The sequence below is a fragment of the Pinus tabuliformis genome, chromosome 8 (assembly GCF_031772625.1).
Source record: "Pinus tabuliformis cultivar Carrire ecotype Pingquan chromosome 8, CPIR1, whole genome shotgun sequence".
NCBI classification, from domain to species: domain Eukaryota; kingdom Viridiplantae; phylum Streptophyta; class Pinopsida; order Pinales; family Pinaceae; genus Pinus; species Pinus tabuliformis.
In genome coordinates, this window is record NC_142294.1 from 819674681 (window position 1) to 819818859 (window position 144179).

Below are 144179 nucleotides of genomic sequence, written 5' to 3' on the forward strand. Positions count from 1 at the left end.
GTGATCAAACATACAAGTGGTAAGTTGAACGAAGTTGCTAATGCTTTAAGTATGGTAAATTTCATAGTGCAAGAATTAAGAGTTGGTGTTGTAGGATTTGAAGAAATGGTTGATATGTATAAAGATGATGCAAAATTTAAAGATATTTATATAGTTGTGAAAAATCCGACAGTTCATAATACAAGCCAGTGGTTAGATTGTCTTATCCAAGGAGGTTTATTGTTTAAAGGTAACAAACTGTGCATTCCAAAATGTTCAATGAGGGAAAACATAATTAAGGAGAAACACAATGGAGGGTGATCTGGACACTTTGGACAAGACAAAACCTTTGCTCAATTAAATGATTTTTACTACTGGCCAAAGATGCAAACTGATGTTAAGAGATTTGTTGAAAAGTGCAGGATATGTCAGCATGCTAAGGGGAGAAGCCAAAATACAGGATCGTACCAGCCATTACCAATACCAGACCGACCATGGGATGCAGTTAGTATGGATTTTGCTTTGGGATTACCTAGAACCCAAAGAGGAAATGATTCCATTGATGTTGTCATAGATAGATTTTCTGAAATGGCACATTTCATTGCATGTAAAAAGACTAGTGATGCAACAAATATCGCTAATTTGTTTTTTTCAAAAGTTGTAAGGTTGCATGGATTGCCTATGAGTATTGTGTATGATAGGGATACAAAGTTTGTTGGGCATTTCTGGAGAACTCTTTGGAAGAAACTAGGTACCAACCTTAGTTTCAGTTCAACATATCACCCTCAAACAGATGGACAAACCGAAGTGGTAAACAGAAGCTTGGGAAACATATTGAGAAGTTTGGTGTATCAAAATCCTAAGTAGTGGGATTTAGCACTTGCTCAAGCTGAGTTTTCTTATAATGACACTCCTAACCGGAGTACTGGGATGAGTCCCTTTCAGATTATTTTTGGGATGAATCCAAGAGGTGTGTATGAGCTAATAAATTTGAGCAAACAGGAGACAAGAAGTGCAAATGCTGAAGAGTTTGCAAAGCATATGCTAAGACTACAAGAATATGTCAAAGACAGATTGCAAGAAAGCAATGGAAAATACGAATAGAGAGCTGATATGAAGCAAAAGGAAAAATAATTCCAAGTGGGTGATATAGTGATGGTACACTTGAGGAAAGAAAGGTTTCCTGTTGGGACTTATAATAAACTAAATATGAAAAAGATAGGGCCATGTAGAATTGTGAGAAAATTTTCAACCAATCCTTATGAAATAAAGTTGCTAGAAGGGATTGGAATCTCGCCTATCTTTAATGTGGTACATTTGTACCCATACAAGGAGATAGAGACGGAGTTACAGAAGGAGCCTACGGAATATGAAGAACAGATTGTACATTGGGAAGAACAAATGCCTAAAACAGTCCAGAAAGAGGTGGAAGATGTTCTGGAGAAAAGAGTAACTAAAAGAACCATAGGACAAGTTTATTTTACGTATTTAGTGAAATGGAAGGACAACCAATAGATGACAATAGTTGGTTGACAGCAACAGAGTTGCAGAAGTATGGAGTAAACCCTGAAAATATGATGGATGATTCTTTTATTCCCCAGGAGTCTGATGCATGAGCATCCGGACTTAGCCAGCAATGTGATTGTATGTTCATAGGTTGTGGCTAACATGAGATGAATTTCATTGACCTGAGTGGTCAAAATCAGTTTAGTAGAGAGGGTTGGATCTCTCGAATTGATCTTTATCTCAATTATTTTAATAATTAAATCATTGTATTATTTTTAGAATAGGAGATAAGTGTTAGGATAGGTGTGTATCAGAGCTTGAGAATAGGGATTTAATAGTTGAGCTGATAAAAATAGAGATTGAGTGTCAATGTTGTTAGGATAGGATTCAATCCATAAAATAAAAGGAAAAATTGTAATGAGAGATTGGAATGGAATAGAAGAGGGAGTAAGAGAAATATTGAGGGAGAGATAGGGTTTGCAAGGAAACACAGGTCATAAAAATTGCTGTAATCGAGCCGAGAGGGCCAAGACTTTGTAATTTCTATATTATTGAATAATTGATTAAGTGTGGTGTTGTGTGTTATTCTTGGTGCAAAGTTTCTCTTGAATCTGCGTATCGGCGGTTTGTACCCTAATCGGGTATGATTTCCATTTATGTGTTTATTGTTAATTACAGTCAATTAACGTTAAGGGTTAATACCAAGATTAGGTGCTAAATATTATTAAGCACATTTATTAAAGGTTCTATATTAAACACGTGAGTAGTATTGGAAAGAATTAAGTGGTATATCACGTGGAAAATAAACGGGAAATGGTATTTCTACAAATTGCGTGATTAACCTAAGATGGTGACACATCACACGGGAAAACCACTTTTCTCATGCACTCTCAACCTGATATCAGTCGTGCAAGAATTCATGTGAGATGGTGCGATAACCATTGGATCAAACAGGACAGATCGACAGTGGAGATCATTCGGCTAGTTGGTGCGTGATACGGCGCGATATTCGTCGGATCTGAGAAATCCAGATCAACAGTGGAGATTGAAGTGCTCAGGGAGTAAGAAGTCAACGTAGGATTGACAGTGACTGGTCAGCTTAGCAGGACCCTCGAGAGGAAATACACGTACATAATCTTATTAACACGCATCTGATTGGTTTTTAAGTGAACCATTAGTCTAAATTCTGGACGACCACATCAATTTTGGTAACCGTCCACATCAATGAGGTGTATGCACACCATCACGGACGACCAAGCTTGGCATCAGATCACCATCTTCACCATCACAAGCATGTCAAAGATTTGGTCTCATCACAGCGGATCGAGTGTCAATGATGTCATGCATGTCTTTCTCAAGCCATGTTGTCTCACACGAGTACATGTGCATTGTAATGTTGAGTCATGTCAAGTGTAAGTCAAGGGTCAAGAGTTGGAAGTAATAGTCATAGAATAGGTGAAGAGTCATGAGGGTAGTTGAACTATCACAAAGGTGAATGTCAAGGGTCACCCTACCCTTTGTTATAAATAGTCCCTCATAAATCATTGTAAAGGCTTTTGGTTAGCCAAGCTTCTATTAAGACTATCTTGAAGAAAGCTTGGACAATATTGTAACGCGCCTTGGCTTCTCCACTGCACAAAGCTAGTTCATATCTTTGGAGGAGCAAGGGGATGTCGCTGTAACATTCCACTGGTAGGGCTAGCGGGTTTACATGGATGTATTGTATGATTGGAACTTACACTTCTTGATATAATAAGAGCCAACATGTTTTCATGCATGTATTGTATTTGTTGTAAGACTGATCTTTAACACTTGTAATGCATGTTGCTTTAACTTGTGTTCTACATATGAACTAATTCATTTGTTGTAATGCATAATATATTAATGGAAATGTGTTGTATATGCCATTAATGTTGTTCCATCTGTGTCAACTTCTCTGCGGACATTAGACATACCTTTCACATGAACTTTGCTGTAAAATCTGTTGCACTTGTTCGGACTGATCGTGAGTGATGTATGTGTTATCTTACCTTGTATGTTGTGACTATCACATCCGAGTGGACTGCTCTACTGAGAGCTGTGTATGTCCTGTGTGTTGTGTGTTCCTAGCCGAGTTGGGACTGATCCCTTTCAACCTGGAACTCACCTTCACCCTCATCTCAACCCACCTATGTTAGAACCTCTTATACACCTTCCTTGAATCAATGCAACAGTCACACCCTTTCTACTGACAGAGTTATCTTACTTGCCTCTGTACGACATCGCGGTTAAGGCATTACCTTACGATCCACTGTTGGTACTCCTACACCAAACGTCTAAGGTCTATTTGGGACTTCTTACCGGGGAGAGCCCCTTACATGTTGGCGGGTCCAACACCATCAACATGACCTTAATGCCACTCTCCAACTTATTAAAATTAACTTTTCTTACATTTCTTTACATAATTTATTATATTTTTCCTAGTGATAAGGGTAAAGGTGAGATGTTATGTCATGTGGCCTAATGTGCATTAATTGCAGGATTTAGAGTAGTTTTTGGCTAATTTAAGTGCAGGAACTCGAAGTAGAAAAGCAAGAGATATTTTAGGAGATTGGATCTCCCTCCTTAACTCCTCAATCACTCGAAGATTCCTCCACGAGATCTCATCAACTCAGAGTTACAAGTAGCCAAGCCCATTGAGGTCATTGGCAACCAAGCCAGTGATAGTTGAAGACAAGCTAATCTTGAGTTTGGGAGCCAAAACTCTCTAATTTTAAGGAATATGTTGGTAGCTTCAGTTGTATATATAAAAAGGCCTAGGGTCTCATTAGGATTCGACTTCTTATTATAACCAAGAGGCAATTTTGAGCATAAGACATTGTGACTATTATTCTCATTTCTCATGCTATTTTCGACATTTTGGTGATAATGGAAAGGGTTTATTTGATACAACACTGAGTTGGCTCAAAGGGCTAAAACTCTTGGGTTAGGGCCCAACCCTAGCAGTAGAGGTTCTCTTTATTTTTGTATATGTATTCTTAGATTACATTCATAGTTAGCTGTTGAAGTTATTTATGTTTTATCCCATTTGCAAGTACTTGAATAATTGTTTAGTTTTTCTCCCATTAGTTGAAAAGGTATATCAGTGGTACAATAGTGAAAGTGAATACTTTAGAAAATCTTGTGATAGTGGCCTCTTCCTCATCTCCCTCATGGGATCATGGTTTGAGGGCCCCACTCTCACAACCCCAAAAACAAATTTGTCTCTTTAGATCATTGCATGGCTAGGGTTCTTGATTGAGTAGATTATTGTTTATAATTCCTTAGAGGCACCTGCAATTTTCATTTTGGTTTTTGAAGTTGTTGTAGTTTAGAGAGAATTTCATTTCATAGATTTCGCCATTAGCCATCAATAATTCTGTTTTTCCTAAATTCAACTCATATTTTCCATATGTAAATGAAGTTATGCATAAATGAAGGAAAGAATGTATGTTGTTGCAGGAGTTTCTGATCTGCAGGGAGAACTCATTTCACCAACCTCATCCAAGTTGCCTTCACCCATACAACCTAAGTCTGCCAACCCCTAATCTGAATTTCTGTTTTGTAGCAAAGTGAACATCTCCCTTGAGCAAATCCAACCATATTGAAGGGTTGGCCCGAGCCTTGGATAATATACACCTCCTCTATGCATTATCCCACCATCAGACACCTTTCTCATATTTTATTCCACCTCTCCTACCATCCTATAGCTTTCACCTAGTTTCTTGTAGTAAACTAGGACATCCTGTAGTAAAAACCAAGACATCTTGTAGTACTATAGGTAACCCTGTAGCAACCTGTTTTAAGCCTGAATTAAGCAGAAATGGTCATATGAGCTTAGGTTAGGCCTCCACTTAGCTTCAATACCCTCATCACCATTCCAGACCTGTTTTACCATGCCTTTCTCCCCTGCAAAAGATCAGATTGGTTCACTTAGAATTTACATTTATAAATTTGAAAATAAAAAAAGACTCTTTTCTGCAATTTCTAGTTAGTACTTGCATACAATAGTTAGAGTAGTTTGAGGTTAATTTCCATGCTTACTTAGTCTAAATAACTAGATGTTAGAATGCATGGTTAAATTAGGTCTCTTTTGAAAGTAATGTGTAATAGCTCAGCTAGATAATTTCATCTCACTTCATAACACTTTCCCATTCAAAATTTTCATTTCCTGAGATAGGAAACATTTCATTTCTACATTATAGATAGTTTTCCATTTGCTGTTAGTAGTCAGACTCCTTCTAGTCAATAGAAGGTTGGTTTGAAAAACCCAAGTGGTCTATCACCCCATTTGAAAAGTGACAAGATTAGACCATTGCATCTACTATGTATACAACACTGTCACCTCCAAGTTTGTACGAACCCCGGGTTAACGAAGTAAAGTTGATAGCCCTAGGAGTTGCAACATCCTTGCTACAATACTGGAGCTCATCGGTAGCCATGATGATAGGCATAGTGAAGGAAGTAAATCGATTTATGTTTTAGCCAAGGCATGTGGATCAACATGTGTTGAAGTACTGGTATGGTACAACTGATCATGTCACAATCAATTATGGTTTGAGATATTCTTCAAATAGTTAAGTACAACTGTAGGGATTCATAGATTTAAATTGGGAAGAGTATGCGGAAGACATAAAGATCTCATCTAGGTATTGCTTCTGTTTGGGCTCCATGATGATTTCTTGGATAAACATGAAGCATACATCTGTTGCACATAGTACTACTGATCCGAGTTGACTCAACTCCCGGATTTAACCAAGATCTTTTTCTTTTGTGATGTGATTAGAATTGCAATTAAAATAGCATAATAGAACATAAATGCATGATGTAAAGAAGAAGGAACATGATAATCATCAACAACATAAAATAACATGACGTTGATAACAAATTTCGTCCAGGAGGGACTACGTCTCTGAGCCCCGGTGTCAAGATGGTGTAGGCCACTTCATTAAGTGCTATTAATAGTGATGATGTACATAAGTGGTGATGTCGCTATCATACAAGGAAAATGACCTCATGCAAGAGTGGCTCCAAGAGATGTTCCTACAGGAACTTTGAGTGAAAAGGACTCCCATCACTATGACATAAACTCATGCATGATGATAATGAACATCTCGCCAACATGGCATAAAAGGGATCTCAAGGCAATCATACATGGTGACACATGAGTATCCCATCAATATAATGACAAAGGGATCTCAAACAAAACATGACGAATCATGACAACAAGTACATCCCACAAATGATTCCCCATCACATCAAGCAGGAATCATGAGACAAGTAAGAAACAATATCCCACATCAAAAATCAAACAGGGATCTGTGCAACACAATGCATCTCATAGCAAAAAGAAGCACATGAACACACTGCATATACCTCACATCCTGGGACCATTTGAAGAAAGGGATGTCAAACTGCTGAAGCTGGTCGTACCATCAATCTTGCTGCAACGAATCTCATGGAATGAATGCTCACACATTGAATGTTGACACCTACACTCCACTTTAGAAAGTGGACGAAAATTGAAATGGTCAAATGGAAAATCTGAATGCACCATCAGATATGTGGTGTCGAATAGTGCAAAATCGATTGTCAATTTTTTTGAATTCTGAGAAAGTGAAAATCTGGGGCTTAAGGAATCTTTTAGATTCCCCCTAGATTCCCCAAATATTCCCTCCTCTGGGTCATCTGAAGATTTTATGCTCAGATCAGGAACCTGACTACGCCACCAGGTTCGTGTCACTGCGAGGTGTAAGATCGACATAAAATTTGTCCAATTTGGACACTGCAAAAATTTCACCCTCCTGAGAATTTCACCCAATCATGGTTCTGCCTACCTCTTCTCTGGGCTCATGGTTCCACTTGCAATAAATTAATTAAAAAAATTGTCTCAATTTCCGTGCGCATTCTTGGCTCCTCCATCTTGCTGGGCGCACTGACAAATGAGTTTATATAAAAATTTGTGGGCGGATATTACAATGAATTGGCCTTTGGCCCAATGGTAAAAATCCCCAATTATGAGGAGGAGGTTGGGTGGTCAAACCCAAACCCCTCCATATTAACACACCATTCGTTTTAAAAAAAAACTACATTAATTTGTTTTAGGGGGTTGGGTCCGCATTGGGTGGCCCGCCTCGTAACCTCCGCAACATATTTGGATTGGGTCGTTGGCACTATTTAAAAGGGGCGTATTGTTTTAAAGATGGTTGGTGTAATATTTATGGTTGTGTCGGCGCCCGAGTGGTGGGCCGACCATTCCAGCTGGGCGGGTTCAAACCCCATCACCCATGGCTTGAGTACATAGTAAATAGGATTTGGGTGGTTGGGGTGTGGGTTGGGTACACCAGAGGTGGCCCGCCCACCCCACACATAAAATTTGTTATAAGGTTAGAGTTTGGGAGGGTCGACGGGGGTCATGGCCCGTTGATCCACTTTTAATATTGATTTTTCATTATGACGGTTGGGGCTGGCAGGGTTCATGGCCCGTCAGCCATTTTTAAAATTTTGTTACGTTGGTTGTTGGGGGGGTGGCTCGCCACCCCATAATATATATTTTTTTTGATTTTTATTAAAATAGAACACATTTTTCGAATTTGTCTAATATAGGGGATATTGGACAAATTAACGATCCAACAAATTTTCCCTCTTTCGGGAGCTAGGTTTCATGCCCCGGGGTCGGTTAAATTGTAGGACACTTAAACCTGACCCACAACCCAACTTTGACCAAAAATTTGAGTGGCTCGTTCTCCTTCATACAAGCTCGGATTGACGAACCATTCACACCATTGTGATTAGGATGACAAGATCTACGCTTTGGTCTTGGTTCGAAAGAATTCTAATCACTTTGATTTTTGAGCTTCCATAAGCCCTCTTTGTCTTGTGTGTGTCTCTGGAGCCACCTGGATCAATCCTGCCCACTGAGGAGATTTTGGTCCTCCAAAAGCATGAAAAATATTCTGCAACTTCTCTGTAACTTGTCTGCATCACAAGTGTCCTGAAAAAGGTCCTGCTTCCATCTCCTTCACCTTTGTTCTTCGGAGCCTTAAGTGATGAATCGACACCTGCAACCTCTAGTACATTGTTTTTCAAATTACATGGTTGACTTTCATGACCAACTAATGAACCAAGCATCTCATACTTGCCACGAGTTTATAACACATACTCAGTGGTCAAGTTTACATCGAAATAGACACAATACCCCAGCTACGAAAACAAGGCCAACATATCATTGTTGCTCCAACAAGTGATGGAAAACACATCATCTCTGCAACATATGATTTACAAAAATAAGGCCAAACACTATTGTTTCTTCGACAAGTGATGGAAACATGACATCACTTCCACAGTTTAAAATGCATCACAAAATGAAACCATACATCATTGTTGCTTAACAAGTGATGGAAAACACATCGTCACTTTTACATTTTAAAATGAAACACATGATTTACAAAAGCACGACCATGACAAGATAACATATCTAGAAACCATTTTTCACTTATCATTGTGAATGGGTCATCTCCTTGTGGCACATTCACTGGTTGAACAATCGTTTCATCTAGTGCATGCATCAACACTTTGTCTTTAAGGCGCTACTCTGGATGGAGCCTCCAACAAGTGGCTCTTTGATGGCCACTTCCATTGCAATGACTGCAATACATCTTCCACCTCCACATCTGCTTAACATGTTTCTTTGCCTGCTGTTGAGAGGGTCTTTCACGCCTCATCTTTGTTTGTGCTGCTATTCTTTTCCAAAACTTAGAAAATGTATGGTTATGTAATCCACAAAAGGTACATGTTTTTTGGTTCCATGCTTTACGTTCATCTTTAACAACATGATTATAATTGAAATGAACATTCGAATGTTGAGACTGGTTATACCTTTCCTTGTTGTCTCTGGTGTAAGTATGGCGATGAGAGCTTGCCTCAACTCCTTCCCTGCAATGGGCACTTCCATGGGATGATGGGGATGTGTTCCCATCATTATCTTTCCTCGACGATTTCGACGATGTCTCGGACGAATCTGACACCTTCGAGCATTCTCCCTCGGTGTATCTCAAGCATGAAAATTAAGGTCTCTGCACAACCTCCAATGGTTGAGTTTCCTTGGTTATTATCACCAAGTTCTTTTTCCTCATGCCTCATCCTGTTAAGGAGCTTGATGTTTGTCCCTGTAATTGGGATCTCCAAATCTCAAACAAAAATCATACTATGTGAAGACAAAACTGAAAGGAAATCAACATCTTTTACCTCCTCTGTCGATTTGGAAAGAACTGATGAGAGCCTCTCATCATCTATTGTTGGTGGTTCGCTAGCTGTCTCGGCGCATTCCATGAATTCCTTTATGACATACTCAAGTCCTGCCTGACGAGGTAATTCCTCTACTTTGATGGGGTTGACAATGCCTTGGCCATTAATGCTTAAACCTTTTACTTCATACCCCATTTTCCTCAACAATTTGGAGCCAATGCATGTGGTATGATTTTCAAAAACAGCGAATCATCATCAGGAAACATACATGAATTCAGAGAATTACTTTTTAACTCACATGGGTCACACTGCAACTTTTCCAAAGGCCTCGTCCTTAGCTTGCAACTGTTGTAGCAAACTTTGTTTTTCCTCTTTCTCTTCATGTTGTTGTGCTTCAATTCTTCTAGGGCCTCTTCTGTGGCTTGCAATTGAAGCTGCAATCACTCCTTTTCCTCTGTCTCTTTTTGTAGAGATTCATACATTATTTCCACCCTTCTGGAAATTTTGAGCATGGTCTCGTACATTTCTTTTTCGTCCTCTGTCACTGCACGTTCCATTGTTCATGCTTGTAATTCACATCCATGCAAAGATTGCTCTGATACCAAACTTGATCTGAGTTGACTCATCTCCTGGATTTAGCCATGATCTTTTGCTTTCGTGATGTGATTAAAATTGCAATTAAAATAGAATAATAGAACATAAATGCATGATGTAAAGAAGAAGGAACATGACAATCATTAGCAACATAAAATAACAAGACGTTGATAACAAAGTTCGTCTAGGAGGGAATACGTCTCCAAGCCCCTGTTTCAAGATGGTGTAGGCCGCTGCATTAAGTGTTGTCAATAGTGATGATGTACATAAGTGGTGACGTCGCTATCATACAAGGAAAATTCCCTCACGCAGGAGTGGCTCCAAGAGATGTTCCTACAGGAACTCTCAGTCAAAAGGACTCCCATCAGTATGACATAAACTCATGCATGATGATAATGAACATCCTGCCAACATGGCATAAAAGGGATCTCAAGGAAATCATACATGGTGACACATGAGTATCTAATAAACATAATGACAAAGGGATCTCAAACAAAACATGACAAATCATGACAACAAGTACATCCCACAAATGGTTCCCCATCACATAAAGCAGGAACCATGAGACAAGTAAGAAACAAGATCCCACATCAAACATCAAACAGGGATCTGTGCAGCACAATGCATCTCATAGAAAAAGAAGTACATGAACATAATGCATATACCTCACATCCTGGGACCATCTGAAGAAAAATATGTCAAACTGCTGAAGCTGGCCGTACCATCAATCTCGTTGCATCAAATCTCATGGAATGACTACTCACATGTTGAACGCTGACAGCTACACTCCACTTTGGAAAGTGGCCGAAAATTGAAATGATCAAATAGAAAATCTAAATGCACCATCAGATTTGTGGCACTGAATAGTGCAAAATCAACTGTAAAATTTCTGAATTCTGACAAAGTGAAAATTTGGGGCTTAAGGAATCTTTTAGATTCCCCCTAGATTCCTCAAAGATTCCCTCCTCCGGGTCATCTGAAGATCTACTGCTCAGATCAAGAAACTGACTACGCATCAGGTTTGTGTCATTGAGAGGTGTAAGATTGACATAAAATTTATCCACTTTGGACACTGCAAAAATTTCAACCTCCTAAGAATTTCCTCCAATCATGGTTCCGCCTGTCTCTTCTCTGGGCTCATGGTTCCACCTGCAATAAATTAAATAATTTTTTTTCTCGATTTCCGTGCACGCTTTTGGCTCCTCCATCCTACTGGGTGCACTGAAAAATGAGTTTATATAAAAATTTGTGGGTAGATATTACAATGAATTGGCCGTTGGTCCAATGGTAAAAATCTTGAATTATGAGGAGGAGGTCGGGTGGTCAAACCCTGACCCCTCCATATTAACACACCGTTCATTTAAAAAAAAAACTGCATTAATTTGTTTTAGGGGGTTGGGTACACATTGGGCGGCCCACCTTGTAACCTCTTCAACATATTTGGATTGGGTTGTTGGCGCTATTTAAAAGGGGTGTATTGTTTTAATGATGGTTGGTGTAATATTTATGGTTGTGTGGGTGCCCGAGTGGTGCGCTGGCCATTCCAGCCGGGCGGGTTCGAGCCTCGCCGCTCACAGCTTGAGTACATAGTAAATAGGATTTGGGTGGTTGGGGTGTGGGCTAGGTCCATTGGACGTGGCCTGCCCACCCCATACATAAACTTTGTTATAAGGTTGGAGTTTGGGAGGATCGGCGGGGGTCGTGGCCCATCGACCCACTTTTAATATTAATTTTTCATTATGACGGTTGGGGCCAGCAGGGTTCATGGCCCGTCAACCATTTTTAAAATTTTGTTACGTTGGTCGTTGGTGGGGTTGGTGGCCCGCCACCCCATAATATGTATTTTTTTGGTTTTTATTAAAATAGAACACATTTTTCGAATTTGTCTAATATAGGGGATATTGGACAAATTAATGATCCAACAAATTCACCCGCTTTCAGGAGCTAGGTTTCATGTCCCGGGGTCGGTCAAATTGTAGGACACTTAAACCTGGCCCACAACCCAACTTTGACTGGCTCGTTCTCCCTCATACGAGCTTAGATTGACAAACCATTCACACCGTTGTGATCAGGACGACAAGATCTATGCTCTGGTCTTGGTTTGAAAACATTCTAATCACTTTGATTTTTGAGCTTCCATAAGCCCTCATTGTCCTGTGTGTGTCTCTAGAGCCACCTGGATCAACTACAGAATATGGCTATATTGCAACTTAGTTGGTGATTTATGAAGCAATATGGCTTCAGAAGGTACTTGTAGGATTGTCTTAATTAGGTGCAGGTCACGACCACGATGACAAGTTGAAGCACAATGAGATCTAGTACTAAGACACATCACATGGTTCAATCAAGTAGATTGGTGACAAAGTCTGTTTTCTTGGATGAAGTTTGAATACTTCGAGGAAAATCTTGGAGTGATTGAGCATGTATCTCTCCGTAAGAGAGAGTGATGAAATTGTAACATCTAGGACAATCATTCTCCCTAGGTCAGGTTGACTAGGATCAAGGAAAGTGGTACAGAGTGATAGCATCAGGGACAAAAATTATCCCAGTGACAAGTATGATTTAAATTAGGGAGAATGGTACAATAGAGGATAATCTTTCTCCTTGTGTGAAGTATGTTGATAGAAATTAGGAAGAATTGTCCTAGAAGCCTAGGATCACTTAGTTGAGTGGGTACTTGTTAGCATCAAGATCAGAACTATCTAGATAGGTTGGGTGAGGTAATTTAGCATCAAGTTTGGACTTAGATAGAGTGTGGCCTTTGGATATTCATCATGTGTTAAAGATAGTGATTAGAATGATGGTGAACCAAGATTATTCAATATACCATGTGTTAGATGGATCATAATTATGGTGACTAGTTGATGCTAATCATGTACCATGTGGCATGAGTATTGAATAGGATTATGGTGAGGATACACCTTAGGTTAGAGGTACCAACTAGAATTATGGTAACTTGTTGATGCTGTTGATTTACCATGTGCCAAAATTATTGACTGGGATTATGGTAATTGTATAATGTTGATGCTGATAGTGATTTTTTATAACCTTTTCTTAATGAAATTTGTCAACAAGGGAACATCTAGATAAGGATTATGAATATCTCCATAGCTAAGAGGGGGTGTTGAATTTTTTAAGCTATGTTCGGTCTTCATAATTTTTTTTAAGCCCTTGAAAATATATGTAAGACATGTTCTTCATGTTGACTTCGAAATAAAGGAAGTTTTGAATTTTTAATATCGAATTTTTGGCTCCAAAACATAAAGTCAACCCTCCAAGAAGTCAGGTTGACTTTCCCTTATGGTCACACCCATTTGGCCTTAGAGAAGTTAAAATCATTTGGTCCTTCTCCTAAAGCATGGATTTAGATCACTTTTGAGGCAAAGTTAGGATCATCACAAGGAAAATTCTTAGGTCAAATTTGAGACAAGAAGAAAATGGAATCTGAGGCTTATACAAGGAAGAATCTGAGGATGAGTTTGTGGCATGGTGTAAGACCGAATCTACGAGGAAAGTGCAACACCGAATATATGAGGAAGGTAGTAGGCAAAAATTCCGAGGTAGAAGAGAAGGCTAAATTTTGTCCTTATATCTCAGGTTTGACTTAATTCCTTATGGGTTAGCTTGGATCGTCTAACGGGCAGTTTGACTAGGTATGACCAATGATTATGTTACTATTCAACCTGACTTAAACTTGATGTATCTCCGCTGAACTTAATGATTTCTCTAAGAAAAGGGTTGCTGGGGTTTTCCCCCATGTGGGCTTTCCAAGGGTAAAATACTTGTGTTCTTGTTTGGCTATCTCTTTATCATCTTACTATCTATTGTTGAATATATTCTATGTAATTACTTAATGATTAATGTGAATATGAAAGAATTTAAAGTGAATATCATTAAAAGTAATTATAAGCTAGAATATCTTTGAAAAATTAACGTGGTATTAGAGCTTGGGTAAAAGAGCATCCAACTTATTTCAAGTTAATTTTTAGGGTTTGTTATTTCTTGAGTCCAACTCTGGTTGTAAAGAGGACACAAAATACCCCTAAAGGAAACCAAGATATATTTGTGCCCTAGAAGATCCATTCGCGTTAAAATACTAAGCTTGTGAAAGAACCAAAAGATCTCTGTGATGGTTAAGTAGAAGGGCTGAAGTTTATAGATTGCAGTGAAAATTACAAGAAGGTTGAGAATCTTAAGTTTTCCTCAGAGAGATTGATCAAATATTGTGATCCATTCTTAAGGATGAAGTATACTTAGAAAGGGCCGAAGTCTTAATCTATGTTAAATATAGGTTGAAAGGTCTCAATCCATTTTGGTAGATCGAAAAAGACTTAGAATCTATTACAAAGGTTCAAAAAGGCCTCAAGGTCTATTGCAATAGGATGAGAAATCTTAGAAGAGTCACATAAAGTAAATTTGAAATATCTTTGATTGAAGAAAAACCAAATTGTCTCTTGTGAATACTAAAATCCCTAGTTTGTAGAAGACACTGTAGATAGGAAAAAGGGCTGATGCTTTCATATTAATGGCAAGGTTGAAGTATGCCATGCAACTCTTCAAAGATTTGTTCTAGGACTGACATCAAGGCATGTTATTTAATCCATAGTTTGAAAGAATCTATTTCATAAGTACATTAGAATAATGTGATGTTCAAATAAGTATTTAAATCTATAAAAAGGACCAGTAAGCTAAGAATGATTGAGAGAAAGGACCAAAATCTAGTGAAATCATCCTTCTATGTGAAGGCTGATAAATCGTCCTTCTATGTGAAGATTGCTGACAAAGACTCTGTTCTACGATGAAGTTTGAGTACTTCAAGAAAAATCTTAGAGTGATTGAGCATGTCACTCTCAACACGAGGGAGTGATGAAATTGGATCATCTAGGACAATCATTCACCCTAGGCCAGGTTGACAAGGATCGGGGAAAATGGTCCAGAGTGATAGAATCAGGAATATACATTCTCCTAGTGTCAAGTATGATTAGAATTTGGAAGAGTGGTCCAACAAAGGACAATCATTCTTCTTGTGTGAAGTATTTTGACTAGAATTAGGAAGAATGGTCCTAGAGGCCTAGGATCACTTAGTTGAGTGGGCGACTTTCAACATCAAGCTCAAAACTCTTTAGATAGGTAGAGTGAGCTCATTTAGCATCAATTAAATAATTACTTAGATATAGTGTGGCAGATATTGACTAGAATGATGGTGAACCAAGACTAATAAGTATACCATGTGTCATATGGACCAGAATTATGGTGACTAGTTGACGCTGATGATGTACCATGTGTCAAGAGTACTGACCATGACTATGGTGAGGATTCACCATAGGTCAGAGTTACTAATTGAAATTATGGTAACTTTTTGATGTTAATGATGATTTTTTATAAACTTTTCTTAGAGAAAATTTTCAATAAGAGAACATTTAGATAGTCATTATGAATACCTCCATAATTTTTTTTATGCCCTTGAAAAAATATGTAAGACATGTTCTTCATGCCGAGTTCAAAATAAAGAAAATTTTGAATTTTTAACATTGAAATTTTGGCTCCCAAACATAAATTCAACTCTCCAAGAAGTTAGGTCATCTTGCCCCTATGGTCACACAAGTTCGGCCTCATAGAAATTAAATTCATTTGGTCCTCCTCCTCAAGCATGAATTTAGATCACTTTTGAGGTAGAGTTAAGATCGTCACAAGGAAGAGTATAAGGTCAAATATAAGACAAGAAGAGAATAAAATTTGAGGCTTATACATGGAAAAAATTGAGGATAAATACATGGCATAGTGCAAGACTGAATTTCTAAGGAAAGTGTAGGATCGAATCTCTGAGGATGGTAGTAGGCCGAAATTTTGAGGCAAAATAGAAGACTAAATTTTTTCCTTATATCTTAATGTTGACTAAATATTTTGTTGGGGAGTTTGACTTGTCTAAATCGTAGTTTGGCCATGTGTGACCAAATACTATATTACTAGTTAGCTTGACTTTGACTTGATGTATCGTTATTGAATTTAATGATTTCTCTAAGAAAAGGTTTGTTGGGTTTTCTGAGGGTAAAATACTTATGTTATATTTTGGCCATCTCTTTATGATCTTATTGTTTATTGTTGGAGATATTATATGTACTCACTAAATGATTAATGTGAATATGAATTAATTTAAAGTGAATATCATTAGAGGTAATTATTAGCTAGAGTACCTTTGAAAAAGCAACAATCTATGTGAAATTAAAAGCTACAGAGTTAAGACTGGTCAACATTGCTTTACCTTGTCATTAGAAACTTGTTTTAAGTTAGTGATTCATAAACTATTATGGATATTCCATTAGACAATTTGTTACAAGAGATTTAATAAAATTATATTTAAAATATGAAATCTAAACTACAAGGGTTATATTCCTTCAACTCCTAGATTTATTAAGTTACTATTTTCATGCATGCAATATATAAACTATGGAAAATAAAGAACAAACAAAAATACAATCACTCACAACCATAATAACAAAATATATGATTTAGGAGTAAAACCAATTGGAAGGCGAGGTTTCTTTGCTCTGTTCTTTGAATGGAAATGGATGCAAGTACAAAGGAGTGAAACATGTGGCCCATGGGATACTACAATGTAAAAACCCTTCTATTTTCTCTCTCTATCCACTCTTAGCTAATATTCTCATATCTAATTCAAAATGCACTTGAATAGAATGGAACCCCTTTTCCTCTTAGTGGCTCAATTATAACACAACTTGATAGCCTACTAGTGGTTAAGTTGCTTCCTTCCACTTTTAACCAAAGTTATAATATTGACTATATTAGAGTTTTATTCATCATGATCACATGTCTACCCATTTTCCATTAATAATAGGGGTTTATGTGGCATCCTCTCAAATAATGGTGGTAAAAAAAGGAAGTTCAACTTCCAAGTGGAATAACTTTTGCATACAAACTCTATTTGAAGTGTTTTTTACGCCAATGGATAGGTATCTGAGTGTAAAATAGTGCTAGAAGTTGTGATGCTTTAGAGACAAAGTTTTACCCTAAAAAGTCACTGTTTAATGCCTCAAATTGCTTCTAGAATGTTTTAGACCCCAATTCGTCAAACTAGGATCCATCGATAAAAATGGTCATGTAAGATAATTCCTCCAATTTTTCCACTCTGATAATATCAAGATGGATGGAAATAATATAATAATCCAATGAGGATTTTGGTCCCAAAAACCTTTTATAAATGAGGGGAGGATAATTTTCTTCCACCTTCTCTCAGGTGTACTATTTATCTTTGTCTGGAAGTTGTCCTTTCAACCCAATTCGCCAAAGTTCATGCTATCCTTGTCTTATAGTCCTTGACCTCTTTTGCAAACTATATCCTTTACCAACTTTTCCTGAGCATCTGGTGCTAAATCCTCTATAAAAAGTAATATCATTCCTCTTTCTGATCCAACATGGAAGGCTTATAGAGTTTCAAATTCTCATTGGGGGAATTTTGAGGTTTAAAGTGGACCTCCTAAATAAAATAATAAATAGTAGTTAAATGAATAAAATAAGAGTTATGAATTTTTAAAGAAAAATAAAGGAAACTATACTTTTATTTTTATTTTTATTTTTTCTTATATCCTTGTAGGCTTACTCAAATGCCAACTGTAGACACCCATTGGATGCGTAATTAAATTCCACATCCAATGAGCACCCACTATGCATAGTTTTGAGTAGACCAACATCGGAAAAAAATTGAAAATATATGAAAAAGTGTTTCATGTATTTTCGATATATATATATATATATATATATATATATATATATATATATATATTTCGATGTGGGTCTACTAAAAATTATGTAGAGTGGATGCTAATTTGATGTGGAATTTAATTACGCCTCTAATGTGTGTCTACACTTGACATTTGAGTAAACCTACAAGGAGATAAACTAAAAATATAGTTAAAAAAATAGTTTTCTTCTTCCGCCCCCCCCCAAAATATTTTCCATTGGGGATGAGATCATCCTCTTGAATCCTATTGGTTATTTTAAGATTAATTTTGTTTGTACATTATTTGTTTTGAATCCCATTTTTTACCTAAAAATTCAACTAATGTTAAATTCACCACTGAATAAATGTGCATATATCCCACCATTTCTAGTAGATCAAAGTGACAATATCGCAGGGCCTTGATTTTCTTTCTAGGACCCTGTAGCCTCTCCTTATTCAACTATAACCATACTCTATCTCTCACCTTGAATTACTTCTTTGTTCTATGTTAATCATGCTTAGCCTTGTACTTTTCTTGTGGCTTTTTCAATGTCTCTTTTACCTATAGATGGATTTGCATAATCTTCTCAATATTTTTTTTCCACCCTTAAGTCATCCTCTATAAGATCCTCCCTCACTCCTTGCTTTCCATAGTAAATATCCAAAGGTGAAGGCACAAAATATCCAAAACAAGTTTCAAATAGGGACTTACCAGTAGAAGTGTGGAATACTATGTTATAAGAGTGTTGTATATATACCATATTTTCATGCCATGTCTTTAGATGTTTGTGTTTATAACCCCTCAAAAGTTGCACTAAAGTCTTGCTGACTAGTTCTAATTTCCAATTTGTCTATGGACGAATTTATGTAGACCTCTTCAACTTCGTGCCCATATTCTCCCATAATATAGTAAAAAATGCATTGAGAAATCTTGTGTCCTTGTTTGAAACAATGCTCCTTGTTATCTCAAAGTGCATTCAGACCTACCCAAATAATAATTTTGTTGCTTCTTAATTGTTGATGATATTTTTATAAGGCGTGAAAACAAATCTTGTTGAACCTATCAATTACCATGAATAAGAAGTCATGTCTCTTCTTGGTTGTTTGTAAACCACCCATAAAGTCTATGGAAATTCTTTCCCAAGGATAAGTGGGTATAGGATAGAGATGGTATAGACCCTGTTTCCTATTACTAGGCTTTCTGTTACAAGAAGGTATGCATCATATTATGAACCTAACTACCTCTTCTTACATCTTGAGCTAGTAAACTTACTTGTATAAGTTGGCCACTATTTTCCCTACACCAAAATTCCCTGCAACCTTGGAGGTGTAGACCTCTTTGATCAACTGCAACTGCTCACCTTTTGGAACACATAACCCAACTTTTAGAGTAACCCATTTTAGAGATGGTAGTCAATTGATTTGTCACCATCGCGCACATGAATCTGGATTTGCAACTGCTGAAACACCTCTTTGAAGTCCTCATCCTTTGTATATGATTCTTTGTATGCATCATGGGTGAAAGGATCCATGTTCTTCATAGTCCCTAAAGTTGTGATATTTAATGTGGGTGGCCTTAAAAGGATGTTAGCCAAATTGTTTGTGTTGCCCTTCTTGTACTTGACCACTAAATGAAATTTCTATAAAATCCCCATCCACTTGTAATGCATGGTTTGTTGTAGCTTACTTTGGACTTGTAGGTACTACAATGGTTGGTGATCAATGGGGATTGCTATCTCCTTTTCCATCAGATAATTTTCCACATCTTAACAGTTTATACCAGGGAATAGAACTCCTTGTTATAGCTAGGGTAGTTAAGAACCAACCTAAGAAATACTTCATAATGGTAGCATATGAGTATTTCTTCATGCATCAAGAATGTTCCTATAACATACCCACACACATTCCTCTCCACTTTGAAGGGTTGATGAAAATTCGATAACGCAAAAAACAATGCTTGACTTATCTTCTTCTTTAGCTCCTTAGAGGCCCTTTGCTGATTGGAAACTCTTACCACTCACCATTATGACATGGAGTGGTTTTGTTATTGTTGAAATAAGGTTATGAATTTCCTTAGGTATTGTGATACCCTAATGAAACTCCTGATCTCAAAAACATTATTAGGCACCGACCACTTAATGATGACCTCCATCTTGGTAAGATCTATCTTCAACTTTCTTCCACCTGTCATATGTTATAGATACATCAAATATTGTTGTAAAAATTAACTCTTCTTGAGATTTTCTAGCAGCTAATGCTTCTTCATTGTCTTTAGCACTTGCATCAAATGTGAGATGTGCTCCTCCTAGGTAGCACTTGTTTTGTTTTGAAGGTGGTATTCTAGGTATTTTGTTCTTTGACTCAAAATTGGTGATGCCTTGACTTTAAGTTTAGCTTGGTGAAGTATTTAGCTTGTTGCAACTAATCAAACAAATCATCTATCCTAGGTAGGGGTCATCTTTTCTTGACTGTAATTTTGTTTAACACCCTGTAATGCACATATTCAAACTCCCATCCTTCTTAGGCACAATTGTAATGGGTGACCCACACGATGAGATACTTGGTTGAATAAAATATTATTCTAGTGGCTACTGCAATTGTTTCTTTACCTCATTTTCATCTATAACAAATTTCCTATACAACCCAATGTTTGGAAATAGAAAGTCTGGCAACAACTAGATCTCATGCTCCACATGATTTTTGCATGGTATCCCTTTAGGCTATAAATTTTTTTAGGCACTGTGATGCCCCAATGAAACTCTTGACCTTAGAAACATTAGTAGGTATCAACCGCTTCATGATGGCCTCCATCTTGGAAGGATCTATCTTCAAAATTCATCCACCTATCACATATTTTAGATACGCCAAATACTGTTGTGCAAACTCACACTTCTTGGGACTTTCCAACAACTAATGCTTCTTCAATGTCTCTAACACTTGCATCAAATGTGATATGTGTTCCTCCCAGGTAGCACTTATTTGGTTTTGAAGGAATCCTTTTAGGTATTCTCTTCTTTTACTTGAACTTGGTGATACCATGATTTTAAGTTCAACTTGGTGATGTATTTGGCTTGTTGTAACTAATCAAATAGTTCATCTATCATGCTAAAGGGGTACCTATTATTCATAATAATTTAGTTTAACAACTTGTAATCAATGCACATCTACAAAATTCCTATCCTTCTTGGGCAAAATTATAATGGGTGACCCCCATAGTGAGATACTTCGTTGAATAACACCCTATTGTAGTAGCTACTACAATTGTTTCTTCTCCTTGTCTGCCTCTATAAAAAATTTCTTGCACAACCCAATTTTTGACAACAAAAAGTATGACAACAACTTGATCTCGTGCTCCACTTTTGTTTTTGGTGGTAGTACTTTAGGTTATGAATTTCCTTAGGTACCATTATGCCCCATCAAAGCTTCTGACCTCAAAAACATTAGTAGACATAAACCACTTCACAATGGCCTCCATCTTGGAAAGATCTATCTTCAACTTTCCTAAAAATATCACATATTTTAGCTACACCAAACACTATTATGCAAACTCACTCTTCTTGAAATTTTATGGCAAATAAAACTTCTTCAATGTCTTTAACACTTGTATGAAATGCAGGATGTGATCCTCCCATGTAGCACTTTTTTGGTTTTGAAGGTGTTCTTCTAGATATTTTCTTCTTTGACTTGAACCTACTGATATCTTGAATTTAGGTTTAGCTTGGTGAAGTATTTGGCTTGTTGTAACTGATCTAATAGATCATCTATCCTAAGTAGGGGGTACTTATTCTTTAGCATAATTTTGTTTAATTCCTATAATCAATGCACATTTTTCAAGTTCCATCCTTCTTGGGTACAATTATAATGGGTCACCCACACAGGGAGTTACTTGGTTGAATATTAACATGTTCTATTAGTTTCTACAATTGTTTCTTCACCTCGTTTGCTTCTTTAAAATATTTCCTATACAACCCCATGTTTGGCAATGAAAATTCCAACAACTATTGGATCCTGTGCTCCACTTGCCTTTTGGGTGGTAGCCTTTTAGGCTATGAATTTCCTTAGGTATTGTGCTTCCCCAACGAAAACCCTTGACTTTATAAACATTAGTAGTCATAAGTCACTTCATAATGGTCTCCATCTTGGCAGGATCTATGTTCAACTTTCCTCTTCCTATCACATAGTCTAGATATACTAAAGATTGTTGTACAAAATCAAACTTTTGATATTTTCTAGTAGCTAGTGCTTCGATATATCTAATAGTTGCATTGAATGTGAGATGTACCCCTCAAAAGTAGCACTTGGTTGGTTTTGAAGGTGATATTCTCTTGTTTGACTCGAACCTAGTGATACTATGATTTTAAGTTCAACTTGGTGAAATATTTGGCTTGTTGTAACTGATCCAACAAATAATTTATCCTAGGCAAGGGTACTTATTCTTGAGTGCAATTTTTTGTAATGCACTATAATCAATCCACATTTTCCAAGTCCCATCCTTCCTAGGAACAACTATAATGGGTGACCCACATGGTGAGGTACTTGGTTGAATAACACCCTGTTCCAAAAATTATTGCAATTTCTTACTCACCTTGTTTGCATCTATAACATATTGCATATACATCCCAATGTTTTGCAATGGAAAATCTGGGAACAACTGGATCTTGTATCCACTTTCCCTTTGGGTGGTATCCTTTTAGGCTCTTGGAACACACCTATATGTTCACGTAACAACTCTTCCCATTGTTGTTTTTTTAGTTAGTGCATCATTGTAGGGATGAATTAGATCTCATGGAATCTTCTACAAACTAATTTTCTCTTAAAAATAACAACACATACTTCTTGCTAGAGTTAATCAACCTTTTAGCCTTGTTCGCACTTACCAACAATATCTTTGATTTTCTCTTACACATGTTGATGATGAAAAATTTTCATCCTTGATGAGGCAATACTAGTTGGATATCAACATGACGATCACATCCTTGCACATATAAATATTCCCAAATACAACTCTACATACATCAAGTGGAACTACTTCCAACTCTAGTTCATCAATAAAATAACCACTAATTGAAAATTTGATTTTGCATTGTTTGTTTACCATTATCTTTGGCTCCTTGTTAAACCATCCCCACTGATATGGGTTAGGATGGTCATGCGTCTCAGGTCTTAGTTTCTTGACCAGGTTTGTTGCTATGATATTTTCCTATGATCTAGAGTTAAAGAGGGCATCGACTTTTGTCTTCTTGACCTATATCTTTATATGGAAGAGTTTGGTCATTTCCTTGTCTTCCTGTTGCTGAAGGCTACTCAGATTAAACCCATTTTTAATTGATTTACATATAATGCTCTTATCCAAATATGAGTTGCTTTTGACTTGATTATTCAAATATTTGTCCATGGGATTTTATGCTCAACATCTTTCTTGCAGTTCTTCGATTTGATATCTGGATACAACTTCTAACTCTTCTTCTCTATATGACCATCAATGTTACAGTGGTTTTTAGGATATTTAAATTGATGTGTTGTGGGTAATGTATTTTTTCCTTTTCCTCCTTTCCACTTCTTCTTCCCCTCCTTGGAAGCTTCCTGGTGCTATTTTTGCTTTGACCCACTTGATTTACCTTTCTTTTGGCTTATTTTCTTTGAGTAATATGCCTACATACTAGCCTCATCCATCATTCTGGGTTTCAATAACATCACTTGATTATGTGTATGGATTTTTAGACCCCCTAGATACTTGAGGAGCATGTTTGAGTTCTTTGAAGAGATACCCAACATTGTTTTGATCTTCCTAAATTCCATGGTGTACTCTTGTACACTCTTCCCCCCGTCTCTTCCTGAAGTAATGTCACTGGATCGACTAGTATTCTACATAATCAATAGGGTATGACTATGACTTTGTGAGAGTTTTGAAATCCTCCCACTTAATCACTAGAGGATCTCCCTCTAGTCTTAGGGTTTCCTTTTGGCCTTCCCACCAGTTCAGGGTGTGGCCCTCTAATTTTAGATGAGTAAATGAATTTTCTATTTTTCCTCTATGTAGCAAACAATAAATATACCTATGACTGCTACAACTAATGATTTAACTTCAAAGCATCAATATCATCTTGATATGAATCGATGTCAACCTTTTATTCCATCTTGAATAGGCATCATGAATGGTTCATAGCTCGAACTGGGTTGTTCCTTTTTGGGTTCTTTCTTAGACACCATCTCTGGTTCTTCTTGGCCCCTTGATTTATCCTTTTATCTGACCTCTAAGTTGGAACCTCCATATTCTATGATTCCTAACTTGTTCACTAGAGCTGCCATAAAGAGATTCATCTTATGATTGATATCTGTGATGCATTCTTTCATCCTAGAAATCTCACCTCCATCGCATCTCGAGGGTTATTAATATATTCATCGATCATGGTTAGGGTTTTACGACTTTCTTCTTAATTTGATTTGGATCCTTTACGAATTCCCACAAAATAACCAAAGACACCTACTTTGATGCCAATATGATCCATAAACTATCGTGGATATTCTACTCGATAATTTATCACCATAGATTTTATACAATTATATTTAAAATATGAAATCTATATTATGAGAGTTATTTTCCTTAGACTTCTGGATTTATTAAGTTAACCTATCCATGCATACAATATATAAAATGTGGAAGATATAAAATAAAAAAAAAACAATCACTCACAACTATAATAACATAAAATATGATCTAGTAAACCCTTATAGGAGAAAAGCTCGTTGGAAGGTGAGGCTGCTCTACTCTCTCTTTCTCTGAACATAAATGGGGGCTAGTACAGAGTGAGACCTATGGCTTGTGGGCTACTACAATGCACAAATCCTATTTGTTTTCTCTCTCTTTATCCACTTTCAGTTACTTTGTTCATCTATGGAACAAAGTGCACTTGAATAGAATGGAACCTCTTTTCCTCCTAATGGCTTAATTATAATGCAACTTAATAGCCTACTAGTGGTTATGTTGACTCCTTCAACTCTTAAATAGATTTACAATATTGGCTCTTCTAGAGTATCCTTCATCATGATCACGTGTCTAGAACATTTTTTGTAAATAATGGTGGCTAATGGGGCATTATCTCGAATCATGGTGGTTAAAACAAGAAGGTCAACTTCTGGGTGGCATAACTTTCGCACATGGACTCCATTTGAGGTTTTTCTTGTTTCGTTGGAATAGTATCTAAGTGTAGAATAACACTATGGGGTGTGGTACTTAAATGAAAAGGTTATACGCCCGCCTGCCACCCCGCCCCCCCCCCCCCCCCCCCCCCCCCCCCCTCCACCTCCTCCCTACAAGTTTCCATTTAATTCCTCAAATTGCTCCAAGAAGGTTTCAATCCCCAATTCACCAAACTAGGAACTACCAGTAAAAATGGTCTAGTGAGTTGATTCCTCCAAATTTTCCACTTTGAAAGCATCAATATGAATAGAAAATAATACAATGATCAAATCTGGATTAAATAGGCACAAAAAATCTTGCTTGTACTTATGATTATGTAAAGGAACATTAAATCTTATCATACATTGTTTCATTTAATTTGTATTCTTATGGATAGGGCCATCTAAGTATAATGCATATGAGTGTGGCATGTGTTCTGGTCATTCAACAACTACAATTTTAATAATGTCAACTTTATTTATCTCATGTTTATAAACTTGTATGAAGGTACAAATAAAAACTCTTGCTTGTAATTTTGATTATGGAATGGAATATTAAATCATATTATGTATTGTCTCATCCAACTTGTATCATATGTAAACAAAAAAATTATTTGACATTGAGATTTCTTGTGTTTATCCCATATGAATATGGTGAGAATGAATATGCTATGTGTAATGGGACCTCCAAGTTACCTGCGTTAGCAGTATATGAGTATGTTAACTATGCCCAAGAGATTTGTGACACTTTCAAATCTAGCATTTGATAAAACACATTTCTAGGCAGCCATAATGAACAAAAAGGAAATCTAGGCTAAAAGGCTATACATTATCATCTATGCCCATGATCATAATTCTACCATAATTTTTACCTAGGCATACATGGAGGCCATACACCCATCCAATTGTAATGTTGGCCACTAGGAATGTAAGAATAGAAACCATATTGAATTTCCATCAAGTCACATAAGGGAAAAAATCAGAAATAATAATAATAATAAAATTAACTTTTGAAATAAGGTTGGTATTCATTCAGTAAGCCATATTTTTTTCTTTGTAGTTTCCCAACCACCTTTAGATGAATTAGGGTAAGGAATTGTTGGTATCCAACCATCATAAGCCTAATTTACTTCTTTTAGTTTCCATTTGTTGAAATGACTAGGGAACTTTTCATTCTGGCGCCTTGATGTAGGTCTTATAGGATAATTTTTACATTTCCTTTAAATCTCTTCAGCAACACATTCATTCTATGTGTTGGTATTCCCTTAAAGAGTATTGAGATTCCATGGAGTAACTTGAAAGTGTAAGATATGCAATTGGAGGCTCCCCACACATAATTTAGGGACCCCACCCTAGTATTTTAGTAGTTGCTACAAGTTCACCACATCAAGCTCTACCATTGAACTTACACAATATTGTGCATATAGAGGCTAACATAGACCAACAAACTATCTATTGCGAAAAATATTTAACTAGTTGGTCTTGGTGAAAAACAGTTTTATTGCATTTTTCCTATATGATAAATTACACTTGATTTGAATAAGTTGTTACATTGCATGAAACTTCAATGACCCATGTTAATATATCACATAAGGAAGAAACTTTCTAAGTAATTGAAGTAAGAAATATTTTGGCATAACATTGAGTGACTTGTTGAAATTCCAATGCAAGAGAGAATTTCTAGACATGATAATTACTTGTGAATGTTATCTATGTTTCTTATTATCACTTACTTCATTTATTTATGTCGTTAAGAAAATTATACATTCAAAGATATATAGAAAATGTAGAAGACATAAGATTATGCCAGAGGCCAGGGAAAAACCCAGAAGGGGAAAACCCATCAATCCTTTCCTTATATACTCTTCGTCATCAAGAGAAATCCAAGTCAAACTAACCAATGATCTGATTACCAAGTCAACCCTCCAAACTCTACCATGTTTTTTCCATAAGATAGTTAATGAATCTACCATATGCTTATCCTTAGATGCCTCTGAAACTCATATCATCATAGAATGATGTGCCTCTCTAAAAACATGCATCATCATAGAAGAGTGTAATCACATCATCTTAATATATTGTACTTCTAAAACTCGCATTAAACAAAGATAATAATCCTCAAATAACTCACATTATCATAGAGATAATACTCCTCAAATAGCTCACATTATCACAAAATTATAGTGCCATAAATAACTCGCATTTTCAGAAGTATAATATCACAAGAAGCTCAATTTCATATAAATTATAGTTCCACATGAATATCACATTTATTCTTAATACTTTCTTCATATATTATCCTCAGAAAACTACCTTAGAACTTTCGTATTTCTGCCTCAGATCAACCATCCAAATTTTTCTTTTTCATAGAGGAGACTTGAATTTTCTTGCCAAGTGGTGAAGGATATGTGCCAATATATACTTTTTCATTCATGTGAAGAGACACATCCTTTGGGAAGATTGACTTGTCTTTCTAAAGGGCTGACTTGGAAGTTTGGAAGGACATTTGATACTTACAAAAATCAATTTTTCTTCTTTTCACAAGGGTCACGAATAACATGCCCTTTTACATTTTCTTTTGACCCAAACAAAGAACGAAGAAAATGCTTGAAAATAATAATAATAAAAATAAATTTTATTCTTTTTGTTTTTACATAAACTACATATTGATACAAGTACAATGACAATTATGAAGACTGACCTGGTTACAATTTCAACATGACCTAGTGCGGCTTATGCATAAAACCAAAATATATGCTTGATATTCTTTTGGGTGACCACACATAGGACATTTGGTTGAGGGAATATAGAGATGCAGTAGATTATGGTTGGAAAAACTAGAGCCTTGAGTGATCCATGACTCTCCCAATTTCCACCATTTTAAAAATGGTCTTAAATATTTCCCTCATTCATAAAAAGGCTTATGAGGATCAGTTGGTAACCTTTTGTTAGTTCAGTGATGGTGCTCTCTTATTAGTCTCTCTCTCTCTCTCTCTCTCTCTCTCATACTCTTGGATACTTAGAGTTTTCTTGGAGCACTCTTGGAGGGTGTGGCATACTTGGATTTTTGAAGCAAGAAGGCAAAGAAAGAACAGGAAAGCACAAGAGGACATCAGGATCATCAACTAAAAAAAAATTTGCTTGCAGGTACTGAGTTGCATGTATTTTTTTCTCACTAGTTTTGGCATGCATGACATATGCATGTGTTTTGTTAATTGTGATCTGTCATGGGCATGGAGGATGGCTGGGATTGACAGTGGATTGCCTAGCCTTTCCATTTCTTGGATAGCCATGGTGATTGTGGATTTGTTTTCATTGTTTTGTTTTGGTTGGTTCTCATGTTTCCTTAGCTTGGGTTGGGTTATTAGTCCTATAATGCCTAGTTGGACAAACGCTCTGGAATCCCTGTAACAACTTGTGTTGAGTTACTAGTCTTGGAAGCCTTGGTTGGAAAAATGCTCTGGAAGCCCTTGGTGGGTTGAGTTATTAGTCCTGGAAGCCATGGTTGGACAAACATTTTGGAAGTCCAATAAAAGCTATTGGTTGAGTTACTAGTCCTGGGAGCCTTGGTTGGACAAACGCTCTCGAAGCCTTGGAAGGCTTGGATAGAGACCAATCCGATGATAGTTTTGTGATGTTTGACCATGAGGTGGAATCACTAATTGATGGGTTGAGGTGGACGGTCTCTGGAAGCCTTGGATGGTTTTGAATTGATGTGTTCTCTGAGATCCCACATTCATGCTTGGAATATGGCACGAGGGTGAATGACTGAAGAGAGATTTGACTCAACCATTTTGCGGTCGAGTGGAAAATGAAAGTCCCATCCCAGGTTTGGATTTTGCATCATCAATATGAGGTTATTTCCCCTTGTATTTATATGAGTATTATACTGGATTATATGTGGTTTATAGGGCTATGATTTCATTGGTATTTCTGCTACTATTATGTTGGTTATATATATGTTTTATGACAATAACTATGTATGGTTCTCATCATGTTTTTACTTGTAAATGAATGAACAATGTATCTATGACCTAATGTATGAAATGGAAGTTTATGTGTTGAGGCATCAATGTTTCTTAGTGATTCTCAGCTAAGTATGAGACCCATATGCTCAAAATATGATATTTACACATGTAGATTACATATTGTGATATGTTTGACAAAATTCCTATCATGGATAGTAGGGGTACATTCAAGGTCTCATTCAAGTGATTGCATTTATATTGTCATTTCATTGTTATTTTAATGTTATGAAGATGTGATTCAATTATAGGCAGTGACCTGGGCTCTAGGTGTGAAAAAGTGGTTCAAATCCTAGGGACGGTTGCAAAACACTGTGCAAAAGAGTCCCTGGACGCTGGCTTGCGGGCTTGTGAGAGCGTCCAAAAGTCCCTGGACGCTGGCATCCCCATAGCATGAGAGCATCTAGAGGTCAAGTGGCCCAAAAGATCAGTGGGACCTAGGGGTTGGTTGGCAGAAAGGTTGGATTGGTTCCTAAAGGTCCTAATGTTGATGTTGAATGTATGTATGGTGTGTTTCTATTGGTTCCACTTCCTTAATATGACTTAGGAGGTCAAATCATATCATAGTGGCCTCTCGCCGCATGTTTACGCTGGCTAGCCAGTTGCTTGGGTAGATGTGGGAGGAAGGTGTTACAGAGTGGTATCAGAACACAGTTCACCCCTCAGACTGGATGGGCTGTGTGTTGGTCATACATGCATTTTAGTTGCATGTGTTTATATTACACTTGCATTCCATGTGATTTTTTCATTTGCTTGATGTTGATCATGGTTGTAGTGATGTCATCATGTGGAAGTTGACGTTGTTATTGTGGAGTACATTGTCGTGAGTGTATGACTAGTTACATGTTGTTATATGTGTTGGGTTGTGTTATATACTTTCCACGACTAGCCTACCTAGTCAACCAAGAGGTTAGAGGGGGGGCGGAGCCCCCCCTTCTTTGCACTGACTACGTAGTGGGGGGGTCACAAGGGGTTTGAGGGGGGTAGTTAGCCCCCCTCTATGGGGTGTGGGGCAGCGCCCCGGGGAATTTTTTTTTGGGACCCTATATTAGGTGGGCGGACCTACCTATGGTTTTGTGGATGGTTTTTGCACATGGTTTTTGGCGCAATGGTTTTTGGTCCATGGTATTGGATGCTTCAAAATGTATATATATGTATTGTAGCATTGAAAGGAACATAATGAAAAATAAATCTGGTAGTCCCAATTTTGGGATCCAAGGAAAATCTCTGTGTATATTTGTTTTATGTGTTATGCTCTTGCTATTGTTTATTTTCTGTGTTTTATAATTCATATGCAGGTAATTTCTGTACGGGGTTAAAACCTACAATATGTCTCTTACTTGTATCATTTCGTATGCTTGGTATATTCTTGTATGTTTGGTTACATTCTTGTATATTTGGTTACATTCTTGTATGCTTGGTTACATGTATCATTCTTATAGGTTTGGTTTCAAGTATTGTCTGTTTATGCTTTATCATATGTGTTCATGCATGTGTGTGGTTGGTTTCACCTTTCTTATGCACGTTAATGTTTGCATATGGTCAAGTGTGAAGTAATGAAATGGTTGTTGCCATGCATAAGGTCATGTTATGAATTGTTAATAAGGTCATGAATTGATGACTAGACCCTAGCTAGAATGATGGTTGCATGGTTATATGCTTGTGTTATGTTTCTATATGCTGTCATGATTATGTTATACATTTATCACATTGATTTTTTGATATTACAGATGAGGTATCCTCTCCAAACTATAATAAGGTACGTTGGTTTATGGTGATTTGGTTTAGCTGACATGATATACCTTGCAGGAAGAAATATCAAATGGCTAGCAAGATGGTAGACTACAAAGACTCTCCCTATGAATCAAAAGAGTAGTATGGTGTTGGGAACTCTTTCGATTTGGTAGATACACTGAGAAGCTTAAAGGAATAAATAAGGAGTTGTAAGGAAGATAATGATAAAATCATATAGGTACAGGAGAAAATAGCAGAGGTAAATGTAGTGACACTTCAGAGGTTGTTAGATTTGCAGCGACAGGGACCACTTTGGATCAACCATGAGTAGGAGGAAAAAACTAATGGGGCATATGGCAGTAGGTCACATGGTGATCATAGGTCAGATAGTGATGACACAGTCAGAGATGGCAGATTGTTGGACACTCCGGATAGGAGGAGGGATAGACACAAGTACCATTCTAGTTCTGGTTCTGACATGCATGATGATTGATATCGTTATCATCCTTATAGGAGGAGTGATATGGGATACTTTCCAGATGAGTTTAAGAAATCAAAGACACCAACATTTGATGGAGATATGAAGAAATCACAGGATGCAGAGGCATGGTTTCTTGGTACGAAGAAGTTCTTCAGGTTGCATGATTATTTGGAGAACACGAAAGCCAAAGTAGCTACATTCAATATCAAAGGTAAAGTAAACATTTGGTGGGAAGATGTGACGAATGTCAGAGGTATACATGAGGAGGATGTGACTTGGAATGAGTTTGAGTGACTATTCAAAAGGAAGTACCTATTAGAGAGATACTTTCATGACAGGGAAAAAGAATTATATGAGCTAAAGATGGGATCTATGATAGATGATGAGAACACTAGCAAGTTCTTGGAGCTAATGAGGTATGTGTCTTACCTCAAGGAGGAGAAGGCCAAGATTTAGAGATTCACTAGTGGTTTACTAATGGAATTCAAATATAGGATTGATTTCGATGAGCCTAGATCATTGGAGGAGGCCATCCAGAAACTAAATAATTTCTATGAACAATCGAAGAGTAGATCTGAGACTAAGCCAGACTGGAAGGGAAATGCAAAGAACAAAGAAAAATTGGACAAGAAGCGAGTAAGACCACATGATTCAGGTAATAAGGAGAATGTTGCACCACCTAAGAGGTTCAATGCATATGATAGAGGATATGGACATCAATATTAGGAGAATAAAAAGGATGCAGGACGGAAGCCTATAGAGTGTTAGACTTGTGGCAAAGATCATCGCAGGAGAGATTGTCTACAGAATCATGGTGGTGTGTCTTAGATATATAGTGCACAGGTGGCACAAACTATTGGGGATTTTGTTCATAGTGTTCCTCATATTTATGCAGTGCTGGATAACAAATGGATAGATCATTAGGAATCTATCATTGAGATGGACGATAAGCTTTATGATCAAGTTATTTATATTTTGATTGACCTTAGATCTAATTATAGCTATGCTAGTCTTGAATTGGTGGATAAGTGTGGTTTGAGTAAGGAATTGCATGCAAAATCTTGGTTATTGCAATTGGATATAGGTACGAAGAAGCGAGTTCATCATTGGGTAAGAGCTTGTGCATTTGAATTGAATGGTATGCCTACTGCAACACATTTGTATGTATTACCATTGGGATCATACAATATGTTGTTGGGCAAGGATTGGTTGTATCTTCATAGAACCAAGGTGGATAGTTATGACAAAGCTATTGAGTGCTTGGATGACAATGGGGAACCAAGAGTCTTTCAAGGCAAGAATAAAGCCACATCAATTAGGATGGTGAAAGCTATGAAATAAAAGCGCAGTCGCAAAAAAGGGTGTGTGTTATTTGCAGTACACATTTCTAGTGATAAAGGTAAGGAAGTTGAGGATGTAGATTTTTTGAGAAGTTATCTATTTCTACAACATTTCAAGGATGTATTTCCTAAGGATATTTAAGAGTTTCCACCTCACAAGGAGGTAGAATTTTCTATTGAGTTGGTGCTAGGGGCAGCTCCGACATCAAAATAACCTTACAGGATGAGCACAACTGAGTTGGTGGAGTTGAAGCTACAGTTGAAGGAAATGTTGGACAAGGGGTACATTAGGCCAAGTGTATCACCATGGGGCACACTAATATTGTTTGTGAAGAAGAAAGATGTTAATATTAGATTATGCATTGACTACAGGCAGTTGAACAAAGTGACCATTAAGAACATGTATCCGTTACCGAGGATTGATGACTTGTTCAATCAGTTGAAGGGAGAAGCAGTGTTCTCGAAGATTGATCTAAGAACCAGATATCATCAGGTACACATCAAAGAGGAGGAAATTTACAAGAAGGATTTTGAGACCAGGTATGGGCATTATGAGTTTGTTTTAGTTCCATTCGGTTTGACTAATGCTCCAACTACATTTATGTGCTTGATGAATAGTGTGTTGTGTCTGTATTTGGATAATTTTGTTATTGTGTTCATTGATGACATATTGGTATATTCTAAAAATTAGGAAGATCATGTCGAGAATTTAGCAGCAGTGTTGAGGTTTTTGAGAGAGCATCAGTTGTATGCTAATCTCAACAAGTGTAGTTTCTTTCAGACTGAGGTACACTACTTGGGGCATGTTGTCTCCAAGGAGGGCATTGCAGTAGATCTAGAAAATATAAGGGCCATCATGGAGTGGGTAGCTCCTAAGAATGTAGATGAGGTGAGATCTTTCATGGGGTTGGCAGACTATTATAGGAGGTTCATCGGCAACTTCTCACATATTTCTTATCTTATCACATCATTGCAGAGGAAATGTAAGAAGTTCGAATGGACAGAGTGTGAGGCTAGTTTTGAGCATCTTAAGCAGTTGTTGACACATGCACCAGTGTTAAATATTGCAGATCCAGACAAAGAGTTTGTAGTATGCACAAATTCTTGCAAGAAAGGACTTGGTGGAGTCCTTATGTAGGATGGACAGGTGGTATTTTATGAGTCGCGAAAACTGAATGAGCACAAGAAGAACTACCCCACACATGATCTTGAGTTGGAAACGATTATACATGCATTGAATATGTGGAGACACTATCTTCTAGGCAGGAGGTTTATATTGATGAGTGATCACAATGGTTTGTAGTATCTCTTTTACCAACCAAATCCGAATGGTAGGCAAGCTCGGTGGTTGGCTATGATCAGTGAGTTCAAGAAGGTGATCTTGAGGGAGTTTCATGCAAAACCATATTCGGGTCACCCAGGTTATCAGAAGACACTGACAACAGTGAAGATATTTTATTATTGGTTAAACCTAAAGAGGGATGTAGTAGTGTTTGTGGCTAGGTGTTTTTATTATCAGCGTGTGAAGGAAGAGTGTAAAAATCCAGGTGGATTGATACAACCTATTGTAATTCCAAAGTGGAAATGGGAAGTCATTTCCGTAGAATTCATCATAGGTTTGCGGAGGAAAGTGAGACAACATGATTCCATCATGGTTGTTGTGGACAAGTTGACAAAGGTTGCGCACTTCATTCCGGTGAAGTCTACATTCTCAGCTAGTGATGTAGCAGAGGTATTCATTAGAGATGTGGTTAGATTGCATGGGGTTCTAAAAAGGATCATATAATACAGGGATGCAAAGTTGACTTCCAAGTTTTGGAAGGAGTTGTTTGCTTTGGGCACAAAGTTGGCCTTCAGTACAACTTATCATTCACAGACAGATGGATAGACATAGAGGGTCAACAGGACATTGGAGGACATGTTGAGGATGTATGTGATTCATCAACAACGAAAGTGGAAAAAGTACCTTCCACCGGTAACAATGGGTATCAAGAATATTTGAAGATGAGTTTGTTTGAGGCATTGTATGGGTGAAATTGTAACACTCCTGTCAGTTGGAGTGATCCGGTTGACAGAGTGCTGATTGGACCAGACATGTTGGAATACATGGAACAAGAAATGCAGGTGACAAAGAAGAACCTAAAGGCAACACATGATAGGCAGAAGAGCTATGTAGATCAGAACAATTTGTTCAAGAAGTTCCAAGTTGGGGAACAAGTGTACTTGTGCATCAAACTGAAGAAGAGCTCCTTACGGATTGGATCATGTGCCAAGATGGCACCACGGTTTTGTGGACCCTTCAGTATCATTAAGAGGATTGGGCCAGTAGCCTATCGAATAACACTGCCTATGAAAGTGAAAGTCCATGATGTTTTCCATGTGTCATTGCTTAAGAGGTATGTTAGAGAATTTGATCATGCGATTGACTGGTCTGTATTGTAGGTGTAACCAGATGGAGAATTCTAGCTGGAGCTTGAGTGTATATTGCAGAAAAAGGTGCTCATGCTCCAGAGCAAAGAAATCGAGCAAGTTAAGGTGCAATGGAAGCACTTTGGGCCTGATGAAGCTACATGGGAGATGGAAGATCAGATGCGGGCTATGTATCCTTCCTTGTTTTCCAGTTGAGGCAAAGCAGTTTTGGTGTGGCATTTTGGTATATGTATTTGGTATATGTTTGATGATGTTTTGGTATATGTACGTATGTATATGGATCTAAATAATTCCATGAGATATGTTATAAAGATGCAATAAGCAGTATGGGTGTCATGTCATTATGATGTTATGTAGTTATGTCTTCTTGTTGGTTTTCTTCTTAGTAGGTTGATCATTGTAAATACTGCATTGAGCTAAGTTATAAAGCTCCATCGACATTATAATTTTCTTACAAAAGTTTTGTGGTTATAGGTGTTGTTGAACACCAAGGATGGTGTTCCCCAAGGGGGAGGCTTCTATAATATCCTTGGTGAAAATTCCATGTAACAAAAGCTAATGAAAGGCAAAATAATAACCACAGTTGATGGGACACTTATTCCAAGCTGAATGTTGGGCAAGACATCCTAGTGCAGGTGTTCATTTGGTTATTAATGGCTAAGGAAATTAGTAAAGGCAAGGCTAAGGCTGTGGAAAAATGGCATTTTTCGCACATTTATTTATGAAATAATGGAAATTAGGAGAAAAGGGAGGTGAAAGGTCATAGGTTGCATGTAAGGAGGAAAATGAAGGAAAATAATGGAAATTGAAGAAAATAGAGGCCTCATTTATAAAAATGATTTTGTGGATTAGTTGGTAACCTTTTGTTAGATCAGGGTTCAATTTTTCTCACTATTCTCTCTCTCTCTCTCATACTCTTGGATACTTAGAGTTTTATTGGAGCACTCTTGGAGGGTGTGGCATACTTAGATTTTTGCAGCAAGAAGGCAAAGGAAGAATAGGGAAGCACAAGAGGACATCAAGATCAACAACTACAACATATTTTTCTTGCAGGTACTGAGTTGCATGTATGTTTTCCTCACTAGTTTTGGCACGCATGACATATGCATGTGGTTTGTTGATTGTGATCTATCATAGGCATGAAGGATGGTTGGGATTGACAGTTGATTGCTTATCCTTTCCATTTCTTGGATAGCCCTGGTGATTGTGGATTTATTTTCCTTGTTTTGCTTTGGTTTGTTCTCATGTTTCCTTAGCTTGGGTTTAGTTATTAGTCCTGGAAGCTTTGGTTGGAAAAATTCTTTGGAAGCCCTGTAACAGGTTGGGTTGAGTTACTAGTCCTAGAAGCCTTGGTTGCACAAATGCTCTGGAAGCCCTTGGTGGGTTGAGTTACTAACTTACTAGTCCTAGAAGCCCTGGTTGGAAAAACACTCTGGAAGTCTGATAAAAGCTGTGGGTTGAGCTACTAGTCCTAGAAGCCTTGGTTGGAAAAATGCTCTGGAAGCCCTGAAAGGCTTGGATAGAGACTAATCTGATGATGGTTTTGTGATATCCGACTGTGTGGTGGAATTAGTGTTTGATGGGTTGAGGTGGATGGCCTCTGGAAGCCCTAGATGGTTTTGGATTGATGTGTTCTATGAGATCCCATATTCATACATGGAATATGGCATGAGGGTGAATGACTGAAGAGAGATTTGGCTTAGCCATTCTATAGTCGGGTGGAACGTGGAAGTCCCATCCCGGGTTTGGATTTTGCATCATCAATATGAGGTTATTCCCCCTTGTATTTCTATGAGTATTATACTGGATTATATGTGGTTTATATGGCTATGATTTCATTGGTATTTTTGCTACTATTATGCTAATTATATATATGTTTTATAAAATTAACTATGTATGGATATCATCATGTTTTTACTTGTAAATGAATGAACAATGTTTCTATGACCTAATGGATGAAATGACAGTTGATGTATTGAGGCATCAATGTTTTTTAACAGTTCTCAGTTAAGTATGAGACCCCTATGCTCATATCATGCTATTTACACCTGTAGATTACATATTCATGATATATTTAACGAAATTCCTGTCATGTCTTGTAGGGGTCCAATCAAGGTCTCATTCAAGTGATTGCATCTATACTTCCATTTCCTTGTTATTTTACTATTCTGAAGATGTGATTCAATTTTGGGCAGTGACCTGGGCTCTGGGCTTGAAAAAGTGGCTCAACTCTCGGGGACGCTGGCGCAACACTATGCAAAAGAGTCCCTGGATGCTAGCTTGTAGGCCTGTGAGAGCGTCCAAAGGTCCCTGGATGTTGGCATGACCATAACATTAGAGTATCCAGAGGTCAAGGTGTCCAAAAAATTAGTGGGACCTAGGGGTTGGTTGGCAGAAAGGTTGGATTGGTTCCTGAGGGTCATAATGCCGATGTTGAATGTTTGTATGGTGTGTTTTCATCGGTTCCACATCCTTAACGTGATTTAGGAGGTCGGATCATATCATAGTGGCCTCTCGTCGCATGTTTACCTCGGTTGGCCAGTTTCTTGGGTAGATGTGGGAGGAAGGTGTTACAATAATACTTTGCATGAGAGAGATAATGTGCACTATGTTGGGCTTCTAGTACATGCACATAGTGTCAAATACATTTTTCTGTGATAATCCTTTGCCAAAAAATAGATGTAATATCACATAGATTCCATCTAGGAGGACAACGTGATGCTATTTATCATCTTTCTTCCTAGGATGAAAATTGTTTAACGAGGAACGATTAGAAATGAGATAAAAGGAAATATCTTGAAACAAAAATACTTGAAAATTATCTTGCACATGACATTACATATTGAAATTGAGCACCTATGATATATTTAATATAAAATTCCCCTTTTCATTATACTAGTATTAGGAAAGTTGCAATTAAATAATGTGTTGTCACTCCTCCAGATCTCCAAGGCTGAGGAAGAGTCCAGCTGAGGTAACCACAAACCAACCTTTTGACTTGGTAGCTAGCCCTACCAGGCCGAAGAGGGCTCTCTCTAAAGGATCACAGCCAAGAGGGCTAGATGGATTAGGGTTTTAGGCTAGGTATAATGTGCAGAGTTCATTTGATTTGTTTTGATTGGGGTAGTCACTGGATGAGTGAATTAGGTCAGAGAGTGAAGTAGGCCAGGGCTAAGGAAAATCAGAATTACAAACATCTGATGGGGCAAGGTAGGCAAGTACTTTAACAGTTTGTAGTATATTGATGGAATGGTTTAGAATAATGAGGTGCTAAAAAGAGGATGGAAATCATGAATTCTTTTTAAAATAAAGAAATGAAACAAATTATGATGATTTTCCCAAAACAAAGCATATAAGATGAATTCTGCTTATCACACTTTGAAAATCAAACATATAGAAGTGAAATGGATCATGGAAATAAAAAACATTCACACACATGTAACTGAAGAAGAAACATTGTCAAAATACCATGCCACAAGAATCCCACCAAAATAGCTGCAACTCATCCAATATATTCCATGCCAAAGTTTGAAACACTAGTACAACATTGAATGAAGTCCACCCTGTAGAATGACTGAAAAATTACATGATATAGACCTCAAACCAACTCATCCGAGCCTCAGGGGTCGAATCCATGAGAGGATGAGCAGTTACAACAAAAACTGAACTGATAGCTAGAGTGTAGGGTGGTCAAAGTGACTCATCCTTAATTTAAGTAAATTGATTCATTACACTTGATGGAGGCCATTTACCTAATGTACTTACCCTAGGTAACAGTAAAAACATGATAATTACATTTACTTGATCAATTACATGAGTGAAAAGTTGATTTCCATAGGTGAAAATCAAATCTGGAGAAGAACAGTGAAAAACTAGGTCAACTGTCAAGTGCGTAACGCCTGTGTCAAACGCGTAGTGCCAGTGTCAAACTCGCAGTGCCATCTTCAAACCCACTTTTGCTTGCCTTCCTGGTGTCCAAATTGAGCTCAAGATAGCTCATTGGAAAGATTATCCAAACTATTTTTTAAATATGCCTTTATTTTTCAAAATGGGTTTTATTTGACCCTCCAAAACTCCATTCTCCCAAGATTAGTAAAGTGCACAGCGCCTGGGTCAAAAATGAGGCAGAAATATGATTTTTTGGTAGTTTTTTTCCTTTTTCACCTACTAGTTTTGCATTCCAGGGCTGTAAACATGGTTTTCCTAGATGTATTGATCCTTATGCATCCATTGGTGGCTTCCATTCCTCCAAAAAGTGTCCCAAAAAAGTGCGCAACACTTAGGGCGCTGCGCATTTGACTAAGCCGCTGATAAGAAATTGCCTCAAAAAACATAGAAAAGACAATATTACAAAAATGAGCCAAGAGTATTCAAAATTTTCCAAGGAGCTGATGTTTGGTGTGGCTAGGCATGGAGTGAAGCCTCTACAAGTATATCAAGCTTCTTCTTCTCTTCTTGGTGAGTTAGGGCTTCAATTTTTGCCTTAGCAACCTTGAGCTTTGCCCTTGCTATTTGGTTTCTTCGGCAATAATACTTTGCCATCTTTCTATGAGTGTCATTGTCTCTTTTGGCCTTGTCTAGGAGATTTTCAAGATGGTTTTTCACCCTCTCAAGCCAATGCTCCTGGTTCTCATTAATCATTTTGGCAAATTGTTCATTTAGGGTGAGCTCATTAGATAGTTCAACCTCTTTCTGTTTTTCTAGCTCCAATTCTATTTTTAGGCCTCTAGTCCTTGGCCTTCTTCTTGGAACCTGTTCCTCCAGCTGATCACCATATTCTCTATATGCTTCATCAAGTAAAGCCTTGGCCTTTTCAGCCTCTCTTTGTGCTTTTATGAATTTCACTTCATCAATGAAGTGCTTTGTCTTCAATTGATTATTCTCCTGCTTGTATAAGTTAATGACAAATCTGGCCATGCCAAGATTAGTTTAGAGCTCTCTAATCCTAGCATCCTTCTCCTTGAGGACTATGTTAATGTCCTCATAGTCATCTTGCTCACTAAGATCAACAAGATCAAAATCCTGTTCTGTCTCATGGAGGTCCTCCTCCTGCTACTGGATCTCTATCTCTGTCATCTTTTCCTTGCCCTTTTGTACCTACTTTGATGATGAAGAAGGAAAGGCCCCTCATACAATCCACGGGGAAAACACCTGCCTATGGCCTCTCTGATAAGTGAGTGTCAAAGTGCCCAAATCAACCCCTTTAGGCTTGATGACCTCAACCTATTCAATCTGCTCCTACTCTTTGATTTCATCTCTGTTAGGTGAATGAATATTCTCATGAAATGGTGATGATGGAGGTGATGGTGAGGGTGACTGATCAGATGAGGATGAATCATCTATGGGCTAAGCTGGAGGAATGGAGGTGGAAGAATGAGATGATGAAGGGATACTTTGAACATTCTGAGTAGATGAATGAGTGAATATGGGATTGGCTACGAAGGTACTCCATGCAATGTTGAGCTCTTTGAGATGATAAAGGACTATGATTTTAATGAGGGGATGATGAAAGAGACTCTTCATTTGATGTTCATACTCCCTTTTCTGGGAAATATAGGCCATCTTTTCAATGCTCTGGAAAATATAGTAGGGTATATTGAGCATTTTTACCCTAGTGAAATGCATTAAAAGCTGGATGTGATAGGAATAAAGCCTAGAAAATCTCTCTACACATGCAAAATATTTCATGATAATATTCATCATTGGGGCATATTTTTCAAGGAGGTGTGAAAAAGGAAAATAGCCCTTTCTTTCATTTTGGTACCTTGGTTTTATGTAAGGCTCATAATAATGTCTCTCCAAATCACCTTGTTTAAACAATTTCTCCCCAACATTTGGTATTTCGGTGGCAGCTGATATAATGGCAAAGGATAAAGTAAAAGTGACACCTACTAAAGTGATTTGGTTGTCTTGGAGTTTAGATGTGAAGAGCCTAGTCAACATAGGATGGTGTTGGACTGCCTAAACTTGCTCATAGAAATCATAACGGCCTAGATATTTGAAGGATGTTACAGCCATAGGAGATGCCAAGAGTTCCCTGAGATTTGTGGGCTCAAATCTGAGTATCTTTCCTCCTTTGTGTGTTTTCTTGACCTCTGTATTTTCTCCCTCTGTTTCTTCTTCCTCATTGTATGGTTTATATTCCTCTTCTGCCATAATGTTGTAATACCAAACCCTAGGGAGGTATAAGGTAGTTGGAATTTGGTTTTTTAGGAATAAGAAACGGGGAAGGGTAAATATGAATGAGATGGGTGAAGGGATATATGTAATGGAGGAGGATATAGGGTATTAGTATGATAGCTTTTTGGGATGGGGAAATTGTTTTCAATGTAGGGGGTTTTGGGAGCCTAGGTAGATGTGGCACCTAGGACTTAGGGTATTGGGACAAAGGTTTAGAGGGTATTTGGGATAAAAGAGTTTAGGGAAAGGGAATGAAAGTGTAGGGGAGTATGAAAGTGTGGGGGAGTTAAAATTTAGGAATTGAGGGTGCAAGGGTAGTTTTTAGGGAGATACTATGTTTTATATGTGAGAATAACACCAAATATTCAATTAAACTTTTAAAACACTTTGGGAATGACTCTGTGAGGGAAAAACATGTGATATGCAGTGGTTACTTACTTGTAGGAGGTCAAATGCACTTTTATGGAGTTGAGGAGGGGATTTAAGCTCTCTTGGACAAACACGCAGTGCCTGTGGGGAGTGCGCAGTACCTTAAGGGAATGCGTAGTGCCCATGGAAAACACACAACACCAGGTAAATGTGCAGTGCCAGAAGAGAACGCACAGTGCTTGCTCTGTTCTGTTGATTTTCACCTAGAATTATGAAAAAAGGTCTCTTGTGGTTTGCTCAGTCAATGGAAGGAGGCAAATGAAGCTGAGTTTGAAGCTAAGAAGTCCTTTATAGCTGATTGAATTTGATCTTTTAACTTTAAAACCCACTTTCTAATGTTTCATTTAACCCATTTTGACATCTTTGCTAATTTCCTTTTTGACTTTTTCCTTTGTAGGTGGATGATGCTGGAGTTTTGGCAATATTTACTCTTGAATCTTGCTTGGATGAGGGCACATAGAGTTTGAGTTAAAAGCTTAGAAATAGTAACTTATTACATATAAGGAACATAAAATTACATAAATTTGGAAAAGATATTACATCTCCCCTTTGAAATAAAATTACAATTTGAAATAAAATTCATACTTTGGAATGAAAATTAGAGCTTGGGAAACCATAGTTACATGTTTTCAAATCCTCTTTAAATGAAAAAGGGAAATTATTTCTTTCACTCTCATGATTTTGCTAGCCTTATGAAGTGAATGGCGAATGGTGTTTTATTGGACCTTGGAGGAATGAAACCTAGTGACCTAATAGGACCTCGAATAACCATACATGATGATTTAGCCTTTATAATGAATGTATGCTTAGTAAGGCACAGGAAGGTGGGCCAACAAATATTGATTTTTTGAGGGAGAGTGGGATTTTGACTTAGGCTACCATCGGTGAGTAAATTTTTGTGTGAGGACCTAGGTGGAATGATAAAAATTTCAAAATGGGACACTAATATGATATAAAAGAGGAGTTTTGATCAATGATGGCAGTATAAAAATACTGACTCTAACATGATGAATCTTTGATCATGTGTTGAATTTAGATATGATGTCAAAAAAAGAGGTTCTAATTTCAATACTTGTTCAAAACTAGGATAATATTGAGGGGGGGGGGTGTTAATGACAATTTCATTGACATTGTTTTCTCTAGCTCGACTAAAATATCTCATTCAAGAATTAAAAATGTTACTCTCTAGTATTTCAATTCACACTTCAACACCTTATAACACTTTTGCGCATCTATATCTCCCAGCTATATTTGTATAAATATGGCATGGAATGTCCTACAATTTTTTTTCAATGAAGAAAAAAAGAATCCCCTTTCTGCAAAGCATGAAAACAAGTCCTTTAAAAAAGAATCCCCTTTCTGCAAAGCATGAAAACAAGTCTCTATTTTAAAAGAGACTACATCAAGTTCTAAAAAAAGAAATCTCCTTGATTGAAATAATAAATATTCATGATTCTTTCCTAAAAAAAACAAAAGAAAGTGTGTAAGTGTTTGTTATAAAAGTACTTTCTCACTAAGCTCTCAGACCTTTTCATGTCCATTATTATAAAAGTTCAATGTGCATCCACAACTACGGGCTTATACACTTATGAAAACACTCAATTCAAGAACCTGAGACCACCAAAAGGACCTCATCATTGTTGAAAGAGCTGAGAAATGGTAGTGTTATATGGATATTATATTGTATTTTCCGACAACACCTGGGATATATGGTTTTTTAATTTAAAAATGAATTTATACATACGATGCATCTAATTGGTGTTCGAAGAAAAGTGTATGATTGACACTAGCGTCAAATCCGACCCACAAAAAGAGTCCAAGTTTCATGATAAAGATAGGGGACATTCTGGAATATGGCTGGAACACGATTTTCCATGATTGGAACAAGGAATTACATCAACATTTTTGCACAGGGTACATCAACCAAATTGGCTTCATGATCGGTATTGGGGTGACTGCATTGGGAACAATACGTATTATTAGTCCCCATCCCTTCAGGCTAGGGACTATATAATTATTTTTTAGTTTGGCTATTAGTTGCACACAGATAGAAATGCAAACTTCTTTGGTTTAACCAATTTTTTTGTTTCAGTTTTTCTCTCCTGTCCAATGAAAAATCGACATCATATTTGGCCTCATACCAAGGCAATACTTAGCATAAAATTGAGGAAATTGATCATATGTTATACTCAATTGAATTAATGCTAGCATTAATCCTTGAAAATTTAATGCTAATATTCCATACCACATAATAAGCTTCATTTTCCTTTCTTTTGGCTCTTGAATTGTCAAGAGCAGCTTCATTAGGTGTCACATGCATCTTGCTCTTAGCTCTTGAGCTATCAAGAGCATAGAATATCAATTTCACACACCTATTCCTCGTGGTTGTACACACTTATTCCTCAAGCGAGTTGCAATGGACACTTATTCCTCATGCAAGGTGTAATGCCCCCTTGAAGGGCTCTCAGTCTTGGTATTGAAGTAGATGCACTTATTCCTCAGGATCATGGTTGTACACACTTATTCCTCAAGTGATTTGCAATGGCCCCTTGAAGGGGTCTCAGTATCGGTATTGCAACAAATGAACTTATTCCTTAGGCTAGATGCAATGGAGCCATGGAGGGATCTTGGTGTTTCTGATTCCCTTACTTGAAATATGGTAAGAATGCCAATAATAATTTTATTTATTTGCCTGCAATAGCTCCATACTCTTTGTGATTCTCTTCACATGCGAAACAAAGTTATTCTTACCCTTTGATAGCAAGGGTTTCGTCAACTTCCAAAACACATTCGCTACCTCATCAAAGGTTGCAAATACAAAAGAGAAAAGACATAGGGAGTCAGAAGGGAGGGTTAGTTGACTTACTCGGTGGATTCCCCTTCATCGGTTGATGTTCACCTTATATCAATGTTGCTGACATCCCATAACTCTGTGTGTTACTCATACCTGTGTCGCTACCATTATTTCTTGCGTTCATTTGGAAAGAAGAGTAGATTTACCAAGGTAGGGATTATTATTCCAATGGATCCCTCAATCTATCGCATGTCAGTGATACTCTTAAGTCACTATTTACAATTTGACTCCCATCAAGCTTGCTAACCCTAGGGAATGGTCATATTGGATTCAACCTAGATTTTCTTTGCTCACAATTGGGCTCCCATCAAGATTTCAATGGATGATGTGCTTCAAAAGAAGGGCTTGGACTCTCTTTGTCATATCCTAATGATCCCAAAGCAAGCTAGGTGCCCATACCTTGAAGTGATGGAGGCCCGAAATCTGGTTCTATAATTGTTTAAGATCTGCCTTGATGCCTCTATTTCTATTGCAAATGTTGGATCAATTTCCCTTCTTACTCAGATTGGTAAACAAGGTGTGCTATTCTCACCTCTATCTTTGATGGTGAAGAAGGTAGTGGTGAAGCAGGGTTCTCCTGTATTGCTAGTTTTGGATCAATAGATTCTGGCACTTATTCCTGGGTGAAGATTTCAATTTGGAAGGTGTGAATCGTGAGGTACTGATAAAAATTGTAAACTTCTGGGTTGGATTTGGGACTCAATCTAACACATCTTTTTCACTATTTTTTAATATAAATATCTGAAACAACCTAACCATGGGTGCACCCACTCTCCATAATCGTTCAAGACTGCACAAATTAATAAGAATTAAAACCAGCAAGATTTGTCAAAATGCATGGCCACATACTACCACCGTTGCCAACTTATGGTGTTTTCTTATCAACAAGTTCCTATCTGGTTGTTGAAGCCTGGATTAATTTTAAATATTCTATATAATAAACTTGTAGTAGTATTGTATATCATGTTATTTTATATCGTGTTATTTCAAGTGTTTCCGAGAACTCTCACAATCTAGATAAATTATTATGGTATAACATAGGTTAGGTTCAAGTAGTTGTTAATATTTTATTTTTCTTTGGCAAACAATTGATTCATCAATCATGCAACCTTTATTGTTATACTAATGCTACATATTACAAGCATTGATATTTTATAGCTCATTTCATCACATTGCTCAACTGCTTAGGCTTTAAAATTGGTATCTTTGTTGATTAGATAAATGTTGATGTGAATGCTAAGATATATACCACCACGATAAAGAGCAGGTTTACCCAACTGAAATAAATGCCTTAATTATTGGTAGGAAAAGAGTGATCTTATTCATTTAAATAACAATGTCTCATATGCACAGTGTGCTTGTACTTACTTAGATCCTGCAGGTTTTAAGTACTCTTCACACATTTTCCCACTGTTCATACAACAATAATAAATCCTTCTTCAATAAGTCTCAAGCTTGCATATTATGTTGCAGGAAATGTTGGATTTTTTGGGAGAGATTCTTTGTGACATTACTGGGTTTGATTCATTCTCTACAACCAAATGATGGTGCAGCAAGACTGCTATTTTGTTGGTGGGAGGCCAGCGTACCTGAACTTACTTGATATAACCAAGGTCATGGATTTCAACATTCTAAAATTAGAGGCTTTCCCTTATGTTGAATATTTGTTAGGAAATGAACTCTTATTCATTACAAAATAGATTGGAATCATAACACTTTATTCTATTAGGAAACTGTGTTTTGTGCTTTGCTAACATGGTTACAACACTATGAAGATTGTATGGGATTTCCTTTTGGGTTCCGTGGTTCATTACTAGCTTGATGAGATCATTGATATTCCTTTCCTCTATTAAATAATGTGCAAACCACATATTACAAGAATACAATATTTTGCTGTGTGTTTTAGTTTTCTTTGATCTTTTTGGCTGATCTAAGCTATTAAACCACAAAATACATTCTTGGTAATGTCACCTACAAACATATTCTCTAGGCCTATGTCATTGGAATAACCCTGTAGTGCTCAATGAATAGGTAGAAGAATGGGCATGTGACAATGCCTTGTCCAAGATTACCCTTATTCCTTTCCAATTTGACTTGTTCCTTGGTGGATGTGGTGAATGTACAATTAAGCCCCCCACAACCTATCATTGTTGTGATTGTTGAGTTTAATTAATAGGCATTGTATTCATTGAAATACAATTCACATTTCCCTTTGTTGATTTGTTGTGTGATTGCATAACACATAAACTGCATTGAGACAAATGTGGGAAAGAAAAACAGAGCAAGTGTTGTGACCACACATACATTCAAAACAACATAGTATATTTTTTTGTCGTTCACTTTGTATTTGGTTTAACATATGTACTACAAAGTGCACACTACAGTTGGACTAACAAAGTGATCCTTTTGACGCTTGTATATCAAAAGAGAGAACGCTGGTTTAGGAGTACTGTGTATGCACAATCAGATTTTAGGCTATGATACTCAGTTGAAACAGAGTTCCATTCATTTGATTTGTTTCTTGTTTTATGTTTGGTGTGTGTATTTGAATTAAGTGAACCAACCTTTTGCAAAAAAATGATATTTTTGACCTTGTTATCACAAAATCATGTACTGATGGCTGTTAATCAGTTAGACTTTATGTAACTATTTCAGACCAGACTCTTGGCTAAGGATTAGCCTCCCTAACCTAAGAGGGATCTCTCAAAACAAACTACTGATTGTGATTAACACTAAGAGGGCTAACTCTTGAAATGAAAACTTAATAACATGCTGGTTGGACAGACAACATAAGATTTCTTCCATTGGGCTCATGGAGTCAAACACCATTTCAGTAAACCATTCAACTACTCATTCATGGAAGTCAAGGCATGTAATGTTTAAACACTCAAAACATTTGCAAATGAACCTCAACTCATAAATATACACAGGAAATCTGAGCAACTAGGTGAATTCAGAGTGATTGTATATCTATAGAGCTGTAAAACACAAAGGATAAGACAAAGCCAGATACATCTTGAGCATTTGAACAAAGTATGAATCTTGAGAAGAAAAAGTAGTCTATTATATTACTGCAACAAGTCTTTTACATAAGCCAATATAAAACTCTGTTTTTTCAATAACATCCAACCCCAATTACATCCTAGTTTGATACATATATAGGACTACATGCTTAACCACCTCGAGCTTCCTCCTCCAGCATGAGGGGAGCATCGAAGGCTGCTATTAACTATCCTTATCTACTGTATAACTAATTCATTAATTACATGATTGCTGAACTGTAATTACAAATGATCTTAATTTACTCAAAACCCAAAATCTGTCCTCCTCGTAGCATGATGCTTTTCTGAGTCTTGACACATGTCCTCTATCTGCTTTGGTTGAAGTATCTTGGAGGAGAATACACTGAACGAGCTGGCTTTGGATTCTTGTTGCGCAGATGGCTCATTAATTAACCAAAAGATGTGCTCTGTTTTCACGGTCCCTGTCTCCCAACATTCTTCATTTCTTAAAGAACATGTCCCCTGCTCTCTAATTCTTCATAAACAATGCATATCACCATACTTTCCAATGAGCTGGAAGCTTTGTGAGCTGAACAAGTGTACAAACAAAAATCTCCGAAAACTTTAACAGAAACCCTAACAATCCGGTCATAAAGTGCCTTTAACGAGACTTGAGCTAGAAACAAAATATTTCACCTTTTCAAAATGCACATCTGTCATTCTCTGAATAGCTAGGAGAGTCTTTTATGGTTTCCATTATGTCCTTGAGGCTTTTCCTTCAAAAATTTGCTGACCTCATCATTAAACTCCTTGTTTTTCTTATAAAACAGCACCTACAGCAGTTTCGTAGCGCGCTACGAAACTGCTGTTTTTACTAAAACAAAATGCATTTGCACTAAAGCTTCCTTTGCTTGAACTTTTGACTTTTCAAACTTCCTCTACAGGTGCCAAAGACTTAGATGATTTCAAAATAGTGGAACCCAAACAAAATTGACCAAAACTGAAAATATCACCTTTTCCTCAAATTAATGAGCTAGCTGACCTAGCCGCATCTTCAAATTTGAAACCTCCTTCTTTAAAGTTTTGTTCTTAGCTCTCAGGGTCAGGTTCATTTGTTTGAGGAGTTTAGCTTGCTTGAGGGCTGGGATCGTCCATGTATATACATCAGCTACGGAATCTGTCTGACCCATTAGGTTTTTACTGCCCTTTAACACAACTCTTTTATAATTGGCATACCTAACTGCACATTCCTTAAACACATTTTTAGCTTTGACAATTTCTTCTTTGGTTGCTCCCACTTGATCCTTTATGGCTGTTTTCACTTGACTCTTTATGGCAATCACATTTCCTCCTTGGGTGATGATGACCTTCTTATTCTTATCTTTATGTTTGACTGCCTCCACTGTTTTTGTCAACACTTCAATTACCTCTGTTCTGGGTGACTTTACAGCTTTCTTTGCTTTATGCACTTTCTCCTTTACAGCTTCTTCTTCTTTATTCACTTTCTCAGCTTCTTTAATTTGCTTCCTTGTAACTAGCCTTCTTGGCTTGAACATAAACACCTCACTAGGCTCATCAGGCTCATCAAACCTTAATCTTTTCGAAGCTTTTGACTTCTTAGTACTCTCAGGAGAAGATTGGGTCAAATCAATATGCATGGGTTCAAGATGCACTGGTTCTCCCTGCTCAAATTCAATAGCCTCAAGTAGGTCACTTAGACTGGCCTTTGAAATTGGAATTTCTTCCACAGCTACTGATTTACCTTTCTCCTTGCTTAGTTGACCCCTAGTTTTAACTCTTGATGCTTTTTCAGATTCAGCTGATCCATGAACATCCTTCTTTTGCTTGATCTTTTCCTTTGATGATGACTGAGGTGGCTGAGGTGGCTCTTTAATAACCAAGGATTTGACTGGTTTGTTCAACTGAGATTTAACTTTCTTTTTCTCCCTAGCCTCCTTCCTAAGCTCAGCAATAGTGGGTTCCTCCATTAATTCTTCTCTTTCTCTAAGTGGCTGTGGGGTGAGGCCTGTCTTACTCTGGAAACAGGCCATATAAATGAAAGAATCCCAATCCCTACCAATCTTCTGCAAGCCATCCATCACTAACAGTTTAACTAGGCCATGATGAAACAGTGATGACTCACAATCATCCTTCCTCAATTGAATTTTATCACACATCTTACTGAGGCTTCGAAACAAGTAGAATGGGAGATCTATAGGTGCTTTACCTGTGAAATGCAGCAACAACTTGAAATGATATGAATAAACTTTGTTATATCTGCCCTCACAAGTTAAATATTTTTGAATACAAGTAAGAAGCATAGCATAACTCTCCTTAACATAACTTCTAGGTACAACCTTGGTCAAATCTTCATTCACATAGGCTTCCTTCAAGAATATTTTACAGGGGCTCATATCAAATTTGAAATTTTTGAACCACTCCTGCCCTCCTCTAGGAATCTCAGTTACCCTAGCAATAGCCTCTGGAGATACTGGGAATTCTAACATAGATACCTTGGAACTCAAGCCTGTAAAATTCAATGCAAATTCTTTTGTTACCTGAGTGTGTCCTCCCTTCAGCTTTTCACAAAAACTCCAGCAACCAACGTCTTTGAATGCCTTTTTAACACCTTCCTCCCTCAATGTCAAGTCTAATCCTTCGGGTTCTGCCCTTTGACACCTTCCTGACCGATGCTCTTTCTTCTCCATTACGCCTTGAAAACTTTTGCACACAGTAACACCGGCAGCTTCAACTCAACAAGCAACTTCAAACTTTAGAACATAGGCTCGCTTGCAATGCAGCTCTCTTGAAGAAGAAACTCGGGCTCATTACAATTCAAATAACTTAACATATAAGCTGGCCGCTTCAAGTAATAATAATAGAACATCATGACACAACCATGCATGACAAGAACATTTAAATGAACTTAATGTGCATGACTCTGAACCTATTGGTGGAATGATGCCTCGTAATTGCTTGGAAGATACATAAACTGACAAAAATCCGACCAGACACAATGACTCATCCCTGGACATGACATTTCAAGAATGTGCGCTGCAAAATCCCGAATCTGCGATTTCGTAGCGCAGACAGTTATAATTCAGTGATATGTGCTGCGAAATGGCTGGCGCTACAAAAAGGCTGAAACATTACTATGCTGCAGAATCAGCCAATCAAACGGTGCTGCGAAACTGCGAAAAGGTGCTGCGAAACTGCAAAAAGGACAAATGACACATACGAGACAAGACATATCTTAATCAATCATGATGGAGGATGACTCGCGGTTTTGAAAATGATTCTCAACAATATCATTGAAAAACATGACCCCTAAGTGGTAAACATAGGAGAACAACCATATAAAATTTCATTTTTACCCATGAAATTTTGGACTTAACCTATATACATGCAACTGCAGTTCTCAGTGATAACAGACCTCATGGACTATGGGGAGGAGATCCCTAGTCCAAATTCCATTTTCAAATAAACACAAGATATTTTGGAAATTTGGCATAACGCTAAGGATTTCAAGGTTGTCTTTACGACCGAGCCATTAGAGTCTAGGCATGAACCCATATGCACATATTCCTTGAGCTGTGCAATGAATAATTTTCCTTCTATTTTATTCCACTCTTGAGCTCATTGAGATGTCCTGAAACTAAAACAATCATCAATTAATGTCAATCCTAAGACATATTTTCAACCTAAAAAAGACAATTTGATAATATTCATATAAAATCATGATCTCAATTGATAAATAAGCTTCAAGAGAGCACATTGAAAGGATAATGTTCACTCTTAGCATGTCTAAGCATGTAAGAGGTGATTGGGCATCTAGGCTTCAAAAAGTAAGGTGGGGAGAACAAACTTTTCACCAAAGGTCTTCTCAAACAATTGTTCTTAACCCAGATCAATAGTTGCTTCATCTACAAGATCATAATAAACTGACTCAAATACCAGTGCTGCTGGTGCAAAGTCTACTGCTTCTTATGCTGATGAGTCAATGACTGCTGCTGTGTCTTTAAATTCTCTATCTACTACTATTGGATCTACTTTTGGCTCTACTACTTCTTCAACAACTGAACCAATTGGCTCAACATTGGATGGCTCTACAGGATATATTGGTTAAGTGACTGGATCAACTGTATCAAATGTGAGATATGAAACTAGTGAAACAACCAGATCAACATCTAGCTCTGCGTCCATCTCTTCTTTTGCTACCTCCCTTCTGCTATGTATTGAATTCTAACCTTCATATTTCTATATTCAAAATTCCATAATGAAGTGAAGGAAGTTTGGTCTTTAGGTAGTCCAATTACTCCGAGTTGTCAATTCAATCTATCCAGTCCAAGGTTAGGTGCGGTTTCGCCTACTTCCTCATTGTCTAATCAATCCATCCATTTTCTCTCACTTATGGGGAAAGACTCTGAGCTGTTGCTTATTAGGAAGAAAATCTCCTTTTTAAGTCCATGAAAGGCAATGTACACCATAATTTGAGTATATGAACTCACTAGAACCCAAAAGGCAAGCCTCCTTCTGAACACACAAGTCATGGAAGAGGGACGAAGAAGAAACACTGTCTGTCTAAAAATTGGCATCTGAAATTCATTTCCAACTCATGTTTCGATGCTTTGTAAACTGTTTCTATTCTTCATTCATTATTGTTTTTAGTGGTTTGTTTTACTATAAGTTTGATACTCTCTAAATTTATTTGAATGGTGGAGATGGTTCACTCTCTCGATCTTTCTTAATCTCTATTTCCATCTATGTTTCAAACAAAAATAATAACACTGAGAGGTTGTTTAACGAAGGACTTTGCAACTGAATTGGCCAGCGTCTATTGCATAGCATGGCTACAATGGCGTTACTTCTACTAGTAGCCTTGATAGTTGTGCAGCTATATTATATGCTCGTAACACTATGGCATTGTGTGTTATTTTTCAGAGGAAAACGATTACCTCCCGGTTCTATGGGATTGTCATATGTTGTAAAAACACTTCATTTATTCTCTGTTAAATAGAAGAGGTGCTTAATATTTCCTTCCTTTCTCTTCTCTAGTCAAAGCTACAGTTCTACGTTGCTCTTCATTCATTCATTATTGTTTTCTAGGTTCTTCATGTCCAGACATAATGTTTACTATATATTCGTCACCTGATAACAACATTTGAGACAATATATGATGCCATACCTCTTGTCACTTTTGTGATTTCCCATCTCTTTCGAACAAATTGTGTGGTGGCAAATGGAGCTGTGAGGATTCACATATACACATTTCTCTCCTAGCACAAACCAAGCTTTTGTATCATTGGTTTGAAATTATCGGCCTGTGATGGTTTGTCTATTTTAGTATTTATTGGTAGACCCCTTTGAAAAAAAGTTAAGTCTGTAGATTATTGACATTTGTCAACATATCAAACTCTAGAGCTTTCTTGTCGCTTCTAACACTTTCATTTTTTACTCCACTTGCTCCAGTGTTAGTGCCTGGGGTAAGAGAAATCTTACTCCACTATTAGTGCGCGGGGTAAGAGAAATATTATTCCATTGTTAGTGTTGGGAGTAAGAAAATAAGGGTTTGTGGTGCAAATAGTCTTTGTATTCCCCAACACCTTGGTTTGAATCTTAGGCCATGCTGGAAACTTTTACTTTATGTTAGATCGTTGAATTTTCAGATCGAAATTGCTTGAATTGAGGAACTACATGCCTTCAATGAAACCCCAAAGTTTACTATGATGGATAGATATTTTTATTAGATTTCTATTGCAAAAAGAACCAACTCAAATGGTATAGGAGATACACTTTATACACTTTAGAGCATTAGGTGCCTTGAAGGCCCCTTAAGAGAGGAATATGTGCATATTTCTTATCTTGGGCAATGTGCCAAAATCAAGCATACAAGCTCCTTAAATAATGTGAAAACCACATGATGCAAGCATACAATATTTTATTGTGTTTTAGTTTTTTCTAACCTTTTTGGTTGATCTATGAAACAAATCCCTACCCATGGAGTCCCTTCCCATAGAGAAGAACATGCACAAAATCCATGGACTCTACTAGTTCTCATGCAAAGGCGACATACACAACCTGCTTGGCAGGGAATTGTTGCTTAGAAACCGTCTTTGTTTAATCATCTAAAGGGTTAGAAGTTGTATTTGGTTGAACACATTCTATTACTTTGTCATGCATTGATTCATACACTTGTTTGGTATCCTTCTTCTTGAACAAAGAATATATTAACATGTTTTCATATCTCACAACAAGGTTGTACCTTGTCCTTAAGTCTACATCAATTGTGGAGAAGGTGCAATAATTCTTTACAACATCAAAGGAACTATCCCAATATGGGCCATATGCTACTATAGAGGAGGTTCTTGCATTTGGGGAATTGTGCATAATCTTCCAGTAGAAAATGCACACCCCCATATTATTACATTATAAACATATATTTTATGAGGAATGTGTCTCAGAATGGTTTGAAAGAGAAAGGACTTGCCCACTTTGTTGCACTTTGGTAAATCCAACAAATTTGAGATCCTTTGGAGATGGTTCTCCTAGTATTTTCTTTCATCTATTTTTGATAATACAAAAGGAAGGTGAGTAAGTTACTCAAATTGTGGAACTGAGCACAACAATGCATTCACCTACTCAGAAATTGTCCAACATGGTAATGATGTATTGTTTTATAGGAACTAGTGCTAAAGTAATATCTAACATGCCTACAAGTCACATCGTTTACTTGTTCTTTCATAATCATTTAGTTCTTAATCATCGCAGCTTGCTTCAAGACTAATTTGGAGTATTGGAAAATTCATTCTAGAGGAGAGTTATTCACCATTCTATATGCATGATTTGTTGCTTCTGGTATTGCCTTTTCAATTTAAATATGGTGCAATGAGAGAGGAAAAAGAATATGGGGATTTTGAATTTTCAACATTTCATATCGTAGATTTCATTCTAGCTCTGCTGTTAGTTATCCTTGAAACTACATTGAGAACCATTGCTTTGGAAATGAAGTCACTACAAGGAAAATATATTCTAGCAGAGGTTTTTGTGGAAGCCCCTATAAAAATAGCCCAAAAATTCGTTTGTAACATAGGTCACTAGAAGATGTCGGTAGGAAGATGTTTTTTAGACAGTGTGTCTACAATAGACAACACACCTGTGCTTTACTATCCATACAAGAACTGGTGCTACATAGAACATGGTGCACCATGGAAAATTTATTTTTATAAAAATAAAAAAACACGGTGCGTTAAATAACACAATTCACCGGTGCTTTAATAATTGATAGCACTGATGTTGTTCATGTAGTAAAACACCCTAGTGCATACCACGAAGGAGCATATCTATAGTTTTTAAATTTAAAAAAAATGTGGTGTTACTTTCCAACGATGCACCAGTGTGATAAATTTATTAAAATGCTTCGGGGTGTCTTCTAAAGAGCACCACTAGATGATTTTTAATTTTTAAAAATAGAGCGGTGCTATAGTCAAACAAAGCACTCGTGTAGTACCTGTATTAGAACTCCCCAGGGCGTCTTAATTAAAGCATCACAATACAATTTTTAATTTAAAATAATGTGATTCTATCGATCTATTCTACATTGGTACGGTTAGAGTAATGCACCAGATAAGGGTTAAGTAAAAATAACCTCTCGGTCGTAGATTTCATTTTTACCATCTACATTGCTAGAGAGCTCTAAAGCACTGGTGCTACTCTTGCCTCATGCAAGTGCCCTGGCATCGGTGCTTCTCTTGCTCACCATCCTTCCGTACCATGCTCACTGCTTGACTTTCCAAAATTTTCAAACTGTGGTAAAATTTGTTTTTCTCCATTATATGTCCAATGCCTCCCCAACGACCAAATGTATAGGTAGTGTCTATATTTCTCTCTAATTTAATTTTTTAACGGATTAAACTTCAAATTAGCTTAAATTTTGCATTGTTTAATTTATTTTTTCCCTACGTGGTGCACTTTGTATGTTTGGCTCACGCTGATAGCAGTGCACACTGTAAATTTACAGGGTGCACAACATTTAGGTGCATGAACATAATGCACCATTATTTTTGCGGTACGTTTCATAAATGAAAACACATTGGGAAAGCAATAAATTGTAATTTGGTGTGTTAGTCCCGGTGAATTTATATTTACCAAATGCACCGCAAAAATAATATTTAATATAGTTATAGTCTAGTGTGTTCAATAACCTAAACGTTCCGTATTAATGCTAAAAGGTTATATGTGCACACCGATGCATAAGTGTGAAGCACTGTGATGAAAATTTAAATTTTTGAACCAAAAACAATGCATCATACTTATGTGCGCACCGATATCGGTGCGATTATGTTATACTATGCACCAGAGATGGTGCATGGCTATGTTTTGAGTGAATCAATGATTTTTTTGTTTTGAATTGAAAGTTATGTTTCCATATTTATAAATACATGTTTCATTTAATAAAAAAATTGTATTTTATGTATGAGGCTGATTTATTTTATATGTCAATCATGTAGCAGAGACGTCGGTAGAGGGAGCAATAGCAAGAGCAGGAGCAACAGGCGAACCCATACAATATGGTTCAACCATGGGAGGACAAAGAGAGGGAGAGAGATTTATACCCTTGACCTATTACTACAACGATTCGAGCACTCTTAGGGAATGTATGCCTCCTCAAGTACTATAAGGAGGCTACATCCCTGAAGGAACACACTGTCTTATTGGTGAATTTGATCTCTCGATGGAGTGCCTTGCAGTAGGCTTTCCATATCAGTCCTAGGGCATGGTATAAGCCCTCTGAGGAGGAAATATACTTTATCACTGGCATAACTATGAGAGGGGAGTCTTACCCATTTCCTGATGTCCCCCATGGGGTTGCAGCTGAGATTCATCTTGCCTACACTCAAAGATATGTTGGGCCTCATGGAATACGTCTAGCATATTTTTAGGTGCATGGTGGACAAATACAAATTTCTTCTTTTGTTGCTCAGGAGTTTAGGTGCCTCTCATTGTTTGTCACCACCATTACATATTCTAGTAGTGATGGGAAACAGATTAGTTTCCCTCTTTTGTCTTATATTGATTCTTTGATTTAGTTCACATTGAATCAGATGGTTTCTCATTCTTTTGAGGCAATTTTGTATGGCTTTAGATAGATGTCATCCATTGAGACATGGGAGGGACACCTTCCCTTTCGTTTTAGACCTTTTTTGTTTATTTTTTGAGAGGTTTCCAGAGACAAAGCCTATATTTGATCGTCACCTTCCTATGCCAATCACTGAGGTCCTGATGCGCATGTGGGGGCATATGATGCCCAAGAGGGGCCTCTTGGAGTATCTGGACAAGATTTCTATTGAGGCATGTGCTATATTTGTTAGTGAGGATGACCATGTGTTTGTCATGTTGGCATTTCCATACGCGAGGATTGATTGAAGACAATGTCCCAACATCCTATTCATAGCGGTTGAGCCTATAGATGTCATAGGTAATATTAGTGATTTCTTTAAATTAGTCTAGTTTCATTTTATTTTTTATCTAATTAGAATAAAATTTATTCTAGCACGTTCTTTAAATTGTTCTATTAAATTTCTTAATGAAAATTTCTAATTATTGTTGTGTACTATTTATTTTTTAGACATCACCACATTCGATGGGGACATGCCTCCTCCCCCATCGGATGGAGGAGATGAGGATATGGGAAAGGCCCAAGAGGGTGAGGCACATCCTCAAGGGGGAATGAGCGTCTAGGTTCACAGGTATGGTTTGCGATTTCAGATGGAATACTGCGACAGATTGGTTAGATTGTTGGTTGATGAGGGAGTCTGCCCTATGAGGGCTCGAGATATCAACGAAAATCCTAGGTTCTTAGATTTGTATAGGGACTTTCCGCGAGATGATGTCTCTTATGCATCATATCATCGGTGCTAGTAGGGTACTGACAACAATGAGGGACGTAGGGCATGCAACGATAGATACATCAAATGAGGGTGGTGGTGATGATGATGATGGGAGTGGTCATAATGATGATGAGAGTGGTGATCATGATCATGATGATGAGAGTGGTGATAATGATCATGATGATGAGGGTGGTCATCATGATGCTTCTGGTAGTACCACCCCATTGGATCATAGCCATTAGGGTGTCAGTGATCCTTTTGGTAGTACACTTCATTTTTAGTCACCTAATGATGAGATGCCAAAGCTAGAGGATGTGCCTTATGCTTCTCTTGACAGAGTAGACCAGCCACCTCCTCCCATACCATGGAGTTTGACATGTCACATTGAGGCAGTAGTTGACCATCCATCGTCTTGTACTGCAAACTAGGCTGGCACTACTATGTCTGTTGTATCAAATATTTGATTGTAGTTATTCAACTTGTTTGTGTATATATATATATATATATATATTACATTTTTTTTGTTCATTTTTATGTACTTAATTTATATGTTGGTGTCGATGTGTATATTGTTAGGTCATGTTAGATATGTTCATTTGAATGTGCTTGCAAATATATGTGTATGTGATAACAATTATTTGACATGAGATTTATATTAATTTGAGGATGTGTGTGGTGATGATATTAGATTACCATGTTTGTGTTTTGTTATATTTGATCTTGATGATGATGCCCTATTAGATGATTAGATTTGTGTGCTCGATAATGACATTTATATGTGCTAGAGTTGTATATAATTAGATGATGGTAGTGAATTCGAATGTGTATCTTAAATGATGTTTATGCTTGTTAGATGGTTATCACCACGTTGTTTATTTTTATGAAATAATATTTATTATAGATTATGTATTGGTGGACTTATATCAAACTTTTATATATGAAATTGTATGCAAAATGACTTACTTTAAAAAAAGTACAAAGATATTTTTATAAATTAAATTTTTTAATATGGTTGAAACTATGATTGTAAAATTACGATAAATATTTTTTTTATTGCTTAGATAGTTCATTGATATTAAATCTAACTTAATTAATAAAATATTGCAATACTCACAAGGAAAAAATAATTAAAGGTAAAATAATTTAGTTAGTTCTTAATGAGACAAAAATGTGTAACTCATTCAATTTTTCATATAAAATATTATTAATAATAAAATATTCAAAAATACAATTTAACTAATTCAATATTAGTTTATAAATTTCAATCTATTGTTAAATTTAAAAAAACTTAAGTCATAACCAGCATAGATCCATCTTAACTCTGGATCTACCAAGCGTAGAGAGAGATCAAATATCTTGAGATGCAAACATCTTTTAGAGCGAAAAGAGATTTGATCCATCTAGGAACTTGGTAGATCTAGAGTTAAGGTGGATCTAGGCTGGTATAATATATATGTTGTTGACAATGCAATATTTTATTTATAATTCACGTTCTCTACATTAAAATGTTAAAATATGCTCCCTTATATTTTTTTCTTGCATGTATAGATTTAGTTATTTTTATTATTAATATTTTATAAAATATTACATATCAAATCCATATTAAACATTGAAAAAATTACAAATATCCCTCATACATTGAATTAGAAAGAAACTACTAATGGAATAAGAATTCTCTCAATCTTTCTTATTAAAGTGAAAATATAAGAAAATTTTCACTTTAAATTACTTTATTTTTCTCTATATAAAGTATATATAAAATTATGTTATTTAATATGGACATTGAAATATTTTACTTATGGTTGATGGTAAAATATTGTTTTGTTATAAATATCACATGTAAATGGAACGTAGAATGAATTAACATAATCGTAATATCCGTATACAATTTCTTGTCATGTGAAAAAATTCCATTTCTTCCTTGTAGTAAAAAGTAAATTATATTTTTTTACTTATTACATTTCTTCTTCATAATACAAGTTAATTTTTTTTTATACTTTGGGTTACTTTATATCTCTATATAAAGTTATATAAGATTAAGGTGTAAATTGAAGTATTGTAATTATCACCGACATTAATTTATTTTTTTATTACTATTTTTAATTTGTTAATTTAAATTAATATTTTATTATTTTTAAATGTAACCTTACATGACAACATCTCTCCCATACTGGAGCACCTCTCTACGCAATTAATTTCGATTAAATATAACTTAAACATTTCCATTTTTATAAAATTTAATTTATTACTAAAGTTTTGAGATTTTCAAGCAATTTCAATTTAATATTTATAGCAAATCTTACCAATTTAATTATAAATTTCTCTCTCTAAAGATGAGGATCAAGAAATGCAAAATAAGGCTTAAGAAGTTACTTGTAATTGGGGATTTTCTCTATTGGAAGTTCTCCCTCAAAGAGGCAAGTGAAACTTTTTCTAGTAATAAAGATACAACATTTTGGTGCTATTTTGGTTCTTTATTTTCTATTGTGCTAATTTAAATTTAACTCCTTTTAATAATAAATACGAGTTAAATAATACAAAATTGATACTATATTAGGTTTAAAATTTACACAAATAACATATTTGACTATTTCTTAATGAACAACTCGAAAAAGTATTATTTTTTCCACATACTTATCACGACTAAAATTCATGTTTTCACATTTCTCCTAGCTAATATTACATCATGTTCACAATGATAAAGACATGTCTACTTTAAATAATTTACTTATAAAAACATAAAAAATAGATATTTATTTTACATAATCTAAATAGGAAACAAAAATGCATCACCAAGTATATTTGAAAGTAAAACAAATGCCTCTTAATCACCATAAAAAATGTGGTGCACTATATATGTTCTGCTCATACTGGTGCAATCCTATTTTCCAAACACACCGCAAAAATAATAGTTAAAATTATGCCTATAGCTCGGTGCGTTCGACAACCTGAATATTCTGTACCGGTGTGAAAATGTTAAAAGTGTGCAATTGTGCATAAGTGTCACGCACTGCAATGAAAATGTAAATTTGTGAACCAACAATGATGCATCATATGTATCTGCACATCGTTGCCGATACGGTTGTGTTTAACAGTGCACCGGAGCTGGTGCATGATTGTGTTTTGGGTGCACCGATGATTTTTTTTTTTTTTTAATTGAAAGTTATATTTCCATATTAGTAAATACATTTTTCATTTAATAAAAAAATTTGTATTTTATGTATGAGGATATTGTATTTTATATGTCAATCATGTACCAGAGACGCTAGTAAAGGGAGTAGCAATAGGAGTTGGAGAAAATGGCAGACCCATAAAATTATTAGGGGAGTTTTGAGGTCTAAAATGGGTCTCCTAAGGAAATTAAAAAATAATAGTGGAAATAATAAAATAATATTAGATTACATCATCAAATTTTAGAGGGAAAAAAGAAAAAAATATATTTTCAACTTGTATTTTCAACTTATCTCCTTATGGGTTTACTCAAATTTCAAGCGGGAACACTCATTGGATATAGAATTTGATTCCTCATCCAAGGAGTATCCATGTTGCATACTTTTGATGGACCTTGCTACACGAAAAATGAGAAATATATGAAAAACGTGATTGCAATCATGTTTTTTCATGTATTTCTCATTTTTCGTGTAGTAGGGTCCATCGAAAGCATGCAACATGGGCACTCCTTGGATGATGAATTAAATTTTGCATCCAACGAGTACTCCCGATTAAAATTTGAGTAAAACCTTATGGAGATAAGTTGAATATGTTTTATTATTTTATAAACTTTTTACTTTTTTAATAAAAAAATAGTGAATCATCCCCCATGGTTGACATCATCATCTTGAATCCTATTGGTTCTTATAAAGTTTATTTTGGTTGCACATTTTTCTTAGGAGGCCCATTTTAGACCTCAAAATTCCCCTAATGATGGTTCGACCATGGGAAGCCAGAGAGAGGGATATAACCTAATTTTTGTCTTATAATACAGACTTTAGGTGTCTTACCTGGATCTTAGAGGTTCCTGCTATAAATTTCCATGGTGCCAGGGATTTCATAAATGGAACTGTGAAAAGTTTACACTATGTTAAGCGTTGTCGATTTAAATGGTAAAATAAGAGTGAAATCAGAAGGCAGTGGTATGGAGAAAATATATCAGATTAGGGTTTCATGGGTCCTATCAGTCACACACCAAACACCATGAAAAATTGCAGGCATGCCTTTCACGCCACCGTGATATCGTATAGTTGATGTCCTTTAAACTGACAATGTGATGTATATGGCTTAAGATCGTGACTTTCAATGACATAATGTATATGGCTTGGGCTCGTGACCTTCAATGATCATTCTGAGAATGATATATAGAAATTAATAATATATCACCCGCAACACCCTATTATGTAACCTTATCACTTATTATTACCAAACTTATAAAGACATCTTTACTTTAAATAATTTACTTATAAATATATAAAAATAGATATCTCTTTTATATAATTTAAATGGGAAAGAAAAATTCATCACTAACTCTATATGAAAGTCAAACAAATCCCTCTTAATCACCATCACATTATTTATCATTTATTTATTAGTCATAAAATATTTATTAATTCAACTTTTATTTATAATTACCATTGAAAAGAAAAGTCCAAATTGTTCCATTATCCATGAAAAAATTAAAACCCCTCATGCATCCATGTAAGCCCATTTGTTTATCTTATGGTCCATAAAAATATGTAATCAACATTCTATACATGCATAAGACCTCCTTTTAGTTTACATAGTGTTGCAAGAACTGTAATTTAAATATAGTAAAGATGACTTTACCTCTCATCTAAAGAATTTAATCTTACATATTAATACACAATTTTTTCATTGTTAAAATCCTCATAGAGTTATCACTACATGATGATTTTTATTTATTTTGAACAAAACAAGAAGAAAAAACATGTGAACTAATTAATAAACCAATAGGTATCTAAATTGAGATTAAATCTTTAATATTTTTTCTGAATTCACTATTTTGGTCTCATTTTCCCATTTGAGAAGGGTTGTCACCTTGAATCGTTATTATCATAGATATTGTACACAATTGGAAATACTTAGATTTAAGTGTAAAAATATTTCCACTACAAAAAAGCGTGTAAAATCGTCTGTGAACCTTACCAATTATATTATAAAATTCCAACAAGGCGAATAAAAAAATATAATTAGCAAAATAAAGAAAACAAAAACATACAAAAATAATATAAATGATGAAATAACACAAGTACATATCACTCTCCATTGTCATCACCCTTATTATCTTCCTCGCTTGGCATGATAACACTGTTGTTCTCAAAAATATGTTTTGATCTAGGGTCATGTCTTAATAAGAATCACCAATACCTATCCAATACATCTGAGTAAAATAACACATGGTTGCAGTGTTTTGAGAAAACATAAGGCTCCCTAGATCCATGGCACACATTTCTAGAGTTGATAGATATTAACCCACTATCGCGATCTTCCATTACATTATTCCGATCAAAGTTGTCCCACCACTTGCACCTAAAAATAACACATTGGAATGAAGAGAAGTCCACTTGAATGATATCATGTATCTTTCCAACGTAACCTAAGATCTCTTGCATTAGGTTTTGATTGTAGTGGCTAGCATGACTAGATTGGTCAAACACAACTTCCACTCCACATTCTTGTGTCATGCACCCATCATCGACATCCTCCACGTGAAAATGATGTCCATAGGACCACATAGATGGGAACAAATGTACCTATAAAAAAGTGAAAAAATCACAGTGTCATGTGTCTAATAACCCGAAAATAATTAAAAATAATATATATATACATGTGTGTGTGTGTATTACAATTAAAAGGTGCAGTATGAAGTTAACAATATACAGAAAGAGATTATAATTATCGAGTTATTGCACCCAATCCCTATGTTTAATGCATCCTCTTCAACATGCGGGTAATGACCGAATGCACCGTATTTCTCTCTAACTTGATCAATAACTTGTTGTAGCAACTACAACCACCCTCTAAAATTTTGCCCATTACTTTTATTTTGGAGCCTCCCTTCTGTCCACATGAGCTTCTCTTTCACTGTCATCAAGTATTCATGATGTGATAAAGATTTATCTTTTCATTATGTGCTTGTGATTCCTTGTTTTTATCTTGATCTAAACTTTTGCAGTCATAAGAAAGCTTCTGCCAAGACCTTGCAACATTATTGGGCCTGGCTCTAGAAATTGCACAATATTGGAAGGTAGGCTAGCCTTGGTGATCTGAACTGCGTGATCCAAAATGTAAGGTCTGCCTTGAGCTTATAAAATATGCAATCGTGGATGGAAACCCATCCTTAAGCTCAGAAATTGCGCAAAGCATCCTTTCTCTCAGAAACTACACAATTCACTAAGTCAAGAAGTTGCCTAGTGGTTGGAAATTGCACAATCCTTCTTGGCAGTGTGAATGGTTGGTTTCCTTGGAAATAAAAAAGAAAAAAAGAAAAGAAAAAGGCAATCCCTAGAAAATAGGGAGTGGATAATTAGTTTCCCGAAGGATGACACAAGTTGCTATTTTTGGAATTCTGCCAAGTGTCGCTTTTTTCCTTGATTTTAGGCATGCACATCATAAACCCTAATTAGTATAGATATATATATAATAGACACCTGTAGAGCTCATTTGAAAATTATATATTGGAGCTATAGCCTTCCCAAGGAGATCAAGGAGCCTTCAGTGGAGTTTGCGGTGCTTTTCCGAGTGCGTTTTTCTTTTGTCACTTTTTTGTCGTTTCACTTATGTGAGACTTGTTTTGCTTGTTTCTTTTCATGGTTACTGGTGTTTTAATTTATATTAGCTTGTACAAGTGTTGGTTTATTCTGTCGTTCGCCTTTTACAAGTGTCGCATCAAATTTCTTATTTTTTCCATTAGTGATCGTCGTTTTAGTGACTCTCCATGCATGTTTGTTTTTCCTTTTGCATGTTGATCTTCTCCACTTAATCTTCACTCATATTTCCTTAGTCAAATATGCAATCTAACTTTCACAATCACTTAGATATTCTAGCTCCCATACTCTTTCTAGGCAGATATGCCCTTCTCTTGGCCAACACTTGCCTTGTCTAGCTGGGCATTGCGAATTTCCAAGGTTCAAGATTGATGCTTTGCCTCTGATACTGCATAATGTGCAATACTTGGCTAGACAAACTACCATTTCACAGTTCCAGGGCTCAAGCATGTCCCTTGGCCACTGAGATTGCGTAATGGACAATCTCTCCTTTAGTCTGCCTAGGATGAGACTACGCATTGTGCCGTCTCAAGACTCAAGATGCTCCCCTGCTTACTGATACTACAAAATTCATAGTTCATGCAACCCATCCCTCTCCCTTCAACTCAAGGATTGCATAATATTTCCCTTCAGTCATGCAGTTGGTGCTATGATATTTTTTTGTGAGTCATTTTGCTAAAGCTAACTCATCTTTTCCATGAATGCATTTTCCTCCTACATGTATTACAATTGTTGAGCACTTCCCTTCATCAGTCATTTTCATCATGGCACCAAAGAGATCTAATTTAAAATATACTACTGAAAGAAGCACTGTGGAGGCAGTTGAGAGTACTCTAATTAACTTTCTAGTTTATACTCAGATACTCAAATGTTCATAGAGAAAGAATCAGACATCACATGGTAGAAAGTGAATGAAGCATTCTCAACAAGAAGCTTAAAAGAAGTTCTTGAAGACTGGCAGGTGTATATCAATGTCCAAAAGTCAGGGTTACATAAGGTTACATGAAGGTACCCAAATTTACCATGTGCAAACATTTTCAATTCAATATTGTCTTATACAGATCCAAAGGCTATGACTCTGAAAAATTCTAGTGGACAAAGGCTTACTTATTTTCTGGCACCATATTACCATCTCATGTACCATTTGACGGAGCTGGAACCACTCATGGATTCTTACTTCTATGCTACCACCAGCTACTTGAGCACAAAGGGCATTATCAATAGTTGGGCGAGAGATACAACAAAGTTCTGTTAGACACCCATTGACACCTACAAGAAAAATTCTCTCTGGAGGGCCTATCAGCACTTGATAATTCTATGTTGCAGAATCTTTAGTCAGCAGAGTATTGAGACCTTCCTTGAAGGGTGGGAATTCTTACTGAACCAAGTTGTGAAAGAAGGAAGACCATTCAACTGGTAAGACTTGTTGGCTCAACAAATGAAGATCCATGTAGCTAATTCCCTGAACCCCCCAAGAGAAAGAAAGCTATATTTTACACGTCTGCCTATCTATTGGATGTAATCTATGCTCACAATGAATTTCCTAGCATGAATTGGACATGGACACCAAGAGAGCCTGCCGTGCACATTTATTGCAAGTTGCTTTTGGAGTGCATCCATAGAGGAGTAATGGAAAAGTTGACTTATCACTTCTTCATTTTGTTGTATAAGTTTATCTTTGAGGAAGAACCACCTTGCATGTCACACAGGGAAATGGAAGCAGTGTCGAAGATAACATATTGGTTTTCCTCATCGGATGGCACTTTCCTCAGAGTGTTTGGCATACATAAGTCTCGACATATTTTATCGAGGTATGCCATTGATAAGTTAGTCATGCAAGAATTTTCCTACCATCTCTCCACAGTGTTGTTAGCAATTTTGCATAGGTAGAAGAAAGCACCTTGGCCCATTCTTGCTATGAAAATCATATTGTACAAAATAAATAAATTCAAAGTCGTAGACACCAAAGGCAAGGCAATAGAGAAATTCTCATTCGGTCATTTGGACTTCAATCCATACGATCCAAGGAAGGTTTGTAAAGACCATTGTGCAAGGATTCATTATCAGTGGCCAAGCGGGACCTTTCACAGATCCGAGGAGGAAGCATGGAATTTTTTTTATAATGCCTCCCAGTCTCGTGAGCAATTCAGCTTCGTAGGAGAATCGTAGCTTACTCCGCAAAAGGAAGTCACCATAGAGAAATATGAGTGAAAAAGCACAACCCACTACATGAGAAGGGCAAGAGGAAAATTGTGCACATTCTAGTAGGAGAGCGAAGCTGTAAGATGAAAGCAGATCCAGTCATACTTAAAGTGGCCATGGCAGTAGAGAAGGAGAGGAAACAAAGGATGTAGGAAGAAGAATGTAAGAAAAGGGAAGTATGAGAACAAAGGAGATTGGAGGAATAAAGGAATAAGAAGGAAGAAGAATAAAGGCAAAGAGTAGGAGAAGAAGAAGTCGCATGAAGACAAGTTGAAGAACAAGAGAATAACTGACAACTATAGGAAGAGAGAAAACAAATGCAAGACAAGGAGCTCACTAAGGAGATTGAGGAATTGAATGAGATCCAACCAGAGCAGTTAAACCAAGATGTTGACCCGATGCAAAACACATAATAGGTCACAATTCAATCTCCCCATCCTCCAACAACAGAGGAAGCTCTAAGCAAGGAAGAATAAATCATTCCTCTTGATGATGGTCTGGTCATGGACACATACAATTTGACTTACGACGAGCTTCATAAAAATATTGTACAAGCAAGGAGGAAATTTTTTCTAGATGACCTCACATCTTTTTATTTCATTAAAGGAAGGGTGATTGTGACCAACACTAGAAGGAATCCAAATGCCATTTTCGAAACCAACTTGGCCTTTGCAGGTGCTACAAAGTCAAACACGGAGTACCTAATGGCCATGAACAAATAGTTGGCAAATAAATTATAGGATGTGAGGCAAGAAGTTGAATAGATCCGAGCAGAGGTTCTAAATGTAGCTCCCTGTTGATGCCCCGAAAATCGTTGTATCAACATTGGGGGATAACCACCTGGTCCGGACCTTAATACAGCTCCTTTTCCGTTTGGGATGGTGGCTCCGATTGGATATAATGGGACCAGTTTCCCAATAATGAATAAAAGGGGATGGATGAGTGATTGGTTTCTAATAAATGATAATGAATGGATGACTTAATATAATAGTGAAAACATAAATGACTATTCTATCCCAGGAGGCTTCTATTCTTTTAAGTGCAACGCTTGATGATCTTTGTTCATTGATAGGCATATAGATGACTCTACACAATAAACATAGACATTCATTCACTTAATGATTGCTTTGTTCAAATAGTTGAACAAAGTGATTAACAAAACATTGTTACACTTATCCTTTTATATTACCGATACATGTATGATAAAAGAAAAGCATGCTGTAAACATCCAATAGTGGAAATTGTAAAGAATGCTGTTAAAAACACACGCATATATCCGATAATAGCAAGAGCGATCAAACAACAATTCACATAAACAGAATGAACTCAGACATAGATAGTAGTACCATATGAGCTGCAAATCATTCCCAACATCAATCCCTATTTGAATTCCTTCTTCCGATTCAGAAATACTTTTAAACAAAGGCAGTAGTGCACATCCACATAAAAGCTTCGTTATCAAAATTGGAATAATTGGCCCAACCTTTATAAAAAAATATGCCTGAAGTACAATAGTGCAACTTCAGGTTTAAGTCATATACAAAAACTTACGACCCTTTCCAACGCATTGAAAGGGTCTATAAATACTTGATTAAAACTAACTAACTATGAAATTAAAATCATACTTAATTGGTTCAACTTGATTTGGAGTATCTTCCTCATAGCAATCTGGCAGTCGGAAGCATGATTCATCACTTAGGCTGTTTGCATTTCGACCTGAGTTGGCATATTGCAAGCATTGGTTCCACTTCTGGTGGTCGGTTGAGAGGAGAATTGAGTTGGGCAGCATAGGTGGCATCTTGTATATCAGGAATGATACACCCGATTGCATCTGTCAGGCACTTGAGGGCGGCTCTCTGTCTGTATGGTTTGACTAGAAACAACCAATAGGTGTCCCAAGTCAAACTGTTAATACCTTCGATCAATCTCCCATTCTTCTCCAGCTCTTGATAACATGACTGCTCCAATGTTTTAGCCGATGGTAATTTACCTGGGGTACATTGAGAGATCATGTTAGATAAGTAGAGAGTATCATTAATCAATTCAACCAAATTGCTTGTGATTAACTTGCATCTGGAAACTACTCTCTCTGCCTTCATTAACTGGGACTGCCATTCCATAAATAGGATCTCTTTATGGGATTCTAAGATTTTTGGCAAATTAGCTGCCTGTCCCTCATCAGTGTCTTGCCACTCAAGAAAATTGGTCAAGGTCTCATCGGCCTGCTCCAAGTCTGTTCTAGCATCAACCGATTTATAAATTATTGATGCTGTTTTGTCACATAAGTGTTCTGCTTGAGCGATTTGTTGACATAACAGCCTTATCTGTGTTACCAATTCTTTGTTAATCTGTAATGCTTCGGCTCTGAACACAGTAGGCTATGGAAGATTCTTTGACTTTTCTATTTGGGCTGATAATTGAGCAATTTGCTCATCTTTAGATTTCCCCATCTGTTCATGCATTGCTTTTAATTTTGCCAACGCTTCCGACAGCTCTTTCTGCTTTTGAATTGCAATTGAATCAATTCTTTGTTTCTCTTCCTGCAATTGTTTATTCAATTGATTGTTTATTTGTTGCTGTGTAGACAACTGCTGTTCAAGTTTCTCTGCTTTCTGCTATGCCTTTGATAACTGTACTTGTAGCGAGGCGATTGCTTGGTCCTTTTCTCTTAACAGATTAGTCACTTCTGATGCCTTGTCCATGGTGGTAGCCGAATAGGCTCCAACATATTGGGACAATTTTGTAAGGTCATCAGAAGGATCAAATTCCTCTTTCCAAACCACATTGGCTATCACCGTTTGTTCAGGGAATAAGGAAGGTTGATCAGTCCTTCTCCTTTTCCGCTGTCATTTTACTACAGCCATGTGCTTAGGGCTGTAAAAGACATCCAATGGAGGTATCTCCTCCACTTGCAAAATGATCTGATCTGAAGGATCCTTGGGAATTATCTCTATTCCTGTAGAAAGGGGTAGGCCGCTGGTTCCACTTGGAACCTCTTTAGATGTTGTATCCTGTGTGTCAGCCGCTTTTGATGTATCAACTTCCTTTGAGCTCTCAAGATTGCTTATGATTGAGTCGAATTGCTGCCATTCCTGGAGCAATTTCGGGTCAATCTGGGCATCTACATTCACGTCCGTGCTGCTCTGCTCCTGCTCTTTCCTCTGTACTTCCTCCTGCTCTTTTGTTTGGATTTCTCCAGCAATTTCTGATGTAGCAGGAGGTTCATTAGTGAGTCGCTGCTCAGGCTCGCTTGATTGTGTCATCGGGGTCATTGCTAACAGATCTAGAGGCAGAGTTTGCAACCTCTGTTCTCTAAGTCTGTTAAATTCAACTAACCCGTCATCATTATATTTCATTCTGGCTAGTGATTGAACCTGGAATAGCGACTCGGCTGAGGAGAACAGGTCATCAAAATCATCATATTTATGGTCAAATTTAGTTAGTTTTTCCTGTTCAAGTGCATTGTAGGCGACTTTGTTTGGATCAAATCGCCTATTAAGAAGAGTGGTGAGATTCAGTGCCTTAATCTTATCTGCCTCTTTCTCTGCATGTTTAAAGTCATGCAGAGCGTAGACACCACATCTTAGAGGAAAAGAAGGCCAAACTTGCTTCTTTTTATTCCTTAGAGTCTGTGTAACTCCTTCGGATGTAATCTGATATGCTACCTCTCGGGCTAACAGTTTGTTTGGTATATACAAAGGGAGGACATGAGGCTTGGCCTGGCTGCCGAAAACTCTTACATAGGTGAATTTTTCTTCTTCGAACCATCTCCCTATGGTTGTCAAGTCAATCCCCGCTTGTGAGGAAATATTCGGAGCAGGTTTGTCAAAAATGGCATAGTGAATGGGTAACATAAAACCATTGCAAACTTGATATAAATGGTGTTTATAGTGGGCTTTCCATAACTTCTGGTGGTATATATGAATGGGCATGGGATCTTGTGGAGTCCATCTCCACCCAAGCACAGGAAATTCGGAATTAAAACACAGGGTGTCCAAGATGTAGGCACTATAGTAAAATGGGGGAATGAACCTTTCAGTAATGGGATTTGTTTTTGAATTCAAGAACCGCGGTTGCTAACTTATCAGACAGTATATTTCCCCAATCCATTATTTCACTATTGCATGCTGCCTCCATTAAAGGCACCATCTCTATAGTGAAGTTTGCGGAATCATGTAACCCCCACAACCTACACATCATTATTTCGGAATAACAATAAGGAGAACACAAGGAATCGATAGAGTACTTACCCGAAGACTCATGCTTGTGTTTTGCTGGGTTTTGCCTCCAATCCTGTACGGGTTCTGATTCAATGTCGTTTTCATTTCTGAAATTCTCCAGGAATGCTTTGTTGTACTTCTTCTCCGGTGCAGGAAAATGGTACATTTGCCTCAAATCATCAGGTTAAAATGAGCCGAAAACTCTCCCGTCCATGGTGCAAAATGTCCTGTTTGTGATTGGGACTTCTTCAATTGCCCATCTCAGCACATCTGTATATGGGAGGATTTGTTCTCGGGCTGCTATCCGATGAAGGTAAGAGTCGGCTAAATCCTTTAGAGTAGCATCAGACTTCCGAGTCGGGTCTGCTGTGGCTTGCACCGTTGTTACCTTAGGCTCTTCGGCCTCAATCAGATTGTAGATACTCAACCAAGTAGTTTTACCGAGTCCTAGACATGTGGTGTCCGATATCAGTCCCTTTTTGGGTGGTCCTGAATCGGCAATATGTTGTCCTGTAACTGCCGAAGCGGAAGCTGTTCCAGTTCTCTTAGATTTCTTCCCCATTTGGCTTGAATTTGCTGCTTCGGAAGAGCTCTGCACAGGAGAGAAAATGAACGTAATGCAGAGAATTGGTGGCGCAAACCAAAGATGAACGAGATATATTAATCAATGAATAATGGAGGATTCAACTTAAGGTGGCCGCAGATACAATCTCTGAAGAGATTTTAGCCTTACTGTTTCATTAAATGGCTATTTAAACCTGTCAATCCTTTAAATGCTCATCATATCGTTTATTGGCCGAATGATTCATTTAAGCGTGGCTTCGATGTTTTGGTGGTTGAGCGTAAGTGAATCGCTATCGGGAAGAGAAAGGCTTTTAATACTAAATAACCATAATATATCCCGACCTTATCAATCTTTTTTGAAATATGCGCTTAGCTTTATCGCAATTGGCGATCGGGGGAAAGCTTAAGTTGTTATATTGGTGTCCTTTCGGAATCCCCGATCGCCGATAACGATATCGCCAATTAGCATCGAGAGTTTTAAACAAGGGCTTTAGATGCATGCATGGTACATCCCTGATCGCCGATAGCAATATCACATCGGTGCGAAGAGGGGCCTTTTATTATAATCACTTGCCTTCCCGATATCCGATAGCCATTTGTGCATTGTCGCATCAGGGAAAATCAATGGGTCTTTAAGTCATGCATCCTTTGTTATTGCGATATGCGATCTTGCGATCGCTTTATCACAATAATAAAAGATTATTCATTCTTCATTATAAGACTGATTAAGTGATTTATCAAAAAGGTTTATAATGTTTTATTTTGTTTCGGATCTTTTGAATAGTGATAAGTTGATACCAATTTAAATGAAAAGGGACCCATTTTATATTATAGTTTTGAAAAATAAAAATTGTATTAAATGGGGGGGTTGTTGTAGAGCACAACACTCCCACACAAGTTTATTTGGAAGAAATTAAGGAAGCCATACTTGGTGAAGTATAGGCATTGGGAGAAACTATGTGGAGCTTGTATGGAGAACTTGTCACCATGTATAAAGCAATTATCCACTTTCAAGACATGTAACAAAAATGTAAGGATAATGCTAAATCTCTTAAGGTTTTCCATTCAACCATCGCTACCGTGCATGAATGCTCAATGCAATACAAAGGGGCACCGTTTGAGTTGGCAAAGAAAATAGGGAAATAGGCAGAGTTGGAGAAACCACAAGTGTAGATACCATTCAGAGCCATAACCAATATTAAAGACTCATATGCATGATTGTACAACAACATGGATTTAATGGTGAAATCACACAAGATCCCATCAGTTGGCTCACTCACTGAAGCCAAATGCAGGAATCAAGTTAGGAAGGAGGTTGAAGAATACTTGGAAAAGTTCGGGAAGTCACTACCATGGAAGATCTTGAAGTGAAAAGGTAGAAGATGCAGAGGACATTGGTGGCCCAGTCCAAATCAATACTATGACACACCTGCTAAAAAAGGAAATTTGCACTGGTTCCAAATCAATGTACCCAAACGCCATGAAGGCTAGAGTCCACTTTCAGCCTGATCCCATCACACAGTTTGGGGAAGTCATCACACAGTATAAAGATTGGCATCGTCGTGTGATCGAGAACCTACAAGTTGAAGTTGTCGAGCTGGAGTTTCCCCAAACTCAAAATCAAGCTTAACTTAATTGTGTTATTAGGCTGTCTAGTTGGCTCTACCCAATTTTGTCCTATATGGGTATGAGTATATTGTAATATTATTTTGTGATTAATTTTCCGATGAAATGAAACCAACATATACACACACACACACACACACACACACACACACACATATATATAAGATCAAAATATTCATTAATATGAAGTTCAGTGTGGATAGTTATTGTGTAGTAAAATAATAAGGTATCAATGATATGAACATTATTCCCTAGTTCATCGATCTGGAATGCATCTAACAAAATTTCCTCCATGGCTGTCTATTCCATAAGTAATCAGCCATACCAACGTCTATTTGATTGCCTCCATTTCCAACTTATTATGAAGAACTACTATTGTTGTAGTCATTCCTAATTGGTGAATCTAGACGTAGGGGGAAATGAATAGGTGGTTGATTCAACCATTCTTTGTATGCTTCCTCTCTGAGCCTTGCTCTTAATGTAACCTTCTCTTGAGTTGACATTGTAGTGGGGTGCACCGGAAGATGGTAGGTGGGTCACTCATCATCACTAGACTACTAATTTAAAAAAATATTAAACATCATTAGTATAATATCAATTATATTAGAAAACATGTCAATGCAATTGGTTTGTTGAAATTACGTTATACCATACAATTATTACCATCGTTGATCCAAGATTGCAGCTGGAAGATTCCATGTTCCAATTGGTAGGGTGAAGAGGCTATCCATTTTCATCTACTAAATTCTTGTGATGTGTTGCTCTTGTTAAGAGATTCCAATGTTTTTGAAATGGAGGAATATTTTCTACCTTTGAACTCAATTATGAATCATGATCCTGCAAATTTGGATACATTTTTATTCAAATTGACACGGATTAAAAAAATAAAATCAATTAGATAATAAAAATATAAATAAAATCTAAACTTATTGGAGATGGAAAGGGAGAACTCCGTGAAGGACATTTATCAACAATATGGAATGAGCTAGAATTTGAAGAATTGGCCATTTGATATTATTGAAATTTTGTCCCTGCATTTAAGATAAATTAGAAAGAAAATTTTGTGTGCATATCTAAAATTAATCTTAAGAACCATATAAACATGACCTGAATTTCAAAATAGTTTTCAAACCATTTTTCAAAAATAAGGTGACTTTAAGTAGAAAATGTATACTATGAACTACTGTAATTCATGTGGATATGTATTAAAGGATAATTTGAGATTAATATGTCATTTTATGTGAAAATAAAATTTCAGATAGTTTTTAAACCCAACTAGTGCACTTATCATAATTAAGCACACCTATGCATTTAAAAAATACTAGCACTAGGGTGTTCAAATAATACCCACACTGGGTTCTGACATTCCAAAAAAAAAGATGTTATCATATTGGTACTCTTCTACAAAAATTCACCAATGCGTTTGAAAAAAAACAACACCACTATGCAATTGTTTTCGGATTTTAGAAAATAAAACTGAATTCAACCAACTTGGTTCTCTTATGACAATTAGAGCACCAATTCTTTTAAATAGAAACCACATTGTTGCGTTAAGAAAATTAATCACACTATTTCAGGATTTCGAAAAAAAATGTATCATGTCGGGGCGTTGAAAAAATTTGGCGCCTCGACAATGTTGGTGCACTTTTATTATAAATGCATCGGTGCGGTTAACTATCGAACACACCACTATGCGGATAAATTGAAAAAGAAAAGTGAGGTTTTTTTTTTTTTTTATTTCTTAAAATTAAAAAATGAGTGACAATTGATTTTTCAAAATCTAATTTCGTAAAGTATTTTAAATTATAAAAGGTTATTCACTATTTCATTATTTTACCCAAAATTTCAAGGGACTGACTTGCAAGAGAGACATACCAAGAGCACTGTGTAGCAACAAAATAATTTGGAGTAGCAGAACTATTCAGAATATCAAAAGCTGAAAGGCATGGTGATTCACTCAAAACCCTGCATGCTAAAATTTTTAAATTTTATTCTTTATTTTACTAATAAAAAATTTACAATTTATGTTAGGGTTGAATTAAAAGAGAGATCATTTGCAAGAGAGATATAATGGGAGCATTGTAGAGCTACAAAATAATTTGGATCCGAAGAAAGATCAAAATTTGAAAGGTATGGTAATTCACTCAAAACCTTGGATAACAAAAAATTTAAATTTTACTTTTATTTTTTTTTTACAATTTCTGTTAGATTTATTTACAATTCAGAAAAAATAAAACAATTAAAAACGTTGTATAATAAAAAAATTACTATAGATTTTAAAAGTAATTTTTTTTATGATCTCTGTTCCTATTTAAATTTAATTGAAATTTAGAAAATAAATAAATAAATCAATCAGTACTTACCTTAAACCCTTGCTTTTTCCTGCAAAATTTCACCTAGGATTTAAGTTCCTCTACCACTTCACAATTTTGGTTTTTTAATTTAGGCATTTTAGATTTAATGGGTTTGTGTGCTTATTATATATAGGGAATTTGACATGTAAAGTAGGGATACAACTTATTGAATTAGATCAAAACCTTGTCTACCCTCTATCTTTTTTAAAGAAAATAATATATGTTTCATGGTGCTCCCTTGGTAATATAACATACCAGTGCACCCTATGTAATACAACACACTGATATATTATAACGTTGTCGATTCTGTCCAGTTTGTTCATCATTGCTCCCGATGTAATATAGTGCACCGATGTGCCTCTTCTAAATAGCACCATTAAATCATTGTGGTGTATTTTTCCTTACAAATCACAACGTGATAATTTAAAATTATTTAAAAAAAATATTTTCCATGATAGTGTTGAAAAATTAAATGACTGGTGTGTTTAATGGGATAAAATCAACGATGCGTTTATCTGAATAACTCATATAAACACACATATCACTAGAGCTTTTTTTGGCTGAAAATTATTTGATTTATTTGTAAAATATATTTAATGGCTTTCGGATTGAATGGTACAGGTTATATATTGCTAAAAAATGTCTGAGAATATGTTAAGTAATAAAAATGTTGATCGACACAATGATAACACATCAAAAAAAGTAGAGAAGGAAAGTTCTTTCTAAATTATTTACAAAATTAATATTATATGTAAGTTTAACTAATATGTATTGGTTGGTCTGTGTGATGTTGAGCCATATAATGAAGAAGGTCAATAAGATTATTTCTAATCTAAGTGAAAAAGAGCATAAAATCTTGATAGAAAAATTGCAAAAGGATGAATCAGATGAATGAAAAATACTATTTAATATGAGTTTTTTTTTTTTGAATTTCATTAATAATATACTTATGAATATTATATAATATGTTTCAAACAACGAAGGAAAAGGTCAATGTCATTCTAAGGAAATAATAATTATAGAACATATAAATGAGGATGAATTAGTCCTTAGCTCATCTGGAAAGGTGCTAGAGAATGATGAAAAGGGGGGATAATTTTTTTACAAAACTATGAGGGATATAGTGGAATGAATATATACACATACTTTCCACTTACAATAAAAAATCAATCCAATGATTCTAAGAACCAAATTATATATAAATTACAGGAAGTGTTTCGAGAGCAATGGCCAATGATACATGTCAGATTTACAATAACAAAAATGTACAACAACAAAAATGAATCATTCAAAAGGTAATATTCCTACTTAAAATTATTTTCTAGAATTATATGTATATATTACTACAAAACATTCATTTATTACTATCGATTTTGTTATATCTACTTTTCATATTTCATTATAAAAATAATTTATTATTTTTTTAAGGAATATTATGAAAATCCCAAATGATCAACAAGTTGATGTATTAAACATGCCAATAGAAATGTCCAAAAAAGTGTACAAGGAGATGGTCAAAGAAATGGAGATAATTGCATCACAGGAGGAGCCATCTCAACAACAACGTGCTTCAAATTTATGTAATCATGATTGACTTTGTACATATAAAAATAATAATTTAGCATTAAATATTAATTTTCAAGTATTTTATTACAGAAAAACAAGATTGAACTCATTCAACACATAAAACAAGACGATAAGGAAGAAAATGGTTGATTTCAAAGTTTGTGAGTAATTACTAATATTTCCTTATAAAAACACAAGATTTAATTTTTGTATATTTTAAGTTGTTTTACTAAATCTATGATTTATAATGGGCTTTAAAACATACAGAAAACAAAGTATGGAACTATGCTAGTAGAAGAATTGTTCCAACAAGGCATGAGACTTGGTTTTGAAACCATGTACATAGTTTATGAGTTACTTCTTGCTATGGTACATTGTTATTCGATTTACATTGATGCATAATATTTATTTCAATTTTAATTATTCTCACCATTGTAGATACACTCATTACATTTTTTTTATGTTTGTAAATGGAACAAGATCAAGAAGACGAAAACAATGGATGAAATTAACAAAACATTCCTACAAATAACCCACGTCATGGCTGTAACTCGAGCACTGTCAACAACTCCAACAAATAAAGGTGATCTATTTGGATATCAGTGCAACCTATTATATTTTTTGAAATAATTGTTTGTGAAAATCAGACATTTTGTTTAATGTAATGGACATCGTCTCCCAATTGAAAGACAAGGGGTTACAATAACAATCCCATTTTGTATGACTAAAAGCCTCTTATTGATATATTATAAAATACATTTTAATTTATTCTATTTTGTTATCCAATGTTGTTGTGAACTGTTACACAATTGATTAAATATATGGATGATTAAATATTATAATGAAGAGTTACAAAATATGATAATATAACAAATTAATCCAAAAATCATATACAAATGCACTAATCAAATTTCAATTTATAATAATACTGTTATAAGATACATGTCTATTTTTCAATGAATAACAAATTTTAAAAATTACAATAATTGCATTGTCACAGGTTGATCCATAACATAAAAATGCACTGGTGCGTTATGTTATATAAGAACACCGTGATAACATCTTTTTGCATGACCGATGCCTTTTTTGAAAACAATAATACCAAGACGTTTATTTATTCAAGCATCAATATTTTTTGATATTAATGCCCCATTGCATTGTAATTCTTAACATAATAGTGCCTTCATAGAACTAACACCCTGGTCCTACAAAATATTATTTCCATCCCCGGTGCATTATGAAAACTAACAACACCTATCCTTTTATATAACTAATGCATTGGAGCGTTTATACAAATGATACACATTGGAACTGCAAGTTTAAATAAAACACTGACACAATAATTATTTTTTATGTGCCTCGGTGTCATTCCTTACAAGGACGGCCCTAGTTTTTTTTTTTTTAGCACCAATGCAATATATATTACGCATCGGTGTTCTTTGCATTCAATGCTTAGTTCTTTTAGTTATGTATTTAGCCTAATGTTTTTTTATATGTAGCGCACCGGTGCTATTTGTTCAATTAAGCACACTACAAAAAAATATCCGCTAAAACCTACGACCACCCAAATTTTTTGAGTTGTGATAAAGTTACGTTAAAATATCTGCTATCACAAACAGATGTTTTAACGAATGTTTTTTTGACAATTTTTATAACACTAAAAACCTCCGTTATAACCTTCGCTAGAAGGTATTTTCCTTATAGTGAGCGTTTATCCAAAAACCTGCATATTATTCAAGAACTCAGGGAAGAACATAAAGAAATTAGACACACCAAATGAAATAATGAAAGTCTTTCATAGGATGACTATAAATCATTGTCGTTCACCAAATATGTTATCAATGAGATGTTGAGAATAGGGACTAGATGCATTTACAACATGATGATAAGGAAAAATGTCAAGAGTGTGGAAATGAAAGGATATACAATTCCCAAAGGATGGTTGTGCATGATATTTCATCACATATCTAATTTAGATAGCAACCATTACGAATATCCTCTTAATTTTGATCCTCCATGATGGCTATTAATCATACACTCAATTTTTTCTTTGGAGATATCCCCATAAAATGTCCAGGTGATGAGTTTGCTATATAGCTCATCTCATTTGTCTTGCATCATCTTGTGATAAATTTTGATTTAATTACATTCATTATAATGCCAAGTTAAGGTGGTTTGATTCACCCTTTCGATCAACCATTGATTTCATATTCTACTGTAGACCTGTAGGAAATTCCTTTCTTGAGAAGAAAGAAGCATAATTCAAAGTGATATTTATCAATTTATGTACGCCATTAAACTAAAGAATGGAAAAGAAAATAAACATATATTTTAATTAGAAAATGAAAATTTAGCAAAACACATATTCACAGATATAAGGGTGAAAATTAAAATGTAAAGTGGTTATGTTGTATTACTTGATGGAGAAATGTTAAAGAAAATTTCAAACATTTTCTTAGTAGTTAAAAAATTGCAACTTGTATCTACTAGTGGTGGACAAAACCTAACCACCCAAGACTCATCCAATGGCCAAGCCAACTTCTTAAGAAATATCATGGCCATTCATGGACTCAAAAAATATCTATAAGAATATGCAACCATTTAGTACATTAGAAAATCCCCAATCTTTTACACCGAAATGCTGAGCAAGGGTTTGGCCAGTTTGAGAGGTGTTCTCTTCTCTGTATATTTATTATTTTTTCATGGATCTATGCAAAATTTGATCAAGTTTGTTAATTGCAAGTTTCCCTCTCGAGTGCATCCAAGGAAGTGAAAGGTGGATATCTATGAGCCAATGGTTGGGTGAAAGTATTGATTTTGTTTCTTTGCATTTTTTTCCACAATTTCATTGGTATTGATCACATGATGGATTTATGGGAGAAAAATCACACTTCCAACCAATGATTCATTTAAAATTGACTCCACTTAATTCTCCTTCCAATAGGAATTTACCATCCTGATTTGCAGAGCCATCTATTAGAATTTTTGAAGCAATAATTAAAAAAAGTTTGTGTTGGTTCAAATCCGGTCTCACTATTTCTTGTAGCATTTATTTTTTTTAATAATTCTCACATCTCATCCAACTCGTGTATAAATGTATTACATTATTTCTTTGTACATAAATTTCTTTGCTTGTTATATTCTATGCTTTAAATATTTCATATAAGGATTTATTCATCTTTCTAGTCTATATTTTTGTACATTTGCCTAACATCACATTTTAATTTTGCAAAAAAAAAACAGAAAAATCAAAAACAAAGGTTTAATAATTCAACAATATAACTAACATTTATAATAATGCCTTCCTTAATCAATTTTTCCACTTCATGATTAAATATTTCACCTTAAAAGATGCAAGGGTGTCATTTATTTTTCTTGCGTAGAGAGAGATATAGAGAGAATTATTTTCTTTTATGGTTTCCATTCAATAGTTAGTTCTTTTCTTATTTTATTTTCCCTCTTTAGCCGAAATCACATTCTCTAGGATTATTCCTTGTGAGTTTTGATTTCCCTGACGAAGATGAAAGGATTGAGTTACACTAGTCTTGGCATGGATTCAATTCTCCTTGTGTGGCTTTAGCCCTTGGCAAGTTCTTCCATTGCTTCTCGCTAGATGCTAAGAGGTTTAAGTTGTTAATGCCAGAGTACTGTAATTGCAAACATCAATAGGGGGTGAATCGATATTATATAAATTTTAACAACTATTTATCCACTCAAACACATTCAATCACACGATAGTGTACCAATCACATAAGGAATTGAACATAGGATATTTATGTGGAAATACATTTTGGAGAAAACCACGAATCTTCTTTTAATTTTAATGTAAATGTAAGCACCAAATTTGATGCAGGAGCATTCAACCCAAGGGAAAATCATTATAATTAAGTAGACATAGGGGGTCATGTATTTTTAGGAAGTTGGATTCCTAAGTGATAAATTAATGTAATATTAGGCTTTTAAGTGAATTAATTAGATGTGTGAGATATCTTGTAAATACTCTCGAATAAGAGGGACATGAGTGGGCAGTAATGACAAAAGAGTTCAAAGTCAATTACAACTCTTAAACAGTTGCATGATTTGAGGAACTAGAGGGAGAGCTTTTAGGATTTTAATGAATTAGAAGTGGACATAGAGGATAGAGTACATTTAGGAGTCAGTTCAATAGATCTAGGAGTCAAACCAGGATGAGTTCAATAGAACTCACTGGCACATATGTAAGCCCACAGGTAGTGTCAAAGGAAGGAGGCCACAATAGTGAAGAATAAGCCTGTGCAAGACAGAGAAGTGTCGAATGTAATCATTTGTCCATATATATATATATATATATATATATATACAATGGTTTATTCCTGATTGTGTCAGAGTGTGTGAATTGAGTGTTTTATGATTGATTGTGGTGTGAAATGATAGGTTCTGTAACAGGTTGCAGACAAAGTTCTATAGAATGCTCAGGGAGAGTAGAATGATTCAGAGGAATCGTAAAAGGATCTTAGAATCCAATTGAAGAGGCAAAGTGAAGCTCTGGACAGAAGGAGCAAAGTGAAAACTCACTAGAGAAGCTCAGAGATAGTGTGCAACAGAAGCGGAAGGCCGAAACCTTGAAGAAACTCGGAAACCCTAGAAAACGTTGAAAATCACCTAAAAAGAAAGTAAAAGAGGCAGACAGAGAAGTGAAGTATTGACGCTCAGTAGCCATTGGATCTTGAAGATCAATGGCCAGGATCTAAACATAGAGGAGACGAAGGAATATCACATTGGCGAACTTTAATGAAGGAAGGCGGTTTTGTAACAGTGAAAGTGGATTTCGGGCATCCTTAAAACCGTAAGAAGTATTGAAGGACGAGTGCCAATTCCACCATTAAATGTCGCGTGGCAGTGGAGGTGAGAGGAAACCACTTTATTGGGTGGTTAAACCTCGTTCTTTTTGTCTACTTGATAGCAACAACAACTGTCAGATCTGTTGGGTACAGATCGACAGTGGAGAATAGGCGCACATGTTTAAACAATCGGGAACAATCTCAACCATTGGATCGGGGGATACAATGGATGGTCAAGATTTGATCGAGGCTACACTGATCAGTGATCAGAGATTGGGCTTATTAGAAGTTAAAGTGGAAAGGCTCAAAGGAGGCAGACCCAACGATAACTATAGTCGCGGTTGTAATGTTTTTGAGATCTGCCTATGGGTGTCGGAGCGGAGTTTTAATGTAGATTCCTTTGTATTATATAAAGTGAATGGAAGAGTATCTTATTGTAAAAGTGGCGTTAAGGATTCTGATAGTCGTATATCAGAGTTGGAGAGGTGATGATGATGATATCTATATATAGATATAGATATATCTGTGTGTGTGTGTGGTGTGTGCACGTGAAGGAGCCGATTGTGATCAACGATAAAGATGGTGTCTCGGGATCTGTGCAGGAGTTGTACGAAAGGCAAAAAAAGGTGTGTATGCACATAATTCCTTTATAAAGGGTTATAGAGAAAAATATCATCGATAGAGCATTTCATGCGATATAACATATATGAACCAAGGTTTGAAAGGGAAGGTTACATATATGTGGCATTAAAGGTTTTATAAAGGATTAAAGAGGGTTTTAATTCCTGATAGAAGGATTTATAAGGATGACTCTAATAAAGTCATAAACAAAGGCTTTAGGGTTGTTTAAAAGTCCTGATAGGAGGTTTTGGCGAGGTGATTGAAATCCGACATAAAGGAACCAATGATAAGGGGCTTTAACCATGAATATTATGAAGATTTGACTCCTTTGAGAGTTAAATACCTGGGACTGATGTGTTTATGAATTTTTATGCATACTGTGGGTATGTGTGAGGGTAACTCTACGTCATAGTGGTATCAGAGTTGGTTTGTAATTAAAACCGTTGGGGTTAAACAGAACAAAGAAATTCTGTGAGAAAGAATTGAGAACAGAATATGTGTTAAGGTGTTTATGCAAGCAAGAGGAAGGATCAGATTCTAATCTGACAGAAGGAAGGCACAAAGAGGTGATGTGTAGTAGAACTTGCAGATGCAAGAAACAAAGGACAATCCATCCAAGGCACAGGTGGAATGGTGAAACAAGATCATGCTGAGAACTTGAAGGTGAGGTAACATGTTCTATTTTAAATTAAGGATGTGTGTTTTTACACTAATGCACAGGTGAAAGAAAGGGAAGCTATGGGAGGAGAACCAGATGTGTTCTTGAAGATAGAGTAAGGAAAACACTCTGAAGAAAAAGTGGCAGTGAACTTGAAAAATCCAACAAAAGATTGGATAGAGAGAGGACAGTTGAAGTGTTCTCAAGAGAGAGTAAAAGATTGCAGAAGCCTAGAAGGAGAAAAGGTGTTGCTCAAGAGGAGGTTCCAGATAGAGGACCGTACTTACCAAAAGACTGAGTGAGGAGAGCTTAGTGAGGTAGGATTGCAGTGAGAAGGACTAGCTATTTCAGAGGCTTGTTGCAGATGAGTGAGGAGCTCATGAAGGAAGAGGAGAAAAAGATGACTACTGATAGTCATAGCAGAGGTTCAGACAGAAGCCACAACAGAGGGTATGAGAATAAGAATGCCAAAGCAAATGGCAAGAGGATGAGTCAAGAGGAAATTGACCAGGAGATTGCAGAGTTAAAATAACAACTCGATGCATTAAGGAGAATGCTAGAGGAAAGCTAGAGACTAGGTTGGGTCTTGAGGAAGAAGCCAGTGGAGTGGCATGAGATGCAGAGAAGGCTACAACAAAAGTATGTAAAGTGGCTGAGGGAAAAACTCAAGGAAGTTGAGTTGGAAATGGAAGAGTCCATTTGTGAACCGAAACTGGGAGAAATTCTAGGAGAAAGTGATGACTACACTGAAGATAAAGAATGGAGATCAAGTGAAGATCTCATGGACTATTGGGATAGTTCAAAACAACATGAGGAGATATTGGCTAGAGATGAAGACTTGAAGACTGAAACTTCAAGTGAGGCCAAATGGTCTGATGATTTTAAATCTAACAATTTGTGTATGTTTTCTAGTGAAACATGTAAAGAAGGACAATTTGCTGATATTGTCATAAAGAAGAAAGAAGACAAGCAGAATCTAAATTCTGTTATGGAAGAAGATGAGATAGATAGGTCCCATATGCAGTTAGGGATAGATATCAAGAAACCAAGTGAAGGGATTGAAGAGAATTGAAGAGGAAACCACTGAAGAACTTCTGAGTCATAAAGAGAACTTGGAACGACAAGGAGATATGATGACTGAACCATCAAGTGAGACCACAAAGTCTTATATTTTTAAAACTGATAGTTTGCGTATGATGGAAGGTATTGCAGGAGAAAAGTAGCCTTTTGAAGATATCTTCAGAGGAGATGAAGATCTAGAAGTAAAAGGTGACAAAGAAAACTTCTCAGAAGAAGAATAATTTGACTGCATACAGAAGGAAAAATCTATGGAGGAGTCCAAAGAAGCTGTCATAGAGATGAGGAATCAGGATCTTATTCTGATGAAGAATGAAAGAATACTATTTCAGAAAGGTAATCAAATGAGTTTGATTAAAGTTATTGATGAAAAACAAATACAAAAGAATGTTAATGCAGATGGTGAGACAAGGATAGCTCTTAGGGAAGATAAACAACAAAATACTGAAGGAAAACTTGAAGAAGAAACTATGTTAGTTGAAAACATAGTAAAAAATCATCAATTCACGATGATGATAGGCACAGTGGAAATAGCCATGGAATATGTTGAGACAGTCAGTAAGGAAGTAGGACATCTACTAAAAGATGTTAAGAAGGAAGAAGTCTATGCAAAAGACTTAGCAAAGGGAGAAAGAAAACTAATAAAGGAGTGTTTTGCAGAGGATGAGCAATCTTTTAAAGCTGTCAGAAGTATGAAGAAGTATCTTTTAGTAGATAAAAACTCTGAAGTAAAGGAGGATGGAGAATGTCTCTTAAATGAGAGAAGAAGTGATTTATTACAGCAGAAAGAATTTAAAAATGCATGGATGTGTGAAGATGTGACAACACAGGAACAAGTTCTTGTGAAAGAAGGAGATGAAATTCAGTCTGAAGAGATGATATGTGAAGCAACAGTTGAGATTGTTGAACCTTATGATTTCCAAACTAATAATTTGTGTATAAATGTAGGAAACATAAATGATGATGAAATACTTATGAAGTGTCACAAAGAGATTGCATTGCAGGAATATTTTCTAAGAAATTTAGAGTATGACAGTGTGATTACAAAGGAAGGAGTTCACTACGGTGGACAAGAGCAAGAAGATAGAGCAAATGATGTAGAAGAGAGACTAGTTGATAGTCTCATGAGTTCTTTTGAGAATTCAAATCAGCATATTGATGTGCTGACAAATAAGGAAGAAACAGAGCAGCAAACTAAATTTTTTCCAAAGGAAGATAAGGCACAAAAGCCTTATGTTTTTAATTTTAACAAGTGTTTTGTGAGTGCAAGTTTAGTTGCAGATACTGGAGGAGATTTGGCACAGATGAGCAGCCAAATAAAGATGAGAGAAGAAGATTTTGTGGAAGAATTCAATCCATGGAACAAAGATGTTAAATTGCTGGAGAGAGTGCTGGACAGTCATGATTCAATCATGAAAGAGGGTAAGGATGATAGGGAGGCAGCCAACATAGGAGTCACAACAAAAGTCAGCATAAAAGTCAACATAGAAGCCAACATAGCAAGCAAGGTAAAAGTTGGAACAAGAGAAAAAGAAGAAGAAAAAGTAAACCAGCAGCTACAAAGAGAAAGTAACTAGCAGCAGATTGAAGAATTAGTGGACAACAACGACAACCTAAACCAAAGAGAAGGAGACAAAAGTAAGAAGCAAAAAATGGACCAGCCCAAAGATGTGCTAGAAAAACAAATTGAAGAGATGTGGAAGCTGATGATGAAGCAGTACAAATGGAGGAAAATGGTAGCAGAAATAAGACAAAGACCAAAAGACACATGATCAGGAGATCATGAATATTTTCTACTTTGGGAGACTGATGCAGGAGCATTCAACCTAAGAGAAAATCATTGTAATTAAGTAGACATAGGGGTTCATGTATTTTTAGGAAGTTGGATTCCTAAGTGATAAATTAATGTAATATTAGGATTTTAAGTGAATTAATTAGATGTGTGAGATATCTTGTAAATACTCTTGAATAAGAGGGACATGAGTGGGAAGTAATGACAAAAGAGTTCAAAGTCAATTGCAACTCTTAAACAGTTGCATGATTCAAGGAACTAGAGGGAGAGATTTTAGGAATTTGATGAATTAGAAGTGGACATAGAGGATAGAGTACATCTAGGAGTCAGTTCAATAGATCTAGGAGTCAAACTAGGATGAGTTCAATAGAACTCACTGGCATATATGTAAGCCCATGGGTAGTGTCAAAGGAAGGAGGAGAAAATTACGAAGAATAGGCCTGTGCAAGACAGAGAAGTCTCGAATGTAATCATTTGTTCATATATATATACAGTGGTTTATTCCTGACTATGTTAGAGTGTGTGAGTTGAGTGTTTTATGATTGATTGTGGTGTGAACTCATAGGTTCTGTAACAAGTTGCAAACAAAGTTCTATAGAACGCTTAGGGAGAGAAAAATGATTCAGAGGAATCGTAAAAGGATCTTAGAATCCAATTGAAGAGGTAGAGTGAAGCTCTGGATAGAAGGAGCGAAGTGAGAACTCACTAGAGAATTTAAGCTCAGAGACAGTGTGCAGCGGAAGTAGAAGGCTGAAACCTTGAAGAAACTCGGAAACCCCAGAAAACGTTGAAAATCACGTAAAAATCAAGTAAAAGAGGTGAATGGAGAAGTGAAGTATTGATGCTTAGCAGTCGTTGGATCTTGAAGATAAATGGCCAAGATCTAATCGCAGAGGAGACGAAGGAATATTGCATCGAAAAAATTTAATGAAGGAAGGTGGTTTTGTAACAGTGAAATTGGATTTCGAGCGTCCTCAAAACCGTAAGTGGTATTGAAGGACGAGTGCCAATTCCACTCATTAAATGATGCGTGGCAGCGAAGGTGAGAGGAAACCACTTTATCGGGTGGTTAAACCTCGCACTTGTTTTCTACCCAATATCAACAACAACCGTCGGATATGTTGGGTACAGATTGATGGTGGAGAATAGGGGCGCACGTTTAAACAATCGGGAACAATCTCAACCGCTGGATTGGGGGATACAACGGACGATCAAGATTTGATCGGAGGCTACACTGATCGGCGATCGGAGATTGAGCTTATTGGAAGTTAAAGTGGAAAGGATCAAAGGAGGCGAACTTGACGATAACTATAGTCGTGGTTGTAATGTTTTTGACATCCGCCTATGTGTGTCAGAGTGGAGTTTTAATGTAAATTCCTTTGTATTATATAAAGTGCATGGAAGAGTCTCTTAATGCAAAAGTGGTGTTAAAGATTCCGATAGTCGCATATCGGAGTCGGGGAGGTGATGATATATATGTGTGTGTGTGTGTGTGTGGTGTGCACATGAAGGAGCCAATTGCGATCGGCGATAACGATGGTGTCTCGGGATCTGTGCAGGAGTTGTATGAAAGGCGGAAAAAGGTGTGTATGCACATAATTCCTTTATAAAAGGGTTATAGAGGAAAATAGCGCTGATAGAGCATTTCATGTGATATAACATATATGAACCAAGGTTTGAAAGGGAAGGTTACATATATGCGGCATTAAGGTCTTATGAAGGATTAAAAAGGGTTTTAATTCCCGATAGAAGGATTTAGAAGGATGACTCTAATAGAGTCATAAACAAAGGCTTGAGGGTTGTTTAAAAGTCCTGATAGGAGGTTTTGGCAGGGTGATTGAGTTCCAACATAAAGGAACCAATGATAAGGGGCCTTAACCATGAATATTATGAAGATTTGACTCCTTTGAGAGTTAAATACCTGGGACTGATGTGTTTATGCATTTTTATGCATATTGTGGGTATGTGCGGGGGTAACCCTGCGTCAAAATTCAGTTTTCATTAGATTTTGTAGGCTCCAACCTATAGGAGGGACCAACCCCCTTTGATTTTCGAGCACCCATCTATTGAAACCACCAACTCCCACTATTTGTAGACACCAACCCCCTAACCTTTACACGCATCAACCTAAAGGATACTCCAATCCCCTAATCTACAAGCACCTATTTGTTATGCCTATTAGATCCCTCTTTCATTCATTTTCAAACTTATATCCAAGGCACCTTTATCATAAAATCATATTAACAACAAATTAAATTCTCAGATCTACTCTAGACTTCAAACCTTTTCCTAATTCATTTCAAAAAATTTCAGATCTGCAATATTTGTTCATATAACAACTTCAATTTTCAATAAGATTTCCATCTCAGTATCTAGTATGCATTCCTTTGCATACACAGTCTCTGATGTCTGCATTGCTCATCCTTTCGCATGTCCTCTTATTCTCTTAGGTCAGTTAGATATTTATCTGCATCTTAGATTGATATTCTTATATGTTCTATGGTCTCTTTACCAACCTAGGTCATGCATAGGTTGTCTTATCCTTACACTCCTCTGTGCTCTTAGCTCTGTTTGACGCTCACCTGCATCATATTCGAAATCCATTCGTATATTCTCTTTCCAATCACTGTACTTAGGTATTTTTCATTTACAAAAACCAACCCTCTTAAGTGTTATCCATTGTTTTTATATTTTTGGTTCTCCTTTTAGCATGGGTGAAGATCCATGGTATTGTTGCTTGATTGGTTCATTTTTATTTTTTGTTGTGCGACTTCTTTTCATGAGATACTACCATTGTACTTATCCACAAAGATTTGTATACTGCAACCAAACTCCCATGCTTCTTCTTGTCTGTGGAGATCATACTCATTGATTTGCAGGGGAGACTCTTTGATCTCACATCATTTTGTTTCCATTTATAGATGTAGAACTTCATACCTCAACCAATTTCAACTTAATTACTTTTCCACTTGAATTGCTAGCCACAACTACCATAATGCTTAACATTGGCCCTACATGACCTATGGTGAGACTACAAGCTTTAACTATCTGGGTCTTGGGGGATTGGGGATACAACTTTCCTTTGTGCATTGTTGTGGCCCAATGTGCCTAGTCTTCATGGCACTTAACCCTCAACAACTTGTGACCTTAACAGTGACCACGCTGATTGAGCATAACAAATTTAGATATAAGAGTTTAGATGAGTGTCTACTTTGATGCGTCAAAGTTTGAGACCAAGGTCCCAAGATGATGAACCCTAGGTGCTTCTTGCTAAACCCTCTGTGACTGAGAGTTGTGGCCATAAGCTTAAGCTTCTTAGATATTGGATATTGAGAATCCTTTTGAACTCTCTTAAACTACCAAAGTTCTTAAACCAAATTCTCTTGATGAGTTCCACTTATACATCACTTGTCGTCCTGTTTGAAACACCATCTTCTACTTCTACTGAGAACCTTCCATGTGTCCACCTACTCATGTTTTCCTACCACATGTCACTCACCAATTAATTTATTTTTTGTCAAAATTGCCAAAATCACCTACCATATGTCACCCCCACGTGTTGCCATGTCATCTATTTGCCACATATGTTCCACTGTGTAACCATGTCATCACCACCTATCATCATCATAAGACATGCAACTAACCTATCACGTGTGTTGGTCACTGATTCACCCATTTTTTCTCTGTTGTGTGCGAATAGAAACCATAATTGGGGGTCCAATAGATTGTTGGGTGCTTATCACTAGGTTCCTTGTGACTGACCACTATGACCAAAATTTTTCGAGTTCGCTGCCTATCGACCATCGTCACTCCCTCCAAAGCTTGTGATTTGGGTTTTTGACAATAATTCGATGAGTGTATTTTGTGCCACATTCATTTACGAAATTGTTGGTATCATGCGGGGGGGGGGGGTGGATTTCCTAGTTATGGTACGAAGCAAGCGATGTGGGGGAATAACCAATCATTCACTTAGTTGGTCGGTAAACCATGATGGTTTCCACCATAGGGGCTACATCCTTGTTAAATTTTGAATGGACCTCGACCCCCTCCTATCGTCGATCTACCCAAATAACTTGATTTGACGACACAATTTTTCCTTTTTATCAACCATCTTAGCCTATCCACTTTGAACCCATATATATCTATATATATAATTTTTTATTTATTTTTAATTTTATTTAAATTTTTTCTTTTTAATTTATTATTATTATTATTTATTTATTTTTGATTTATTATTATTATTTTTTTTTTGTAAATTAAGACTAAATCTATTAAGTGAAAATATTGTACAAGAGGGTACATCTCAAAGAAGCAAGAACCGGCAACCGGAAATGACAGACCTATCAACCTCGGTTCCGGAGAAGGAGCTATGAAAACAAGGAGCTACAACAAGGCACTAGAAGCTGAGAGAAACAAAGTGAACTACCCTGCAAGGGTAGAGGTTTCAACACGAGGTTTTTTCCCTTTTCGATTTTTGACTGCAACCCAACCATTTTGAGGTGGATGAGCGATTACAACTTGAAGATTGGGATCCCCCGTCGGGGTTCCCTCCTTGGGGAAGCTCTCCTTTTCTGAATCTGAGGAGGAGGACAAATGGACACGTTTCTGAGCAATGGCTGAGTCAGAGGAAGGCGCCAAACCATCAGTGGCGGGGGCCACGGGCGATGGGACCTGTTCCAATTCTTCATCGCTGTCTTCATCTTCAGAGTTGGAGGAACCAGGATCCACCACTGGAGGAGGAGAGCAGGGAGTCCAGCGTTTGGGCTTGGGCTTGGAGGCATTGGCTTTGCTCTTTTTTGCCAGTCGAGATGGACATGTATTCTGCAAATGCCCAGATTGATGGCAATGGCGGCACCGAAAAGCTGTATTCTCGTAGTCCAGAGTCTGGGTCCAGACAAGGTCGTTTATCTTAAGGTTGATTTTTTCTGGAAGACCTTTGCTCAGGTCTAACTCTGCACATATTCTTGCATATGAGTAGAGACCTTTAGATTCTCGCCATAAGTCTCCACAGAGGAAGCTGCCCAAGGTGTCTCCTATAACTCTGAAGACACGAGTATTCCATAGGTGGGCAGGAAAGTTTGGAAGCCGAATCCATACCGGAGTCTTGGTGATGGTTGCAGTAGCTGGATCGAAGTCTGGGAACCAAGGAGTCAAGATTAACCCTGCATTTCCCATGAACCAAGGGCCCTCTTCTAAGGCCTTTTCATGGTGCTTACTGTCTTTGAATAAAACAATGAAATAGCCTTTCGAATAGAAAAAGATCTTACAGTGATGTGTCCAGTTTGCATGTATCCATGCATAGAGATCCTGAGAACGCGGCCACAAACCGTTAAATCTGCAGATGATGGCTCTTTCAGCAAACTCTTGTTGCTGGGAAGCCAGTTCTTCATGAATGAATTCAACAAAGGGAACCTCTTCGATCTTGTCAACCAGGAAGACCTTAGATTTAGGGGCTTCCGGTGGTTTGGGGTTCTCAGAGTGGACTGCATCCTTGTATGAGAAAGGCCGGGTAGAGGAAGATTGCCCCCCTGCACCTCCTCTTAAACGAAGGTTCGCCACCACCACACTGTTCTTGGAAATGCTATAAGCAGAGAGAGGAAGATGGTCTTCAAGTTGTTTACCTTGAGAGAGAAGTCGCAGAAGGCTGGATGGAATCCCCAATCTGCATTCAAGCTGCAGTTTGAGTTCCTGCACCAGATCTGAAGGGCTCACCCATTGCATGCTGGTTCTGCCTGAAGGCTGAGAAATAAGAATCTGAAAGGGGTCAGATATAGGTCTGGATCCCATGTCAAAATGATTACAGATCTCTGGATTTGGCCAGAGCATGGCTTGCTCTGCCTGCTGGGTGATCAGATCTGGCCCATCGCTGTCAGATCTGAGGCTGCGAATGCCTTTCTGAGAGTGGTTGTTCACCCCAGAACCAAGTGGAGACCATGCGAGTGATGAGGTCCACTGCTCTGGTTCATGGCAAAAGCCCTCAGTTATTTGACAGACCGAGACCCTAATGGCAGGAGCAAATCTTCCGTGAAGGCGTGGGGAACTCGGGCTGTGCTTGCTGCAGCCGTCCTGAGGTCTGGGCAGCTTAGCGTGAAGGATGGCTGTAATAGCCCGCGCTGCCGTAGGTGGAGATCGAAGCCCCCGTTTGAGTTTAGGCTGAGCAGGATCTTCCTCGTCAACGGCAGAGAACTGAAGCAAAACGGAGGCCGAGGGCGCTGAGATGGCGGCTGCTGAAGAATGCAACTTCAAGAGCAGCATTCTCTGTATTGATCTCGCATTATCGTTTGCTGCAGGGCGGAGCATGGGCCAGGCGGCGTCCGGAACAGGGGAGGCGGCCACGACTTGGCTAGGGTTCATCGTCAGCCCGCAGAAACTCTCAACACTGGTAAAAACCCCCTTACCTATACTGATACTCTATGGGCTAGCCAACCCTTACAACAATATTGCTAATTTATTTATTATTATTATTATTATTATTATTTATTTATTTATTTATTTATTTTTTTTCAGTTGATTGGAGTTAGGAAGAGTTCCATAAACTATTCAAAAGGTCTTTGAACAAGATATCTAACTAGAAATATTTTAGACTCAATTGAACTAAGCACTTGTAGACATAATTATTGTAAAGATAAGATGCTTAAGCTACACTCAATAATCAAACTAGGTAACCAATATTCAAAGAAATATGAAATAAAAGACATTAATGAAATGTAAACTTGGAAACCTTATATCACATGCAACAATCTACCCTTAAACTTGTCATTAATGACAACATATATTCAACAATCTTTTCCTTTGGCATTGATGGCAACAACACTAACATTGCCAGTCATTGATGGAATTGGATTTGAATTCCCTTATCAAACACTCTTCTTGGAAGGATATTAGTTTGTTTTCTTCTCACTCTCTTAGGATATCTACTCATTCTTCCCCTTTGAAATCAACAACAAATAGGTGTGGCTCAAGTTGCACTATTTGTAAGAAGGTTTGATATCTTAAATAACTATACTTTATTTCTGGTATTAAGTCCTTTGCTGCTACACCAATTGATTGTTGTGCTAATGTATACCAATGAATGTTTCAAGATCCAACTTCTCCCCCTAAACACGTGATACTCCTACTAATCTTGTAGCTTCCCTTGAGCTTATTTGCTTCTTCTCTCTCGACATCCTGACAAAAGTGGACAATTGATGCAAATCTTCCTTTGAATTTCTAAATTAATCCCCCTGTAGGAGATGGTTCCCTCTTTCTCTAAAAAAATATTTACCTTTAGCCCTTAGATCCAAAGCTTTCCTACAGTTCTTGGGAGTGAGCGATATCCTCTATCGCTAATATACTATACGTGTATGTAACAAATGCTACCACAGAGCCAAAGTTTGAACAAAGAAAAGAAATGCCAACGTGTCTCAGACTTTAAAGCCCAGTGGATAGCCAAAGCGCACCTATTTGTATCATCAGATTAGGTAGCGTCAGGTGGATTCTGTTATGCTCCTATACCAATAGGTGTCATATTTCATGATTGACTTGTTGAGCTCTGTAATATGTTCATTCCTTTCCTTGTTGCAAAGGTTTTCCATGTTATCAAAAAATAAAAAAATATAAAAAATGTAAAGAGGGTATGCCCTAAAAGAAAAATCAAAGGGTAAAAATAATAAAATGGTCAAAAAAGTGAAAGAAATGAACCCCAAACAAAAATAGACTAGGAAAGTGTGCAAGTCTAAATGCCACTACTATTTCATTTTCTGTAATAAGCAATTGTGTGCAGCTTTTTAATTTATGGCACAATTAATGAGTGGTCAAACAGCTTAAGCTTGGCTAGCTCATCTTTGAATTTCCTGTTTTAGAAATAGAGAATAAAATCTGACCAAACTGTTTAATCTTGGCAGATAAGTAGATTAGTTAGAGTAAATAAAAAGGAGCTCAACAGTTTAATATGAGCCCTTGGAAGTAATAAGTGCAGACTTAGGTAGGCTTACTATGCAAAGAAAAGGAAGATTGATAAGGTTTCACCAGTCTAAGTGCACCCAAATAAAGAAGAAAAAATGCTAGGCCAAAGTAGGCAGGGTAGGTAGATGGTGTTGCAGAATGATACTTGTGATAGATTATGTCTCTAAATGTGTTAATCTTTATCTCTATCACAAGTGCAAGGCAAACATTATACTTGATGTAGCTCAAGCGAGGCAAGGTTACATAACTAATTCTGCTTCATACTTTTCCCTAATCATTCACTAATTCCCCGTAAAGTATTAAGATCTGTTATTAATATCACTCAAAAACCACTCCTTCCATTTCATAAAGTCGCCTAAGTAAATTCCTACTTTACTTAGGAAACATGCGCAACATCATATGAAAACCCCCCTTTTTCCCCTTCAAAAGCCTAAGTTTGACTACAAAAGTCTACTGTCTTTGAACCCGATGCTTTCATTTCATAAATTCATATTAATGTTTAACATTTATTATTATGTAAATCCCAAAACATTTTAACCCAATCTCGTATTATATAAATATATTAAAAGCCCCGATATTATACATATCTCGCCCTGGTCAAAATACGACCATAAACACCATTTAACATGGATTAATAAGTTTATTTGAAACTTGTTAAGAACTGTAATTTCCCCGCCGTGCAACAATGGAATTAATTAACCATCCAAGTTGATTAATAACCATCCCTGACCAATCACCGTACCCCGAAGTGATTAAAATGTTTATAAATCGTGCGGACTGCTGCATAACTCCCTGCCATGTCCCCTGCCCATCCATCGTTCGATCAACCCGTTCTCATCCGAGGGTCGATAACAATATCATGACCCCCCTTTTGACCGCGCGTTAACTCGCGATCGCCAGCGGTTTTCCGCCCATACCTCTGCCATGCGTCGTCCATCCTGTATGCTCGCTCGCCCTCTGCTCAAAACCACTCAGCTCCAAAAGCAGTGCGAGCAAACCGCTTACCGCCTTTTGCTTACGTCATCCGCCCTCCGCTGACTTTAGGTCTGGTATTGCTTACGTCATCTGCCCTTCGCTGACGTTAGGTCTAGTACTGCTTACATCATCCGCCCAATTAAATGAAAAACTCCCACCCACCTATTTTTTGCTGAATAAAACGAATAAAACGGAGTTTTCACTGCAATGCAATATGCCCCAAGCTCTCATACAGAACAACGATCGAGTCTGGTTTTCAACCGCCACTTGACCAGGAATACTACAAAGACGAGCTCGCAGCCGGTCAACGAACCTGCCAGTGTACGGTCCTCCTCTTTGACATAGGACCTGACATACCAGCCACAGAAAGATCTACTGCGCGGTTACCTTGGGTAAAAAAAGTGAATTTTGGGCAATTAACCACAGTAAGGTAAACAAAGATGAATAGAGGTAAACATGGTCAAATTGTATCAGATCAGGGTTAAAGAGTATCCATAGAGACAGGGCAGCCAAAACTGAGTGACTGAAGAAGACAACTGCAAGCCGAATCCTAGGGCCTGCCTCTAGCACATTCAACAAAAACAGGACGAGCACAACATCAGTTTATCTTTCTTCTATTTTTGAGACTAGCTATTTCTTTTTTCTTGTAAAACTATTTTTAGTCATTCTAGATATTATCTCACTCTGTTATGAGATATTTGTTGTATAATTTTTGCATAAATACCCCCTCAATTGGAGTATTGAGAGGGGGGATTCCTAGACTTTGCTATAATATTGTTTTTTTGGAATAAAGAGCTGTTGGAATCAATTGTTGCATGGCTTACTGGAAGAAGAATTGAAGTAGAGGACTTGTCATAGACTTCTTGAATCAACCACCGGATCAATAAGTCCTCTATATCTTGTGTTTTAAAGTTTTTCTTGTTTATTATATCATCTATGTTTCAAAATATGAATGATAAAGAAAAAATACTAATTTCAGAATATGCTTGATTGCACTCTGTTTTCAGTCATTATTGTTCTCTGTGTTTTCTTCAGAATTAGGATAAGCAGTGAAATTTTGATTGCTCATGTTTCCTAATTCTTTCATGTTGATTATCTGTTAAAGAATACTTAACTGCTCCTTATCAGTAATCATCCAATTTCCCTCTTTAAATAGGCTAAAGGATTCTTAACTGCCCTTCACCCCATTTGAGCCCATTCCATATGTTTCAAGTCTTTATTTGTTCCTTGTTTGACTACCTTGCTCTATGAAGCATCCTCTGTTAAGAAATCAAATCATGAAAGCCATCTTCCTTGACTCCATTAGCCCAATGGACTGAACTACCCTGTCTTACCTCTCTGCTCTATCGAATCTCACCACCCAAACTCAAAAAAAACTCCTAAAATTCATAACTAGCCTAATACCTTTCAAAACAAAGCTAAATCATAAAGAGAGAGCCCTCTTTGGATATAGATTGGCTAGATTCTGTATCTAAAAGATTGGTTTATGGTTACCTCGGCCTCCTTTCCCCTTCTTACAACTTCTGGGAAAACCTGAGTGATAACATTAATGGCGACTCCACTGGGGACCTGAATGATTTGTTTTTTACTATTGTTTATTGTATAAACTACAGACGAAACCTGAAATTAGCCAGGTAGCCTTTGAAAAGATTTTGCTTTGCAATTGCAGAAGTAAATGAATGCTGCTTCAGTCTATTCTGGTCTAGTTTATGGATTGAACATCTGGTTTCAAATACTTGATCAGTTCCTCTTGTCAAATAAAGTCTTTAAGAAAGTTTAAACCACATATCTAAAGCCTCTTAAAGAAATCATAGAAGTTGTTTTGAAAAGTCATAAAAAATCAAAATAATCATAAAATACTCAAAATTTGGTTTCCTGGAGAACTAAACCTTTTCTACAAAACTGTTTTACTGGTTTAGATCTGATCTATGATGGAGGACCATGATCAGACACACAAAGTTTAAAATCATCCACCTGGCGACTCCACATCAATTTCACAATGAAGACTCCACTGGAGATATGAACCTGAAAGAAATGTGTGAAAAGGTCAGGCTTTTAGCTTGGATTGTTATCCAAGACATTATGTTCTTTCTCATTGATAAGATTTTTCAATGTATATTGTATTTTAGAGATGATTTTAGATTAAATTTTTATTATTTTCCTTCGAAAAATATAGATATAAAGTCTCCTTACACATTTGAATAGTAGTCTTCTAATTCTTATGAAGATCATTTTCCAATTAAGGAGAATCAAAAAATTAAGACTAATCATACAATCCCTGTACATATTCCAGTACCTTATAAAGTTCTTGATAGATATAAACCACTCATTTTGCCTCCTACATTCCATGCTTTCCCTAACGATTATCCCAAGTATCTCCCTAGGTTTGATGGAGAGAATGGTATCACTTCCCAAAAACATATTCAAGCTTTTGAAGATTATCTTAACTTATTTGAAGTAGATGAAGAGGATGTTAGTATTAGGCTTTTTGCTCTTTCTTTGCAAGACAAAGTCAAGAGTTGGTTCAAAACCCTGCCTGAGGCAAGCATCTCAAATCTCGAGCAGTTTCTCAAACTCTTCCTTGATAGATGGATAATCAAAGTCAATATTCTCATGATCATAGAAGAATATAATCAGTTAAAAAGACATCCAGATGAAACAATACAACAATTTTCAGACAGATTTAATCAGGCCTATTATTCAATACCATTAAATATAAGACCTCCTCCTGATTCAGCTCTTTTGCATTACCCAAGAGCATTTGATTCAGAGATAGAATTTCATCTAAGAGAAAGAAACCCCTCGACAATGGAACAGATGCAGAACATGGCAGTAGATGTAGAGGTTAATCTGAAAATTAGAAAAGAAAAGTTGAAAGCAGAGAAAGAGGAAAAACTCGACATTTTGATAAAGAAAACAGAGGAAATGATGCAGAAGATCACAATGAAAGTTGAATGTTTTGTTCAAAATAACCATGACACATCTATTTCACAAAAGGAAAAGGTTGATATTCATGAACAAATTCCTACCAACTCAATCTACCATAGACCAGAAGATGGATTCATAGAAAAATATGTGGAGGAGCAATCTCCTGATCTAATGTGTATATTTGATGACATTACTTCTTTTGATGATTTTCCCAAATATGATCAGTATGATGATGATTATGTTTCTCAAATTCAAATTAACCTTGCAGAGGAATCATAAGCTAATTTGGGGAATAAGGAAGTTCAGGTTCAACAACTTGAAAATAGTGATCAGCTTGTTCATTTCAGCTATGAGAATGAGGAGGAAAGTGCAGAAAATTTTGAAATCAGTGAAGGAACTTTACCATTTTGTTTTGATTCATTTCAGTTTATTAGAGATAACTATCATGCAATTAGAAATCAAATGTCAACAAGTCTTGGTATTAACTATCTAGAGGGCAATCAAATCTTTGTTCAAGACTTCTCATATCTAGATTTGCAGCCCCAAAATGCCATTGAATGTCAGGTTGCAGAAGAAGACTTGGAAGCCGGAACATATGATCAAATGATCCAAGTTGATTCCCTGCCTCTTTGTTTTGAATCATTTCAATTTTTAAAGGAAATGTGGTGTAAAATTTTTAAAGAAAAGGAGGAGCAACTTGTAGAAATCTATGAAGTTCCATTTGAACCTATATGTAATAAGTTGCAACAATCCTTCCAAGTTCTTTATGATCCAATAGCTGACAAGTTGGATGATGAAAGCAATCATAATCTCTCTCCATTAACAGACTATGAGAGTCAAAATCAATATGATAATGGTTTTACCAGACAGAAATTACAATCCATAGAAACATCATCACAAAGAGCAGTTGAAAACATGAAGGGTGATAAAGAGAAAAGTGATATTTCGATTTCATGGCAGATAGGTTATCCAGAACATTTATATAGTTGTTTGAATAAGATCAAGGATAGTGTATATATTTTACAAGATCCTTTTGTACAGTTTCTAGATTCAACAAAGGAGATCGGGAATTTCCTTATCTTCTCAAAGGTTAACAAAGCTATATTTGATTGCAAGATCTCAATTTTAAACACCAACAAGCACAAACAACAAAAGTCACCAATGTATATGATGATTGAGTGGTTGCATTGGTTGTTTCATTTTATCTAACGAGTAGTCCGAAAACTGATTAGAGTAAGTAGGTAGGATTTCAGTTTGATTTAATTCCGTTTTAGTAGATTATGAAATAAATCCTTAAATATTTGAATCTAGTCAAAAGGCCCTAAGATTTTGATGATTTACTAATTTGGTTTGAAGGTTGCAGCACCTTTTGGTTTCAGGTCAGATCTCAAGTTGTGCATGAGAAGGTTAAGAAGATTTTGATAAAAGGACCAAGGTTAAAAGTTCCTACCCAAGTGACAAGGTACTCAAGTAGGATTCAAGGAGGAAGAATAAATGTTTAAGTGTTGATTGGATAGTAACTTGTTGGAGTTGAAGCCCAAAGTGAAGGCCCTAAGCTTCACAAGTGTTACTGTCATATATATACAATAAAGCAACCAACAGAAGGAGACTTCAGAGCACAGTCAAAGTTATGCAGAAGGCCATCTGACCTGTTGTTCTTGATTTTCCACCAGGGAAAGCCATCCCCAAGTGGAGCCATTGTTATGCACCTATACCAATAGGTGTCATATTTCATGATTGACTTGTTGAGCTCTGTAATATGTTCATTCATTTCCTTGTTGCAAAGGTTTTCCATATTATCAAAAATTTAAAAAAATGTAAAGAGGGTATGCCCTAAAAGAAAAATCAAAGGGTAAAAAGAATAAAATGGTCAAAAAAGTGAAAGAAATGAACCACAAACAAAAATAGACCAAGAAAGTGTGCAAGTCTAAATGCCACTACTATTTCATTTTCTGTAATAAGCAATTGTGTGCAGCTTGTTAATTTATGCCACAATTGATGAGTGGTCAAATAGCTTAAGCTTGGCTAGCTGATATTTGAATTTCCTGTTTTAGAAATAGAGAATAAAATCTGACCAAACTGTTTAATCTTGGCAGATAAGTAGATTAGGTAGAGTAAATAAAAAGGAGCTCAACAATTTAATTTGAGCCCTTGGAAGTAAAAAGTGTAGACTTAGGTAGGCTTACTATGCAAAGAAAAGGAAGATTGATAAGGGTTCGCCAGTCTAAGTGCACCCAAATAAAGAAGAAAAAATGCTAGGCCAAAGTAGGCAGGGTAGGTAGATGGTGTTGCAGAATGATACTTGTGATAGATTATGTCTCTAAATGTGTTAATATTTATCTCTATCACAAGTGCAAGGCAGACATTATACTTGATGCAGCTCAAGCGAGGCAAGGTTACATAACTAACTCCCCTTCATACTCTTCCCTAATCATTCACTAATTCCCCCTAAAGTATTAAGATCTGTTATTAATATCACTCAAAAACCACTCCTTCCATTTCATAAAGTCGCCTAAGTAAATTCCTACTTTACTTAGGAAACATGCGCAACATCATATGAAAAACCCCCTTTTTCCCCTTCAAAAGCCTAAGTTTGACTAAAAAACTCCACTGTCTTTGAACCTAGTGCTTTCATTTCATAAATTCATATTAATTTTTAACATTTATTATTATGTAAATCCCGAAACATTTTAACCCAATCCTGTATTATATAAATATATTAAAAGCCCCGATATTATACATATCCCGCCTTGGTCAAAATACGACCATAAACACTATTTAATATGGATTACTAAGTTTATTTGAAACTTTTTAAGAACCATAATTTTCCCGTCGTGCGATAATGGAATTAATTAACCATCCAGGCTGATTAATAACCATCCCTGACCAATCACCATACCTAGAAGTGATTAAAACATTTATAAATCATGTCGGGCCTGCTGTATAACTCCCCGCCATGTCCCCTGCCCGTCCATCGTTCAATCAGCCCGTTCTCATCCATCGGTCGATAACAATATCGCGACCCCCCTTTTGACTGCACGTTAACTTGCGATCGCCGACGGTTTTCTGCCCGTACCTCTGCCATGCGTCGCCCATCCTGTATGCTCGCTCGCCCTCTGCTCAAAACCACTCAGCTCCAAAAGCGGTGCGAGAAAACCACTTACCACCTTCTTCTTACGTCATCTTCCCTCTGCTGACATCAGGTCTGGTACTGCTTACGTCATCTGCCCTCCGCTGACGTCAGGTCTGGTACTGCTTACGTCATCTGCCCAATTAAATGAAAAACTCACACCCACCTGTGTTTTGCTGAATAAAACGAATAAAATAGAGTTTTCACTACAATGCACTGCGCCCCGAGCTCTCATACAGAACAACGCCCGAGTCCGATTTTCAACCGCCGCCCGACCAGGAATACTACAGCGACGAGCTCGCAGCCGGTCAATGAACCTGCTAGTGTACGATCCTCCTCTTTGACACAGGACTTGACATACCAGCCACAGAAAGATCTACTGTGCGGTTACCATGGGTAAAAAAATTGAATTTTGGGCAATTAACCACAATAAGGTAAACAGAGATGAGAAAAGGTAAACATGGTCAAAGTGTATCAGATCAGGGTTAAAGAGTATCCATAGAGACAGGGCAGCTAGCACCGAGTGACTGAAGAAGATAACTGCAAGCCGAATCCTAGGGCCTGCCTCCAGCACATTCAACAAAAACAGGACCAGCACAACATCAATTTATCTTTCTTCTATTTTCGAGACTAGCTGTTTCTATTTTCTTGTAAAACTATTTTTAGTCATCCTAGATAGTATCTCACTCTGTTATGAGATATTTGTTGCATAATTTTTGCATAAATACCCCCTCAATTGGAGTATTGAGAGGGGGGATTCCTAGACTTTGCTGTAATATTGATTTTTTCGAATAAAGAGTTGTTGGAATCAACTGTTGCATGGCTTACTGGATGAAGAATTAAAGCAGAGGACTTGTCACAGACTTCTTGAATCAACCACCGGATCAATAAGTCCTCTATATCTTGTGTTTTGAAGTTTTTCTTGTTTATTATATCATTTGTGTTTCAAAATCTGAATGATAAAGAAAAAAGACTAATTTCAGAATATGCTTGATTGCACTCTATTTTCAGTCATTATTGTTCTCTGTGTTTTCTTCAGAATTAGGATAAGCAGTGAAATCTTGATTGCTCCTGTTTCCTAATTCTTTCATGTTGATTATCTGTTAAAGAATACTTAACTGCTTCTTATCAGTAATCATCCAATTTCCCTCTTTAAATAGGCTAAAGGATTCTTAATTGCTCTTCACCCCATTTGAGCCCATTCCATCTGTTTCAAGTCTTTATTTGTTCCCTGTTTGACTACCTTGCTCTGTGAATCCATCCTATGTTAAGAAACCAAATCCAGAAAGCCATCTTCCTTGACTCCATTAGCCCAATGGCCTGAACTACTCTGTCTTACCTCTCTGCTCTATCGAATCTCACCACCCAAACTCAAACAAAACTCCTAAACTTCATAACTAGCCTAACACCTTTCAAAACAAAGCTAAATCATAAAGAGAGAGCCCTCTCTGGATACAGATTGGCTATATTCTATATCTAAAAGATTGGGTTGTGGTTACCTCGGCCTCCTTTCCCCTTCTTACAACTTCTGGGAAAACCTGAGTGATAACAGGTTCCACCCACTCCATTTCAACTCGATGCAAACCTTTTATGCAACATATTGAGACCTCTGGGTAACAAAATTCTCTGACCTGCTACTTTTATGTAATGCGAAGGCTCCCAGTTCTCTCCCTTCAAGTCTTTCCACTGGGATGATGTGTCCCGATCCCACTCTACCAGTCATGTAGATTTCATTTTCACTCTTCCTTTTAACCAATGCTTTCCAGCCTATTTCAATAAGCCCATCTCTTCATTTCTATGACTAGAGTGACACCTCTAACGCCTTCCTTCCGGGTGTTCCCCACTTTCCACAACCCAATGTTGAGTTTGCTTGACACTCCTCTTTCCGGTCTCTTAGACCTGGGTTCCAAAGGGTTCTTCTAGGATTTCTTCTCTAGGATGACGTGCCCCGACACCTCCTTCCCAGTCACGTATACTTGGTCCTTTAACGTATCCACTAAGGTATTATCTCTGGTATGACAAACTTTGGTTGACAGAGAGAATTTTTTGTCTCTCGCTCCTGTCAACTGATGATCTTCCACAATGGATTAAAATTTTGGCTAATTGTTAGCTTCTTTGTGTTACGTCTGACTATGACTCCGCGCCACTATTCGATCTCTTGTGTTTTGTGAAGCCTCTTCAATGGCTTGATAACTTACTCAACAAATCCGCTCAAGAGTATTAAGAGCTTGAACCTTTAAAAAATAAAAACACAGAAACAAGAAATAAAATGCACAATGTTTGTACATAAGAAAGGAAACATTTATACATGCATGGTTGCAATGTAAAGGCTCTTCGAGATAGAATTTTCCACACAAAAAGCCACACTCTCGCATGCATCTTTTTCATTAATTAAAACATATATAAAATTACAATCATTCGGTTCCTCTCCCTGAGAATAGGATCAGAGGACCGATTTAGAGAAAATCTACCTAAACTACAACCACTACAACAATTTGTCTAATATAGAGAATTACATGGAAAATTAAAAACAAATTATGGCCTAACAATCCACTCTTTGAGGAACCAACTCCTCTTAGTAAAATATTTGATTTCTCGGTCAAAAGAGATTAAGAATGCCCCTACATCATGCTCCCAAGGAACAAAGTTTTCATGGGCTCCTATCCATGAGCTCTTCAATGGATTTGCCACTTTTCTGTATGAGTGTGGCAGTCATCCAAGTTGCATCTGACACTGGTAGGTTCTTCCATTTAACTAAGTATTCAAAATACTCCTTGTCCCTAGTCTTCTTAATCAATCTCTTATCCATAATCTTCTTAGGTTGTAAAGGTTTAGTTGTAGGCAACTACTTCTCCCATTGGATTTCCTTATTGTCATTGGTGGGCTATTGTGTTTCTGGTTCATATTTATATAAGTCTGCTACATTAAAAATTGGAGAAATTCCTACTCCAAATTTATGCTCTCTTCTCTTCAAATATGATCTGCTTTTATATTTTAAGGTATTTTCCAACAACTTTTTCTTGACCTGGTGATGGATTTCTTGTATGGTTGTGGCAAAATATTCTCCTGCTGCACTCCTTTTTTAGTTCTTCTAATATTTCTAAGTTCATGTACCCCTCTTGGATTCATTCCATAGACAATTTGGAAAGGGCTTTGTCTTGTAGTTCTGTTGGGAGTATCATTGTAGGCATATTCAGCTTGTGGAAAAATTTGATCCCACTATTTAGGGTGGTCTCCAATTAAACTACGCATAATGTTCCCAAGGCTTCTATTCACAACTTTAGTCTGTCCATCAATTTGAGGGTGATATGATGAGCTGAATTGCAATTATATTCCAAACTTCTTCCATAATGTCCTCTAGAAGTGTCCTAAGAATTTATTATCTCTATCTAAAACTATACTCCTAGGAATTCCATGCAATCTTACTACTTCCTTAAAGAACAAATTAGCAATGTGACTAGCATCACTAGTCTTAGAATAAGGAATAAAATGATTAATCTTTGAAAATCTATCTATCACCATGAAAACATAAGCATTACATTTATGTGGTTTAGGAAATCCTAAAAAAAAAATCCATACTCACTGAATGTTAGAAATTAATTAACAAAGCAATGAAATACACAAAATATTGCAGAAACACAAATACATAAATGCATAAAACGTGGTTCACCCAATTGGGGCGATGCCCACAGAGAAACAACCAGTCCTTCCTTTTATATTATCAAGTAAAATGAAGAGGTACAACCTAAAACAAACCCATTGTAATTTCCTCTTTTCTCTCACAAAATCTCCTCTCTCTTTCTCACTCATAATAATAATACACAACCACAATATAATTCCCTCATTAAACTGAGGGTTTATTTATAGGGAAAAAAAACCTAAATTAAACATAACTTCTACTGTCATATCATCCGCTTAACGAACAACCCAGATTGACTAGGAAATTACAATATTTTACAAGGAAACAATGGTGGGGGGGAAAGCCCTCCCACACCCCCCCATCGGGGATTGGGATCCAAACGCGGATCAAGACCTTTGAATCAAGAATATAATCAGGCTCCACATCCAACAATTTCCCACTTGGGGACTGATTATATCAACTCCATCGCTGCTTGAATTGCTGGACAATGATTCCACTTTGGACCTGGTTGTTTCTCATCTTCATAATCATACTTCAAGACCTATTAAAACTAAGCAAGATCTCAGTTTCTCCCTAGTTACAACTTTTGTTAACATATCTGCAGGATTCTTGCTAGTGTGTATCTTTTCCAGCGTCAAATATCCATCTTCCAACACTAACCATATGGAATGGTACTTGAGTTGTATATGTTTAGTCTTGGAATGAAATGATGAAATATTTGCAAGATGAATGGAACTTTAGCTATCACTATATAACCTACTCATCTCTTGCTTCTTTCCCAACTCATCCATAAACCTTTATAACCAAATAGTTTCTTTACTAGCCTTTATAGCAGCAAGATACTCTGCTTCCATTGTTGAAAGTGAAATAATGTTTTCCAACTTTGAAACCTAACTGACAACTGTTCCACCTATAGTAAACACATACCCTGTGGTGCTCCTCCTTTTATCTCTATCACCTGCCATATATACATTAACATACCCATGTAGAGCAATTTTTTAACCACCAAAGCATAATGTTTGATTTGTGGTACCTCTCAAATACCTGAGAATCCATTTCACTGCCATCCAATGTTCTTTTCCTGTATTGTTCATGTACTGGATTACAAATCCCACTCCATGTGTAATATTAGGCATTATGTAGACCATTGCATACATTAAGCTTCCAACTATTGATGCATATGGAACTTTAGACATATAATCCATCTATTCGTAGGTCTTGGGACACATCTTCTTACATAGTTTGAAATGGATAACCAAAGGTGTATTAATTGGTTTTGCATTCTGCATATTAAATCTTTCCAACACCTTTTGTATGTACTCACTCTGATACAACATTAATTTGTGTTTTTCCTGTCTCTAGTTATTCTCATATCAATGATTTGTTTTGCAACACCCAAATCCTTCATTGAAAATGAATTTTCCAATTTTCATTTAAGCACATTTATTTCTTGCATGTTAGGCCCTACAACAAGCATGTCATCTACATATAATAGAAATATAATATAGATTCCATCATTTTTCCTTTTAAAATAAACACAATGGTCAGAGTGACATCTAGTATAACCTTGTTCAGATATAAACCTGTCAAATTTTAGATACTACTGCCTTGGAGCATGTTTTAAGACATACAATCTCTTCTTCAATTTGTACACTAATTTATCCTTCCCTTTAACCTCATACCCTTGTGGTTGTTGCATATATATTTCTTCCTCCAAATCCAGATGGAGAAAGGTTGTCTTTACATCTAACTGCTCAAGATGAAAATCTTCTACTACCACTAGACTTAAATAGTTATGATTGAAGACATTTTAACAACAGGAGAAAAAATTCATCAAAGTCTATACCTTTATTTTGTGCAAATACCTTCACCACAAGTCTAGCCTTATACTTCTGTTTACCTCCATCTTATTCCTTCAAACTGTTAACCCATTTATTCTGTGATGTTTTTTTACCAACAGACAGCTTGACTAAGTCCCAAGTCTGGTTCTACATCAAGGATCTGATCTCTTCTTCCATAGCTTGCTCCCACTTCTTCTTGGTTTCTACCTACATTGCTTCTTCATATCTTTTCGGTTCACCAGAATCTATCAACAATACATAATATAGTGAATGAGAGTATCATTCAAGGGGTATACTTATCTTGGTAGATCCTCTAACACCACTTTCATATGTTTGAGGTGCCTGTTGCTTTTGTGGTTGTTGTGGTTGAAGATCATTATGATTTTCATGCACCTTTACCTTTTCTTTGATCTATTCTTTTTTTCCTTTTCTTGTTTCTTCCCTGCATTTGATCCTTATACAATACCTTTTCATTGAATATGACATCTCTCCTCCTAATGATTTTGTGATTTTCATAATCATATAAGAAATAAGAAAAACCATTTACACCATATACAATAAAGGTACATTTATTTGATTTTTCCTCAAGCTTTGTTCTATTTTATTTATTAATGTGGACAAAGTCTTCACAACCAAAAGTTTTTAAAAATGAGTAGTTTACCTTTTTACTTATCCATGCCTCCTAAGGAATACCACCATCCATGGAACTTGAAGGACCTATGTTTATGAGATAAACAACAGTATCTACAAAATCTAATATCATGCATATTACACGCTCCATGATTGTCCCGTTCATCCTTTCTGACACACCATTTTCTTGTGGTGTTCCTGGAACTGTCTTCTCTCTACGAATTCAATGCTATGAACAATAGTTATCAAACTCTTTGTTGCAATATTCACCTCCATTGTTTGATCTTAGACACTTCAAATTATTTCTTGTCTCATTCTCAACCAAAGCTTTCCATTTCTTGAAAGTATCAAATATGTCATATTTATTCCGAATACAATAAATCCATTTTTTTCTAGTTGCATCATCAATCAAAGTAACATAATAGCAAGAGCCACTAAGAGATGATACTTGAGCTAGTCCCCATACATCTGTATGCATAAGCTATAATTTCCACTCTTCTTTTCTGTACAAACTCTGACAATTTTGACTCTCTTCTGCTTTCCATAAACAAAATTCGCATAGAAATCCAAATCAACATGCTTCAAACTTGGAAACAAATTTCTTGAGTGAAGAATCTACATCCATTTCTCACTCATGTGCCCAAGCCTATGATTTCACAATGTCGTGTCTACTCCTGTGGAGGTTAAATCATTAACAGAATTAGAAATACCATTGCATAAATACAATGTACTAACCTTTCCTCTTTTTGCTATTACTAAGGCTCCTTTAGCCACCTTCCAAGTTTTGTCTATAAAAGTAGTTACACAACCTTTACCACCTAATTGCCCTATTGAAATTATATTTTTCCTTAGATCTGGAACATGCCTTGCCTCCTTCAATAGCCATTGATTTCCATTCTGTTTATTTATGAAAACCTTACTCATTTCAACGATTTTAGAGGGTTTATCACCACCCAAACGAACTTGTCCAAAATCTCCTTGAACATAGTCATGAAAATGTTTTCTATTAGGTGTGGCATGGAATAAAGCCCCTGAATCTACCACCCAAGAATCAATAATATTCTCAAATGAATGAATCAAATCATCTTGCAACACATCACATGTTACATTCACTTCATGATTACTCTCTTGTTGTCCATCTCCTTCTTTTCCCTTTTGAGATTTGTGATCTTTCTTCAGGTATTTCCAGCACACTATCCCTAATCTGGATTTGGATCTACCTTTTCTTGACCTACTATGATTTCTTGGGCTCCTTCCTATTTCCATTTTTCTTCCCCTGGTCTATGTAGTCAAAGAATTTCCTAGTGTCTCACTGGAGATTTTTCGTTACATTTCCTCGCTTAAAGTACCAGATCCAGAGATAGAGTTACTAATAACCATAACTAAGCCATTACAAATTTCTGGAAATGAGAACATAATCAACAGATCCCTAACTTCATCATCAAAATTTACCCCTACATAACTTAACTGACTGGTAACTGTGTTAAATTCATTTAAATGATCAGCAACAGATCCACCTACTAACATCTTCATATTAAATAGACGCTTCATAAGAAATACCTTATTTGAGGCCAAGGGTTTTTCATATAGTTTGGCCAATGCCATCATTAAACTTTTTGTTGTCGTTTCCTTTGAAATGTTGAATGCCACTAACGCTGCCATACACAAATGTATTGTTCCTAGTGCCTTTATGTCAAGAATATCCCATTCTACTTCTGCCATACTTGTTGGCTTCTTTGATTTTCCACTTAATGGTAGGTACAAATATTTCTGATGTAGATAATCCTCCATCTGCATCTTCCACAATTGATAGTTTTGGTCATTAAATTTATTGACCCTAAACCTACCATCTTTCGCCATTTCTCCCACTTAAACCAAGAACCATTCTCTCCTGCGAGTTTATCAGCCAAATAGACTTTCAACTCTAATACCACTTGTTAGAAATTAATTAATGGAGCAATTTAATACACAAAATATTGTGGAAACACAAATACACAAACACATAAAACAAGAGAGGCACAAATATATGTAATTCACCCAATTTGGGCTATGTCCATGGAGAAACAACCAATCCTTCCTTTTATATTATCGAGCCAAATGATGGGATACAACCTACAACAAATCCGATGTAATTTACTCTTCGATCTCACACAATATCCTCTCTCTTTCTCGCTCAGAATAATATTACACAACTGCAATACAATTCCCTCATATAAACTGAGGGTTTCCTTCTAGGGAAAAACCCTAAATTAAACATAACTTCTACTGTAAAATAATCCACTTAGTGAATGACCTAGATTTACTACGAAATTACAATATTTTACAAGGAAAAATTTCATTTAATTTTAGCTTCGGGGGTGCTTCCCCCAAACCCCCACCAGGGGGGTGATCCAGGTGGATGTTGGTGGCCACCCACCAACCCATTTGGACCCCCACAACTGTCTCTTTCAGTCTTTTCAGTTTCCTAAATTACAACACAGTTTACTATTTTTAGCAGTTTTTCGGGTCCTGAACTTCCGGAGCCGTTTTGAGGCCCTAAACGACGTTTTTTTGGGATTCTGGGGCAACATGGGTCCATGGACCCATGTTGTCTCCCAAAGTGGTAGTACTCGGATAGATCTTTCTAACGAGCTATCGTACGTGTCAAACGGAGATCGTATGCCAAAGTTATGACCCTGGGAAATTGATGTACCAATTTACCCAAACGGGGCCCACAATTTGGTGTTTCATCTTCTAGGGTTAGGTTTCGGGATGTGAAGGGTTTTCCATTGTTTCTCAACAATAAATAGGCCTTCGAGCCTCATTGTAACTCAGTTCGAAACAGTTCAGAGGCATGTAGCCGCACATGTCTTCTCAGAGATAAGCTACCATCGCCCTAGCTGGTTTATTTCCATTTCTGGTTGTAAGCATATTTCAGTATTTCCCATTAATGAAATAAAGTATTATTTCCGCTGCATCTCTGTATTTATGGTTATCGCATCTCTGTATTTATGGTTATCTCTGTAATTTGTTGTGTTCCTGTTTAAATCCGGATCAGTGGTATCAGAGCGGTCTGCTTTTTCTCTGTTTTTCTTTGCATGTCCCCAACGAGGTCGGGATATAAGGAGTTAGGGCTTGAACTGGTCGAACCTTTGCAAGACCAGCCTCGAAAATCCCGACGGCCTCCCATGGCGGATGAGAAGAAAGACGAGGGGGCAGGAGATCCTATCACAATCTTGCTCGAAGAAGCGCTCAAGCGGCAAAGGAACGCGATGATGGATAGCTTTGCGCAGATCCTTCAGCGGCTACCCAGAGGCGACGCATCGTCTTCCAACAGCGACTCTGGAAAAGCCACACCCTTCAAGGTACAAGTTAATTTTGAAATCCCCATCTTCGAGGGTAAAATAGATGCAGACGCCGTAGATAAATGGTTAAATCTGCTAGATGGGTATTTTTATGTTCATGAATTTTCAAATCGGGAAAAGATTGTTTTCGCTCTTCTCAAAGCAGCCCCCCATGTCAAGGACTGGTGGGAAACCTACTGCGAGCAGAAGGATGAAAGTAAAGGCTCACTATTTTCAGTCGCACCCACTTGGAATGACTTTCGGGATGCCATCAAGGAGCAGTACTACCCTGTCGGAAGCTATGAGGACAAATACATCAAATGGACCACACTGCGGCAGGGACGAGACCAAGATGTGCCGGAGTTCACAAACATTTTTCATACCCTTCGCACCCAGTTGGGTATCAAAGATTCTGAGCTGCATCTGGTACTCAAATACCGTGGCTGCCTGCACAAATACATCCAGGAAGAGATGGTGTTCTTGAACATCCCCTCACTCGGCATAGCATACCGATACGCTGTCAAAATCGAGCAAAAGTTCAAACAGAAGAAGCGAGACTTTGGATCTGCAAATCCGAAGCCCAAAGGACAAAGCCAAGGCGGGGTGACCCAAGACAACCCGTCGAAGCCACAAGAAAAGAACAACACCATGAAGCCGAAGAAGGACACAGGAAAGTGGTGTGAGTTCCACAAGAGTCCCACTCATAACACAAGTGAGCCCATTCCATATGTTTCAAGTCTTTATTTGTTCCTTGTTTGACTACCTTGCTCTATGAAGCATCCTCTGTTAAGAAATCAAATCATGAAAGCCATCTTCCTTGACTCCATTAGCCCAATGGACTGAACTACCCTGTCTTACCTCTCTGCTCTATCGAATCTCACCACCCAAACTCAAAAAAAACTCCTAAAATTCATAACTAGCCTAATACCTTTCAAAACAAAGCTAAATCATAAAGAGAGAGCCCTCTTTGGATATAGATTGGCTAGATTCTGTATCTAAAAGATTGGTTTATGGTTACCTCGGCCTCCTTTCCCCTTCTTACAACTTCTGGGAAAACCTGAGTGATAACATTAATGGCGACTCCACTGGGGACCTGAATGATTTGTTTTTTACTATTGTTTATTGTATAAACTACAGACGAAACCTGAAATTAGCCAGGTAGCCTTTGAAAAGCTTTTGCTTTGCAATTGCAGAAGTAAATGAATGCTGCTTCAGTCTATTCTGGTCTAGTTTATGGATTGAACATCTGGTTTCAAATACTTGATCAGTTCCTCTTGTCAAATAAAGTCTTTAAGAAAGTTTAAACCACATATCTAAAGCCTCTTAAAGAAATCATAGAAGTTGTTTTGAAAAGTCATAAAAAATCAAAATAATCATAAAATACTCAAAATTTGGTTTCCTGGAGAACTAAACCTTTTCTACAAAACTGTTTTACTGGTTTAGATCTGATCTATGATGGAGGACCATGATCAGACACACAAAGTTTAAAATCATCCACCTGGCGACTCCACATCAATTTCACAATGAAGACTCCACTGGAGATATGAACCTGAAAGAAATGTGTGAAAAGGTCAGGCTTTTAGCTTGGATTGTTATCCAAGACATTATGTTCTTTCTCATTGATAAGATTTTTCAATGTATATTGTATTTTAGAGATGATTTTAGATTAAATTTTTATTATTTTCCTTCGAAAAATATAGATATAAAGTCTCCTTACACATTTGAATAGTAGTCTTCTAATTCTTATGAAGATCATTTTCCAATTAAGGAGAATCAAAAAATTAAGACTAATCATACAATCCCTGTACATATTCCAGTACCTTATAAAGTTCTTGATAGATATAAACCACTCATTTTGCCTCCTACATTCCATGCTTTCCCTAACGATTATCCCAAGTATCTCCCTAGGTTTGATGGAGAGAATGGTATCACTTCCCAAAAACATATTCAAGCTTTTGAAGATTATCTTAACTTATTTGAAGTAGATGAAGAGGATGTTAGTATTAGGCTTTTTGCTCTTTCTTTGCAAGACAAAGTCAAGAGTTGGTTCAAAACCCTGCCTGAGGCAAGCATCTCAAATCTCGAGCAGTTTCTCAAACTCTTCCTTGATAGATGGATAATCAAAGTCAATATTCTCATGATCATAGAAGAATATAATCAGTTAAAAAGACATCCAGATGAAACAATACAACAATTTTCAGACAGATTTAATCAGGCCTATTATTCAATACCATTAAATATAAGACCTCCTCCTGATTCAGCTCTTTTGCATTACCCAAGAGCATTTGATTCAGAGATAGAATTTCATCTAAGAGAAAGAAACCCCTCGACAATGGAACAGATGCAGAACATGGCAGTAGATGTAGAGGTTAATCTGAAAATTAGAAAAGAAAAGTTGAAAGCAGAGAAAGAGGAAAAACTCGACATTTTGATAAAGAAAACAGAGGAAATGATGCAGAAGATCACAATGAAAGTTGAATGTTTTGTTCAAAATAACCATGACACATCTATTTCACAAAAGGAAAAGGTTGATATTCATGAACAAATTCCTACCAACTCAATCTACCATAGACCAGAAGATGGATTCATAGAAAAATATGTGGAGGAGCAATCTCCTGATCTAATGTGTATATTTGATGACATTACTTCTTTTGATGATTTTCCCAAATATGATCAGTATGATGATGATTATGTTTCTCAAATTCAAATTAACCTTGCAGAGGAATCATAAGCTAATTTGGGGAATAAGGAAGTTCAGGTTCAACAACTTGAAAATAGTGATCAGCTTGTTCATTTCAGCTATGAGAATGAGGAGGAAAGTGCAGAAAATTTTGAAATCAGTGAAGGAACTTTACCATTTTGTTTTGATTCATTTCAGTTTATTAGAGATAACTATCATGCAATTAGAAATCAAATGTCAACAAGTCTTGGTATTAACTATCTAGAGGGCAATCAAATCTTTGTTCAAGACTTCTCATATCTAGATTTGCAGCCCCAAAATGCCATTGAATGTCAGGTTGCAGAAGAAGACTTGGAAGCCGGAACATATGATCAAATGATCCAAGTTGATTCCCTGCCTCTTTGTTTTGAATCATTTCAATTTTTAAAGGAAATGTGGTGTAAAATTTTTAAAGAAAAGGAGGAGCAACTTGTAGAAATCTATGAAGTTCCATTTGAACCTATATGTAATAAGTTGCAACAATCCTTCCAAGTTCTTTATGATCCAATAGCTGACAAGTTGGATGATGAAAGCAATCATAATCTCTCTCCATTAACAGACTATGAGAGTCAAAATCAATATGATAATGGTTTTACCAGACAGAAATTACAATCCATAGAAACATCATCACAAAGAGCAGTTGAAAACATGAAGGGTGATAAAGAGAAAAGTGATATTTCGATTTCATGGCAGATAGGTTATCCAGAACATTTATATAGTTGTTTGAATAAGATCAAGGATAGTGTATATATTTTACAAGATCCTTTTGTACAGTTTCTAGATTCAACAAAGGAGATCGGGAATTTCCTTATCTTCTCAAAGGTTAACAAAGCTATATTTGATTGCAAGATCTCAATTTTAAACACCAACAAGCACAAACAACAAAAGTCACCAATGTATATGATGCTTGAGTGGGCATTGGTTGTTTCATTTTACCTAACTAGTAGTCCAAAAACTGATTAGAGTAAGTAGGTAGGATTTCAGTTTGATTTAATTCAGTTTTAGTAGATTATGAAATAAATCCTTAAATATTTGAATCTAATCAAAAGGCCCTAAGATTTTGATGATTTACTAATTTGGTTTGAAGGTTGCAGCACCTTTTGGTTTCAGGTCAGATCTCAAGTTGTGCAGGAGAAGGTTAAGAAGATTTTGATAAAAGGACCAAGGCTAAAAGTTCCTACCCAAGTGACAAGGTGCTCAAGTAGGATTCAAGGAGGAAGAATAAATGTTTAAGTGTTGATTGGATAGTAACTTGTTGGAGTTGAAGCCCAAAGTGAAGGCCCTAAGCTTCACAAGTGTTACTGTCATATATATACAATAAAGCAACCAACAGAAGGAGACTTCAGAGCACAGTCAAAGTTATGCAGAAGGCCATCTGACCTGTTGTTCTTGACTTTCCACCAGGGAAAGCCATCCCCAAGTGGAGCCATTGTTATGCTCCTATACCAATAGGTGTCATATTTCATGATTGACTTGTTGAGCTCTGTAATATGTTCATTCATTTCCTTGTTGCAAAGGTTTTCCATATTATCAAAAATTTAAAAAAATGTAAAGAGGGTATGCCCTAAAAGAAAAATCAAAGGGTAAAAAGAATAAAATGGTCAAAAAAGTGAAAGAAATGAACCACAAACAAAAATAGACCAAGAAAGTGTGCAAGTCTAAATGCCACTACTATTTCATTTTCTGTAATAAGCAATTGTGTGCAGCTTGTTAATTTATGCCACAATTGATGAGTGGTCAAATAGCTTAAGCTTGGCTAGCTGATATTTGAATTTCCTGTTTTAGAAATAGAGAATAAAATCTGACCAAACTGTTTAATCTTGGCAGATAAGTAGATTAGGTAGAGTAAATAAAAAGGAGCTCAACAATTTAATTTGAGCCCTTGGAAGTAAAAAGTGTAGACTTAGGTAGGCTTACTATGCAAAGAAAAGGAAGATTGATAAGGGTTCGCCAGTCTAAGTGCACCCAAATAAAGAAGAAAAAATGCTAGGCCAAAGTAGGCAGGGTAGGTAGATGGTGTTGCAGAATGATACTTGTGATAGATTATGTCTCTAAATGTGTTAATATTTATCTCTATCACAAGTGCAAGGCAGACATTATACTTGATGCAGCTCAAGCGAGGCAAGGTTACATAACTAACTCCCCTTCATACTCTTCCCTAATCATTCACTAATTCCCCCTAAAGTATTAAGATCTGTTATTAATATCACTCAAAAACCACTCCTTCCATTTCATAAAGTCGCCTAAGTAAATTCCTACTTTACTTAGGAAACATGCGCAACATCATATGAAAAACCCCCTTTTTCCCCTTCAAAAGCCTAAGTTTGACTAAAAAACTCCACTGTCTTTGAACCTAGTGCTTTCATTTCATAAATTCATATTAATTTTTAACATTTATTATTATGTAAATCCCGAAACATTTTAACCCAATCCTGTATTATATAAATATATTAAAAGCCCCGATATTATACATATCCCGCCTTGGTCAAAATACGACCATAAACACTATTTAATATGGATTACTAAGTTTATTTGAAACTTTTTAAGAACCATAATTTTCCCGTCGTGCGATAATGGAATTAATTAACCATCCAGGCTGATTAATAACCATCCCTGACCAATCACCATACCTAGAAGTGATTAAAACATTTATAAATCATGTCGGGCCTGCTGTATAACTCCCCGCCATGTCCCCTGCCCGTCCATCGTTCAATCAGCCCGTTCTCATCCATCGGTCGATAACAATATCGCGACCCCCCTTTTGACTGCACGTTAACTTGCGATCGCCGACGGTTTTCTGCCCGTACCTCTGCCATGCGTCGCCCATCCTGTATGCTCGCTCGCCCTCTGCTCAAAACCACTCAGCTCCAAAAGCGGTGCGAGAAAACCACTTACCACCTTCTTCTTACGTCATCTTCCCTCTGCTGACATCAGGTCTGGTACTGCTTACGTCATCTGCCCTCCGCTGACGTCAGGTCTGGTACTGCTTACGTCATCTGCCCAATTAAATGAAAAACTCACACCCACCTGTGTTTTGCTGAATAAAACGAATAAAATAGAGTTTTCACTACAATGCACTGCGCCCCGAGCTCTCATACAGAACAACGCCCGAGTCCGATTTTCAACCGCCGCCCGACCAGGAATACTACAGCGACGAGCTCGCAGCCGGTCAATGAACCTGCTAGTGTACGATCCTCCTCTTTGACACAGGACTTGACATACCAGCCACAGAAAGATCTACTGTGCGGTTACCATGGGTAAAAAAATTGAATTTTGGGCAATTAACCACAATAAGGTAAACAGAGATGAGAAAAGGTAAACATGGTCAAAGTGTATCAGATCAGGGTTAAAGAGTATCCATAGAGACAGGGCAGCTAGCACCGAGTGACTGAAGAAGATAACTGCAAGCCGAATCCTAGGGCCTGCCTCCAGCACATTCAACAAAAACAGGACCAGCACAACATCAATTTATCTTTCTTCTATTTTCGAGACTAGCTGTTTCTATTTTCTTGTAAAACTATTTTTAGTCATCCTAGATAGTATCTCACTCTGTTATGAGATATTTGTTGCATAATTTTTGCATAAATACCCCCTCAATTGGAGTATTGAGAGGGGGGATTCCTAGACTTTGCTGTAATATTGATTTTTTGGAATAAAGAGTTGTTGGAATCAACTGTTGCATGGCTTACTGGATGAAGAATTAAAGCAGAGGACTTGTCACAGACTTCTTGAATCAACCACCGGATCAATAAGTCCTCTATATCTTGTGTTTTAAAGTTTTTCTTGTTTATTATATCATTTGTGTTTCAAAATCTGAATGATAAAGAAAAAAGATTAATTTCAGAATATGCTTGATTGCACTCTATTTTCAGTCATTATTGTTCTCTGTGTTTTCTTCAGAATTAGGATAAGCAGTGAAATCTTGATTGCTCCTGTTTCCTAATTCTTTCATGTTGATTATTTGTTAAAGAATACTTAACTGCTTCTTATCAGTAATCATCCAATTTCCCTCTTTAAATAGGCTAAAGGATTCTTAACTGCCCTTCACCCCATTTGAGCCCATTCCATCTGTTTCAAGTCTTTATTTGTTCCCTGTTTGACTACCTTGCTCTGTGAATCCATCCTCTGTTAAGAAACCAAATCCAGAAAGCCATCTTCCTTGACTCCATTAGCCCAATGGCCTGAACTACTCAGTCTTACCTCTCTGCTCTATCGAATCTCACCACCCAAACTCAAACAAAACTCCTAAACTTCATAACTAGCCTAATACCTTTCAAAACAAAGCTAAATCATAAAGAGAGAGCCCTCTCTGGATACAGATTGGCTATATTCTATATCTAAAAGATTGGTTTGTGGTTACCTCGGCCTCCTTTCCCCTTCTTACAACTTCTGGGAAAACCTGAGTGATAACAGGTTCCACCCACTCCATTTCAACTCGATGCAAACCTTTTATGCAACATATTGAGACCTCTGGGTAACAAAATTCTCTGACCTGCTACTTTTATGTAATGCGAAGGCTCCCAGTTCTCTCCCTTCAAGTCTTTCCACTGGGATGATGTGTCCCGATCCCACTCTACCAGTCATGTAGATTTCATTTTCACTCTTCCTTTTAACCAATGCTTTCCAGCCTATTTCAATAAGCCCATCTCTTCATTTCTATGACTAGAGTGACACCTCTAACGCCTTCCTTCCGGGTGTTCCCCACTTTCCACAACCCAATGTTGAGTTTGCTTGACACTCCTCTTTCCGGTCTCTTAGACCTGGGTTCCAAAGGGTTCTTCTAGGATTTCTTCTCTAGGATGACGTGCCCCGACACCTCCTTCCCAGTCACGTATACTTGGTCCTTTAACGTATCCACTAAGGTATTATCTCTGGTATGACAAACTTTGGTTGACAGAGAGAATTTTCTGTCTCCCGCTCCTGTCAACTGATGATCTTCCACAATGGATTAAAATTTTGGCTAATTGTTAGCTTCTTTGTGTTACGTCTGACTATGACTTCGCGCCACTATTTGATCTCTTGTGTTTTGTGAAGCCTCTTCAATGGCTTGATAACTTACTCAACAAATCCGCTCAAGAGTATTAAGAGCTTGAACCTTTAAAAAATAAAATCACAGAAACAAGAAATAAAACGCATATTGTTTATACGTAAGAAAGAAAACATTTATGGATGCCTAGTTGCAATGTAAAGGCTCTTCGAGGTAGATTTTTCCACACAAAAAGCCACACTCTCGCATGCCTATTTTTAATTAATTAAAACATATATGAAATTAAAATCATTTGGTTCCTCTCCCTGAGAATAAGACCAGAGGATCGATTTAGAGATAATCTACGTAAACTACAACCACTACAATATTTTGTCTAATATAGAGAATTACATAGAAAATTAAAAATAAATTATGGCATAACAATCCACTCTTTAAGGAACCAACTCCTCTTAGTAAAATATTTGATTGCTCGATCAAAAGAGATTAAGAATGCCCCTATATCACACTCCCAAGGAACAAAGTTTTCATGGGCTTCTATCCATGATATCTTCAATGGATTTACCACTTTTTTGTATGAGTGTGGAAGTCATCCAAGTTACATCTGACACTGGTAGGTTATTCCATTTAACTAAGTATTCAAAATACTCCTTGCCCCTAGTCTTCTTAATCAATCTCTTATCCATAATCTTCTTAGGTTGTAAAGGTTTAGTTGTAGGCAACTACTTCTCCCATTGGATTTCCTTATTGTCATTGGTGGGCTATTGTGTTTCTGGTTCATATTTATATAAGTCTGCTACATTAAAAATTGGAGAAATTCCTACTCCAAATTTATGCTCTCTTCTCTTCAAATATGATCTGCTTTTATATTTTAAGGTATTGTCCAATAACTTTTTCTTGACCTGGTGATGGATTTATTGTATGGATGTGGCAAAATATTCTTCTGCTGCAGTCGTTTTTTGGTTCTTCTAATATTTCTAAGTCCATGTACCCCTCTTGGATACATTCCATAGACAATTTGGAAAGGGCTTTGTCTTGTAGTTCTTTTGGGAGTATCATTGTAGGCATATTCAGCTTGTGGAAAAAATTTATCCCACTATTTAGGGTGGTCTCCAATTAAACTACGCATAATGTTCCCAAAGCTTCTATTCACAACTTTAGTCTGTCCATCAATTTGAGGGTGATATGATGAGATGAATTGCAATTCCATTCCAAACTTCTTCCATAATGTCCTCTAGAAGTGTCCTACGAATTTATTATCTCTATCTAAAACTATACTCCTAGGAATTTCATGCAATCTTGCTACTTCCTTAAATAACAAATAAGCAATGTGACAAGCATCACTAGTCTTAGAATAAGGAATAAAATGATTAATCTTTGAAAATCTATCTATCACCATGAAAACATAAGCATTACATTTATGTGGTTTAGGAAATCCTAAAAAAAAAATCCATACTCACTGAATGTTAGAAATTAATTAACAAAGCAATGAAATACACAAAATATTGCAGAAACACAAATACATAAATGCATAAAACGTGGTTCACCCAATTGGGGCGATGCCCACAGAGAAACAACCAGTCCTTCCTTTTATATTATCAAGTAAAATGAAGAGGTACAACCTAAAACAAACCCATTGTAATTTCCTCTTTTCTCTCACAAAATCTCCTCTCTCTTTCTCACTCATAATAATAATACACAACCACAATATAATTCCCTCATTAAACTGAGGGTTTATTTATAGGGAAAAAAAACCTAAATTAAACATAACTTCTACTGTCATATCATCCGCTTAACGAACAACCCAGATTGACTAGGAAATTACAATATTTTACAAGGAAACAATGGTGGGGGGGAAAGCCCTCCCACACCCCCCCATCGGGGATTGGGATCCAAACGCGGATCAAGACCTTTGAATCAAGAATATAATCAGGCTCCACATCCAACAATTTCCCACTTGGGGACTGATTATATCAACTCCATCGCTGCTTGAATTGCTGGACAATGATTCCACTTTGGACCTGGTTGTTTCTCATCTTCATAATCATACTTCAAGACCTATTAAAACTGAGCAAGATCTCAGTTTCTCCCTAGTTACAACTTTTGTTAACATATCTGCAGGATTCTTGCTAGTGTGTATCTTTTCCAGCGTCAAATATCCATCTTCCAACACTAACCATATGGAATGGTACTTGAGTTGTATATGTTTAGTCTTGGAATGAAATGATGAAATATTTGCAAGATGAATGGAACTTTAGCTATCACTATATAACCTACTCATCTCTTGCTTCTTTCCCAACTCATCCATAAACCTTTATAACCAAATAGTTTCTTTACTAGCCTTTATAGCAGCAAGATACTCTGCTTCCATTGTTGAAAGTGAAATAATGTTTTCCAACTTTGAAACCTAACTGACAACTGTTCCACCTATAGTAAACACATACCCTGTGGTGCTCCTCCTTTTATCTCTATCACCTGCCATATATACATTAACATACCCATGTAGAGCAATTTTTTAACCACCAAAGCATAATGTTTGATTTGTGGTACCTCTCAAATACCTGAGAATCCATTTCACTGCCATCCAATGTTCTTTTCCTGTATTGTTCATGTACTGGATTACAAATCCCACTCCATGTGTAATATTAGGCATTATGTAGACCATTGCATACATTAAGCTTCCAACTATTGATGCATATGGAACTTTAGACATATAATCCATCTATTCGTAGGTCTTGGGACACATCTTCTTACATAGTTTGAAATGGATAACCAAAGGTGTATTAATTGGTTTTGCATTCTGCATATTAAATCTTTCCAACACCTTTTGTATGTACTCACTCTGATACAACATTAATTTGTGTTTTTCCTGTCTCTAGTTATTCTCATATCAATGATTTGTTTTGCAACACCCAAATCCTTCATTGAAAATGAATTTTCCAATTTTCATTTAAGCACATTTATTTCTTGCATGTTAGGCCCTACAACAAGCATGTCATCTACATATAATAGAAATATAATATAGATTCCATCATTTTTCCTTTTAAAATAAACACAATGGTCAGAGTGACATCTAGTATAACCTTGTTCAGATATAAACCTGTCAAATTTTAGATACTACTGCCTTGGAGCATGTTTTAAGACATACAATCTCTTCTTCAATTTGTACACTAATTTATCCTTCCCTTTAACCTCATACCCTTGTGGTTGTTGCATATATATTTCTTCCTCCAAATCCAGATGGAGAAAGGTTGTCTTTACATCTAACTGCTCAAGATGAAAATCTTCTACTACCACTAGACTTAAATAGTTATGATTGAAGACATTTTAACAACAGGAGAAAAAATTCATCAAAGTCTATACCTTTATTTTGTGCAAATACCTTCACCACAAGTCTAGCCTTATACTTCTGTTTACCTCCATCTTATTCCTTCAAACTGTTAACCCATTTATTCTGTGATGTTTTTTTACCAACAGACAGCTTGAATAAGTCCCAAGTCTGGTTCTACATCAAGGAGCCGATCTCTTCTTCCATAGCTTGCTCCCACTTCTTCTTGGTTTCTACCTACATTGCTTCTTCATATCTTTTCGGTTCACCAGAATCTATCAACAATACATAATATAGTGAATGAGAGTATCATTCAAGGGGTATACTTATCTTGGTAGATCCTCTAACACCACTTTCATATGTTTGAGGTGCCTGTTGCTTTTGTGGTTGTTGTGGTTGAAGATCATTATGATTTTCATGCACCTTTACCTTTTCTTTGATCTATTCTTTTTTTCCTTTTCTTGTTTCTTCCCTGCATTTGATCCTTATACAATACCTTTTCATTGAATATGACATCTCTCCTCCTAATGATTTTGTGATTTTCATAATCATATAAGAAATAAGCAAAACCATTTACACCATATACAATAAAGGTACATTTATTTGATTTTTCCTCAAGCTTTGTTCTATTTTATTTATTAATGTGGACAAAGTCTTCACAACCAAAAGTTTTTAAAAATGAGTAGTTTACCTTTTTACTTATCCATGCCTCCTAAGGAATACCACCATCCATGGAACTTGAAGGACCTATGTTTATGAGATAAACAACAGTATCTACAAAATCTAATATCATGCATATTACACGCTCCATGATTGTCCCGTTCATCCTTTCTGACACACCATTTTCTTGTGGTGTTCCTGGAACTGTCTTCTCTCTACGAATTCAATGCTATGAACAATAGTTATCAAACTCTTTGTTGCAATATTCACCTCCATTGTTTGATCTTAGACACTTCAAATTATTTCTTGTCTCATTCTCAACCAAAGCTTTCCATTTCTTGAAAGTATCAAATATGTCATATTTATTCCGAATACAATAAATCCATTTTTTTCTAGTTGCATCATCAATCAAAGTAACATAATAGCAAGAGCCACTAAGAGATGATACTTGAGCTAGTCCCCATACATCTGTATGCATAAGCTATAATTTCCACTCTTCTTTTCTGTACAAACTCTGACAATTTTGACTCTCTTCTGCTTTCCATAAACAAAATTCGCATAGAAATCCAAATCAACATGCTTCAAACTTGGAAACAAATTTCTTGAGTGAAGAATCTACATCCATTTCTCACTCATGTGCCCAAGCCTATGATTTCACAATGTCGTGTCTACTCCTGTGGAGGTTAAATCATTAACAGAATTAGAAATACCATTGCATAAATACAATGTACTAACCTTTCCTCTTTTTGCTATTACTAAGGCTCCTTTAGCCACCTTCCAAGTTTTGTCTATAAAAGTAGTTACACAACCTTTACCACCTAATTGCCCTATTGAAATTATATTTTTCCTTAGATCTGGAACATGCCTTGCCTCCTTCAATAGCCATTGATTTCCATTCTGTTTATTTATGAAAACCTTACTCATTTCAACGATTTTAGAGGGTTTATCACCACCCAAACGAACTTGTCCAAAATCTCCTTGAACATAGTCATGAAAATGTTTTCTATTAGGTGTGGCATGGAATAAAGCCCCTGAATCTACCACCCAAGAATCAATAATATTCTCAAATGAATGAATCAAATCATCTTGCAACACATCACATGTTACATTCACTTCATGATTACTCTCTTGTTGTCCATCTCCTTCTTTTCCCTTTTGAGATTTGTGATCTTTCTTCAGGTATTTCCAGCACACTATCCCTAATCTGGATTTGGATCTACCTTTTCTTGACCTACTATGATTTCTTGGGCTCCTTCCTATTTCCATTTTTCTTCCCCTGGTCTATGTAGTCAAAGAATTTCCTAGTGTCTCACTGGAGATTTTTCGTTACATTTCCTCGCTTAAAGTACCAGATCCAGAGATAGAGTTACTAATAACCATAACTAAGCCATTACAAATTTCTGGAAATGAGAACATAATCAACAGATCCCTAACTTCATCATCAAAATTTACCCCTACATAACTTAACTGACTGGTAACTGTGTTAAATTCATTTAAATGATCAGCAACAGATCCACCTACTAACATCTTCATATTAAATAGACGCTTCCTAAGAAATACCTTATTTGAGGCCAAGGGTTTTTCATATAGTTTGGCCAATGCCATCATTAAACTTTTTGTTGTCGTTTCCTTTGAAATGTTGAATGCCACTAACGCTGCCATACACAAATGTATTGTTCCTAGTGCCTTTATGTCAAGAATATCCCATTCTACTTCTGCCATACTTGTTGGCTTCTTTGATTTTCCACTTAATGGTAGGTACAAATATTTCTGATGTAGATAATCCTCCATCTGCATCTTCCACAATTGATAGTTTTGGTCATTAAATTTATTGACCCTAAACCTACCATCTTTCGCCATTTCTCCCACTTAAACCAAGAACCATTCTCTCCTGCGAGTTTATCAGCCAAATAGACTTTCAACTCTAATACCACTTGTTAGAAATTAATTAATGGAGCAATTTAATACACAAAATATTGTGGAAACACAAATACACAAACACATAAAACAAGAGAGGCACAAATATATGTAATTCACCCAATTTGGGCTATGTCCATGGAGAAACAACCAATCCTTCCTTTTATATTATCGAGCCAAATGATGGGATACAACCTACAACAAATCCGATGTAATTTACTCTTCGATCTCACACAATATCCTCTCTCTTTCTCGCTCAGAATAATATTACACAACTGCAATACAATTCCCTCATATAAACTGAGGGTTTCCTTCTAGGGAAAAACCCTAAATTAAACATAACTTCTACTGTAAAATAATCCACTTAGTGAATGACCTAGATTTACTACGAAATTACAATATTTTACAAGGAAAAATTTCATTTAATTTTAGCTTCGGGGGTGCTTCCCCCAAACCCCCACCAGGGGGGTGATCCAGGTGGATGTTGGTGGCCACCCACCAACCCATTTGGACCCCCACAACTGTCTCTTTCAGTCTTTTCAGTTTCCTAAATTACAACACAGTTTACTATTTTTAGCAGTTTTTCGGGTCCTGAACTTCCGGAGCCGTTTTGAGGCCCTAAACGACGTTTTTTTGGGATTCTGGGGCAACATGGGTCCATGGACCCATGTTGTCTCCCAAAGTGGTAGTACTCGGATAGATCTTTCTAACGAGCTATCGTACGTGTCAAACGGAGATCGTATGCCAAAGTTACGACCCTGGGAAATTGATGTACCAATTTACCCAAACGGGGCCCACAATTTGGTGTTTCATCTTCTAGGGTTAGGTTTCGGGATGTGAAGGGTTTTCCATTGTTTCTCAACAATAAATAGGCCTTCGAGCCTCATTGTAACTCAGTTCGAAACAGTTCAGAGGCATGTAGCCGCACATGTCTTCTCAGAGATAAGCTACCATCGCCCTAGCTGGTTTATTTCCATTTCTGGTTGTAAGCATATTTCAGTATTTCCCATTAATGAAATAAAGTATTATTTCCGCTGCATCTCTGTATTTATGGTTATCGCATCTCTGTATTTATGGTTATCTCTGTAATTTGTTGTGTTCCTGTTTAAATCCGGATCAGTGGTATCAGAGCGGTCTGCTTTTTCTCTGTTTTTCTTTGCATGTCCCCAACGAGGTCGGGATATAAGGAGTTAGGGCTTGAACTGGTCGAACCTTTGCAAGACCAGCCTCGAAAATCCCGACGGCCTCCCATGGCGGATGAGAAGAAAGACGAGGGGGCAGGAGATCCTATCACAATCTTGCTCGAAGAAGCGCTCAAGCGGCAAAGGAACGCGATGATGGATAGCTTTGCGCAGATCCTTCAGCGGCTACCCAGAGGCGACGCATCGTCTTCCAACAGCGACTCTGGAAAAGCCACACCCTTCAAGGTACAAGTTAATTTTGAAATCCCCATCTTCGAGGGTAAAATAGATGCAGACGCCGTAGATAAATGGTTAAATCTGCTAGATGGGTATTTTTATGTTCATGAATTTTCAAATCGGGAAAAGATTGTTTTCGCTCTTCTCAAAGCAGCCCCCCATGTCAAGGACTGGTGGGAAACCTACTGCGAGCAGAAGGATGAAAGTAAAGGCTCACTATTTTCAGTCGCACCCACTTGGAATGACTTTCGGGATGCCATCAAGGAGCAGTACTACCCTGTCGGAAGCTATGAGGACAAATACATCAAATGGACCACACTGCGGCAGGGACGAGACCAAGATGTGCCGGAGTTCACAAACATTTTTCATACCCTTCGCACACAGTTGGGTATCAAAGATTCTGAGCTGCATCTGGTACTCAAATACCGTGGCTGCCTGCACAAATACATCCAGGAAGAGATGGTGTTCTTGAACATCCCCTCACTCGGCACAGCATACCGATACGCTGTCAAAATCGAGCAAAAGTTCAAACAGAAGAAGCGAGACTTTGGATCTGCAAATCCGAAGCCCAAAGGACAAAGCCAAGGCGGGGTGACCCAAGACAACCCGTCGAAGCCACAAGAAAAGAACAACACCATGAAGCCGAAGAAGGACACAGGAAAGTGGTGTGAGTTCCACAAGAGTCCCACTCATAACACAAGTGAGTGTCGGACCAAGCAGTCGCTGGTGGCTGAGTTGAAGGCTTCTGAATCAGATGCATGTTCCGACCCTGAGCCAGAACCCGACAAGGGGAATTGCAAAGGGAAGCAGATCATTGATGCGGATCCCAGCGCCACTGTTGCCACTGCCAAGATCCAGAATAATGAACCTACAGATCCAGAGGAAGGGGAGCGTCTTTTCCACTCACAGATGTGGGTGCAGGGTTCGCCGCTACAATTCATTGTTGACAGTGGCAGCCAAAAGAACCTCATTTCAGCAGAGGTCGTGAAGCGGTTGGGCCTACCGACTACACCACACCCACAACCGTACAGTATCGGGTGGCTTCATGAAGGACGAGATCTCAAAGTTCGCCAGCAGTGCCGCCTTCCCTACAGCATCAAGCCCTTCACAGACGAGGTATTGTGCGATGTTACACCTCTGGATGTTTGTGATGTATTATTAGGCCAACCATACTTGTGGAGGCGACATGCTGTGTATGAGTCAAGGCCTCGTGCTGTTATTATTTCTTTGAATAATTCATTATACAGGATACCAGAGGTAGACCCACCTACCGCCACATCTTTGATCACTACCAAAAAAGGCAGCAAGCTCATATCACAGACCAGGAAATTCATCTGTCTGGTTCACTCCCAAAATAAGGGGAAGATCGTTGCTACATCCATGACCCCTGCAAAGGGTTCCTCCATGCAGCAGCAGCAACAAAGGGATACGGTCATGACAAAACACAGGAACAACTTCTCCTCACCCACATGGGTACCACACAAGTTTCAGGTGGGCAACAAAGTCTGGTTGCATCGACAGAAAGAACGCCTTACCAGAACCCATCAGAAGCTCAGATCACTCCGACATGGTCCTTATAGCAGTACCAAGGCTATGGGGAACAGTGCTTTGGAGCACATCATTTCTCCATTCCTTCGCCTGCACCAAATGTTCAATGTGGACCATCATCGACCATGCTTCCCACCATCACTGGACACATCAAAGATTGCAGGACAAGTTCCGCAGATGGAGGAACTCAACGCAATGGGGACCATTGCTTCCTAAGGGGGGAGGAATGATCCAGGTGGATGTTGGTGGCCACCCACCAACCCATTTGGACCCCCACAACTGTCTCTTTCAGTCTTTTCAGTTTCCTAAATTACAGCACAGTTTACTATTTTTAGCAGTTTTTCGGGTCCTGAACTTCCGGAGCCGTTTTGAGGCCCTAAACGACGTTTTTTTGGGATTCTGGGGCAACATGGGTCCATGGACCCATGTTGCCTCCCAAAGTGGTAGTACTCGGATAGATCTTTCTAACGAGCTCTCGTACGCGTCAAACAGAGATCGTATGCCAAAGTTACGACCCCGAGAAATTGATGTACCAATTTACCCAAACGGGGCCCACAATTTGGTGTTTCATCTTCTAGGGTTAGGTTTCGGGATGTGAAGGGTTTTCCATTGTTTCTCAACAATAAATAGGCCTTCGAACCTCATTGTAACTCAGTTCGGAACAGTTCAGAGGCATGTAGCCGCACATCTCTTCTCAGAGATAAGCTACCATCGCCCTAGTTGGTTTATTTCCATTTCTGGTTGTAAGCATATTTCAATATTTTCCATTAATGAAATAAAGTATTATTTCCGCTGCATCTCTGTATTTATGGTTATCGCATCTCTGTATTTATGGTTATCTCTGTAATTTGTTGCGTTCCTGTTTAAATCCGGATCAGGGGGGCCTCAAAACATGCATTCACCCCCTTCTGGATCCCCTAGACAACAATAGTGTGTGGGCGGGCGGGTGGGTGGAAGACAACCCATAGGCATGGATTAGGATCCATTCAAGAATAAATTTTATTTTACCTAGATCCATCTCCAGTCCTTCTTTAGAGATTACAAATCCCAAATACACTGATTCTGACTTCAAAAAGGAACATTTATTTAATTTCACAATAAAATTTTATTGTTGCGATATTTCAAATACATATCTCAAATTCCTCAGATGCTCCTCTTTAGACTGGTTGTACACTAGAATGTCATCTAGACAAAGTATCAAAAACTTCCCTATGAACTCCTTCAATACTTCATTCATCAACCTCATGAAGGTACTGGGTGCATTGGACATGCCAAATGGCATGACTATCCACTCATACAAACCTTCATTGGTCTTGAATGTAGTCTTACATTGAACTCCCTCTCGAATTCTTATATGATGGTATCCACTCTTTAGATCAATTTTAGAAAACCAACATGTACCACTCAAGCAGTCCAAAAAGTCATCAATACATGGTAGGGGAAAATGATACCTAATAGTAATCTTGTTCAAAGATCTGAAATATGTGCACATGTGCCATTCACCTTCCTTCTTAGGAGTCAGTATTGTAGGTATGGACTGAGACTCTCCCTAATTAGTCCCTTATCCAACAAATATTGCACTTGTTTTCTAATCGCCTCATTTTATTTGGGTGTCATATGATAGGAAACCTTATTGGGCAAACTGGATCCTCGTATCAAGCCAATGTGATGACTGATAGTCCTTACTGGTGGAAATTCATTTGGCATATCATCCACTACAACATCATGATATTATTCCGACTTTTCTTGAACCTTGTTTAGATAATCTTCGGCAAAATCACATAAACAATCTTTTGTCGACGCGTTTCGAACCAACCAGTGTGGTTCATCGTCAGGACAAGTTGAAGAACAGATCCAGCTTAGCCTGTTTAAATAGCTAGAGCAGAGACACCAACGGTTACCTGGCCAAAGTTTGACTTAAGGAGCAAGGTCAAATTTAGTTAAAATAGGTAAGCAATAAATAAATATATCAATGATAAAAATTTTAATATAATAATAAATAAATCAAAAATAAATAAATATATATAAATTTAGTTAAATTAGGTGTGAGATAACTAAATAAATATATAAATATATAAATAAAGTAATAATAAATTATTTATTTATTAAATAAATATATAAATATATAAAACATATAATAATTTATATTTATTTATTTAGATAAATAAAATTATAAATAATAATAATTTATATTTATTAATTAAATAAAAATGAATCTAAAATTATAAGTTAATAAATATAATAGCAAAGGTAAATTATTTACTTAATTTATAAATATAAAATCATATATAAATATATAAGTTTAGTTATATTAGGTGTGGGATAACTAAATATATAGATATATAAATAAAATAATAAATTATTTATTTATTAAATAAATATATAAATATATAAAAAATATAATAATTTATATTTATTTATTTAAATAAACAAAAATATAAATAATAATAATTTATATTTATTTATTTATTAAATAAAAATAGATCTAAAATTATAAATTAATAAATATAATAGCAAAGGTAAATTATTTACTTAATAATATAAAATCATATATAAGTTTAGTTATATTAGGTGTGAGATAACTAAATATATAGATATATAAATAAAATAATAAATTATTTATTTATTAAATAAATATATAAATATATAAATAATAAAACTATATTTGTTTATTTATTAAATAAATAAATAAATATAAAATTATAGCAAAAGTGAATTATTTACTTAATTTATATAAATGGTATTATTAGTGAGGTAAATAAATATAAATTTAGTTATATTAAGTGTAAGATAATTAAAGCCCCAAGGGATAGCTCAAATGGTCGAGTTCCCGTTGCTAAAGCACTTTCCCAGTTTGGGAGGTCACGGGGTCAAATCTCCTCGACGCCCTCGGGGTTAGGCCTGTTAAGATTGGCCGACGGGCAGATCCCTTCGGGTGGATCTGCCCCGATATTTTCCCGTGGATGTAGCGGCCACTCCGTGACCGTGAACCACAGCTTAAAAAAAAAAAGTGTAAGATAATTAAGCAAAAGATAGTTATATTAGATAAATAATCAATATTTATTCAATATTCCAATAAAATTATTAAAGTTAATTATGTCATAAAGTTTTTTCTTGAACCTCCACAGGAAAATCAGAAATAATACTGGCAGTAAGAATTACTCTTGGCTTGAAAACAATATCAAATTTTACCTCTTCTAGTTCCAACTATTGTAGAAATTCCTTTCCACTCATAAAAAATGTCCTCCAATCAATTCTCCCAGAAGTTCCTTCCTCTTGTAATGGAAACAAGGTATGATTAATGCCATCCTTTTGGAATTTATAAGTATTCCTCTTACCATTATGCACTACACTCTTGTTAAATTTCCACGGTCTTCCAAGAAAAACGTGACAAACATCCATGGGAATCACATCACATAAGATCTTGTCTCTATAGCTACCAATCTATAGCTCAACCTCACAATGTTCATTAACCAAAAATTTATGTCCCTTCTGTAAACCAAACACCTTGTAGGGTGTTGGGTGCTTCTGCTTCTTCAATTTCAACTTCTCTACAACTTCTATAGACACTAGATTATTTGTGCTCCCACTATCAATCACAACCTTGCAACACTTACCTTGGATTTTGAAAACAGTCCTGAACAAAGCTCTCCTTCGATCCACAACTTCCTTCTCTTGTTTTATCAACACCTTCTTCATCATTAGAGCCTCTCCTATCTCTGACGCATTTTATGCTTCCTACACCTCTAGCTCTGCTTCTTCTGTTGGAGCTACAACAACATTCCTTTGGCTAGGTTCTCTATTCTCTAGACATTCATATGCATATGTCTGAGTTTTCCACACCTATAGAATCAAACCTCTCTCCTACCTCTTCCTCATACTCTGGAATCACCTTCTTGTTGTCGCTGTGGGTTGGAACTACTAGCCCCATCCTTATATGCAATAGATCTCCCTTTACTTTGTTTTTGTCCTCTGCCTCTAGCAACACTTTTACCTCTACCAGCTTGTTTTCTTGCAAGCTTCTCCTATGTTTTCAGTGCCATCTGATAAGCTTCTTCTACTATCCTTGGAGACAATACATTTATTTCATCTTGAATATCCAATATGAGCCCATTGTTATACCTTATAGTCTTCTTTGCAGACTCTTCCACATATCCAACTCTAATGTTTACTTTTTAGAACTCCTCAATGTATTCTCTGACTTTCAAGCCTATTTGTCTAAGGTTTTTCATGTTTCTGAACAAGGTCAGTTGGTAATATTTTGGAAAAAACTCCCCTCTAATTTTTGCTACCATCTTGCCCCAACTTTTAATCTTCTACTTTTTCTTTCTTCTCCCTTCTGTCTATACATCATCCCACCTTTGACCACCTTTATCATAAAATCATATTAGCAACAAATTAAATTATTTGATAAACCTTTTCCTTATTCATTTAACAACAATTCATATTTACAATATTTTTTCATATAGCAGCTTCATTTTTCAACAAGATTCCCATATCAGTCTCTAGTTTGTATTCCTTTGCATACACAATCTCTGATATTCACACTACTCATCCTTTCTCACATTCTCTTCTTCTCTCAGGTTAAATATATATTTATCTACATCTTAGATTGATATGAAGATATGTTATGTGGTCATTTTACTAACCTAGATAACGCACAAGCCATTTTCTCCTTACATTTTCTTGTGATATCATCTTTGCTTGATGCTCACGTACATCATGTTCTGAAGCCACTTGTATATTCTATTTACAATCATTGTACTCGGGATATTTTTCATCTACACAAACTGACTCTCTTAAGTATTATTCACCATTTTTATATTTTTGGTCCTCTTTTTACCATTGGTGCAGATCCATAGTAATGATCCATGGTATTTCCGCTTGATTGGTTCACTTCATTTTCTTGCTGTACAACTTCTTCTCACAAGCTACTACCATCCTGCTTATCCATAATGATTCTTGTACTACAACCAAACTCCTATTCTACTTCCTGTCCATAGAGCTCTTACCCATTGATTTGCATGGGGAAACTTCTTTCTCTCACACCATTTTGTTTCCATTTATAGACACAAAGCTCTATATCTTAGCTAGTTTCAACCTAATTACTCTTCCACCCAAAACAATAGCCATGTTGGAAACCAAGAAAATATGGGGGGGGGAAGGGGGAGGGGATAAATATTATAATTTTTTTAACAATTATTTATCCAATGAAACACATTTAGTAATGCATCAATGCACCAATCACATAAATTTTGAACGCAAGATGTTTATGTGAAAAACCTTATAGGAGAAAATGAAAAAATCTTTTTGATTATGATGTAGATACAAGCACCAACTCCAAATTACATCATATTATGTAGGCACCAACCTATATAGTATCCACCCCCCTTTTCTTTGCAAGAACCTACTTGTTGGAAGCATCAACTCTTGATTTTTACAAGCACCTACTTAAAGGAGACTTCAACCCTCTGATTTGCAAGTACCTACTTCCTCTACCTATCAAATACCTCATTTCGTACATTTTTAGACTTAAATATGAGGATATTCACATGAAATATCTCTGAATCAATTTTTATATCTCATATATAAATATTTTCTTTGACCTTTGTTTTGAAACACCCTACTTCTCTCTGGTTCTCTACTTCAATTAAAGTTCCCCACCACTGCATGATCTCCCTCACCAATCTACTATTTGATTATTATTATTATTATTTTTTTTTATCAATTTAATTCCAAATGCTTCAGATCTACAATTATTAAACTCACAACATCTCTAGATCTCAATTGATCTTCACTTACAACACTTAATCTTTAGCTTTGTATCATGTCTGCTTCTCCTCTATCTGTCGTTTAGTTCCCTCTTTACTTCTTGTTTTATTTGAGCTACTTGTGCTTCTACATGTCAACAAGAGCTACAACTAATTGATTTTCATGGGAGAAAATCTACTTCTCATGTTGTTTTCCTGCATTTTATAGACACATATACTCAAATCTGTCTCAAAATGAAGTTTAATCATTCAACCTTTTAATTGAAATTCTACGCCCAATGCCACCAAATTTCCATTATCATCCCTTTGGATTTATGTTCCTTTAGAGAATATGACTACATGATAGGACCAAAGAGTTAAGCTCCATAGGTGCTTATCCCTGGACCACTATAATCCATATTTTCTCGATGGAATTTGGTTATCCAATACCTCCAACTTTGTGTCGAGTAGCATGCTCCTGGATGTGATTTGGGCCCAAATGTCCTTGCATATGAATTAAATCTAGGGATATGATCCCCAATTATTCTCGCAATAATTCCTACACCTCTACTAAGCTAGATGGCCAGATAGCCCTTATGTTGGGTCATGGATTCAAGGATTTGACTTGTTCTAAATTTGACAAATTCTTGCTCGGCCAAACCTCTAGATGCCAAACAACCCTTTTTCCTCCAGATTCCTAAAAAGCAAAAAATGCCAAATTTCATTAAAACTGCGAACACTTGCAAAATAGGCTCCTGGCATGAATCTCGAGGCCCTCCCACATCATCTTTCTACCCCTTGTTATGCCACATCACATCCATGCCATTTCCATGTGTCAATTATAAAAGGGTCACTTGGCCACCCAAAAATGCCAAATCCACCTTCCATGTGTCATGACCATAGAGTTTCACATCATCATCCTACCACCTATCTCTTCCATTTTTCACCATGTGTGCTACCATGTCATGTGGAGTACACCTCTGGTTTAACATTGGTGTTATGAAACCAAGTCACAAAAAGATAGAAAAGATAGATCAACGCCTTAGAAATAAGCCTCTTCAAGGGGCAACCTCATTTACATTACACAAATGAACAATTGTTGGATGATACAAATGACAAGACCTCCTTTCTATATATAGGAGTCTAAGGGGCCATAATATAATCAGAGCCGACATAACAATAATAATGTAAGGGAATAATAATAACAATAATGGGCTTCTATGGGGCACAATAATAACAATATGGGGACTACATGGGCACAAAATTATAATAAGTGGGTTGTACTAATAACAACAAGGGGTTACACTAGTAGTATAGGGACCTAACATGCTCCTCTCCTTCAAAAAGTGTTGTCCTCAACGCTTGAGTATTTCTTGATGCTTTTGTATAAAATACGTCCTCCCATGTGGAAGCATCAACAGATAAGTTCTTCCACTTGATGAGATAATTTGAAATTGATCGATTTTGTAGCTGTCGGGTTCTTGTTTCTGTGACTGCTCCAGGTTCCAATATGATTTTTCCTTCCTCGTCAAGTTCTAGAAATATTGCGTGAACTGGGATCTTCTACAACTTTTGAATGACTGGCCACACTTCTTCGTCCTTCTTCCATTCATCCCTTGCTTCGTTTATCCAATCTGGTTGGATAATAGAAATAGCACAAAACAATGCTTCCACATCCTCATCCTTTCTTGAGAGTGCATCTGCAACAACATTTTTCTTCCCTTTTCGTAGATGGTTTCAAAGTCATAAACCAACATATTTGTGACCCATTTTTTCTGTTCTTCTAAATATAATCTTTGTTCTAAAAAGTATTTAAGACTATCATGATCCATTTTTACCTTGAAGTTTCTTCCCATTAGGTAAGGTCGCCATTTATTAAGTGCAAGTAGTATTGCCAACATTTCCTTCTCATACATAGCTTGCTTGAGATGTAGCCGTAAAAATGCTCAATCACCTACATAAAAACTTCTTTCACTGTGATGTTGATCTTCCTGTTGTTTCATTCGATTCTGTGCCAAAGTGGCATTATCCTTTAAAAGTTGGAGAACTTCTTGTTGATGCTCGATGTGATCTTTCACTGCTTGAATATTTTTCTTCTTGATATGTCCTTCTATCTTGAGAGTTTGATGAGTGGTAATTTCTTCCAATGCATTACAAGATATGGTCAGATTCATTTTCTTCTTTCTCTGGGGTTGGTTCCTAGTGTATATCCTCTTCTTTTGATGTGTCTTGATCCTTTTCTTCCTCCTCTTCATAATCATGTAAAATAATTTCTTCTCATCACACTTATGACCTTTATTGTATTTGTATCACAATTGTAACAAAACCCTTTTTCTCTTTTTTCTTCCAATTGTTGTGGTGTAAACCTTGTAGGTTGTGGAAGGCTAGGAGAAAAAAACTTCCATAATTATAGTCGTGATTGGTGAGATTCCTTGTTTCCATAATTTCTCTTTCAATTTTTCTTACCAACCTGAATGCCTTCTCCAATGAATCAGGTTCCCAAAGACGAACCTCATGTTGAATGTTATCCTTTAAAGTCCCTATGAAGACATCAATCCTTTGCTTCTATGGAATATCATTTACCCTTATATTCAATTTTTGAAAGTCCTCAATGTGCTCTTCCATTGAACCCTTTTGTTTGAGATTTATCAATTGGCTAGAGAAGGTGTTTCTCTTCGTATCCTCATAATGTGCTATCATTTCCTTCGTGAAAATTGACCACGTGGCAAGTGGTTTACGAGAAAAAAGCCCTTCATACCATAAAAATTGATTTGGTTCTAAATACAAAGATGAAATATGTACCTTTTGTAACAGTTGCACCTCATGTAGATCAAAATATTGCTCCATATGTAGTATCCAATTTAATGGATCCTTACCATCAAACTTCCTCATATCGCCTTTTCTTGATTTTAGGAGCTCGATCATGAAATGGATGTAACTATTTAATTTCACATCTCCAAGTTCTAAAATCATGTCTTGAAGTAGCCCTATGATTCCTCTTTCTAACCCCACAAGTTTAATCAAGATTGGATTCTGCAAGGAAGAGTTATGTCAAATATCCCACGATGACCTGATTATAGACTAGTTTAGTAGAGCGAACTTGTACGAAGTTCCACATGTCACTGTTTCAACCTTAGGACCTGAAACCGATACACATAACATTACATCCTATCCTCTTTCTGTAACTTATTACGAAACTCCAATCTAATGCTCAAAGCAAACGTTATGACGATTTTTCCCAAGGTCACCTATTTGGGATGTAATTTGGGAGCCTGTAGAAACACTAACTGTCTTGGAAAGATATCTAAAATTCAGGCCCGTTCTTCACCATGATTTCAGCTCAAATGGGTTTTAATTTTAGAATCTGAACCTTTGTAGAAAACAAATTATAGCGGAAATTCCACAATGACCTATTTGAGATGGAATTTTGGAGCTTGCAAAAACCCTAAATTCCTCAGATCATATCTCCGAAAATATAGCGAGACAAGATCTGAAATTCAGTCCCAACGTTCAAAATGATTTTGGCTCAGAAGGATTTTTTTTTTTTTAGCTTCTAAAACGTCGCCAAAAAAGCGTTATATCAAAAATTCCACAATGACTTGTTTGGCACAACGAAACCCTAGAATCCAAAGTTCTGATACCAAATGTTATGAAACCAGCTCACAAAAAGATAGAAAAGATAGATCAACACCTTAGAAATAAGCCTCTTCGAGGGGGGAACCTCCTTTACATTACACAAATTAACAATTCTTGGATGATAAAAATGACAAGACCTCCTTTCTATATATAGGAGTCTAAGGGGTCATAATATAATCAGAGCTGACATAACAATAATAATGTAAGGGCACAATAATAACAATAGTGGGCTTCTATGGGGAAAAATAATAACAATATGGGGACTACATGAGCACAACAATATAATAATGGGGTTGTACTAATAACAATAAGGGGTTACACTAGTAGTATAGGGACCTAACAATCGAGAAATATGGTATCCAGTTTCATTCAGCATGTGTTATTTGTTGCACCATTTGTACCCCAGATTCTCAGATAAGCACTGAGAACCTGGATCAATTTGGCTATTTGCACTTTTAGCCTATCAAAAAACATCCACCCAACTCAACCCACTAGATGGCCGAATATCTATTGGCCGTTCAAAAGCATGACCCATTAGAACCATGATTGGACTCCAACATTGCAAACATAAGTTTTTCTTCATTTCCGAGGAGTTAGAATAAGTGCCATATACCACTATAAATATCTTTGAAATGGCTATAGGACTAGCACTATTCATGCTCTTTCGAACATGGTACTTGTAAACAAAATTCCTTCAAAGATAGGCTATTAAGATAAACATCCAACACTCAACAAACAAACTAGATTGCCAACATTCAGTAAGTAACCAAGATATCAATGACATCATAAGTTTAGCACACTACTAATAAAAATAATAGGCTACCATTGAAATTAACATCACTTACTCAATGGAATCTCCTTGAACTTGACATCAATGACTAGACTTTGACATCAATAGCAACAACTGCCAACGCACTCAATAATATTCCCCTTTGGCATTGATAGCAACAACACCAGACATTGCTGGTCATTGATGGATTTGGGCTTGACTCCCCCTGTCAGGCTGAAGTTCCATTGCTTTCTCACTATCCCTCTTGCTTTCAGTTTCCAATGTCTTCTCATTCTCCTCTTTTGTTTGAAGTTCCAATGTCTGAACATTCTCCTCTTTGCTTTGAGGAACCAATGTCTGATCATTCTCCCCTTTCCTTTGATGTGCCAAAATGTCTAGTCATTCTCCCACTTTGATACCATTGGAAAAGGCCTTTAGTTTCTCCCCTTCATTTAGTATAATAGGTTATTTATTCTAATTGTTTCTAAACATAATGGTTATTTCTTCATAAACAAATTGATACCAATGAAAATAGGGCACAAACAAAACTTATGAGACATACAAATTTTCCATTTCATCATTCTTGTAGTGCACTCTACTCCTCCTAAACTTGTATCACACCTATTGATCTTAAAGCTTCCCCTTGATTTTAGTCTCTTTTCTTCTCTCTAACCTCATGGCATATAGTTATCCTTGACGCATTTAGACAACTACCCTCTTTTCCTGTGAAGAACTAGTGAAGAGATGAGTGAGACATAACTCCCAAAATTTTCCTCAAATACTCGAAAGGATCTCGAGAAAGAGGCTTGGTGAATATATTAGCAACCTTTTCCTTTGTTGAGATATACTCCAAACTCACAATCTAATTAGCCACGCGTTCTCTAAGAAAATGGTACTTTATTGGAATATGCTTGGCTTTGTAATGACGAAAAGGATTCTTGGATATACTTATGGCACTAGTGTTATCATATATAATGGGAATGGGTTAATCGTAAGTTACCTTCATTTCATGCAATGTTTTCTTCATCCACAAGACCTGAGTGTAACAAGAAGAAACTACTATGTACTCAACTCAGTAGTAGAAAGTGAGATATAAATTTTCTTTTTGTGCAACCAAGCCACCAAATAATTCCCTAGGAAGAAAGAACCACCACTTGCACTTTTCATATCATCTACACTTCCAACACAATCAACATCTGTGTATGCAATTAATGATAAGTTTTGACCCTTTGTATACCATAGAACAAATTCCATTGTGGCCTTTAAACATTTGAAAAGTATTTTTTTCTACTAATAGGTGACTTTCTTTAGGATATGATTGATACCTTGCAAAAACATCAACAACTTGCATTATGTCTACCCTTAAGTCTTTAAGGTACAAGAGGATCCCAATCATTTATATGCACATTATTTTATTTATCTATGGTGAGTCATCATATTTTCTTAGTTTACATCTAGTGACCATGAGACCACTGACAAGTGAACATTTTTCCATTCCAAAAATATTTAACATTTCTTTGAGGTACTTTCCATATGAAATCAACATACACTATGTTGATTGTATAATCTATAAGTTAAGGAAAAATGAGAGTTCACCAAGCATAGAGTTCCTCGGGATTTCCTGACAGTTGAAAACCTTCAGGATATTCTATAAAAACCTCTTCTCAAGTTCTCCATTCAAGAATGTTGATTTTACATCCATTTGATATACTTTAAAATTTATGTGACAAGAAAAGATAAAAACATTCTTATTGCCTCTAATATTTACATGAGGGTAAGAGTTCTTTGAAATATATTACTTCAACCTAAGAATAACCTTTACATACTAATATCCCCTTATTCCTAATGACTTGTCCTTCCTCATTTAATTTGTTCCTAAAGACCCATTTTGTGGCAATGACATTTTTATTTAGTGGTCTTGGAACTAATTCCCAAGTCTAGTTTTTCTCAATCTAATCTAGTTTCTCATTCATATATTTTATCCAATTCTTATCTTGGCTTTCATGAGAAAAATATTTTGGCTCAATCATGGATAACATAGGAATATGTGCTTGACTAGAAGTACTTATTAGCCTTCTAGTTTGAACTCCTGCTTCCTTATTCCCAACGATTTGATTTCTAGGTTGATTCTTTTGCACATACCTTGAGGGGGTTTTTGGGTGTGAGCAAGATGCTTCTCATTCTTCTTCTCTTGATTCCTCACGTGATTCATCTTCATATTTACTGCCATTTGTTGCACATATCTATTTTTCCTCTCCACCATGCCATTTTGTTGTGAGGTGTTTGTAATAAAAATTTGCCTTCTTATTTTGTGTTCTTAAAAAAAAATTCATCATATTCATTTGAATTAACTCCACACCCATCTCTGATCTTAGACATTTTAATTTATAATCAGTTTGGTTTTTAGCTAGGGATTTGAAGATTTGGAACTTTTCAAACACTTCAGACTTCTCCCTTAAGAATGCAACCCACATAAGCCCAGTATAATCATAAATGATCATCATAAAGTATCATTCACCACTTATGGTCTCATTTATTGAGGGTACACATAAGTCTATATGAACTAACTATAGAGGCCTAGTTGATGAGTTTTCCTTGGTTTTGAAAGGTACTCAAGCTTGTTTTTCGATTTTGCATGATTTTCAAATTGTTTTTCTTAGCTTTAAAATTGTTGGCAAGTCCCTTACAACTTGATTTTTTCTAAGATTCATAATATGGTCAATGTTTAAGTGTCCCAAACATCTATGCCATAACCAAGTCTCGTCAAGCTTCCCTAAACAACATTTCTCATTTTCCTCATTTAAAATGTATACATTAATTGGCATTATGATAGTCTTTTCCACTACTTTCCTAGTGTATGATGTTTTTATTTCACATCCTTTTGCGAAAGGTGACATCATACCCCTAGTCACACATTGAACTCACACTCAACAAGCTATGCTTGAGTCCATTTACAAAACGAATGTTCAGAGCCTTGCCTCTTCTATTGACCAAGCTAATTGTCCCTTTGCCCATGATCTTTCCTAATGAATCATTACCAAATGTACCATTGACTTCCTTATCTTCTCTTAATGACAATAATGTACTCATATCACTAGTAATATTTTGAAGAATCCAATGTCCTCATACCAATGGTTTTCTTGGTTTTGGGCATATACGACAATGGCAGATTCTTTGTTCTTTTCTTCCTTTTCCTTCTTTCATGTCTTGGGTTCTTCTTGATATTTTTGTCTCTATTTCCACTTGATTGATAAGATTATTTTATTTTATTTATGATCTAGTTATTTCTAATACAGACTCTACAATTTACAACCTTATGTCCAAAATTTGTATATGAATAGCGATTAACACATAAAAGATTTTGGTACCTAGGGGCAATTTTCCTTTGAAGATACAATTTTGTAATTATTTGATGGCTTTCTCTTTGATGGGGATAAGGATTTTGTTGATTTCTGTTGGCTTGTATGGGCCTGACCTAGGTTTAGAGGTGATTTAGCCAAGAAAATCCCAGTACTATTAGCCCTTTCGGCAATAGTCCGTGGAGCGTGGATTGAGGTCTCACCCGAAGTAGTATGGGAGGGTGCTAGAAGTAGGTTTCCGCACCCTAGGGATGTCTGATGAGCTTCTGGAGGTCCACAGTTTGACCTTGCATGTATGTCACTACGCGCACCTATTAGTCCCTCACAACCTGTGATGCTGCTTCCACACAGACCTACTCATGGTGCGACCCGTATTATACCCAAGTTCATTGCTATTTAATCTGTTATTTCCTGATTACTCAACTTATTTGTGTAAGACTAGTGATAGTTAATAGAATATCCAACAATCATATCAGTGCGCGTGATAAACCGAACAATATAAATGTAAAGAAGGAAATACACAAGTAGATACATAGAAATTGGAATAAACTTCTCTTTATTATTCTTTGATCAAGATTACAGACTCGACACCGCCCTGCACACTCAGCTACAGGGGTCTGTGCACTCAGTTGCGGACTCTGCCAGGCCTCTGCTCACTCAGCTGCAGAGCCTCTTCCTACTACTATGACCCAATACCCTTAGAATCTTACTCTATGCTTGAACCATGCGTATTCATCTATCTCTACAATTCGTTCTCTTTATAAATTAGAGCCTCGCTCTATTTATACAATCCCATGACCATGGGTAGGCTGACATGACATTACATTACTTTACAATACTTAGGTCGGAAAACCCTATGACTCATCCTATACTTCGCGCTCCGCGCCCGTAATTTGCGAAGTCTTACAATACATTTGACCAAAACTTGGGCTTTGAGCCCCAAAACATGCTGTAAGGGGATTCCATGCCCAACAGGCCCCCAACACAATCATCGTGACTCGTCCCAAGTCACTCTGTTGGTGCGACGATCTTGGTGCGGAGTCCCTCCAACTAGTCCCAATGGCTTGAATGTCGGCAATGCACTGAGTTGCTACCTACTATACTTGCTACATTCTTGCTTCTAAATCATCCACTTCTAAATTGTGTCCTTACCTTGGTACCGTCATCTATTGCATGTGTTTATAGTCCCGCGCCCTTGTCCAGCTCCTCGGGTCGCAAAGATTGGACTGCGGCCGGTTAGTCAGAGAGTCAACCCACCCATGTAGGGTTTCAAATGACTGTCATTTACTTTGCCTGGGAAGGGTTCTCAATTTAGTTTGACTAGCTAGACCACACCTCCGTATGTGACCTCCTTAACCACATATGGTCCCAGCCAATGCATTCTGAATTTGCCCAAAAAATTTTCAAACCTGCTGTCATACAGTAGCACTAAGTCGTTTACCTTGAAGGTGAACAACTTGATATGGTGGCCATGCCAGGCCTTCTCTTGCTACTTTTGTACCTATTGATGAAATCCATCAGAAACCGCTCTTCCTTGAGTTATTCTAATTGCGCAGCCTTTCTTCTAGAGCTTCGCGGTCCATCATGCCTGTGAGCACTGTTATTCACAGACTAGGTACGATGTATTCCATCGGCATGACAGCTTCCATGCCATAGACCAACCGAAAAGGTGTCTGTCCTATCAATTTCTTGCACGTTTCCCTGTACACCCATAAGACGACATGTATGTGCAGGTCCCAGTTGTTTTGTTGCGCGTTACATACTTTGGTCAGTGAAGTCTCTAGTATTTTGTTGAATGCGTCTATTGTCCCATTGGCTTGTGGGTGGTACGATGTACTTTTCTGATGATACACCTAGAACTCTTCTGTGAGCACGCTAATGTTTCATTCAGGAAATGTGTTCCGCAATTGCTCATTAAGATTTTCAAACAACCAAATTGTGTCAACACGTTTTCGAACAAAAACTTCGCAACTGTAGTAGTCGTGCAGTCCTTGACCGGCCCCGCTTCTGCCCATAGTGTCAAGTACTCCGTCGCGGTGATGATGTAGCGCACACCCATCTTTTCGTGAGGTTTGATCGGGTCCACAAAGTCGATTGCCAATTTTTCAAACGACTGCAGTGTCATCTAGGGATTTAGTATCATCTCATCCCTTCGTGATGGTTTTCCAATCCTTTGACATATATCGTAGGCCTTACAGTGCGCTTTCGAATCCTGGTGCAGGATCGACCACCATAACCCTGCACGAAGAATATTTTATGTGGTTGTGTGTCTTGCATAGTGTCCTCTTGCACCGCCCCCATGTGCTTCCACGAGGATCTGACCTCGTTCAAACTCAGCTACGTATCTTTGCAATATCTCATCGTTGCCCATCTTGTAGAGGTTCCCCGCGATGATAGAAAAGTCCGTCGCACACACCACCAATTCCTTCTTCTATTGGACTGAGTATTTCTTCGGCGCAGTCCCTGTTGTTAGAAAATGGATTATATGTTTGAAGTGTCTGTCCACGACGCACACTACAAAGAGTTGTGCATCAAGTAGTCCCTCCTCCAAATTTGTGGGTTCCTCGCCCGTCTCAATTCATGACAAGTGATCTGGCCCTGCGTTTAGGCGTCCCGATTTGACTATGACCTAAAATTCATATTCTTGAAATAGTAAGAGCCATCTGCATATGTGCCCCCCTAACATAGGCTTATTCACCAGGTATTTCAACGTGGAATGGTTAGTATACATCTTGAAATATCCCCCGAGTAAATAGTGTTGGTATTTTTGGAGCGCATACACCATTGCCAACCCCTCGTGCTCAATGGTAAAGTATTTCTTTTCTAATTGGATAATCTTCGACTCAAAAACGCGATCAGGTGATCCACACCCTTCGCGCCCTCCTATGTGAGTATGGCTCCCAATGGGATACACGATGCATCAACATGTACATGAAATTCCACATCCCATTTTGGGAAGACCAGGACTGAAGCGGAGGCCAGTTTCCCCTTCAGGACATCCAAAATCTTCATGCAATCATCATTCCAGCAATATGTAACATCTTTTTTCAATAGATTTTCCATTGGCGCAGTTATTTGGGCATAAATTTTGATGAACTCCCTATAGTATCCAGTGTGTCCCAAGGTAGCGTGCAGTTGTTTAACACTTCGCGGTTCTTCCAAATTTAGGATAACGACAATCTTCATAGGGTCCACCACTAGTCCTTGTTTGCAGACCACATGTCCCAGTAGGTTTCCAAAGGGAACAAGGAATGTGCATTTCTTAAGGTTCAACGCAATTTGGTGTCGGCGATAAGTATCCAACATCAAGCGTAAGCTTGCTACATGGTGCTTAACTAATCCAAAGACAATCCAATCATCTAGATAGACCTCCAAGAACTTGTGGATGTATTCTTTGAACGTGGCCACCATGATGTGTGAAAATATAATTGGCATGTTCTTCAGTCCAAACAGGATAACAGTGTATTGAAAGTAGCCCCATTTTGTTGAGAAGGTCGTTTTTCTCCTATCTTCCGGTGCGATTTTGATCTGATGGTACCCTGAGAACCCATCCATGAACGAGTATGCTTCCTGACCACCAACATTCTCTAGTACTTCATCTGTGAATGGTGTTGGGAATGGATCGTGTACATAGGCACCGTTCAACTTCCTGAGGTCTACGCATATTCTTATTTCATGCTTCTGTTTTTTCTCCTATACTACCATAGGACTCACCCAGTCGGATTCTTCCACTGGTTCAATAATTTTTGTTGTGTGCATTTTGTCTAATTCGTCG